The sequence below is a fragment of the Xenopus laevis genome, chromosome 7L, assembly GCF_017654675.1.
Source record: "Xenopus laevis strain J_2021 chromosome 7L, Xenopus_laevis_v10.1, whole genome shotgun sequence".
Classification (NCBI taxonomy): domain Eukaryota; kingdom Metazoa; phylum Chordata; class Amphibia; order Anura; family Pipidae; genus Xenopus; species Xenopus laevis.
Window position 1 is genome coordinate 56,308 of NC_054383.1, and position 144,179 is coordinate 200,486.

Below are 144,179 nucleotides of genomic sequence, written 5' to 3' on the forward strand. Positions count from 1 at the left end.
TAAGATATATACCAGGCATTTGTTTTTCAGGAAGCATCATAATAATGTTGGAGTTGGTCTGTTCTGTCAACGCCACCCATGTTCTTACTGTACTCCTTGCTACAGAGAGGCTTAGATTTTGGGGGCCTAACAGCTCTCTGCTCTTCAAATACTGATGTGTCGTGGATGGTTGTCAGCATAAAAACATTTTTTTTATCAAAAAAATTTGATGGCAAGGAGCTCATCATTTCTTAGGGAATACATTTCTCCATGGTTCAGTTTTTTGTCGAGGAGCTCCCTGGGCAATCCTTTCCAGTTACTATTTATGGTGCCACAGGCTGGGGTGTCTAAACAATGTAGGGTCTTGAATAGGAGGATGCTGGTGTAAAAGTTATCCACCTATAAGTGGTAACCTCGGCCCAATAGTGGAGTGATGAACTCCCACACAAATTTGCCAGTCAGGTCAAGGGGACAACCAGGAGGGTCTAATTGTGAGTCCTTTCCTTTGTAAATCAAAAAGCGGTTGGTGAACCCCGAGCTGCTTTTGCAAAGTTTATAAAATTTGATCCCATAGTGGGCATGCTTGCTTGGGATGTACTGACGGAAGTGTAGGCGCCCTTTGAAGAGGAGAAAGGACTTGTCAATACAAATGTTTTGGGAGGGGGTGTACACTTCTGCGAAGCGCTCAGACAGGCTGTCTATTAGGGGCCTCAATTTATCTAGCCTGTCATGGGAAGGATCATTAGGGGGTACAGCCTTAGAATTTCATTGAAATACAGAACCTGGAGCAGTAGCTGATACCAGTTTCTAGGCATTGTGGCAGAAAACATTGGAATGGATAGCACGATAGTTTATCAGTAGTGATTTCACTGCCAGAAAAATGTTAGCTGGATCAGACTATGCAAAACTACTGCAACATAGGCAAGGCAGAGTTGAGAAAAAAAACCTGAAGATAAGATAAACAACAACTATAGGTCCAACCCCCTAAACTCTCAAACTCCCTGGAACTTTCTAGAACAAAAAGCCTAACCCTCTGGACTCTCAAACTCCCTGAAACAAAAACCCTGTCTCACAATCCAAATACTCAATACCAAGTGAAAACAACTACTAGTAACCATAATATCTGATCAGTAGTGGCGCAAAAAAAGAGCAGGTATTGAACAACTAAATGGACAAGTAAATGAACAACTATTAAACAGCAACAACTGGAAATTCAATAAAAATTAAGTGACAAATGATCACTAATCAAGAAAACACAAAAAACTGATCAGCGCTAAAAATGACAGTATAGTTATGAGACCTGTTTTCCAGAATGCTCGGGACCTGGGGTTTTCCGTAATTTGGGTCTTCATGCATTATGTCTACTAGAAATTCATTTAAACATTAAATAAACCCAAAAGGCTGGTTTTGCTTCCAATAAGGATTAATTATATGTTAGTTGGGATCAAGTACAAACTACTGTTTGATTATTACAGAGAAAAAAAAATTGGATTATTTGGATAAAATGGAGCGTTCTGGATATCAAGTCTCTGGATAAAGGATCCTATACCTGCACAAGCAAAAACAAGGTGGAGCCAGTAAACAGCAAAGTAGAAATGGCAATGCAATAAGAGAACTTAAAATCAAGAAAGAAAAGTAAAGAGAACGCAAAGCACCAACACAAACCAGCTAGAACGATAAATCAACAGTAAAGCAACACTGAAATGGAATAAAAACACGGAAGATCAATAAAAAAACAATAATCTGCAGAAACAAAACTCAAAATACAAAGTACCAGCAAAAACAAGCTAGAACAATAAATCAACAGCAAAGCAACACTGAAATGCAATTAATCACTGAAAACCAATAAAAACAACAGTAATTGGCAGCAACACAAAAGCGGAAAAAACGAAAAAAAAGCAATAAAAAAATCGCTGAAAATCAAGTATAAGCCAATAAAAGAAAAATATAATCACTACGCAAAACAAGCAATAAAATATAATAAACAGCAATACATATGTGTGTGTGTGTGTGTGTGCGCAAAAGTAAATGAAGGTAAATCAAAGTAAGTGGAAAAAAAAGGGAAACTAAAATATGAAAGAGAAATTAGATAAAGGTGTGTAAGTGAGTGTGAAAATGTGTTACCTGGGGCAGATGCAGAAGATCTCCCAGGCAAGGATCACAGGAGGACCGCAGCACACAGCAGGAGGACTCCAAATGGCTTCCAGGACCAGCAGAGAAGAGGAGGAGGAGCTAGGGGGTGTTCTTATATACCCCAACAGCAGGAATGTCCTGATGAAGTTGCTGCTGCATCTGGGGTCATCCAGGGGGTCACATAGAATATTCTAGAACACTGCTCGTTGCCTGGGGGGGGCTGCTGATCTGCGGCTTTCCTACCAGGAAGAAAGCCGCAGTAGAGGGAGAGCAGCTTCGCCGATGACCCCCACATCATCAGAGGTACTTGGTGGGTTTGGCGTGGGGGTCATTGGCCCCATGGGGAAAAAATACCAGCCTACTGAGCTGCAGCTTTGCATACCGTAAGAAAGCCGCAGCTAACTAGTAGCAGCCTCACCAATGACCCCCACATATTTAGCAGTACATTCTGCTTTTGGGGTTGGCCTGGGGGTCATTGGGTCCGTGGGGCACAAATTTGATGCCACTGCGCATTGCCTAGGGGAGGCTGCCTACTGAGCCGTGGCTTTCCATAACAGAAGAAAGCCGCAGCAAACCAGTAGCAGCCTCACCAATGACCCCCACGTGGTAAGCAGTACCTGCTGCTTTGGGGTCGGGTTGGGGGTAGGGGGGCAACATGTGGCACCCATCATGCCCCCCTGCTCATTGCTTAAGGGGGCTGGCAACTGAGCTACGGCTTTCCGATGCTATGGAAAGCCACAGCTGAAGGGAATACCTAACCGCCAGCGAAAATGTACATGATACGTTGCCGGCAGTTAGAGCCTTGACCCGCCAGCACATATGGCATAGAGTTAAAGGAAGGCTTAAAGGAATTGTTCAGTGTAAAAATGGGGTAAATAAATAGGCTGTGCAAAATAATGTTTCTAATATAGTTATTTAGGCAAAAAACGTAATGTATAAAGGCTGGAGTGATTGGCTGTCTAACATATCAGTCAGAACACTACTTCCTGCTTTTCAGCTCTCTTGGTTTACACTGACTGGTTACCAGGCAGTAACCAATCAGAGACTTGAAGGGGGGGTCACATGGTTCATATGTTGCTTTTGAATCTGAGCTGAATGCTGAGGATCAATTACAAACTCATTGAACAGTTGTCCCATGTTGCCCCCCTTCAAGTCGCTGACTAACTCAGAGTTAGAGAGCTGAAAAGCAGGAAGTAGTGTTCTGGCTATTATGTTACACATCCAGGGCCGCCATTAGAAATCACGGGGCCCCATACAACAATTTTTGGGGGCCCCTGGGCCCTGCCCACACTGATTCCCAAGCTCCACCCCATATCGCAGTTAAAAGACCACACAGACATCAGCGCTAAAAAAGTAACCCCCCACAAAAGTTATAAAAAGCTATTGATGGTCAGGGCCCCCTCATAAAAAATTGGGGCCCCAAAATTTTTTTTTTAAAAAAAAGGTTTTTCTTATATAAAAAACATTGGTGGCTGGGGCCTTATAAGTTTAAAAAAAACTTGGGGCCCCAAGAAAAAGAATTTAATTTTTTTTAAAAAAAACAAACAAAAACATTGGTGGCAGGGGCACACTTACAAGTTAAAAAAAAATAGGGCCCCAACAAAAATTTTTTTTAAAAAAATAACATTGGTGGCAAGGGGCCCCCTTACAAGTAAAAAAAATTTGGGGCCCCAAAAAATAATTTAGAAATAATTAAAAAAAAAAAAAACATTGATGGCAGGGGCCCCCTTACAAGTTAAAAAAAATTGGGGCCCCAACAATTTTTTTTTAAAAATAATTAAAAAAAAACAAAAAAACATTGGTGGCAAGGGGCCCCCTTACAAGTAAAAAAAATTTGGGGCCCCAAAAAATAATTTAAAAAAAAAAACATTGGTGGCAGGGGCCCCCTTACAAGTAAAAAAATTTTGGGGCGCCAAAAAATAATTTAAAAATAATAATAATAAAAAAACATTGGTAGCAAAGGGCCCCTTCGGATTTTCTGCACTTGCGCATTCGGCAACGCATTTGGCAAAGACGTACGGCTCGGGCGCTCGTAAGGGGGGCCCAGATCTTCACAAAGTACAGCGATACCGGGCCCCCCTTCATGCCCGGGCCTGGTACGCCTGTCCCCCTGATGGCGGCCCTGTACACATCCACTCACTCCAGCCTTTATACATTACATTTTTGCCTAATTAACTAGAAACATTTTTTATTTTGCACAGACCATTTACCTAGTTTTTGTTTTCACACTGAACTGTTCCTATAAACCGCTGTGATCTGCTTTTTTTAACAAAAAAACCCAAAAAAAACCTGTAGTGCGAAACGTGCCAAAAAGGCTCTGTAAATCTGCATGTGTGTTTGGGGCCTTACAATCTGAGTCTGAGGTGTTCCAATGCCAGGACCAGTTAATCTCTTTACTGATTCCCTTTACAGTGCACACAAGATAAGCAGTCACAGCAGTCAGAGATTCATGTAGGGGCCATGGGTCGGATGCAGCTCACAGACAGTCAGTTGGACAGCACTGCTTTAAAGGGGTGATTCACCTTTAACTTAACTTTTAGTATGTTATAGAATTTTAAAATCTTAGCAACTTTTAAGTTGGCCTTCATTTTTTCTTTGTTATAATGTTTTTATTATTTGCCTTCTTCTTCTGACTCTTTCCAGCTTTCAAATGGGGGTCACTGACCCCATGTAAAAAGCAAATGCTCTATAAGACTATAAATGTATATGTTTCTGTCACAGCGACCCACATGACCCTCTGGTCCAATCACTCCACCAGTGTAGGGATAGTCACTGCAGCAGGTATAAGGGCTTGAACATCAAGAACATCCCAGAACGTTATAAGGTTTTATTGGGGTGCAGCTGTCTGGGAACCTGTAAACCAGTGTAACGCTTTCTTGGCCTATTCTTCCAATTAGGAGTTAAGGGTGAACAGCTAGGTAGTGAGCATGGGTTACATTGCGAATCCTCACCCAGGGCAGAGCCTTCGCCAAATGGAAGCTTCCCCTTTAAACTGTAGTTGAACTACAACTCACAGGCATTTAAGTGTAAAATAGAATAATGGACGTCAGGAGGTTCTTTAAAAAGGTAAAACAGGAGCACAGATTTATTATGCCAGAGGCAAATGACCACAGGTTTACTTACAAATATACGAAGGACACAGCAGGTGGAATCACTTTGGACAGTACAAGGTTCACAGTCAGACAGGTGCGACTCCCAAAGGATATTGCAGATAGGTGTACATCAATTACCAGTTCAACCGACGTTGCACAGTGAGGGGATCGGGATCGATCAGGTGGGGTACAGGTAGTCCTTTGCTAACCTACATCAACTGAGTTCCCTGCTCTAAAGGCAAACAGGCCTTGTGGGAAGCTACTCCCTACTACAATCCTCGTTGGAGCGACAACTGCTCTTTCTGCTACACCTCTCTGTCTCACTCTCCTAGAGAGTCTATAACAAGATCTTACTATCTTAGCTGGTCCTCGTTCACGGGGTTACCTGGTTCCCGACTTAGCACCAAAGGTGTCAGGTCCCTCTGGGGTAAATGCTTACTGGGGCCTATGGTGATCCCAGGCTCAATAGGGATTCACCCAGCAGCAGCACCAGGAGCCAAAGAGGAAGAGGCCACTCCCTACACAACACTATATAGCAGTGAGGCAGGGGAGTGTCATTACACTCTTTGTCCAATAGGTGTGGGTGTTACACTTTACCAGTTTGAAGGGCTTGGCCCAATAACAAGGGAAAAGAGAACTACATACAAAAGGTAGGGGATTAACTCTATAGGGGTAGGATATCCTATAGGTCCCTACACCAGTAAGGAGAACTCAGCCACCAGGCCACCTCTTGTGTGGAGCTAAATCAACAGAACAGTGATGGTACAGTGGCTTTTACATAACAGAGAGCAGTTTATAACAATCAGGTAACATAGTAACATAGTAACATAGTAAGTAAGGTTGAAAAAAAGACACGTCCATCGAGTTCAACCTTTTTTTTTTTTGTTTTGTTTATTAACTACCTATCTGCCAGTTGATCCAGAGGAAGGCAAAAAAACCCATCTGAAGCCTCTCCAATTTGCCTTAGAGGGGGAAAAATTCCTTCCTGACTCCAAAATGGCAATCGGACTAGTCCCTGGATCAACTTGGACTATGAGCTATTTCCCATAACCCTGTATTCCCTTACTTGCTAAAAAGCCATCCAACCCCTTCTTAAAGCTATCTAATGTATCAGCCTGTACAACTGATTCAGGGAGAGAATTCCACATCTTCACAGCTCTCACTGTAAAAAACCCCTTCCGAATATTTAGGCGGAACCTCTTTTCTTCTAATCGGAATGGGTGACCTCGTGTCAGCTGGAAAGACCTACTTGTAAATAAAGCATTAGAGAGATTGTTATATGATCCCCTTATATATTTATACATAGTCATCATATCTCCCCTTAAGCGCCTCTTCTCCAGCATGAACATCTCCAATTTGGCCAGTCTTTCCTCATAGCTAAGATTTTCCCTTTACCAGCTTAGTTGCCCTTCTCTGTCCCCTCTCTAATACAATAATGTCCTGTTTGAGTGATGGAGACCAAAACTGTACGGCATATTCTAGATGGGGCCTTACAAGTGCTCTATACAGTGGAAGAATGACCCCCTCCTCCCGTGACTCTATGCCCCTTTTAATACAGCTCAAGACCTTATTTGCCCTTGATGCTGCTGACTGGCATTGCTTGCTACAGCCAAGTTTATCATCTACAAGGACTCCAAGGTCCTTTTCCATAATGGATTTGCCTAGTGCAGTCCCATTAAGGGTATAAGTGGATATTGTTACATCCCAGGTGCAGGACTTTACATTTATCAACATTGAATCTCATTTGCCACTTAGCTGCCCAGATTGCCAGTTTGTCAAGATCCTGTTGCAAGGATGCCACATCCTGGATGGAATTAATTGGGCTGGATAATTTTGTGTCATCTGCAAACACTGATACATTACTTACAACACCCTCCCCTAAGTCATTAATGAACAAGTTAAATAAAAGTGGACCCAATACTGAGCCCTGGGGGACCCCACTAAGAACCTTACTCCAAGTAGAGAATGTCCCATTAACAACCACCCTCTGTACCCGATCCTGTAGCCAGTTTCCTATCCACGTGCAAACGACTTCATTAAGCCCAACAGACCTTAGTTTAGAAAGCAGTCGTTTGTGGGGCACAGTATCAAACGCTTTGGCAAAATCCAAATAGATCACATCTACTGCCCCCCCACTATCCAGAATCTTACTTACCACATCATAAAATGCAATCAAATTCGTCTGACATGACCTATCCTTCATAAAGCCATGCTGATTGTTGCTCATAATGCCATTCATTAGGACAAAATTTTGAATGTGATCCCTTAACAAGCCTTCAAATAATTTGCCCACCATAGATGTCAAGATTACTGGCCTATAATTGCCAGGCTGAGATCGTAATCCCTTTTTAAATATTGGAATAACATCATCTTTTCTCCAATCCATAGGCACCATACCAGATGACAGTGAATCTGAGAAAATCAGAAATAAGGGCTGGTCTAAAACTGAACTAAGCTCTCTTAGAACCCGGGGGTGTATGCCATCAGGCCCTGGAGCCTTGTTTACATTAATTTGTATTAAAGCTTTTTGAATCATATCCTGAGTCAGCCACTGACTCGATTGAGCTGAACCATTCGTGCAGTTATTAAGTGAGCCTGTGAACCCAGACTCCTCTATTGTATACACTGAAGAAAAGAACTGATTTAACACATTTGCCTTATCTGTATCTGTTACAACCATGCTGGTACCATTATTTAATGGAGCAACACTCTGAACCTGCATCTTTTTACTATTAATATATTTAAAAAACTTTTTAGGGTTAGTTTTCACCTCCACCGCAATTAACTCTTCATTTCCTTTCTTAGCCTTCCGGATTGCTGATTTACAACATTTATTACAGTGTTTATATTCATTAAATGCAGCTTCTGTCCCTACAGATTTGTAGTTTTTAAATGCCTTTCTCTTCTTTCCCATTAACTTCTTTACCTCTGTATTAAGCCACACAGGATGATTCTTAGAGCTTCTACGTTTAGTCCTTAAGGGAATAAATTGAGAACAGTAATGGTTTAATATCATTTTAAAGGACAACCATTTCTGTTCTGTGTTTTTAGCTGAAAACCTAATGCCCCAATCAATGCTCTTTAGGGCAGCCCTCAAGGCTCTAAAATTAGCATTTGCAAAATTCATGGTTTTTGTTGCCCCAGTATATTTTTGTTTTTTGCACCAGACATTAAAAGATATAACATTATGGTCACTATTACCCAGGGGTTCAATGACTTGCACATTTGCTATAAGTTCTGGGTCATTTGAGATCACTAAATCAAGAATAGCATTTTTTCTGGTAGGCTCCTCAACAACCTGTGCTAAAAATTGTCGTGCAATAAGTTTATAAACTTGTTCCCATTAACTGATCTAGCAGTATCGTTGCTCCAGTCAATATCTGGGTAATTAAAATCCCCCATTATCATTACTTTACCTAAACTAGCAGCCTTTTCTATTTGCATTAGGAGCTTTGTCTCTTCCTCTTCACTTACATTAGGGGGTCTATAGCATACTCCTACAATTAATTTGCTGGATTCTTTACAATTGGTGAAGAACTCCACCCATACGACTTCTGGCCCCTCATTTTCTAACATCACCTCCTCCTTTATATTAGATTTAAATCCTGCCTAACATACAGACATACCCCTCCTCCTTTTCTTTTGCCTCTGTCCCTCCGAAACAAAGTATAGCCACTGATATTTACTGCCCAGTCATGTGACTCATTCAGCCATGTTTCAGCCAATCACATCATATTTTCCTTCTAACACCAGCACCTCCAGCTCTCCCATTTTACCAGTCAGACTTCTTGCATTTGTAAACATACATTTAATACTGGCACCATATTGAACATATGACATGTGCTCCTCCCTATCCTTAACAGTATCCACAGCCAAATCTCCTGTCCCATTTTCCCTTTCTTTGCCCAATATCTCATCTAACCTGTCTACCACTGAATCTTTTACTGAACCCCCCCCCACACCTAGTTTAAAATCTCCTCCAACCCTCTAGCCATCTTCTCTCCCAAAACAGCTGCCCCATCATCATTGAGGTGCCCCCATCCCTAGCAAAGAGCCTGTAGCCGACTGAGAAATCAGCCCAGTTCTCCAAAAACCCAAAACCCTCCTCCCTACACCAATCTTTCAGCCCCACATTAATCTCCCTACGCTCCCGCTGTCTCCTTAGTGTTGCTCGTGGCTCAGGGAATATCTCTGAGAAAATGACCTTGGAAGTCCTCGCCCTCAGCTTTGAACCTAGTTTTTTATAATCATTCTTGTGACTTCACCACCTCCTCTAACTTTGTCATTGGTACCTATGTGTACCAAGACCGCTGGGTCTTCCCCAGCCCCTCCCAATAATCTGTCCACTCGTTCCACCACATGCAGAACCCTAGCACCAGGCAAGCAGCAGACTGTTCCACCACATGCAGAACCCCAGCACCAGGCAAGCAGCAGACTGTTGGGCATGTAGGGGCCTTGCGACAGATTCCCCTATCCACCTTTCTAATAATTGAATCCCCTATAACTAGAACCTGCCTTTCCTTCCTTGCACTCCCCCCACCACCCGTATTAGAGCCACTGCCTGACAGTGACAGTGAGAGGATTACAGCAGACAGGTTTTTCCCATGGCAGACATTTTAGATGCCATGTGCTCTGCCTGTCTCCATTACACACTTTTTGGAATATGTTACACACTACTAAACTGTTAAAAGCATGAAGTTGCTATAGCTGGAGGTAAAACAAGTTGCTTCAGCAAAGAAATAACCCTTAAAATCAACTGTAAATCGTTTGAGGTGATTAGAGCAGTAACAGACATCTTACCTCTTCTGTGGAGCTAAAGCACTGAGGAGGGGCCAGACCAAATGATGGGATATACACGGGGGTAAGGGAAAGTCCATTAAGGATTATAGTCTGGTAAAGATTCTGCTCAGTGTGTGGCTATGATTTCTTTCCACAGAAGTTAGCTGCTCTGTTAGAAACTATTTATTTCTTCATTAGAACCTAATAAACAGTAAAACTTTCAAACTTATATTCTGTTGCACTCCTGGTCAGTATTTTGGTGCAGTCCAAGTGATTGCACACTGTCAGGAATTTAACCTCTTGCAGATCTGAGATATTTAGTGAATATTCATTAGTTATTGCTAATTTTTATAACTCATCTCAAGCCATCTCCTATTCACATTCTAGTCTCTTATTCATATCTGTGCATGGTTGCTTTGATAAGTTGGAACCTAGCAACCAGATTTCTGTTACTGCAAAGTGGAGAGCTACTGAATAAAAAGCCCAATAAGTAAAAACACATAAGAAAGAATGAAAACCAATTACAAATTGTCTCAGAATATTACTTTCTACATCATACTAAAATTGAACTTAAAGGTTACATAGACAAAGTCCATCAAGTTCAACCCCTCCAAATGAAAACCCAGTAGTGATGTGCGGGTCGAGAATTTCTTGACCCACACCCAACCCTAACCTGCCCCCTCCTGAACTGCACCCAGCCCGCTCCTGCCTTCATTTTATAGACCCACACCCACCCCGCAGTGACATCACAAAAGGGGCAGAGTGGAGCCAGGCGGAAGTCTATAAATTCCAGCGCCGGAAGCCAGTAGTACTAGGGTGGGAGGAGAGCAGGAAAAGAGTTTAACCCACATCCACCCCGAAGATTTTGTGCAGGAGTCAGCCTGAACCCACCCACGGGTTTCGGGTCAGCCCACACATCACTAAAACCCAGCATCCATATACACACCCCTCCCTACTGTCACATAAATTATATATACCCATATCTAAACTAACTATATATAGAGTTGTCAGTTCATCACAGTGAGGACAGTGAGGTTGGGGAATGCACTGCCGGGTGATGTTGTGATGCTGATTCAGTAAATGACCATAAGAGGGACTTGGATGATTTCTTGGACAGACATAATATCAAAGGCTATTGTGATACTAAACTCTATCTATAGTTAGTATAAATATGGGCATATATAATTTATGTGAAGTTATGGAGGGGTGTGTGTGTGGATGCTGGGTTTTCATTTGGAGGCAGGGCCGGAACTAGGGGTAGGCAGAAGAGGCACGTGCCTAGGGAGCAAAGGTGGAGGGGCGCCAGGTAGGTACCTCTTCTGCCGCATTCCCCTAGCTCAGACCCTTGTGTCTCACATCTCTGGCAGCTCCTCTTGCCTTTTTAGCTGCGCTCTACCGCGCAAACACACACACAGATCAGACTCGTGTCCACCACCGCCGGCAGCAGCTCTGGTATCAACGTCGGGCATGCGGCTGCGCGCAAGCGTACTCACATGTGTGTAAGTGCGCACACACGATTGACTCTGGAATCCCCGTCATGAGTGCATCGGCGCATGCACCACACATGGTTGAGAAGAGGGCTACGTAGTCAGCCGGGTTGTCTAGGGCGCCCGGATGACTTGGCCTGGCACTGTTTGGAGGGGTTGAACTTGATGGACTTTGTCTTTTTTCAACCCAATTTAACTATAACTATGTAACTATGTAATGGCTTGCTTTGGTCATCTCTGGCAACGGCTTGCTTGATTCTTCGCTGGCAGCTCTTTCGTCAGCAGCTTCAAAACCAGTGTTCTGCTCCTGCTAAGTGGGGCCTGGTTAATCCATCAAGTACAGCATGGCCAGGTCCCACTTAAAACCCCACACTCAGGACGACTGTCACCCCTAGCTCCCATGATGGCAGCCCTGGTTCCATCTTAACAAAGATTTTCAGGTGTTAAGATGACTGTGTATGTATAAGACAGAGCCAAGATCCAAGCAATTATTGTTGCCAGTTCTGGCTACTTTATAACTTTGAAGCTACAGTAATGTAAAATAACTAAGTTATAATAAATTAAATACAACCTTGCTGAATAGTGTTATACATATATATGCACACAGTGTCGGACTGGTCCATCGGGATACCAGGAAAACTCCTGTGGGCCCTTTTGCTTCTAATAATTTGGCCTATTTCATGGCCATTACCTATTTCTTTAAAAGGATTAATAATGGAAGAATTGAGTATATTATGTAGAGAATAAAGAGGTTGAGTGAGGAGAGGAGGAATAATAGTTTTGAAAGTGGGCCCCGTGGTCTAATGTTTTTCTGGCGGGCCCCTGGCATCCCAGTCCGACACTGTATGCACATACACATTATATATCACCACAATGGTCTTCTCAGCCTAGCAGTAAGTGAATTTTATATGTGATAAAGGAATCAGATGGTAGCCCTCCTACACACATGCTGTTGCATGAACAAACCCTCTTGAGTAATAGTACCCATTGTTATAGAACCTTTATAAATGAGCACAATTATTATCAGCAACGTCAAATTTGAATTTTGAGATTTATCATACTCTGGCCCTTTAAGAACTCAAATTCGACTATTCCCCACCTTACAACTGCTGAATCAATGGGATAGGTCCTGAGAGCAATTTGGTGATGTTTGCAGCCTTCCTGACATTCGTGTTTTTTTCGGAGAAAAAAACTCAAATCAAGTTTTTTTAATTAAAATTTAGTTTTTCACCCCCCAGGAGCCACCTAACTAACAGGTTATTAGCCTTCTACCCACAGAACCTTATATAGGGACATGTTGTTGTTTGTCACTTGAGCTGAAAGTTTAAATTGTAATTATCATTATAATTAAGATATAAGAATGTTAGATACATAATGTTATTGGAACGGCACAGAAACATACTGTCTAGTCATAAATGTTTAACTATTATGTAAAGAGTTTTTCTAATTCTAATTTTGGGTTGATTTAATTCTTCCGAGCTGAGAAAATTTGATTTTATTAATACATAAAACTGCAACAACAACCATTTTTCTAATTATTTATTTTTGGGGTTAGTATTGGGGGCGGACGGGTAGTAGGAAAACCAAGGTTCCATCTTTTTGCCTGCAGGGGAAAGGTACTCCCAGAAATAATACAGCTTGTTATTCTGGTTTTACACATGTAACATAACTCTCTGGCCAATCACAAATAAGTCAGGAAAACCTGCCTGGCAACTACTTGGCCAGTGACACTGCCCAGGGTGGGAAAACCATAATGCATCTTTATGCAGCAGGCAGCCCTTTCTTTATAACATATACTATCCATACGTTTTAATAATGAAAGTTAGCAGGGTCACTGTATCAATGAGGCGAGAGAGAGGGCGGCAGCACAGACAAGGGCTTCTTTGCTGCCCATGGTACATTTAAAAGCACAATTTCCATTTTTAAACTGGAAATTTGACTTTTCTAAGGCAGTAGAATGCAATTGTGCTCTCTGCACTAGTGATTCACACACCCCCCTGGACCCCCTCTGGCACAGGAAAGGTAAGTGCATTGGGTTGAGGGGGGTGGCATTGCAGGAGCCACCTGAGACAGCTTTTGATGTAGAATCTGTATATATCTTAACCTGTAATTTTAACCTTAACCTAGATATAGATTGGGTTTAGGGTTCATGTCCCGCACTGTACTTTTTACTTTCATAGTTGCTACTGCTCTATTATGCTATAATATCCAGGTGATGCCACACACTTGAATTCCCAAACTGACACTTAGGGACAATGCCAGAGTTTTACTTCATAGGCACCCACGCTATAGTGCATGACAGCACACAAATGCACCCTTAGCAACAAATTCACCACAAAAAAATGTAATAGTACTCATTTACAATGGCCACCGTCTTTAAATCAGCACTATTCATTAAAGATACTTGCATCTAAAGCAGATCACTTGAGCATTTTGGTGCCAATGCTCCCCGCCAGTGTTTTCAGATGAATATTTTGTCTATTTACACAGGGAAATCCTATAGTCACCATCATCTTGAAGAAGGTAGTACCCCCAGGGTTCCACAGTGGCATGTCTCAACAGATGCAGTGCACCGGCACCTAAAGATTCACACAGAGAAATCATTTTCATAGTGAGCACCCTGAACTACGAAATCTCAACACCAAAAATTTTCAGTGTAGTTATGGCCTATTTACACACACTATTGATAATATATACTGTTAGCCAAAGGGTAGGGCCAGATCTAGATCTTGATCTAGGTTTGAATACAGGCTTGGTTTCATGATACACATTTAAATGTAATATTGAATTATATTACATATAAGTTCTATATAATAATAATTAATTAAAAGTAGAGAGGGGTGTGTGTATGGATGCTGGGTTTTCATTTGGAGGGGTTGAACTTGATGGACTTTGTCTTTTTTCAACCCAATCTAACTATGTAACTATGTAACTATGTAATAGTTCTATTTTCGGGGCAAACTTATCAAAATAGGGTCAAGGTAAACATAAACATGCCCCTAAAAATTCCATGCAAGTGAATAGGAAACAGAATATAAAAATTTGCTTGTAAAACCTCAGCATCTAAAAGCCACCAAATTAATTTAAAAGTCAATGGGAGCTGTCAAGGGCAAATATAAAGCATTTTTTTTTTCAATGCAATGTTTTGAAAATCTTGACCCACTGAACATGACAAAATGTACAAATTTGAGTTATTTTTCATGATTTTATTCAATCAATTTTTCAATTTTTTTTAAAAAAAAGAAAAGCAGACATTGGAACTTTTGGAAAATGTAAGTTTATTTGAAGAAAAAACTAATTAGAATTTTGATAAATAGTGCCTTAAATGTTGTGCTATGTTCCATTGGCCAATGCTCTTATACTTGCATTTCCTGTGGATCAGATAGTGAAACCTTGCAATGGAAGCCACACAAACAGCCCAAAGTCAGGTCTCTCCACATTCCTGAGCTCACACACGACACACTGAATAACTCCTCCTTTAGAAACCTCTGGGTTTTCTATACACAGAACTCTTTTTTGTAATCTCAACTCCCAACTGCTAATCATAAGTGAATCCTTGGAGTGTTCAACAGTACAGCACATAGACACCATTTTCCCGAAATGCTGCAGGAGGAATGAAACCCAACTGGACTTTGGCCAGGTGAGACAACATAGCCTGATATATAACATGCTCTGTTGGGGGGTGTAGCAGAGTGACGTGCTACTGACTGACCAGCGGGGTCTGATTAGCCTCAGATGGCTAATCAGTACTCCTTAAAAACCCAGGCTGGTCAGTCTCTCATAATCTCTGACTAGGAGAGACACGTGTAGAGAGTTGTGGATCCCGACACTAAGGCTACTATGTCATCCATGAAAAAGGTCTGTAACTTAACTGCCTTTTTGTTATTATTGATTATTATGTTATTATTGATCTGATTTTTGTTGTTTTTGGAAAGAAAACTGCCTTTATTTATACCTGTTGCTGCCAGCTGAAATAAAAGCCATTTTTCTTTAAGACGCTTACTCTTGTCTGTCATAGGGGGGCACAAGGGTAAATGTTCATGTGGTGCCAGTGTATTCTTAAGTCACAGTGTATTTGCCAGTACAAGACGAAACAGCACCACCTTCTTTTTAAAAATTAAAATGCCTTTATTGGAACCCTTTAGGGCATTACAGCAAAGTTTCGGGTCACACCTGACCCTTTGTCAAGCAGTGTATTTGCCAGACTGATTAGTAAGATATATTACTTGCACATACAAGTAGCTTTAGAAATAAAGGTATACATATTGGGAACTCATAACAGGCGAAGAGTTTGAAGGAAGAAAAATTCCCACTAGGTTCATCTCCTGCTCCTCATTACACTGGTCATGAGTGGGTTAATTGCACTAGGAAGTCTCACCTATAAAATAACTAGCAGTTTAGATGTGCTCAGAGCCCAGAGAGAGAGGGGGTGCCCAGTGTGAGCAGAGAGCTGGGAGTGGCTAGAGCAGTTTGAAAAGAGAACAGCAGGGTGGAGTGCTGCTGTTTCTCAAAATCAGATTGGACTTTGCTTCTAGAAAATGTACCGTGAACCTGTGGACTTTTATTTTCTATACATTATTCCCAGTATGGGACCAGTTCTAGTAAGGGACTAATCCTGTGTTTAATAATAACCCAGACAGGAAAGGGGTTGTTTGCTTTTTGTTTGTGTTTTTTTTTTTATTATTCACATGAAACTATCTGAAATAAAGTGTCAGTTTAAAGAATGGTCTATTTGTCTTATCCTGCTCACAATATGTAATAACATAAAATAATTTAGGGCTTGATCAAGAGTTTGTTTCCAGGACAGAATCAATTGACTGCCCCTGAGCTAGGAGTAATCACACAACATGCATTCCTTCCCACCATCCATGGCACAATGAAGCCATTTTCCCACTATATTCTTCCTAGCATCAATGTTCCACTAGAAACTGTGCAAGAGCAGAATCACTTTTTAGCTTGTGCAACATTCTGTTCATATTTACAATTCACTAAAATACCTTTAGTGAATTATAAACTTTCTATGGGAACAGACAAAAACATTAATGAGGAACCCCTCCCAAATAGTAAAATGAAATAGTTCCCAATAAAGGGAAATGCAATTCTAGAAAACTATTCAATATACAGACAGGTACATACATTATACATTTTTATAGTTTTAAAGTTTTTTGTAAATATTTATATGCATTAAAATGATATGAATGCGTCTTTAAATCTTCAGCTATTACAAAAACAAGAAATAAAATGACACCAGACTGTGAATAGGGTTGTAGAGAGGCCATAGCTAATCAAAATCCGCTCCTTACAGGAAAAAGTTTTTTTTTTTTTTTTTAGAACTTAAACAATTCCTTAACCAGTCTGAGACCATAGCAAATAATACTGTGAAAATGCCATATTTGGTCTTTGTTCCCTGACCCCTATCACCAAGTAAAAGTGTGTATTTAAATGGGAAATAAACTTCTACATTCTAAGATGGCCCCTTGTCAATTGTAAAACCGAACAGGAGGCAGGACACTTACCAATTCAAGGAATGTTGGAACTAACATTATTAGTAGTTTTCTTGGAAAATCCACCACTCAGTAAGTTTTCCATGTGACAAAAATGTCACCCTAACCCTAACCCTAAAATTTAATGAATTTTGCAAATTATTTTTTCTTTGCTTCCTCTGGGTGAAGGCAGAAAGAACTTTACAAATGTATTTATACTTCTATTATAACAGTTTTAACTTTGATGGCTTTTGCACACTCTGACTTGTTTCAAATTCTTTAACAGATCTCATTGGTTTTTAGGGAGATTTAATGCATATGGGTATAGATGATGAAAATGTTTTATCATGGTGATTCTTGGAACGTTGAAGAAGAAAATAGGACTGATCTGTTACAGCAAAAAAGGTATTCCTCTGAAATGTATAAATACCCAAATGTAAAAAGGGCAATTTTGGAGAAGGTGCAGCTGTCTCCATTCTAACTACTTGATGAGTGGTGTGCAGGTACACCTGTTGATGCTGGGGAACCCTGAAGCTGCCATCACTGTGTATCTGGTCGTAACTCCAGGGTTTCCACAGTTGGCTGCATCAACAGGTGCACCAGACTTGCAAACAGTGAATTGGATGCAAATGCTGTTTTGAACATGCCCTCTAGAAGTGACTCAACCTTTACCTTTACAATCCTGTCCAAAGAGATATTAGGAGCACTTGCAGTGAATGCATCATTGTGCTTGGCCCTTAGTGACACTGGTATTGTGAGAAAAACATGGCATATTGCATCCAAAATTGCACTTTGCACACTGCACCTGTGGTCATACCTAACCCCTATTGTCTTTTTAATTATGTGTTCTTTGTACCCTTGTCAGAGTTAGAGCAACTTTAGCAGGGTTAAAATAATTTGACATCACTTTTTATGCAATATACTACTTTAAATATTGTTGGAACTATTAATTGCTTAATTGCTTATACAAAAAAAGAAACAGATACTTAATACAGTACCTATAGTATGCAATGAAGTGGAGTGATCCCAAATTTATTACGTTTTCGAACCTTTCGTCTGGGCCACCTAAGTTCATAATAATAGTACAACTCTAATGATAGTCTCTCACCCAAAGGCAGCACTTGATTGAAGGTGCAGTCAGTACAGTAGGTGTTTGCACTCTAAAACAGAATGAAGAGGCTTGTGGATTTATACATAATGCCCAACACAGTGGACAAAGTGCATTAACATGGCCAATTGCCGGCTGCTATTTCTCCCTCCTGCAGAGTGCCTTCTTCTCTTAATGAAGTCCTTTCTCTCTTGTTACCCCCATTTCTTCCATTGAGCTAGTGTATACTTTTTGAAATAACACATTCACTATGGCAAACCAAAGGAATAAAAGGTTTAGGTACCATGACGTGTGTAGATTAATGTCAGATCATTATATTATCATGCTGCTGAGGTTGAATAATGGTGATATTGTATACCCTTTGCATTTAAGTGTTCAGGAGATGCCATTGCTTCTCGCTGCTAAAGAGAATGATGTTGACCATCTACGACTGCTTCTGGCCTCAGACGAATGTGATCCCAACCAGAGAGGTACATGTTTGATGGCCAAATGGTAATGTGGTAAATATGTCAGGATAGAAATCCATTAATTGACTAGAGTAAGGCAGAGATAAAATTGGGAAAATAAGAGGTGCCAATCCATTGGAGGCATTTTCTAATAACTGTAATACCAGTCCTGTAAAGTATCAGGCAATTTGTCTCTGGCTGTCAGCAATCTGATTATTCCCATGCTGAGCAGTGAAAAAAAACAGTTTGTGGAGCCATTATATTTACAGTGTCACATTCAAGTCAGCTGGAAAAATTTGGGTGGGAGGGGGGCAATAGGGTTTTTTAAAGCATTAGATACATTATCATACAGAAGGTAACTCTCCTGGAGGGGCAATTGGGAATGTTGCTAAAGCCAGGCCCGGATTTTTGCGAGGCCACAAAGCCCCCTGCCTAAGGCGGCAAGTTGTTAGAAGCGGCATGCCCTGTGCTGAGGAGCACTGGCGACGCACAGCCCCCCAGTGCTCCGCCTGTGTTTGCTAGAACGGTGCTAGACTGCGTGGCCTAGGGGCGCCCGCCGATGTAATCCAGCCCTGGCTGGAGCATATGGTACAGACAGGAGCACACAGAAGGTGACTGGCATTGGGGGGAAGTGGGGGATATAAAGCATGGGATACAATACCACACAGAAGGTGACTGATTAAATGAAGAAATACTGGAACATAATATTTTTACTTGGATAGAGAAACTGCCTGATGGATAGATTGCAAAGGGTAATACAATATTTTCTAAATGGAATTGTGTCAGTGGAGTACCACAGGGGTCTGTACTTGGTGCTTTGCTATTAATTTGTTTATTTTTTCCCTGGGGCTGGGCATTCAAAATTTTGTCTCTATTTTTGTTCATGATTTATTAATTAATTTAGAGACTGGGTAGTTAACTGGTGTCGTTCCTATCAGGGGCCTCAGGTGAGACAGCTCTTCATGTGGCAGCTTGTTATGACAATTTGGAAGCTGCAGAAATCTTGCTGACAGCAGATCCAAGCTTGGTAAATATGCCAATGACATCACAACTCTATCAAGGTCAGTGAGTGTTTCATTTTTTTCTCCCAAGTTGTGACACTACTACCACTAATACTTCTATAGACAAATACAAGAGGTCCTCTGCACTCAACCCATTATCAATATATTTAGGACATTGGGACATTTTGTGCCTTAAGCTTGTAAGGGGAACTTCTATTCGTTAACCCCTAACACAGAAAGTCAGACACATGAGTTCTTAAAAAAATGTAACTTTGTTTATTGTCTTACATTTCTTGTCAGGCAGACACATTACTTTAGCTGACTTCCCAATAGTCAATTTTACTTAAGTGCCAAAATTGTTTCCTCATAGTTTACAGCAGTCTGTGAATCACTCCTCAGCAGTTAGGATAGGGTTTTACTCACAGTGTTCTGGTCCTCAATGGCCTGGCTCGGTGATTCGGTGCACTACTACACCCCTTCACCACTCCACCAGCCTCCCGCTTCGACCATCCGGCACTCGACCAGTGCCCCTTGGCCACTCCGGCGGGTACCAGCAACCTTTGACTTGAAGTCTTCCACTTCCACCCTCTTGCCTAGCAAACTCGCCAGTGTAACCCTATCTTGGGAATTATTCCCCGGACACTAATTCAACTACGCTCCTTGCTGGGGCAATAGGCTACCCTTTCTTTCTCCCGATCTCTGACACCTACTGCAGCTGGTACTAAATCTTTCTGACTAATTAACTACCTGATCCCAGGCTGGTGTTCCCCCTCTTCAGTGAGGCTCTTGCATGACCTCACCTCCTCCCATAAAAGCCCTTAACTAGGGGTGTGGCTGCCCTTTTATACCTTTTTAGAAAACTCCCTCTAGTGGTGAAAGAATGAAATTATTACTAACTATGATGCTCTACTAACACCTAATGGTCTTTTCCTTAATAACCATAAACACATTTTCACATACAAATTTTCATAAACACCACAAAATTCACAAACAACATTTTAACTCTTTCATCCACCCACAACACAATTCACTCTCTTACAAGCTACTAAAAATGCCTTACCCTTTAAACAAAATAGGGATTGTTTGTTTATATATTGCAATATATTTAAGCTGAACAACTACAAGCTGATCCAGGGACTAGTCGATTGCCATCTTGGAGTCAGGAAGGATTTTTCCCCCTCTGAAGCAAATTGGAGAGACTTCAAATTGGATCAACTAGCAGTTATGCAGGTTATATATAGACTGAAACTGTTGAACTTGATGGACATGTGTCTTTTTTCAGCCTAACTTACTATGTTACATCAAAATCACCCCGGTCTGGCCAGTCCTACACTCAACTTTCATCTGATTCATTAAGAATTCTATTACTTCATTATACATTTTACACCTGTGACTTACTTGCTGCTTTCAAGGTTAAAACTCCCAAACTTGGTTGCCCTTTTATTTGCCACCACTGTTCGGGGCTTGAAGCTAGAAAAGATGATAGAAATCCAAAAATGCCCTCAGAAAGAAGCAAACACATATTAGAGATCAAGCAGTATTTGTATACCTTACATCCACTAATTTTTGCAGGGGACTTGGGGCAATAAAATCCTATACAGGATAGATATGATTTGTGTTTAGAAATGTAAATCTTTTATGGAATTTTGTTAGAAGAGGGTATGAGCACATCAGGGGCATAACATGTGAGGGGCAATTCAGGAATGTAAATTATCCACGTGGTGATCAGCAAATCGCTAACTGCCATGTCATAACCAGGCCCCCTGACATCATGAACCCACTCCGAAACGTTACCCAATCTGCACAAATGTTATTGCCCCCTCCCCCTGCCTAGACACCGAAAACTTGAAAGTGTCGGTTACCATGATAACGGATGGCATCCCAACTGAAACTTAACTTGTTACTATTATCATGAAAAACGAGGGTTGAAAAAACAAACAAGTAAACAATGCTAGAAGAGAATCTTTTGAACACTGGAAGGGGAGGAATGAGGGGCAGGTAAGGCATTGGGAACAGAAAGGGAGTAAAGATGATTCGAAAGTGGATGGAAATGAATCAAATAACGAAAAGGAAGACAATTAAATTCCAGGTGTAATTAGCCTTTAAGCTAAATATAGATTTATTTTGTCAAACAGGAAATTATGGGGTCATTTAGCGGAGGAAGAATGTGCTGTATAGCACTACAGAATACAGAAATATATAAACAAGTTTCCAAACAATAAGCATAAAGATGATTCATGATATTACTTTTATATATGGAAATGTTTGTATTATTGAGAACAGAAAGAGCCACTTTATGGATTTTGATTTTCTGGAGACAATAGTTGCTTATTTTATTTTTCCACCAACAGACTAGACTGACCTCTTAGGTGGTTAAAGGAACAATAAACAAATGGTGTGTTTGCTTCAGAAGCTCTACTATAGTTTATATAACAAGCTGCTGTGTAGCCATGGGGGCAGCCATTGAAGCACAGGATACACAGTAGATAACAGATAAGTACTACTATAGTTTATATAAACAAGCTGCTGTGTAGCCATGGGGGCAACCATTCAAGCACAGGATACACAGTAGATAACAGATAAGTACTACTATAGTTTATATAACAAGCTGCTGTGTAGCTATGGGGGCAGCCATTCAAGCACAGGATACACAGTAGATAACAGATAAGTACTATTATAGTTTATATAAACAAGCTGCTGTGTAGCCATGGGGGCAGCCATTCAAGCACAGGATACACAGTAGATAGCAGAGAAGTACTACTATAGTTTATATAAACAAGCTGCTGTGTAGCCATGGGGGCAGCCATTCAAGCACAGGATACACAGTAGATAACAGATAAGTACTACTATAGTTTATATAAACAAGCTGCTGTGTAGCCATGGGGGCAGCCATTCAAGCACAGGATACACGGTAGATAACAGATAAGTACTACTATAGTTTATATAAACAAGCTGCTGTGTAGCCATGGGGGCAGCCATTCAAGCAAAGGATACACATTAGATAACATATAAGTACTATCATAGTTTATATTAATCATTAGTACTTCTGGGCCCTAAATAATGATCTCCAATGTCTTGTATTTTATTCTCTTATCTTTGTAAGATCCTCACATACCATCTAGTCCATCCCCAACTAAACCCATAACTCACAGTTCCTTCACTGTTATCCATGTGTCCCCCCTCATTCCCTTAAACTACTGTCTCCTTCCCCCTACAATTGGCCAGGTGGCAGAACACAATGTTGGGGCACTGAAAGTGCTACTGATCCAGGATTTAACTAATTTTCTGTACTGACATGAACACGTGCAACAGTGGGTAACAGAGGTAGCAGTTGTAGTAGTACAGCAAGTTATACACCAAAGAGGTATGCATATTATTAATGATTATACTATTTGTGTTTCTCTGTAAATGTATAATACTTCATGGATTATAAGCCCTTTAGGGCAGCGACTGCTTTAAAAATTGATATATTGAGAGTCCTAGCACTTAAGTATTTATTCTCACTATTTCATCTATAATAAGTGTACACTTGTTCATGTTTGCACATCAAGTAAAGCATTGCATACTTATAGAACAATATTCTAAATTAACCTATGTCTCCAAACTTTCCTCATTCCACATGAACCTAAACCCCTCATCCTGAGCAAACACACAGGGGCAGATCAAATCAAAATGTGACAATGTCTGGAACAAAATCCTATTAGTTCTGTTATCTTGTATCTTTCTTTGTGTTATTCGCTCCTTGCATCATCATGAAACTTTGGCTAGGAATTCAATGTATTCCAATATATTCCAATTAAATTTCCCAAGATCAGAATTTGCTACTCTGTTACATAGTTTATTTTTGTTTTTGTAATATGTTATAATGTTAAATGTCATATTATAAAGCTGATGCTAATGTTAAAGAGTTTGGTTGCTCAGTTTATTTGTGGTAAAACTTTTGTAATAGGAATCTGACTTGGTATTTCTCTTTTGTGATTTACCTCACTCCCTACACAGGACAGACGGCTCTGCACATTGCAGCTGTGAATCAGAACATGAACCTGGTGAAGATTCTCATAGACAGAGGGGCTGATATCTCATCCCCACGTGCTACTGGAAGTTTTTTTTCCCTAAAGGCTAAAAACCTCTTCTACTTTGGTAAGAGACAATTACTGGCTTGGTTCTTTGCTATGAGTGATATATGAGTGAGAAGGATTTAAAAATGTAAAAGTCAAAAGGAAAATTATTGAATAGCTAGACTAAGTTTTATAAAAATAATTTTGCCATACAAGACACTTGGAAGTGATTCAGAATTGTGGGCAGACTGCATAAGCATGTTCATCCTTGAAATCCTTCCATATGTACTATGTATTTCTTTGCAACAATGCTCAATTTGATATTTTGTTATTACAAAAATCCTGAGTAAAACAAAATTTCCTGAGCTAGTAAAAAAAGCAGAAGAATTAATTTCATTCTTGAACTGATGAGAAAGACACATAGCAGGAACTAGGGGTAGGCGGGTATGCTTGGGGTGCAACTTGAGGGGGTGCAATTCCAGGGGAAAAGGGGGGGGTGGGATTGCATAGTTGATATGGCTCACTTTCTGCACATAACAAGCAGTGGCATTACAACATGGTGAGGGGGGGACCAGGTTGGTCAGTTGTCTGGCAGTGAGTGGAGGAAGGCTTCAAACCGGGGTGGGGGGCTTGGAAGAAGTCCAAGGTCAGGGCAGAGGATGACTTTGGGTAGCCTTGGGCATATATCTGTAATTAACTGGGTTTTCTTTATCTTAAAGCAATTTAAAGCTGTTTGCCTCAAATACCTTAATTGCTAGTTTAAAGTGAAATTCAGTTTTGACTTCCCCTGCCTCTCCATTGTGTAAACAAAGTTTCTTTAGGATGGGTGATTCTGGGCATTTTGTGTCATTTCCAATTATAAAAGTAAGCAGGCAACAAAATGCTTTTAATGAGTGGAGAGTGATTCCATGGACTGGATTCTCAGGTGCACTCATGGGTCAGGGGACAGTTAATAATAAATGCTGATCGCCATGTTTACTAATGATTGTGGCCATACCCATGTCAAAACTGCAAGGAAACATATATAAACACAACCAATAGATTACTTGTATGGCAGATGTAGTCAGAATTAACATGTCTTCTTTTATTGATTATCCTCCTGCTTTGCTTCTCATTTATTGCATTTTTTGTCCAAATTCATGATTTGTGATCACGTGATACAACATGAGACAGGTCCCCAAGATATACAGGGTCACTGCAAGTGGATGCCCAATGTTTTTTGCCCCAAAAGTACACATTGATGTTGAAACATTCTTCTTCATATGTATAAAATGCAACAGGGTTGGCTAAAGACCCATTGATCTCATTATGTAGGGTCTATACAAAAGCACACACACATTCACAAAAAATGTGCATAGAGAAATGGATCAGCTACATCAAAGTACAGAGGGGAGAAAACAAAGAATGGGAGAAAGCAATGATATAAACCCTATCACGGCAAGCCAACAATGAGCAGAAACCTAAGTAGGAAATGGCCATGTGTTCAGGATTGAGTATAGTTATTGTTTGTAATATGCTGTATTTATGATTCCACAAGGTTGACTAAAGACCAATTGATGGGGAGAATGGGGGAAATACAACGATATAGACCATAGCACAGCAAGGCAACTGTGATTTGTAGTTATGCCTCATACAACTTTTTAAGTAACTTTATAAAAATCACTGTTCTTTTTATTCTCTAGGGGAACACATTCTGAGTTTTGCTGCTTCTGTTGGAAATTCTGATATTGTGAAATTATTGGTTAAAAAAGGAGTCGATTTGTGTGCCCAAGACACTTGGGGTGAGAGCGAATAAGGGAATGCTTATGTATAGTAGAACTCTCAGAGGCCTCCAACCCTAAGCACAATGTTTCTTTTTTATTCTTAGGCAATACTGTGCTACACATTTTAGTTCTACAACCCAACAAAACCATGGCTTGTCAGATGTTTGATCTTCTTATGTCCTTGGAGAGTGCACAGAAGTGGCCTCCTTTGAATCAGATACCAAATCATGATGGTCTCACACCATTAAAATTGGCTGCATTGGAAGGGAATATCACCGTAAGTTTGATTTTTAAGTAAGGAGAAAGGTACCTATCCATGGAAGTTTTCTCCATGTGTATTGGAGAACAGGTCTTCATTCTTTGACTGTTGGGGTAACTATAGTATTCAAATGTAAATATCTCATTCCTTGAACACCAGCCACAGGATGTTTGAATGTTTCCTTTTATACTGCTGAATGTTAGTGTAGATTTCAGCATACAGTACATATCCCAAATAATAACTAGTTCTACAATGTATTTGTCATTTTAGACTTAAAGTTATATCACAATATGAGGGTAATGCAAATATAATGCAGTGTTGCCCTGCACTTGTCAAACTGATCTGTTTGCTTCAGATACTCTACTATAGTTTATATAAACAAACTGCTGTGGAGCAATGGAGGCAATTGAAATATGACTAAATGGTAAAGGTTAAATAGCTGATAACAGATAATCTTTTATATAATGTATAAAACCATTATATATTATACTGAGCATATCTGCAATATACCCTGAGCCTTTTCTACATTGAATGGCTGCCTCCATGGCTACTCAGCAGTTTATTGATATAAACTAGCATTTCTGAAGCAAACCAGTTTTACCACTGCAGGGAAACACTACACTGCATTTTCTTTACTTTAAAACATTTTCTATTTTGGTGTTACTGTTCCTTTGAACTTGAGTCTTTCTGTGTCTTATCATCAGTTTGATTCTCTTGTTCTAAGCAGAAATCCTTTGAGGTCTTTAAAAGGTCACTATATTACACCTTCCTCCCTCCTTTACAGATGTTCCAGTATCTGATGCAGAAGGGAGTCCATAAGGTGCCATCACTGGGTCCTATTTCTTATACTCTCTATGATATGACAGAGATTGATTCTTGGGGCTCCCCATGCTCTGTCCTTCATCTTCTTGTCTCTTCAAGGAAGTCTGAGGTAATTTGCAGTGTTATATATATAATGAATCGGCCCAGAGAATAATGTTTCAAAACCCACCTTTAACTTTACATAGTTACATAGTTAAATTGGGTTGAAAAAAGACAAAGTCCATCAAGTTCAACCCCTCCAAATGAAAACCCAGCATCCATACACACACCCCTCCCTACTTTTAATTAAAATTCTATATACCCATACCTATACTAACTATAGAGTTTAGTATCACAATAGCCTTTGATATTATGTCTGTCCAAAAAATCATCCAAGCCATTCTTAAAGGCATTAACTGAATCAGCCATCACAACATCACCCGGCAGTGCATTCCACAACCTCACTGTCCTGACTGTGAAGAACCCCCTACGTTGCTTCAAATGAAAGTTCTTTTCTTCTAGTCTAAAGGGGAGGCCTCTGGTATGGTGATCCACTTTATGGGTAAAAAGGTCCCCTGCCATTTGTCTATAATGTCCTCTAATGTACTTGTAAAGTCTAATCATGTCCCCTCGCAAGCGCCTTTTTTCCAGAGAAAACAACCCCAACCTTGACAGTCTACCCTCATAATTTAAGTCTTCCGTCCCTCTAACCAATTTAGTTGCACGTCTCTGCACTCTCTCCAGCTCATTTATATCGCTCTTAAGGACTGGAGTCCAAAACTGAACTGCACACTCCAGATGAGGCCTTACCAGGGACCTATAAAGAGGCATAATTATGTTTTCATCCCTTGAGTTAATGCCCTTTTTTATGCAAGACAGAACTTTATTTGCTTTAGTAGCCACAGAATGACACTGCCCAGAATTAGACAACGTGTTATCTACAAAGACCCCTAGATCCTTTTCATTTAAGGAAACTCCCAACACATTGCCATTTAGTGTATAACTTGCATTTATATTATTTTTGCCTAAGTGCATAACCTGCATTTATCAACATTGAACCTCATTTTCCAGTTTGCTGCCCAGTTTTCCAGTTTAGACAAATCACTTTGCAAAGTGGCAGCATCCTGCATGGAACCTATAGTTCTGCACAATTTAGTATCATCTGCAAAAATAGAAACAGTACTTTCAATGCCCACCTCCAGGTCATTAATAAACAAGTTGAAAAGCAAGGGACCTAGTACAGAGCCCTGCGGTACTCCACTAACAACACTGGTCCAATTAGAAAATGTTCCATTTACCACCACTCTTTGTAGTCTATCTTTTAGCCAGTTCTCTATCCAGGTACAAATACTATGTTCCAGGCCAACATTCCTTAATTTAACCAGTAACCTTTTGTGTGGCACTGTATCAAATGCTTTAGCAAAGTCTAAGTAAATCACATCCACTGCCATCCCAGAATCGAGGTCTCTACTTACATTCTCATAAAAAGAAATTAAGTTAGTCTGGCAAGATCTATTACGCATAAAACCATGCTGGCACAAACTCATAGTATTATGATTTGCTATGAAGTCCAGTATCTTATCCTTTATTAACCCTTCGAAAAGCTTTCCTACCACTGACGTCAGACTAACTGGCCTATAGTTTTGAGGCTGAGAACGGGATCCTTTTTTGAATAGAGGCACCACATTAGCAATTCGCCAGTCTCTCGGCACTATGCCAGATCTCAATGAATCCTGAAAAATTAAGTAAAGAGGTTTGGCAATCACAGAGCTAAGCTCGCTAATTATCCTGGGATGAATACCATCTGGCCCTGGACCTTTGTTAATCTTAACATGTTCAAGTCTCTTTTGAATTTCTTCATGTGTGAACCATGCATCATTAGTTGTATTACTAGAATTGGGACAGTTAAGAAGGAAACCTTCACTAACTGGTTCCTCATTTGTGTAGACAGATGAAAAATATGAGTTCAGAATCTGCGCTTTTATTTTGTTTTCATCAACCAGCTGACCCCCCTCTGATAGTAAGGGTCCCACCCATTCCTTCTTCATTTTTTTACTATTAACATATTTAAAAAATAATTTTGGATTTGTTTTACTGCTTGCTGCAATATCCTTTTCTATAGCAATTTTAGCTTGCCTTATAGCTTCATTGCATGATTTATTGGCCTCCTTGTACCTTATAAATGTTTCGGCTGTACCAGCTAAATTGAAAGCCTTAAAAGCACGTCTTTTCTTACCCACCTCAACACCAACGCTTCTATTGAACCAAAAAGGTTTTGCTTTGCAACGACGTTCCTTGCTTACAAGTGGAATATACTGACAAGTATATTTATCAAGCAGCATTTTAAAGACTTACCATTTTTGTTCTGTGTTTAACCCTGTGAAAAGCATTTCCCACTTAATATGTTGCAGAGATGCCCTTATACTGTCACAGTTTGCACGTCTGAAATTTAGTGTTTTAGTTGGTCCCTTATAGAATTGCTTCTGCAACAGAATCTCAAAGGAGACCATGTTATGATCACTATTCCCTAAATGCTCACCCACACAAATGTTAGAGATGAGTTCAGTATTGTTAGTTATTACAAGGTCCAAAAGAGAGTTATTCCTAGTAGGTTCTTGAACGAGTTGGAATAAAAAGTTGTCATTCAGCATATTTACAAACCTACTCGCTTTTTCTGTCTTAGCAACCCCATTACCCCAGTCAATGTCTGGATAATTGAAGTCACCCATAGCAACAACGTGACCCAGCTGTGAAGCCGCTTGTATCTGCAAGAGTAGCTGGGCTTCATACTCGACACTTATACGAGGTGGTTTATAACATACACCAATGAGAATTCTCTTTGTTACCTTTTGCCCAGTCAAAATCTCTACCCAGAGTGATTCTACACCCTCACCAGTGCCAGCTATTTTTATTTCTTTAGCGCATGGCTTTAATTCAGGCTTTACATACAAACACACTCCTCCACCCTTTAGGATGATGATCTTTTGACATACATATATTTAAACCCCTAAGAATTTATTTTTTGAATTGGTTTATCCCTTGCTCTACTGTAAATAGCTGGATATTAACCCTTTTGGTCTAAAATAGTCCAAAATAGCGTTACATACATTTTTTTATATTTATCTTATGCTCACTTCCTCTTTTAGGCTCGCAAAATCCTGGACATCTCTCCAGTTAAAGAGCTGGTAAATGAGAAATGGCAGAACTTTGGGCGGCCTTATTTCCTGATCCTTGGTGCCATATATGTTCTATATATGATCTGTGTATCTCTGTGCTGCGCCAATCGACGACTAAGGCCATTATGGAAAAACTCAACCAACCCCCGGGACATTACAGTGCTCACAGAAGCTCCTCTCTTGGTAGGACACCTGATGTGCATTGTGTTGTCAAATATTATTCAATTATTGCAGGAATTCGAAATATATGTTCTGTAAACTCGAGGAAAACAGAGACAATGATATGCATAAATAATGCAATTGCTGCTAGATGTGGTTCTCTGGTACTCACATGTCTCTAATTCTTTACTGGCAAAATGACAACACATGGCAGGATCACTTACCCTTTATCTGAAAGTCTCATTCATTGCAGTAACTGCACTGCTATCTGGAGAGGTTTCATTTAAATAAGGCAGTAGGAGAGGCAAATCAATGAACTCTGAACCTATTCTGTGTCACAAATGAGCACAGATTTATTCAAAGTATGTAGAGTATAAAAAGTGGGTGACTAAGTGAAAACTCTATCACTTCAATAATTAGCCAGAGGTCAAAGGCCCTGTACTGACTCTTCAACAAGGGTTTCTTTCCTACAACAACAACTTCTCTAACTACTGTACTAAAGCCACCTGATTTCTGATTTTGCACTGTAACTAGCAATGATAAGTTATTTATAAAGATGAGGCATATTTATCAAAGTGGGAAATTAGAGCTCATCACAAAAAACACATACACTTCCATTTTCTGTTCATTCCTATGGGAGTATTTATCAATGGGTGAGAGTTCACCACTTAATAAATGTGCCTCTAAAATCCCATAGAAATGAGCAGAGAGCAGTAAAATGTTACTGTGGGGAGTTCTAATTTAATACTTTGATAAATCTTCTCCTAGATATGCGCATATTCACCCAGAAAAAAGGCTGTACTTATGATTAAGTACAAATTTAAGTTATTAGCTGAGGAGCCCTGCATTGCCTAGGAAATAATGTAAAAAAATTGCAAATATTTGCACTGCTCAGAATCTCTACAAAAATATGAAATGCTGCAACGTTATTTGTCCAATAGGTAAACAGGCCTGTACGCCTTATAATACACGCGTGATTAATACATGAGAGATATTGAGAGTTCCCTGTATAACTCAGCCTTGTGCCTTTATATGGTCACAGAACAACCTCTCAGTGACTTCTAATATCCTTATCATTTACAGTAGGGGGTACATTATCCCTTATAATACATGTGTGATACTCAGAGTTCCCTGTATAACTCAACCTGCAGCCTTGTGCCTTTATATGGTCACAGAACAACCCCTCAGTGACTTCTAATATCCTTATCATTTACAGTAGGGGGTACATTATCCCTTATAATACATGAGTGATACTCAGAGTTCCCTGTATAACTCAGCCTGCAGCCTTTTGCCTTTATATGTTCATATGACCCTTTTATAACTTCTAATATCCTTATCATTTACTGTAGGAGCAGTGCTATATTTACCATACAGGCCCTCTAGGGCCAGCACCTTAGATGGGATGGGTGGTAGCTCTCAGGTGCCTATATGGTAAATTAATTGTATGCTAAATCAGGTGGCGGAGCTGTGTATGTGAATTTGGGGGGGGGGGGTGCATACCTGATGTTGGAAATTGTTACTGCTTCCTACATGCTTTATTTCTTGCAACATTTTTACAATGGTAACATTTCTGTTAATAACAGATTTTATTTTTGCTGTTTTGCTTCATTATGATATGAACCTTTATTTGCCAGGAGTCCTATAACTACCCAATGGATGAACTACATCTGGTAGGAGAACTAATCACGATTATTGGAGCTCTGGCGATGCTGCTGCTGGAGGTAAATTCTCACCTTGTTACTAATATGCTAATTTTTTGGTGTTATTACACTTATGTAAAAAGATGGGCTTCTAAGTGTCTTGTGTTTCCCACAATACAAACACACATATAGCAGAAACATTATTTCAGCAGATTTGGAAAGCTCTATGTTTCCCGAATGTGCCAATACCAAAGATATATAGTTTTATGGAGATTTATCATTTGTAGGTCAAAAACTCCCAGCAATACACTACCAAATTTCCAAAGCACTGCTCCACAAAACTGCATAATTCTGAGTATGTGGCATATAGGGGCCCAAAAATGAAGTCACCCCATATGAGCTATCAGTTGTGTAATTCCAGATTCTGCAAAATCAACACATTTACAGCATTTTATGAGCGGCAAAGCTCCAAAAAAAAGTATGTTCACCCCAGAAAACCAAATATTTTTGCAAAGTAAACATTCCTCTGAATCCAAAATAGGTATACATGTCTGTTTACTCCAAAGTAGTAAGTTGCAAAGCTTTCCTAAAGTTGGTGACATTTCCGGAAATCACCTCAAACCTTCCACGTTGAAGCATCTTATCTCCCTCAAATTATTAGGCACCAAGATTACATACCCCACATATGAATTAATTTTAAGGCCCCAAATATATCCAGAGGTTGTCCTGTTTTACCAATAAATGTTGAAATTGCTCATTAATTAGTTTCAAGGTCTGCTTCCTCTTCCCTGGTAAAAGCTACAAAAAAGTTTGGTGACGCCCCCCCCCAAACCATATGGTTTAGGAAAGTACACATTTGATGAATTAAAAATGGACAATTATGTCTTTCCACTCCAAATGATCAATGAGGAATGAGTTACCTAGGGGGTTGGGGGCCAATAGAACTCCCCTGCACAGCGGCAAATGCCACCAGTGCAGCAAGCTAGCCCTTTGCTGCGCAACGCGTACATGCTACGTGCTTGGCAGTCAGATCATTTTCTTGCCATCACGTAGTACCTATGGGCTTGGCATTGCTAAACACTTTTTTCTGTTGAGTTGTTTTCAGATTGTTCTCTATAAACAAATACTTTTTTCAATTGCTTTCCATCTTTTATTATTTACCGTTTTCCCAAAATTTAAGTTTAAAGTTTAATGCTCCTGTTGATACAATTAATTGATACATTTCTTAGCAGTATCTGTGAGATATTGGCAAATATTCTATCAATTCTAACAGCTGCCTTTAATAAAACTCAGGGATTCTGCTTAGCAGGGACAAAGAGATGGATCAACTAAATGTGTCAAATCAAAATAGTTCGTCTGCGACCCCCCTCCCTCCACACCCGAGAAAAACAAATCAAAAATAGAATGTAATTGGGAAAAATCTTTATTTCTGGTGAACAATCTAAGACCAACTGCACTAAAAAAATGTGTTTGAAGGAGAACAAACCCTTTAAAAATAAAGAGTATGAAATAAAAACTTCTGTTCATAACCTTAAAGAACCATTACAGAACAGACTTCCTATTATACTAAAGTGGACAATCTATAGAAAGTTTCACTGGTGTGATTCAGGAGGTATAAAAAACTCTATAAATATCGGACCCCACTCTTAAACTTGGGGGTAAGAAAATTCCCCCCACCTTCTTTTTCTCCTTTAACACTGGACTTCCATAAAATTTCTCCACATTGAAATAAGGTAAACGGACTGGTAATCTTACCCCACAAACATTGTGTCACGGTTGGCACCCAACACCAGAACAAATGGCAAGCACCCTGGTCTGGGCTCGTGTGTCGCCTGTAGTGTGACCGCCTTTGGCCTCGGGAGGAGCCATCAGCTACTTGGATGCCGCCAGGACTTAAACGAGAGGTGCAAAGCTAGATGTTCTGGATAGGCAGAGGGGCACGACAGTTAGCGAGAGTCTTTGGGTAGAAGGTCGTAGTACAAGGTGTTCAGCAATAGAGTAGTCAGATCAGGCCGGGTCGGGGCAGACAGAGAATAAACGTAGTCAGGCAGGCAAGGGTCAAACCAGGTAGTCAATCAAAGGGCTAAGCAAGAGCAGTGTCGGATAAACAGGCAAGGAGTCAGGATAAAGAGTGTAGAAGCACTTCATAACTCTGCCCCACCCTACATCTCTGAACTCATCTCTATATACTCACCCAACCGCTTACTACGCTCCTCTACTGACCTGCTCCTCAACTCTTCTCTCATTACCTCCTCACATGCTCACATTCAAGACTTTGCAAGGGCCCCTCCTCTGGAACTCTCTCCCACGGTCTGTCCAACTTTCTCCCAAACTTTCTGCTTTCAAGAAATCTCTTAAAACGCACTTCTTCCTCACTCTGCTTAACTACCAAACGCAACACCACATACAGTACCACATTTCTCACCCACTTAATTCAATCTTGCCCACTCCCACACCTTGTGTAATGTTGTTATATTTGTACCTCTATGACCTCGTACATAAAGCAAAACCACGAAATAGTGCAAGTTCAAATACAATGAGGTAGTTTATTGTGTCCAAAATATAAGACAATAGGTTTTGCCTGGGGAAGCAGTCGTGTGTCACCTGGGTGGTACACGAATGCTTACCAAGGATACTCCCATATAACATAAGTTTATATACCCATTTTGATGTCATAGATGGGGGTGATAACAAATGGGAGTATGCCAATACCATACATAGTCTGACTCCTCCTTGTACAATTAATGTCTAAATGATTTACTTAGTCTTACATGTTATCAAAAGAATGTTGTAACATACTGTGCCTAGCTCCAACGGTCCACAACCTCGCAATCAGCTATTGGCTAACCAAGGCCATTGTGGTATTTCCAGTAATTTGAGCAGCACTTCTGCAAAAAGGTGCCCCACCAGACAGGCTGGCGTTATGCTGACACTCTGGAATTTAAGTAACAGAGTGATGATCTTTTGTTTGTATGGCCTAGTATAAGCTATATGAGTGACCATTGTCCACAGTAGACCATTAGCCCTTATAGTCCATCCTGCCTTGGGCCCTATAGCGTTATGGCGTCATAGAGGGCGGGGGTGACAAATATCAACCCTCTGACACTAGCCATTCGTCCGTCATAGGAATTAGACCGTTCCAGATATATTTTTTAATTACAGTATTACTCTCCTCCCTTTAGAGTGTATGCCTATGCATAGGGCCTTTCCTCACCTTTTGTACCTGTATTGATTGTGATGTATGTAACTCATATGTTCTATGTATATAATTCATGTGATTTAGTTGTATAATCACATTTACTTTTCAGTGCTACGCAATATGTTGGCGCTATATAAATACATGTTAATAATAATAATAATAATAATAATAGAATCGTCAAAAGCCAGGCAGGGGTCAAAACAGGTAATCAGGATCAGATATCAAGCAAAATAGCAGAAGCTAATAGCACCAGGAACAAATCCTATCACGGGCAATGAAGAAATAGCTGAGCTCTCTTAAATACCTATTTGAATTTCTCGCCAATGCGCCCGTCTGCACGCTGGCGTCATCACACCTTCACACACATCACATCAAACGAGACACGGGCGTGCGCGTCTACAGTAGCCACAATGGCGGCCAAGGAGGAGCGGCGCGGCGGGCGTCCCCGCCACACCACTAGACCACCAGGTACGATTTTTATTACACCGCTGCCCTGAGTCCGTCACTAGGGGGAACGCTGACAACAAATCTGTTGTATAGAGGCAGCGCAATGCTAGGTTTCTAAAAAATTGCTCGTCTCCAGACCAAAAGTAAAATCATTCACTTTATTTTAACATCGTTATAATCATACATAGCGTCTGAGGTCTGACGCGTTTTGTGATAGAACACTTCCTCAGAGACCTCTGAGAAAGTGTTCTATCATGAAACGCGTCAGACCTCAGACACCATGTATGATTAATACGATGTTTAAATAAAGTGAATGATTTTACTTTTGCTGCCAGAGTTTCCTTCTCCAGCTTAGACCTGGCGAACTAATCAGATGAAGCTGCATCCTCCTCAATCTTATGTCAGTGACATCATATCCTGTATGCCAAAGAGTCATAAAAATCATTAACAACACTGGCATTTCATATTTTAAAGTGGGTTTGTCTTTAAAAGTTGCAACTATTCAAAATTTTAGTAATTTTTTTAACCATTTGAGGGGCATGCCACATTTGTTTTAGGGTGGGCTCATGTCTAGGGCATTAGAGGATCACTTTTGTCTTTATTTTGCTTCCTTGAACATTTTTATTAATAAATGGGCAGTTCAAGCATTTGCATCAACATCTCTAATAAAGACACATATATGGCGTATATGTACCTGCCCTATTCAAATTAACTATGCAAAAGTGTACTAACTAAGTTTTGCTAGGCAGAAATGCACATTAGCGAAAGTTCACTAGGAAATGCTCGTGCTGACAATTTTATATTAGCGAAACTTCACCAGCATTCGACAGCAGAGCTGCAACTTCGTATTTTAGTGAATTAGATTAATGGTAACAAATTTACCAATTCGCCTTTAGTGAATTTGCCCCAATGGGTTTTCATTTTGTTACTTAAAGTGGAAAGTTTTCATTTATTATAAGGATGCTCAAGCCCCCCACTTTCACATGTACAACAGTCTGAATGGAATTTTCTGCATATTACCTGTGGCAGATGGAGAAGTCTTCCTTGTTCTCAAATATAACTTTATCAGTAGGACACCCAGATGTAATACTTTACCTATTTAAAGTGATATGTAGAAGAAATGTCTGTCCTGCTAAAATTCACAAGTGCTCCACATATCCACTGGTAGGACAGCTGAGGGGGGCTTTCATGCATTTCATGACACACAGAGGTGTTTATGTTCTTCGGGTAGTAATTAAACCACCATATGTAATAAAGGGCACTAAGTTTGCCCAGGGGCAGTAACCCATAGCAACCAATAAGATGTTTACATTCAAATAGGTGACCAGTAAATGCTACCTGATGATTGGTTGCTATGGGTTTTTGCATCTCGGCAAACTTAGTACCTTTTATTACATAAGCCCAAAAGACTTCTAGTTCCCCTGTGTGTATGCATGATAATGTCCTTCAGTTGACAGATGGAGATTTCTAGTCCTATTGAGGGCTAAAGTTCTTTGCCCCTTAACTGTTATGTGAATTGTGGAGAAGTTTCATAATCTTCAGATAACAGACATTTCTAGCTTTCTTGGGTGTTTCAATACATCTCTATTGGTGGGACAGTTAAGAAATTTTACTCCACATGTTTTGTGATGGCCATTGAACATATTGTGCTCCCCATGATGACTCACTTTTATTAACACGAAAGAAGTTCCCATATCAAGTGTTTCTTTAGATTTAATATCCCTATTTCCTTTCAGATTCACAGATATCGATGTAGCAAAATTTTGCTCCTCACAACCCTACTCTCTCCCCCTATGTCTACTGTTTGCTTTATAGATTCCTTATTATTGGTTTCCAAAATTCATTGAAAACACACAACAAGTAGAATTGCTTTGTTGATGCTTTTCAGACACCTCTTGTTCTTAGTAATTTTATGGTTTATTCCATTGTCTCCTGATTATATCTATATCTGATGATGGAATACCGTCTTGCTTAATAATCCCGGTTTTGTATAACATAACATTTACTGGAATGTTCTGGAGTATTTTTTGCTCTTTTATTCCTTTTTTTTTCTTCATGTTTTGCATTCTTTCTTAATATGTAGATCCCAGTGTTAATGAGTGCTCAAAGAATTTCTTTCTTCAAGGATCCAGTTTCAGGGGGGCCATTTCACCTTATTCTGTGAGTTTCTCATAGTTTCTTACCTGAGCAGCATGTTCTGCTATAGGGCAATATACTTTGATATAGCAATTATACTGAGGCTGTTGCATGTATGAGATACTTAGAGAACACGTGTGACTTTTGATGTTGACCTGCATGTGTTGATGCTTGTGAGATGTTCCTGGTTTTATGATATTATGCATTTATATTTCTGTATATTATGCTTACATACAAATTATAGGAAATTTAGTTGTTGGTTAGCATGTACACATTGATTTGCACTTGTTAAAATCGTCTAAATTTACTAGGCACTCACCTCAAAGAGACATACGTTTTTACCCTGCAGATATTTCTGCTACCTCTATTGAAGTTTCTTAAATTTTCCTACCCTGCAGCACTTTTTGACCCTCTCTAAACAGGGTATTCTATTTCAATCACAATCCTATGTCGAAGACCTAGTCTATTATCAGATTTAAGTGTGAAATTAGAGCTCACGACAACAAAAACTCAACTAATCCAGTCTTTATGGCATTTTTAGAAGTGTTTTACACTAAAAACCCATAGGAATGAAGTGGATGAGTTTTTCCTGTGGTGAACCCTAATTTCACACTTTGATAAATCTGGCCAATCAGTTAAACATCTCAATTAGAGCTGAGTTTACAAACATTGATGTGCATTGTCTTTTTTTAATATGTATTTCTGTCCCATATTGGTATAGAGTTCTCTATTCTTGCATGGTCCTGGCCTGTCTGGCTTTGAGACTCACAGACTCTGATGGAGAAATCATCCCTATGTCTCTGGCACTGGTGCTCGGATGGTGTTACACCATGTACTTTGCTCGGGGATTTCAGATGCTTGGACCCTTTACTGTTATGATACACAAGGTATTTTAGAGAATACTTTTAACAATTAAAAATAGGAGTAGAATCTGACTAGTGTTACCTTGAATAATTATTAATGCTCAATTATTAAAAATAGAAGTGATATAAACTATGAATTATTGCATGTAGGATTTTTCTAAATGTCCTTAAAGGACAAAGAAGCATTTTTCACTGGGGTGTGGCAAAAAGTTTAGGCATCCCCCAGTGAAATAGATTGCTAGGCTGAACTTGCTTTTTAGAGAAAATGGCACTTGTCCTTGGAAATGCTGTCTATGTGCTGTGCCGGCATTCTCTTGCCTTTAAGTTTTCAGCCCTCCATTTGAGCATCTTAATGGTTTCGTTTAGTTAATTCTGAGCATCAAAATGTTTTCTTCAAATCCATGACTGTCTAAAAATTCAGAACAGGCTCATTAAGCAACAAGTTCATCATTAATAGTTATTAATCAGCTTATTAATACCACTCTACAGATCATGTTTGGAGACCTCCTGAGATTTTTCTGGCTGATGATGGTGGTCATTATTGGGTTTGGAACAGGTACTGTGCTGCACCTTTATATGCTTGAAATTATCTTTGCTATCCGCTGATGAGGCAAGCCAAGAACCCTCATAGACTGGGACATTTGGAAGAGATTGGGCACCAAGGGACACACCTCAGGGTATCCCACAATGAAATAATACAATTTAACACAGACATTTAGAACAATAATACACTTTTTATATAGTTAGTTGTACCTCTCCTTTGAAAAATGTAGTTGCTCCAACATAGCAGGCACTAACAAGACCTGTCCTTACACTGGGGCCACTGCTGTCTGATAAGGCTGCCTGACTGAGAGAACCGGGCAGGTTGCAGGTCTATAGAAAGCAAGCACACTGGCACACAAGGCTGTTGTGGCAAGTAAAAACTTGCAAAATTTTTAATGCGTAAGTGCAACATTTTGGGACATGCTCCTTTGCTTGACAAAGGGGCATGCCCCGAAAACATTGCATTGTACGGATGTGTGAAAGCTCTTCCTTTCCTAGGGTGCAGGTCTATAAATAACCTCCCATAGTCTGGGAAACTTACTCTTTGTATGCTGTCTTACATCTGTAGGCCATTGCCAGCGAGTAGCTGACAGCACTTGGTTGATCAAGGCTTGAGTATGTTTGTATGTCTTGTTAAAGGGTTGGCCTAAGACCAAAGGTGCATTTTCACAAGGGCTAGATGTCCCAAGAAAAGGTTCAATAATGTGGCCATAAAGGTTGGGTGAGTTGGCAGTCCCAGAATATATGAAGCAGAGTCCCTTGAGCACCACATTGTCTCTAGCAAGTGGGAGGACAGTTAAGAAAATGTTTGTGTAGTTTGTCAGGTTATATGGGTAAAAATTTTAGCATACGGATTCAATGTTGGAAAAATGCAAGTAGTAGGTTTGTAGTTGGGGCTTTTTCCATTCATTTTGAAAATAATAGAATAGTCCAAGACCATAGGTCAATCAAGTTCAAAACAGTGAAGAGATTGTTTGTTTTTATCCATATGTTATAGAAGGAGAATTATGCGCCTGAATTGAAGTCTGGGCTTGAAGTTAAAGTTGTAGAGTTGAGCTGGTTTACTGCGATTTAGGTGCCCAAATATGAAAGTGAGTCTTTTTTAAAATTATAATCAAAATTGATTTTGAGAGTAGCCAAAGTTGTATGCATCTGTTTCACAACAGGTCAATAAACCTTGTTAGTATTTCAAGACAGCATTTCTTATGCCTTTCATAGCCTAGCTACATGTGTCCTGCAAGTCCCATCTCCTTCACAATCCATTATACAGAAAGCTCCAAATTACGGAAATTCCATCTGCCACTTTTGTTTTTATTAAATTTTAATAACCTTTTCAACAATACAAGTTTGTCATCAAAAGGAGATGTACATATTAATTGTTCCAACAATCAACATGAAGGAAGAAAAAGGAAAAAGACAAGTGTAGAAATAAAAAAAATAGGTAAAGGAATAAAAAAAAAATAGGTTGCATTACCAGTAAAGGTGAAACGAAGGGTTCAAACAGCACCATCATAAAAAAGTAACTCAAAGCGCAGATTTCATTTTAACCAAGTTATACTAATTTCAAGAAACAATTTAATTTTTTTCTGTAAAAATTAACCAGTACCTTGTACTTAAAGTGCATGAATCCATATTGGAGGCAGAACCACCACATTGTTTTTTTCCCATGTTTGAACAATTTTTAGCAGACTTAACATATGGTGATCCAAATTACAGAAAGATACCATATCCAGAAAACCCCAGGCCACAAGCATTCCAGAGAATAGGTCCTATATCTGCACTGTATTTCACTTATCCCTTGCAGTCTGTACAGATTTATGGGACAGAGCTATTAGTGAGCTGGGGTATATATGGGGATTTCAAGCATTTCAATATAACAATTGATTTATCAATGTAGCACAATGAGACAAACAACGTTTGTGCTCTCGCGCTGTTCATCGTTAAATCCTAGTTCAAACCACAAGCCATGATTTATACAAGTGTTTTGCAATACTGGTAAAATAATAATGATGCTTGAAAAATCTTCCCTTATATTTAAAATTTCTGCACAGGCTTTTACGGTCTGTAACCCTTTTGTGGGACTAAAATCCAGGGTCACACTGGGGTGCTAACAGTATAGATCCAGAGCCTCCACTAAGTGCTGGTACAAAATACCTGGCTGATATATGTCACTGCAGTACAAGCAGCAGCCCTATTTTTGGTTGTCTCAGAATTAAAGTCATTGAGGTATGCATTTGGGAAAGGGTAAGTAACACTTACAGTATGTTTCATATTACTTAAAAAAAAATCCATTTTTTAGTTATCCTTTCGGTCTATATTTCTAGGTTTCATGTTGGCTTCATATATATATATATATATATATATATATATATATATATATATATATATATATATATATATATATATATATATATATATATATATATATCATATTACATTCAAAACATATGAACATTTATAATTCATTACTATATCCTCTTTAAAATATCTTGCATATCCAGTCTAACAGTATATTTTATTCTTCTTTGCCTCTTAGCTTTGTTTGTGATATTCCAGACAGAAGATCCCAGCCAGATGGGGATATTTTACAGTTACCCTATGTCTCTCTATAGCACATATCAACTGTTCATCAATGTCATTAACTCCCCAGCAAACTATGATGTTGACTTTCCACCCATGTTTAGTGTCATCTACTTCCCCTTCACACTCATCTCAAACCTTCTGATGTTGAACTTGTTAATCGCCATGATGGCTGACACGCACTGGAGGGTGGCACAAGAGCGTGATGAACTGTGGAGGGCTCAGGTAAATGCAATTATATAAGCCTGTGGAGCATGTGTATGGGATCTATTTCCGTGAACCCTATTATCCAGAAAGCTACGAATTAAGGGAAGGCATCTCCCACAGACTCAAACAAATAATTTGATTTTATGTTTAAATACATTTTTAGTAGACTTGTGATATGGGGATCCAAATTACACTGATTTGCAAATCATCCCATTCTCTCATTTACATTTTACACAATGTCCCAATTTTTTTGTAGATAAATAGAGATTGCACTGAGCATTCCATTTTTATCTATCCAGCTTGCAGCAATTACCGTCATGCTGGAAGGTAAATTCCCAAAGTGGTTCTGGCCTCGTCTTGGTATCTGTGGTTCTAAGTATGGGCTTGGGGATCGCTGGTACCTTTGGTAAGTTCATTTCCAAAAGTTATTACATTTGTTCCTAGTTACAGTTATATTACAGTTGTTACAAGTTCCCAAAAGTTATTATGTTTGTTCCTAGTGCATGATGGGCTCAGTGGTCTCACATAATGGGCACTTTTATTAAGCACAGGATAGCTCCTTTTTTTCACAAAAGGATGGGTTAGGGTTAGAAAATAAAAGGCAAAAATGCTTAATGGACATTCCAATTATTTCTGCCAATTGAAAGGCCATCTGCTAATTAATTAATTAATTAATTAATCATTATTCAGAACGTGGATTTCTTTTAGTAAATAAGAATCAGTTTATTCCGTAACATTTTGGAGAGTTGTTTGGGTATTGTGCACTGGCGCAACCACACCATTTCAGTGACATTCCCACTCACAGAAATAAGCAGTGTCTCAGGCTTATTTATATGTTTGCACAAATCACATCTATATCTTCTTGTTCACTATAGTATTTGTATTGTTTCCTTCTTCTTTATAATTAGATGTCTGTCTTTTATAGTGTAAAGGAAACTCAAGATCCCCAAAAGATTATATTCCCGCCTAAGAAAAATCCATCTCCAAATGCCCAGCAGTTATCCGAGAGCGGAAACCCATCAATAACAATTACAGTCATCGGTGACAGTCAAGAATTAGAGGGTTCTAGGGCACCTATGGCCCAAAGGAGATCAAGTAGAGGGTGGCAAATTCTACGTCATGCCACAATAGACCAGTTACTGGGCACATCCTTGCTTAAAAGAGAAAGTCAACAGGAAATCTTCTACATTTAGACTAATGCTTCCTAGGAGCTGTTTCCCTGGCTTTCTCCTATATAAAGAATGGACCAATTGGGTTCAAAGGTTTCATTGTTGAGTAAAGAAAATATTTTCTATCATTTTGTAACTTCATGGCTTTATGAATCTATATCTGGTCCAAAGTAAACAATTGTATTGGTAGCATTACTATATAAAGGGACATATATAAAATACATATTTAAACTTAACCTGTCATGGTGTTTTATTTAAAATATTTTAATATATTTTTTGACTGATTGAAATTGAACAAAATACTATATTAATAATATAAGTATGTGATGTTGTAAGGAAAATGGCTTTTTCTTAGGTTGATAGGAGAGCACAAAGAATGAGGTCTGGCATGATGTTTAGAGATTTAGTCAAATTGGTGGTGCCACTATTCAAAAAACCTTTCTCAGCCTGAAAACTGGATGGAAACGGGCTGTTAGTTTGACATAGGGGGTAGGAAAGCATTTGGAAGGTAATAAAGGATTAGAAACTTGAATACATTAAATATCACAATTCTATTGGGATAATCCACAAAAGTAGAGAAAGCATTTTTTGGATTAAAAGTGGTGTCAAAGCTGGTTTAAAAACAATCTCCATATTCACAAACAGAAATATACCAATTCAACCACCAATAATCATTTTTTGGGGAAAGACAGACAGTTTACAGTCACTTTGGTGAATATGTCTTTAAAACTACAAAAACTGAGAAAACACAATTTTACATTTTCTCCCAACATTTTTAAACTGGAGTAAAGCTCTGCATCTCTTCTCTCTGTCTGCAAGTCTGCATTGTTTCCTCCAATCAACTTTTACCCCTATTTCTATGGCTGTATTGTGGATTCATTAACATATTCATGGTGATAAGCAGCCTTAATATTAGAGTAAAAGCCATGTTTTCTGCCTTGCCCTAGAATAGCAATAGATGTAAAAAGTTTATAAACAGCCTAATTTACTTTTTAATTTTAGTATTTTTATAATCAGCCTAATTGTTTATAAAAATGCTAATTAAACTTTTTTACACATTTATTGCTATTCTAGGGTTAGGCAGAAAACATGGCTTTTACCCCAACATTAGGCTTCTAAAAATGACAGAGAAAAAAAAGACGTAATTTTTAACTACATTTTCAAAATGGAGTAAAGCTCTGTGCAACTCTCCTAGGGGGTAGCAATATGGGCTACCCCTTGTATGAACGTTTTTACATCCTGAAGGAGAGCCAGCCGTTTATGGAATAGGATGGATAGGCAGATATCTGAGACTTTAGGGATCCCAGTGTGAGGCCCATTGAGAGACCCTCCTGCAAGAAGGCCAGGAGATTTGGCATGGAGAATCTTTTGAATCTGGTCTCATGCTCCTGGCACCATTGTTGGTAAACAGACCACACTCTGTAGTAGGACTTGGCGGAGACAGGTTTTCGTGCTTCCCCATCGTACGTATTACTGCATTGCAGAATCCCTTCCGTTTTAGGATCCTGGGTTCAACAGCCACGCCGTCAAGTTTAGTTTGGCGGGGAATGGATGTTGAAATGGAGCTTGAAGGAGTATGTCTGGTGTGAAAGGCAGGGTTCATGGTCCATCCACCGAGAGATTTAGAAGATCTGAGAACCAGGTGTGAAAAGGCCAACTGGGAGCTATGAGAATGAGCGTAGTGTTTTCTCCTTTTAGCTTCTTGATGGTTCTGGGTAGAATTGGAAGTGGAGGGAAAACGTAGGCTAGACAAAAGTTCAACTTGTCAGTGTGTCCGCAGCTAGGGCTTGAGGGTCCCTCTACTGAGCAAGAAACATCGGTACCTTTCAATTGTGCCAAGTGGTCATGAGGTCCACTTCTAGCATTCCCCATCTTCGTGTTATCTCTTGAAAAACTTCTTCTTTTAGTGACCACTTGCCCAGGTCTAAGGACTTCCTGCTGAAGAAGTCTGCTTCCCAGTTTAGCAGGCCTGAAATGTAGATTGCAAACAGTTGTATCTGATGCGCTTCTGCCCAGTGAAGTATGAGGCCAACTTCGTTCAGAGTTCTCCTGCTTCTTGAGCCCCCCTGGTGGTATATGTAAGCCACTGCCGTGGCATTGTCGGACTGGACCTTCCCCAACTGTCGTGAGAGTTCCTGTTGCCAGTGAAGTAGGCCGAGATGGATGGCTCAAATCTCGAGAAGGTTGATTGGTAGGGGACGCTCCTTTGGGGACCAGCGGCCCTGTGCTGAGCGCCCCTCCAATATGGCTCCCCAACCAAAGAGGCTTGCGCCAGTTGTGAGAAGGTGCCACTGGGGGTCCTCTAGAGGTCTGCTTGTGGATAGGTGATTGGTTTGCAACCACCATGGAAGAAAAGTTCGAGTCTTGTGAGATAGATGAATTTCCTGAGAGAGGGATTTTCTTTTCCATGCTGAGAGTATGTTCCACTGTAGCTCTCTGAGGTCCCTCTGTGCCGACGCTGTGAGACGCATTTGGAGGGAAGTGCCTGAAGCCCTCAGACGCAACTTCCTGATTCACACAGGAGCTCTCTGAGCACAAAACCAAAAAGGGGCGCCAATTTTAAATATATCGGCACGGTGCGTGAAACGGAGCGCCTCTCCCAGGCTATAATGTTGAGCTCAATACCCCTCGTGGTGCCGGAAGCCCCTTAACAGTAGTGGTGATTCCTCACCATAGCCCAACAGAAGCTGTATGCTGTGTGACAGGGCACTCTGTGGCTAAGTTAGAGAAGCAGAGCATGTCCAGGGAAGGGCTGCTACTTACCTTCCTGAAGTGCCTCTTTTGTCAGTCAGCCAGTAAACCCTTCAGCTGCTCAACGGGTTGTGATTAGTCTGGATGGTCGGTGTAGATACCTAGGTTGAACCCGGGGACAAATCACTCATAGGAAGATAGCTAGGTGGGGAAAAGAGCAATCTACTCAGTGTAGCCATTCAAGCTATCTTCAGGCATTCAGCTTAGCTGACCTGATGAATGCTGAGGGAAGAATTTTCTTTAAAACACACAGAGTGCTAAGCTACCCTCCTGAGGACACAATAAAAACTGACCTACTCTGCCTACAGGGGAGGGATATAGCTGGCAGGGTAGGAGCTACTTCCCTTCTTCTTTTTTCATATTGTGTCCTGCCTCCTAGTGGTACCAGCTATACCCCACTGTTTCCTGTGTCCCCTAAGCTAACGATGGAGAAATTCACTTTTACCTGAAACTTGTCCAAACTAAAAACCCGAATCAGGCAATTTACCTTAGAGTAAGAATTCTGGTTTTATGCCAAATATGCTGAGCACGGTGCCAGCTTAGTAACGTTATATGTGCCAGTTACAGCTGCAGAACATTGCAAATTGGGGGTTACACCCATGGAGAGAACAGCAGTAGACTGACTGTATGGTTTACTTAAAGGAGAACTAAACCCTAAAAATAAATAGAGCTAAAAAGACAATTTACATAGTGAACTTGTTGCACAAGGCTAAAGTTTCAGCTTGTCAATAGCAGCATTGATCCAGGACTTCAAACTTGTCACAGGGGGTCACCATCTTGGACCAGTGGGCTCTGTGGGCTCTGAGCAGCTGTTGAGAAGCTAAGCTTAGGGGTCGTCACTAATTATCCAGCAGAAAATGAGCTTCCCTGGCTGTAATATAAGCTGATGCTACAGGTTTGCTGATTATTAAATTCTGATGCTAATTGCACTGGTTTCTGTGCTGCCATGTAGTAATTATGTGTATTAATTACTAATCAGCCTTATATTGTGACATTTCTATTCTATGTGTACTGTATATTGTGAGTGGCTCCCTAAGCTCAGTAAGTGACAGCAGCACAGAGCATGTGAATCAGTGAATCAGCAGAAAAGAAGATGGGGAGCTACTGGGGCATCTTTGGAGACACAGATCTTTACTGTTAAAGGACTGTGGTTGCCTTGGGCTGGTACAGAAGCACAAAACATCAAGTACAATTTTTCTAGCCTACTTCTTTAGTTAGGCTTTAGTTTAAAGAGATACTGTCAGTAGCACTTTAAGGTGACATAATCACATCAATGTGTATACAGTAAACTCAATGGAGTAATATAAGTTTGCACCAGTTTTTGTAACTCACAGTAACCAATCTGATGTCAAACAGGTGATCGGTAAATGCTGCTTGCTGATTGGTTGGTACGGGTTGCTAGACCTGGTTTAAACTTTGTGATTTTTATTACATTGCCACGAAAGATATAAAGTTATTGCATTACACTGGAAACAGTATTGTCATTAAATGAGCACCTATCAGTTTACACATTTGAATAATGGGAAAAATCCCATATTTGCTGCTCTCATCTAATGGCTATTTACTCAATATCACAATGTAGCTTTTGGGCACGTCTAATAGTTTTTACCTTTTTTTTTTCAACATGTTTATTATTTTAAAGTTAATTTAAGCCTAGCCAGTTCACAGTTTCAGTAATTTAAAAAAACATGTATTTTTAATATACAATACAGTGACAATGGCAGTGAATATCCAGATAATATCTTCTAGCAATGTTTAGCACCAACCAAATCTAAATTTATTTTCCTTAGTGCTAACAAGCAACAAGGTAGAAGGTCCCTGGAAGTCTCTTGCACCCAGGTTAGTTTAGTCTTTACTAAGGGACAATAACATCTTTTGGCTTTTCAGGAAACCTGTGCTTTGATCATTAAACATTTGTTCAGTTGGGCAGAGTTGAGCATCAATGTACAGTGAAGTTATGGCAACACATATCAAACGTGATGGACCTCCTCTTCTGCTTCTTCTGCACCACTCTGTAATAAGATTCCACGCAGCTGCTCTATGGTAACTGACCTCAGAATCTGCCAACCACGCCCACTCATGGGCCTTTGTGTGTATTGTACTTTTTCTAAAGATGCTAGGTCTGCCCTTTCTGCTGATATACATATCTGAGGAAGCTCAAGGCTTTCCATTTGAGGCTTATTTAGCCCAGAATTTGTATCTTCCTTTGTCAGTCTGCTTTGTGTATGAGAAGGTCCAAAACACTCTGTAATTTCAATTTCTGGAAGCCTCAGACAAGTCCCTTCTGTTTTGTTGCTAGATAGCTTTGTTTCTGATTTATCTTCAAGACTTTGCTCTGCAGAGTTGTCTGTCTGTCGGCATCTTATGTCTATTTCAAATGTACTTTGTTCACTTGACTTTTCTGGCTTCTGTCTCTGCTTCTCCTCATTGTCTCCTTCTGGCCCTTGGAAAGCCTTGATATAACGCTGTATCTTTTGCTGACTGAGATCCTTTCTACAAATAACACTGCAATACAAAATTTAATGAAGAAAAGGTCATGGAAATTGCAAATAGATTCTGTTTCACCTATCGTGCCTAGTAACGTTTTAGCTCCCTTCAGTTTTTATGGCATGGGTTAGACACTGGAATTTGTACTCCATTTTCTGATGATTCAAAAATTAACTGGATTATCTTCCCAAGCAGTCAAGGGTGCAACTGCAGAGGATGAAGATGTTGCACTTCTAGAGGGGGCAGGAGTGTAGAGGGCCCAGCTAGTCCAAAAGGGTGGCTCTGTAAAACTTAATGCTTAATGGTGGGAATATAAATTTGAAGAATCTGCACAGAGTCTGTAGGTTCTCCCTGTGTGTGTGTGTGTAGAGGGAGTCCTTCAGTTCAATTATGACAAGGGCACAATATTTATATATATATAAGTATTTTACATTAGGGAAAATAGAAAAAGAAAAGCTTTAGAACTTGTGATTTTCTTCTGTTCTGTAATGTTTCTTTACTATTCTGTTTACAGTCAATTTAGACTCACCGGAGATACCAGTGATTCCTAAGTCCATACTCTGTTCCACAGACACCAGATCGAGGCCAAAGACACAGGGGAAGTTTTCTCTCAAGCATCACAGTGGTAGCTGCGACCTGCAAAGCCAAAGGAAATTTGTATAATTCATCAGCTAAGGGCCCTGGTAGAGAAAGAGTATGAATTAATCATTTTGGCCCTAGATTCCCAAGCTCCTGGTAGTATATATAAATATAATATGCCTCCCCTACTACCCTTTTGTCATGTCTCCTGATGAACATGTGCAATGAGTAGGTCAGAATGAGTAGGCCAGTGTGGATGGACAAACTTAATCCCACAGACTTTTCCATATACACAAGGATTAGGGCTCACACTTGCAGAGGAAAAGAATGATCTAAGACTTTAGGAGCTTCTATGAACCTTTTCTCTTACTTAACCATATCATGTGTCCTGCTTTGATTGCCCCATTTCAGCTGAACATTCTGAGGCTGAATGTTCATAACTTTTTTGGAAGTGAAGGGGGACTATTAGACTCATGCTTATTCCTCCTTATTTAGTGAATTACAGCAGTCCTGCTGCCATAAAACCTGTGTATTTGACCCATCCGTGCTCAGAGACAGTTACAGTCATTTCTATTTGAATGAAAGTACCCCACCCGTGAAAGTACCCCCACCTGTTTAACAGGTTTCTGCCATGTGAGAGACATTTCAGAAACATATTCATAAATAAACTATGTTCTAATTTGCTTTTTACACTGCAATTCTAAGCATTGTCCTCACTGCACACTAACCTCATATCTTTCATCACACTACCCCCCTGCAAACCTTATATACAGAAATACACAGAAACCTACTGAAAGAAGCCCTGAATTGCATAATGCTCACTCTGTATGACAACCTATTTTTTGTAATGAAATATATTGTGTATATTGGACATTTCTAAAATTAGCATCTACAAGATCACATATATGAACTCATAACTTTGCTGAGCAAACCCCAGAAATTCCAAACCTAATGGGCCTGGAAAAAGAAACAATGAGCTGCTGTACCTGAGCTCTCCACAGATCATCCCTTTCCTGAGCAACTCTCCAGTGAGTGTCCCCCATCATGGCAATCAGCAGGTTCAACATAAGAAGGTTTGCAATGATTGTGAAGATGAAGTAAACAAAAAAGAAGATGAGAGGAAGATCTACATCATAGTTTGTGGGAGAGTTGATAACATTCAGGAACAGTTCGAAGGTACTGAACAGGGACATAAAATAATTGTAAAAATGTCCAAGCTGTGATGGATCCTCTGTCTGGAAAATGATGTAAAAAGCTGTGGAAATGAATTCAGAAAGAGATCATGAGTCAAATTCCCTTATATGTTTTTCATGTCCTCTCCAAACCCAGAGAACAAGTTCACCTTGTGCACCCAACCTCTGCTGGGGGTACTCATAATGGAGGGGGTTAACCCAATAAGAAGCAACCTTTCAGGGGAGCTTGGCTGTCTTTCTTGCCTGACCCAAAAAATCTGCAAAAGTCAATGGGTCAGTAGGGAAGACAAGGACATATATTCCTATTGAACTGCCTAAAGCCTGTAATGTATGTTCTTTAATGTTCAGATCTCTGGGGGCTCTCATCTTATATTATAGTAAAAATTACTGTTCCCCAGTTCATGGGATGTCCACAAATTTTTTTTTATGAGCTGCATAGGAACAATAGCTTTCTATAACATGAGGCTCAAAGGCTCATTTACTAAGTGCGGGGCCTGATGAAAAGTGCAACAAATAGATGCAGACCTCTTTGGTTCTCAGGCCCTGATTTGCGGCAATGCCACAAAGGCCTGACCTTAAATTATGGCAGCATGCTGTCTAACGCTTAGTTCTGCGGTACGGAAAGGATGTGCATTTGTGCGATCCTGTAGGAGGGAGGGGGCACCGGAGGACGCTGGCCTCTGGCTGTCCTCAGGGGAAATCCGTCCCTCTTGGTTCTTGCACTTTTCCCTGCTCCATACTCATCATCACCCTAGATTCACATTGTGCTAAAAACTGGAGCAGTAAGACCTGTGCTTCTCCACATGAACACAACACTGATTATGCTTGGCAGGGTTTTATTTATAAGGGATCAGATATCTTCAAGGTCAATAAAGAATTTTGTGGGCAGCTGATACATCAACTCAATCTTTCTGAAGTTTAGAGGCAAGAAGATTTGACAAAAGGATCTCTACGTGTCAATCTGGGACTTTGTGACAGGCAAACATTTACATTTGTCCTCAGGGCTTTAAACCAGTCTAAACCACATTCTCACTGGTTTGGTTCAATTCTTGAAGTCAACTATTTCAGGTTTTGCATGGGAGACTGCATTTTTAAACAGTTTTCTCCAAATAACAGTCTTTCCTTATAGCTCGAAGTTATAAAGATCCTGTCTAAAGCACTTTCTAAATGGTATTAACAGTTTGCCAAATTTAGCTGACACGTTGTTGGCAATAGCACAGTGACACACCTGAAAAATTCCACAATTACATTAGTACAAGGGTACACTGCATTAGTACACATTGTAATTTCTGTTTCTGTGCTCATGCTATACTTACCTATGTGCATTCTATTTGTAAAGAGGAATCTAATATCACATAAGGACATGCTCTGTGCCTTTCCTTCCCATGCCCTTACGCTGGATTACTGAAACCAAATCATAACTTACCTGTAGCAAATCCAAAGATCACCACAACCATCAACCAGCAGAACCGCAAGAGGTCCCCAAAGATCATCTGGCAAACAGAAGATTTATAGATTGTGTTGATTTGATTATAGTCTGCAGATAACAGTGTCCACATTGGTAACTGCTAGATCTTACAAGGGACCATACGGTACGGGCAATCATTTCTGTTGTTACTTAGAAATTACTGTCACTGGGACCTTTGACAATATTAACTTTAAGGAGAAAAGTCCAATGGAAACCAATTATTTACAAAAACATATTATGCAAATCAAGTGGGCCTGTGGGTATGCACTTGATTTTGTGTGCACAATAATTTATTATGGTGTGGTGCAGAATGAGAGCTCTGTATTTGATGTCTGGTCAATAGCAGATGGACTAACCCTAATTCATATTAATAAGAGAAATGGATACAAGAGAACATATTCTTATTCCTAAATTAGTAAATGGGGTCCATTTTCTCATAGTTACATAGTAAGTTACATAGTTAAATTGGGTTGAAAAAAGACAAAGTCCATCAAGTTCAAAGCCTCCAAATGAAACCACAGCATCCATACACACACCCCTCCCTACTTTTAATTAAAATTCTATATACCCATGCCTATACTAACTATAGAGCTTAGTATCACAATAGCCTTTGATATTATGTCTGTCCAAAAAATCATCCAAGCCATTCTTAAAGGCACCAACTGAATCAGCATCACAACATCACCCGGCAGTGCATTCCACAACCTCACTGTCCTGACTGTGAAGAACCCCTTACGTTGCTTCAAATGAAAGTTCTTTTCTTCTAGTCTAAAGGGGTGGCCTCTGGTACGGTGATCCACTTTATGGGTAAAAAGGTCCCCTGCTATTTGTCTATAATGTCCTCTAATGCACTTGTAAAGTCTAATCATGTCCCCTCGCAAGCGCCTTTTTTCCAGAGAAAACAACCCCAATCTTGTCAGTCTACCCTCATAATTTAAGTCTTCCGTCCCAATAACCAATTTAGTTGCACTTAGTCTCTGCACTCTCTCCAGCTCATTTATATCCCTCTTAAGAACTGGAGTCCAAAACTGCACTGCATACTCCAGATGAGGCCTCACCAGGGACCTATAAAGAGGCATAATTATGTTTTCATCCCTTGAGTTAATGCCCTTTTTTATGCAAGAACTTTATTTGCTTTAGTAGCCACAGAATGACACTGCCCAGAATTAGACAACGTGTTATCTACAAAGACCCCTAGATCCTTCTTATTTAAGGAAACTCCCAACACACTGCCATTTAGTGTATAACTTGCATTTATATTATTTTTGCCAAAGTGCATAACCTGCATTTATCAACATTGAACCTCATTTTCCAGTTTGCTGCCCAGTTTCCCAACTTAGACAAATCACTGTGCAAAGTGGCAGCATCCTGCATGGAACCTATATTTCTGCACAATTTAGTATCATCTGCAAAAATAGAAACAGTACTTTCAATGGCCACCTCCAGGTCATTAATAAACAAGTTGAAAAGCAAGGGACCTAGTACAGAGCCCTGCGGTACTCCACTAACAACACTGGTCCAATTAGAAAATGTTCCATTTACCACCACTCTTTGTAGTCTATCTTTTAGCCAGTTCTCTATCCAGGTACAAATACTATGTTCCAGGCCAACATTCCTTCATTTAACCAGTATCCTTTTGTGTGGCACTGTATCAAATGCTTTAGCAAAGTCTAAGTAACTCACATCCACTGCCATCCCAGAATCGAGGTCTCTACTTACATTCTCATAAAAAGAAATTAAGTTAGTCTGGCAAGATCTATTACGCATAAAACCATGCTGGCACAAACTCATAGTATTATGATTTGCTATGAAGTCCAGTATCTTATCCTTTATTAACCCTTCGAAAAGCTTTCCTACCACTGACGTCAGACTAACTGGCCTATAGTTTTGAGGCTGAGAACGGGATCCTTTTTTGAATAGAGGCACCACATTAGCAATTCGCCAGTCTCTCGGCACTATGCCAGATCTCAATGAATCCTGAAAAATTAAGTAAAGAGGTTTGGCAATCACAGAGCTAAGCTCGCTAATTACCCTGGGATGAATACCATCTGGCCCTGGACCTTTGTTAATCTTAACATGTTCTTGTTTCTTTTGAATTTCTTCATGTGTGAACCATGCATCATTAGTTGTATTACTAGAATTGGGACTGTTAAGAAGAAAACCTTCACTTACTGGTTCCTCATTTGTGTAGACAGATGAAAAATACGAGTTCAGAATCTGCGCTTTTATTTTGTTTTCATCAACCAGCTGACCCCCCTCTGATAGTAAGGGTCCCACCCCTTCCTGCTTCATTTTTTTACTATTAACATATTTAAAAAATAATTTTGGATTTTTTTTACTGCTTGCTGCAATATCCTTTTCTATAGCAATTTTAGCTTGCCTTATAGCTTCTTTGCATGATTTATTGGCCTCCCTGTACCTTATAAATGTTTCGGCTGTACCAGCTAACTTGAAAGCCTTAAAAGCACGTCTTTTCTTACCCACCTCAACACCAACGCTTCTATTGAACCAAAAAGGTTTTGCTTTGCAACGACGTTCCTTGCTTACAAGTGGAATATACTGACAAGTAGATTTATTATAAAGACTTCCCATTTTTGTTCTGTGTTTAACCCTGTGAAAAGCATTTCCCACTTAATGTGTTGCAGAGATGCCCTTATACTGTCAAATTTGCACATCTGAAATTTAGTGTTTTAGTTGGTCCCTTATAGAATTGCTTCTGCAACAGAATCTCAAAGGAGACCATGTTATGATCACTATTCCCTAAATGCCCCTCACCCACACAAATGTAAGAGATGAGTTCAGTATTATTAGTTATTACAAGGTCCAAAAGAGAGTTATTCCTAGTAGGTTCTTGAATGAGCTGGAATAAAAAGTTGTCATTCAGCATATTTACAAACCTACTAGCTTTTTCTGTCTTAGCAACCCCATTACCCCAGTCAATGTCTGGATAATTGAAGTCACCCATAGCAACAACTTGACCCAGCTGTGAAGCCGCTTGTATCTGCAAGAGTAGCTGGGCTTCATACTCGACACTTATACCAGGTGGTTTATAACATACACCAATGATAATTCTTTTTGTTACCTTTTGCCCAGTCAAAATCTCTACCCAGAGTGATTCTACACCCTCACCAGTGCCATGGTAATTATTTAATTATAAGACACAATAAATGGTGAAACTGGGTAAGAGAGCCATGCTTAGAAGTATAATGTCTGAGAAGGTTACAAGTAAAGCCAGAAATCTGTGTGTGAGTAGCTTGGGCACTTGGTGTATCTTGTCCTCCGTGTTATTTGTTATGGTACAATGGTGAAAAGAATTTCTGTAGTGCAAATACATTGCACACCATCAAACAAAGACTTGGCATAGACCCAATTGTGCCCTTTAATAAATGACCCTCCCCCACACACACATACACTGTGAGAAACAGAATGCAGTGTTATGTAACTGTTGCAGTCAGCCCATCTCTCCAAAAAACGTACTTTATGGATCATGATGGTGAAAGGTCCGAGCATCTGGAATCCTCGTGTAAAGTACATGACATAGCACCAGCCAAGGACAAGCGCCATCGACATGGGAATCACTTCTCCATCCGTGTTAGTGAGACGCAGAATGAAGGTCACCAGCACCAGGCAAGGGAACAAAACACTGCCCAGATGGAAGGAATTTTTAGTTAATAATAGGAAAAAGATTGAGGTATAGATAAATAGCTTTACTTGCTTGGGGGCCTGGATTGTACATAGTCAGTGCTGGAAAATTTGCACATGTGCATCATTGGTCTTTCTACATGACACACTAACTCATTCCATCAATAGGTATATGCAATGATGGATATTTGGCCTTTAGCCAAATACAGGCTCCATCTGAACCCTTCCTTAGAAGGTTTTGAAGTGGCTCTCACTTATAGGCAGATTTATCAAAGGTCGAATTCATGTAAATTTTTTTTTACTCTAATAAATTCGAATACACTCACAACTTGAAAGGGAGGTTTTATAAGAAAAAAATTCAAATCTAAGTCGAATCAAATTAGAATCGAGTTTTCCCTCCACAAAAAACTCGAATATCAGGAAGGCAATTAACATATTCAAATGGTTCAACTGATCTCTGCCATTGACTTGTAAATGAACTCAGCAAGTTTCAGGTGGTGAATATTCAAATTATAACTGTTTCCATGGTCAAGGTGTAATAAATCTCACATTCAAATTTTTATTCAAATTGGGGATTAAAATTCAAATGTGTGAATTTTGACACCAAAAAACTATTGAAATGAAAATTTGAATTTACTATTCGACCCTTAATAAATCTACCTCTTAAGGTAGAAAAGCTGTGGACAGACAAAGTCTGCAGCTTATTGGCCAGTATACGGGGTCTTCCGATGGGATTCTGAAATTGATATTTGGCTAAAAATCAGCCAGATGTCGACTGGGCAGCCTTAAAATTCCATTTGGATCAAGGACCTCATTGATGCAGTCCTCCATCCCACTTCTCTGTATTCCTGGCCTTGTGATCGTTGGGCCCTAGGGGGCCACAATCAAATCAGCCCAATATCTCAAGGTGGCCATATTGGTGCAAGATCCACTCGTTTGGCAACCACTCCAAGCGAGTGGATCTACCCATGTATGGCCACCTTTACCCATATGCTGTTCACCACTCAGGAGCCAATTTCACCTCTGGTTTCTCTTTGTGATCTATAATGATGTTCTATAGGTGACAACAAGCCAGTGGCAGAAAGTCTGCCATCTCATGCACTCATAACTGTTTTCCTGTCTCCTCTAATGTCACATGACTGGGAGCGCTCATTAAAACACTTTTCGTACCCCACAAATGCTTTGACTTTCTATACACGGATCTGTTCTTTGGTGCATCTACAAGAAGATACAGGAACACACAACACTGGCACATGGGGCATCGGTGTATTTGGGTTAGGGAACAAGGCTGTGGGAAAATGTAATGAATCTGAAGGGGCACAATATCTCTAATAACCCTAAACACATTTCAAATGTGCAAATAACATGGTTATAACTCTAACACAAGTTAAAGGCATTGTTCAGTATAAAAATAAAACTGGGTAAATAGACAGGCTGTGCAAAATGTATCTAATATAGTTAGTTAGTCAAAAATGTAATGTATAAAGGCTGGAGTGACTGGATGTGTAACATAATAGCCAGAACACTACTTCCTGCTTTCAGCTTTCTTGCTTTTCACTGATTGGTTACCAGGCAGTAACCAATCAGTGACTTGAGGGGAGGCCACATAACTGTTGCTTTTGAATCTGAGCTGAATGCTGAGGATCAATTACAAACTCACTGAACAGTTATGTCCCATGTGGCCCCCCTTATAGTCACTGACTAACTCAGAGTTAGAGAGCTGAAAAGCAGGAAGTAGTGTTCTGGCTATTATGTTACACATCCACTCACTCCAGCCTTTATACGTCTGATTTCTGGCTAACTAACTATATTAGAAACAATTTTTATTTTGCACAGCTTATCTATTTACCCGGTTTTAATTTTTATACAGAACAATTCCTTTAACTTGTGTTAGAGTTATAACCATGTTATTTGCATATTTGAAATGTGTTTAGGGTTATTAGAGATCTTGTGCCCCTTTTTATTTTTACATTAAACTGTTCCTTTAATAGTGGCCATAATGTTGTCTTATTTAATATATGTAACACAAACAAACATGCACTGGACAATAAAATTGAATTTCACCCAAAGAATAAATCATTTATTTTTGCATAATGAAATAAAACCTAATTTTAAAAACTTCCCAATATCCATTCATTCCTTATTCTCACTGGGTTTATAGTCATTGTGTCTGTCCTTTTCTCTTCTCTGCACTGCTGCCTCTGACTCCTGATACAACTTCCCAATATCCATTCATTCCTCATTCTCACTGGGTTTATAGTTCTGTGTAACTGTCATTGTGTCTGTCCCTTTCTCTTCTCTGCACTGCTGCTTCTGACTCCTGATACAACTTCCCAATATCCATTCATTCCTCATTCTCACTGGGTTTATAGTTCTGTGTAACTGTCATTGTGTCTGTCCTTTTCTCTTCTCTGCACTGCTGCCTCTGACTCCTGATACAACTTCGCGAAATCCATTCATTCCTCATTCTCATTGGGTTTATAGTTCTGTGTAACTGTCATTGTGTCTGTCCTTTTCTCTTCTCTGCACTGCTGCCTCTGACTCCTGATACAACTTCGCGAAATCCATTCATTCCTCATTCTCATTGGGTTTATAGTTCTGTGGAACTGTCATTGTGTCTGTCCCTTTCTCTGCACTGCTGCCTCTGACTCCTGATACAACTTCCCAATATCCATTCATTCCTCATTCTCACTGGGTTTATAGTTCTGTGTAACTGTCATTGTGTCTGTCCCTTTCTCTGCACTGCTGCCTCTGACTCCTGATACAACTTCCCAATATCCATTCATTCCTCATTCTCACTGGGTTTATAGTTCTGTGTAACTGTCATTGTGTCTGTCCCTTTCTCTGCACTGCTGCCTCTGACTCCTGATACAACTTCCCAATATCCATTCATTCCTCATTCTCACTGGGTTTATAGTTCTGTGGAACTGTCATTGTGTCTGTCCCTTTCTCTGCACTGCTGCCTCTGACTCCTGATACAACTTCCCAATATCCATTCATTCCTCATTCTCACTGGGTTTATAGTTCTGTGGAACTGTCATTGTGTCTGTCCCTTTCTCTCCTCTGCACTGCTGGTCCTGACTCCTGATACAACTTCCCAATATCCATTCATTCCTCATTCTCACTGGGTTTATAGTTCTGTGTAACTGTCATTGTGTCTGTCCCTTTCTCTTCTCTGCACTGCTGGTCCTGACTCCTGATACAACTTCCCAATATCCATTCATTCCTCATTCTCACTGGGTTTATAGTTCTGTGGAACTGTCATTGTGTCTGTCCCTTTCTCTGCACTGCTGCCTCTGACTCCTGATACAACTTCCCAATATCCATTCATTCCTCATTCTCACTGGGTTTATAGTTCTGTGTAACTGTCATTGTGTCTGTCCCTTTCTCTGCACTGCTGCCTCTGACTCCTGATACAACTTCCCAATATCCATTCATTCCTCATTCTCACTGGGTTTATAGTTCTGTGTAACTGTCATTGTGTCTGTCCCTTTCTCTGCACTGCTGCCTCTGACTCCTGATACAACTTCCCAATATCCATTCATTCCTCATTCTCACTGGGTTTATAGTTCTGTGTAACTGTCATTGTGTCTGTCCCTTTCTCTGCACTGCTGCCTCTGACTCCTGATACAACTTCCCAATATACATTCATTCCTCATTCTCACTGGGTTTATAGTTCTGTGTAACTGTCATTGTGTCTGTCCCTTTCTCTGCACTGCTGCCTCTGACTCCTGATACAACTTCCCAATATCCATTCATTCCTCATTCTCACTGGGTTTATAGTTCTGTGTAACTGTCATTGTGTCTGTCCCTTTCTCTTCTCTGCACTGCTGCCTCTGACTCCTGATACAACTTCCCAATATCCATTCATTCCTCATTCTCACTGGGTTTATAGTTCTGTGGAACTGTCATTGTGTCTGTCCCTTTCTCTGCACTGCTGCCTCTGACTCCTGATACAACTTCCCAATATCCATTCATTCCTCATTCTCACTGGGTTTATAGTTCTGTGGAACTGTCATTGTGTCTGTCCCTTTCTCTTCTCTGCACTGCTGGTCCTGACTCCTGATACAACTTCCCAATATCCATTCATTCCTCATTCTCACTGGGTTTATAGTTCTGTGTAACTGTCATTGTGTCTGTCCCTTTCTCTGCACTGCTGCCTCTGACTCCTGATACAACTTCCCAATATCCATTCATTCCTCATTCTCACTGGGTTTATAGTTCTGTGTAACTGTCATTGTGTCTGTCCCTTTCTCTGCACTGCTGCCTCTGACTTCTGATACAACTTCCCAATATCCATTCATTCCTCATTCTCACTGGGTTTATAGTTCTGTGTAACTGTCATTGTGTCTGTCCCTTTCTCTTCTCTGCACTGCTGGTCCTGACTCCTGATACAACTTCCCAATATCCATTCATTCCTCATTCTCACTGGGTTTATAGTTCTGTGTAACTGTCATTGTGTCTGTCCCTTTCTCTTCTCTGCACTGCTGCCTCTGACTCCTGATACAACTTCCCAATATCCATTCATTCCTCATTCTCACTGGGTTTATAGTTCTGTGTAACTGTCATTGTGTCTGTCCCTTTCTCTTCTCTGCACTGCTGCCTCTGACTCCTGATACAACTTCCCAATATCCATTCATTCCTCATTCTCACTGGGTTTATAGTTCTGTGTAACTGTCATTGCGTCTGTCCCTTTCTCTGCACTGCTGCCTCTGACTCCTCATACAACTTGCCAATATCCATTCATTCCTCATTCTCACTGGGTTTATAGTTCTGTGTAACTGTCATTGTGTCTGTCCCTTTCTCTTCTCTGCACTGCTGTCTCTGACTCCTGATACAACTTCCCAATATCCATTCATTCCTCATTCTCACTGGGTTTATAGTTCTGTGTAACTGTCATTGTGTCTGTCCCTTTCTCTCCTCTGCACTGCTGGTTCTGACTCCTGATACAACTTCCCAATATCCATTCATTCCTCATTCTCACTGGGTTTATAGTTCTGTGTAACTGTCATTGTGTCTGTCCCTTTCTCTTCTCTGCACTGCTGCTTCTGACTCCTGATACAACTTCCCAATATCCATTCATTCCTCATTCTCACTGGGTTTATAGTTCTGTGTAACTGTCATTGTGTCTGTCCCTTTCTCTGCACTGCTGCCTCTGACTCCTGATACAACTTCCCAATATCCATTCATTCCTCATTCTCACTGGGTTTATAGTTCTGTGTAACTGTCATTGTGTCTGTCCCTTTCTCTGCACTGCTGCTTCTGACTCCTGATACAACTTCCCAATATCCATTCATTCCTCAATCTCACTGGGTTTATAGTTCTGTGTAACTGTCATTAAGTCTGTCCCTTTCTCTGCACTGCTGCCTCTGACTCCTGATACAACTTCCCAATATCCATTCATTCCTCATTCTCACTGGGTTTATAGTTCTGTGGAACTGTCATTGTGTCTGTCCCTTTCTCTTCTCTGCACTGCTGCCTCTGACTCCTGATACAACTTTCCAATATCCATTCATTCCTCATTCTCACTGGGTTTATAGTTCTGTGTAACTGTCATTGTGTCTGTCCCTTTCTCTTCTCTGCACTGCTGCCTCTGACTCCTGATACAACTTCCCAATATCCATTCATTTCTCACTGGGTTTATAGTTCTGTGTAACTGTCATTGTGTCTGTCCCTTTCTCTGCACTGCTGCCTCTGACTCCTGATACAACTTCCCAATATCCATTCATTCCTCATTCTCACTGGGTTTATAGTTCTGTGTAACTGTCATTGCATCTGTCCCTTTCTCTGCACTGCTGCCTCTGACTCCTCATACAACTTCCCAATATCCATTCATTCCTCATTCTCACTGGGTTTATAGTTCTGTGTAACTGTCATTGTGTCTGTCCCTTTCTCTTCTCTGCACTGCTGGTCCTGACTCCTGATACAACTTCCCAATATCCATTCATTCCTCATTCTCACTGGGTTTATAGTTCTGTGTAACTGTCATTGTGTCTGTCCCTTTCTCTTCTCTGCACTGCTGCCTCTGACTCCTGATACAACTTCCCAATATCCATTCATTCCTCATTCTCACTGGGTTTTATAGTTCTGTGTAACTGTCATTGTGTCTGTCCCTTTCTCTTCTCTGCACTGTTGCCTCTGACTCCTGATACAACTTCCCAATATCCATTCATTCCTCATTCTCACTGGGTTTATAGTTCTGTGTAACTGTCATTGCGTCTGTCCCTTTCTCTGCACTGCTGCCTCTGACTCCTCATACAACTTCCCAATATCCATTCATTCCTCATTCTCACTGGGTTTATAGTTCTGTGTAACTGTCATTGTGTCTGTCCCTTTCTCTTCTCTGCACTGCTGTCTCTGACTCCTGATACAACTTCCCAATATCCATTCATTCCTCATTCTCACTGGGTTTATAGTTCTGTGTAACTGTCATTGTGTCTGTCCCTTTCTCTCCTCTGCACTGCTGGTTCTGACTCCTGATACAACTTCCCAATATCCATTCATTCCTCATTCTCACTGGGTTTATAGTTCTGTGTAACTGTCATTGTGTCTGTCCCTTTCTCTTCTCTGCACTGCTGCTTCTGACTCCTGATACAACTTCCCAATATCCATTCATTCCTCATTCTCACTGGGTTTATAGTTCTGTGTAACTGTCATTGTGTCTGTCCCTTTCTCTGCACTGCTGCCTCTGACTCCTGATACAACTTCCCAATATCCATTCATTCCTCATTCTCACTGGGTTTATAGTTCTGTGTAACTGTCATTGTGTCTGTCCCTTTCTCTGCACTGCTGCTTCTGACTCCTGATACAACTTCCCAATATCCATTCATTCCTCAATCTCACTGGGTTTATAGTTCTGTGTAACTGTCATTGTGTCTGTCCCTTTCTCTGCACTGCTGCCTCTGACTCCTGATACAACTTCCCAATATCCATTCATTCCTCATTCTCACTGGGTTTATAGTTCTGTGTAACTGTCATTGCATCTGTCCCTTTCTCTGCACTGCTGCCTCTGACTCCTCATACAACTTCCCAATATCCATTCATTCCTCATTCTCACTGGGTTTATAGTTCTGTGTAACTGTCATTGTGTCTGTCCCTTTCTCTTCTCTGCACTGCTGGTCCTGACTCCTGATACAACTTCCCAATATCCATTCATTCCTCATTCTCACTGGGTTTATAGTTCTGTGTAACTGTCATTGTGTCTGTCCCTTTCTCTTCTCTGCACTGCTGCCTCTGACTCCTGATACAACTTTCCAATATCCATTCATTCCTCATTCTCACTGGGTTTATAGTTCTGTGTAACTGTCATTGTGTCTGTCCCTTTCTCTTCTCTGCACTGCTGCCTCTGACTCCTGATACAACTTCCCAATATCCATTCATTTCTCACTGGGTTTATAGTTCTGTGTAACTGTCATTGTGTCTGTCCCTTTCTCTGCACTGCTGCCTCTGACTCCTGATACAACTTCCCAATATCTATTCATTCCTCATTCTCACTGGGTTTATAGTTCTGTGTAACTGTCATTGTGTCTGTCCCTTTCTCTGCACTGCTGCTTCTGACTCCTGATACAACTTCCCAATATCCATTCATTCCTCATTCTCACTGGGTTTATAGTTCTATGTAACTGTCATTGCATCTGTCCCTTTCTCTGCACTGCTGCCTCTGACTCCTCATACAACTTCCCAATATCCATTCATTCCTCATTCTCACTGGGTTTATAGTTCTGTGTAACTGTCATTGTGTCTGTCCCTTTCTCTTCTCTGCACTGCTGGTCCTGACTCCTGATACAACTTCCCAATATCCATTCATTCCTCATTCTCACTGGGTTTATAGTTCTGTGTAACTGTCATTGTGTCTGTCCCTTTCTCTTCTCTGCACTGCTGCCTCTGACTCCTGATACAACTTCCCAATATCCATTCATTCCTCATTCTCACTGGGTTTATAGTTCTGTGTAACTGTCATTGTGTCTGTCCCTTTCTCTTCTCTGCACTGCTGCCTCTGACTCCTGATACAACTTCCCAATATCCATTCATTCCTCATTCTCACTGGGTTTATAGTTCTGTGTAACTGTCATTGCGTCTGTCCCTTTCTCTGCACTGCTGCCTCTGACTCCTCATACAACTTCCCAATATCCATTCATTCCTCATTCTCACTGGGTTTATAGTTCTGTGTAACTGTCATTGTGTCTGTCCCTTTCTCTTCTCTGCACTGCTGTCTCTGACTCCTGATACAACTTCCCAATATCCATTCATTCCTCATTCTCACTGGGTTTATAGTTCTGTGTAACTGTCATTGTGTCTGTCCCTTTCTCTCCTCTGCACTGCTGGTTCTGACTCCTGATACAACTTCCCAATATCCATTCATTCCTCATTCTCACTGGGTTTATAGTTCTGTGTAACTGTCATTGTGTCTGTCCCTTTCTCTTCTCTGCACTGCTGCTTCTGACTCCTGATACAACTTCCCAATATCCATTCATTCCTCATTCTCACTGGGTTTATAGTTCTGTGTAACTGTCATTGTGTCTGTCCCTTTCTCTGCACTGCTGCCTCTGACTCCTGATACAACTTCCCAATATCCATTCATTCCTCATTCTCACTGGGTTTATAGTTCTGTGTAACTGTCATTGTGTCTGTCCCTTTCTCTGCACTGCTGCTTCTGACTCCTGATACAACTTCCCAATATCCATTCATTCCTCAATCTCACTGGGTTTATAGTTCTGTGTAACTGTCATTGTGTCTGTCCCTTTCTCTGCACTGCTGCCTCTGACTCCTGATACAACTTCCCAATATCCATTCATTCCTTATTCTCACTGGGTTTATAGTTCTATGTAACTGTCATTGCATCTGTCCCTTTCTCTGCACTGCTGCCTCTGACTCCTCATACAACTTCCCAATATCCATTCATTCCTCATTCTCACTGGGTTTATAGTTCTGTGTAACTGTCATTGTGTCTGTCCCTTTCTCTTCTCTGCACTGCTGCTTCTGACTCCTGATACAACTTCCCAATATCCATTCATTCCTCATTCTCACTGGGTTTATAGTTCTGTGTAACTGTCATTGTGTCTGTCCCTTTCTCTTCTCTGCACTGCTGCTTCTGACTCCTGATACAACTTCCCAATATCCATTCATTCCTCATTCTCACTGGGTTTATAGTTCTGTGTAACTGTCATTGTGTCTGTCCCTTTCTCTGCACTGCTGCCTCTGACTCCTGATACAACTTCCCAATATCCATTCATTCCTCATTCTCACTGGGTTTATAGTTCTGTGTAACTGTCATTGTGTCTGTCCCTTTCTCTTCTCTGCACTGCTGCTTCTGACTCCTGATACAACTTCCCAATATCCATTCATTCCTCATTCTCACTGGGTTTATAGTTCTGTGTAACTGTCATTGTGTCTGTCCCTTTCTCTGCACTGCTGCTTCTGACTCCTGATACAACTTCCCAATATCCATTCATTCCTCATTCTCACTGGGTTTATAGTTCTGTGTAACTGTCATTGTGTCTGTCCATTTCTCTCCTCTGCACTGCTGGTTCTGACTCCTGATACAACTTCCCAATATCCATTCATTCCTCATTCTCACTGGGTTTATAGTTCTGTGTAACTGTCATTGTGTCTGTCCCTTTCTCTGCACTGCTGCTTCTGACTCCTGATACAACTTCCCAATATCCATTCATTCCTCATTCTCACTGGGTTTATAGTTCTGTGTAACTGTCATTGTGTCTGTCCCTTTCTCTTCTCTGCACTGCTGCTTCTGACTCCTGATACAACTTCCCAATATCCATTCATTCCTCATTCTCACTGGGTTTATAGTTCTGTGTAACTGTCATCGTGTCTGTCCCTTTCTCTGCACTGCTGCCTCTGACTCCTAAACAATGTAACTCTAAGCAATTTCCCAATATACATTTATTCCTCATTCTCACTTAAAGGAGAACTATACCCCTTATTAAGAAAATCCCTACCCCCTACCCTAGATAGACCCCCTCCCTCCTCCCCCAGCCTAGCTGCTCCCTGGGCAAATACACCTAACTTTCTACTTGCAGGCCTCAGAGTTCACAGACGGCATGTACTGGCTCTTTGGTAATTCCTTATTTCCTAGTTACTAGGCGATCAGTCATTGGCCAAAGGGTGTATGACCACTTCCTGCCATACTTCCATATATGCTGGTGTCCTATCCAACTGGTTGTGCTCATTGAGCCTGGGTACATCAAGGCCCAGTAAAGCCACTGCCCTAAAGGGACGTGAACATTTAGCAACTTAGGGGTCCGTTTACTAAAGTGCGTTAAAAATATTCGCACAATATATAGACAGAATTTTCGACAAATATGTTATCGCCAGTTTACTAACCTGCGGTAAATATAAATTTGCAAATTTTCTTGCGCAAGAATAATTGTTCGCCAGTTATCGCATTTGCTGAAAATAACGCTACGTACACATTAACGCATGGTTTACTAAACAGCGAAATGTGCTAAAGACAAAATTAACGCCAGAATATTCGCAAACTTTTACCGCCACCTATAAGTATTATTTTCGCCAGAAAATTCTCAAGGGGCAGGAAATATCCCATAATACTGTTATTTTTTACCCATCATTCTTTGCTGACAGGATAGAGAGATCTGTAGCTATTGCTGACAGGATGTTTTGGCTTCTGCTTCTATCTGTTGCAACAGCAGCAGTTTCAGCGGCATCACAGTCCAAGGATTCGTCAGCCTCTACACTTTTTTGGTTTCATTGTGATTGGCTACATTAAACTGTGCATTTCTATGAAGCAAAGAGATTGACTGGTATCATTTCTTGTTCCTATGATTCTATTGGCAGAAGGGTTTATATGATGCAGACATGTTTGATTGGTGTTACTCTGGTGATGTTGTTGGATGGTATAATCATCAGTCAATAAAGTTTATGAGTTTTGAAGGTGCATTTCTGGCCATAAATGTCACAGTAAAAATTGCCATAATAACCGCCATAAAACAAGACTATTTTATAGCATAAATATTCGCAAAAACGTAATTTTTCGCCAGAAAATTCGCAACTCGCTAAAATTACCGCTAACGTAAGCTGGTTCCTTAACGTAGTTACCACAAGTGATCGCAATGACTTCTGAGCGTATCGCTGTTTAGTAAACTTAGTCGCTGCGAATATTCTGGCGTAAAAATATTCTCAGCGATAACATGCGGAAACTTAAAGTCAGATTTACCGCACTTTAGTAAACGGACCCCTAAGTCGGGAACCAGGAAATCCCATGAACGAGGTTAGGAAGCACAGGTTATACTCTTTAATAGACTCTCTAGGAGAGTGAGATAGACAGATTATACAGAAAGAGCAGTTGTGTGGTCCATCAAGGATAATAGCAGGGAGTAGCTTCCAACAAGGCTTCCTTGTATGCCTTTAGTGAAGGGACCACAGTGGACAGGGTGTAAGGTGTTCTTCTCCCTAACCACTCCACTGGATGGGATCCGGACCACTTAAAGGTGTATTGCCTGAGGGAATTGATGTACGCTTGACAATTTGACTCATGGCAGTGACATCTGTGATTGCTGTATAATCCTCCTCTATCCACCCTCCTCTGTGACTTCTTACACCTGCATTGCCTCATACGTGAGTAAACCTGTGGTCAATATTGTTGCTCTTGTAAATAAATCCATCTGTTATTTCATCAAAGAACCTCGGGGTGTCCAATTTATCTATCTTTTGCATATAATAGCCTGTGTGGTGTAGTTCTACTACCTCTTAAAGGAAGCTTCCACTTGGCGAAGGCCCTGACACTGTTGTGTAAGTCGCAGTGTAACCCACGCTCATACCAATAGATGGACACTTTAACCATGTGTGTTCTGGATAGCCCAGAATAGCGTTACACATCTATGGCACTGACATGTAAGTATCCATGTGCCAGCTAGATATGTCCTATGTCACATTTATGCCATGCTCTTTGTTTTATGACACATATTTTCGGGATCTCACAGTGTTAGGAATTCAATACAGAGAGTATTACAGAGCAAGAAGGAAATGCAGTTTAGGTTTGAGTTAAACTGTTTGCATTTAGGTAATTTTTCTTACATAATTATGGTGAATGGTCCCCCATGGACAGCCTGGGTCAGGGCCCTCACACTCCTTATTTGCAGCAGATCCCGCACCTAAGGGAATAATACTCAGCATTAACCCAATGAAACTGAACTGAAATGAATGGAGAAGTTTTTTCCCAGTTACAACTCCTGAAATTATTTCATTAAAGTCATTTAAATCATATGGCAATTGAGAAAGGTCAGGTACTGGCGTTTGCTTTGATTGAGGTCATTCCCCCTGATATTTTACCATTAACCCAGTGCTTCCCTTTCTTTTTAGGAGACGGCCAGAGACATTGGGAGAGGTGGGATGTGAAGCTATTATATAAAGAAGATAAATAAACAAAATGAAATGAAAGACAATAATAATTGAAAAGGTGTCACTTTCAGTAATTTGTGCGTAATTGCTCCTCAACTAGGAGAATGGGAGACATTTATGGGGGTTATTTAATAAAATCTGAAATTATTAATATAATATTAATTAAAAAAAAGCTCCACCAAACTCCCATGTCCCATTTTAGATAGGACAGGTCTGAAATGGATTCAGGCTTTTTGCAGCATTGGGGTATAATAAATCTTGAAAAATTGAAATTTTTTTTTTTACACGAAAAATTCAAGTTTTAGCATAAAAAGCTAAACTACTTGGTGCTATTAGCCGCCATGTTCAGGACCTTGAACAAAATTTGCAAAACTGAGTGAAAGTTTGCAAAACGCGTTGAAGTCTATTGACTTTGTTTAGCAGCAACTTTTTTTCATGGTGAAAGTCTGTGTGTTTTTTTACAACTTTCTCAGATCTAAATACATTGAGGTCTATATGCGTTTTTTTGACAGTTTTGTGAAAATATCCATTGAAATTTTGTTCATCTGTAACATAGTTAGGTTGAAAAAAGACACACATCTATCAAGTTCAAGCTTAAGTCTATATATAACCTGCCTAACTGTCAGTTGATCCAGAGGAAGGTAAAAAACCCACCTGAAGCCTCTCCAATTTGCCTCAGAGGGGGAAAAAATTCTTCCTGACTCCGAGGTTCAATGGGACCAGTCCCTGGATCAACTTGTACTATGAGCTATCTCCCATATCCCTGTATTCCCTCACTTGCTAAACACCATCCAACCCCTTCTTATACCTATCTAATGTATCAGCCTGTACCCCTGATTCACTTCCCAGCTCTCCCTGTAACACCCCTTTCCCTCCTCTAATCTCATTGGCTCCCTCCTGTCTGCTGGGAGGAGCTACTGGTGAATAAAGCATCCGACCCTTCCTTGTACCTATCTAATGTATCAGCCTGTACCCCTGATTCACTTCCCAGCTCTCCCTGTAACATCCCTTTCCCTCCTCTAATCTCATTGGCTCCCTCCTGTCTGCTGGGAGGAGCTACTGGTGAATAAAGCATCCGACCCTTCCTTGTACCTATCTAATGTATCTGCCTGTACCCCTGATTCACTTCCCAGCTCTCCCTGTAACACCCCTTTCCCTCCTCTAATCTCATTGGCTCCCTCCTGTCTGCTGGGAGGAGCTACTGGTGAATAAAGCATCTGACCCTTCCTTGTACCTATCTAATATATCAGGCTGTACCACTGATTCAATATTAAAAACCATTCCTGACTGTCTGTCTGCACTGACAGTCAGCTCTATTTTTAGGTCCGGTGCAGGTCTAGGCTCTGCATCTGAGCACCGCCCCCTTCCCCATTGCAGAACGCACAGCATTTATGATGTCACTTCTGCCGACCAACGTGAAAACATCTCTCTGAACCCATCAAACCCCCCCCAGTTTAGCCTTTGAATATACCCACAAGTCTCTGGTGGCGGCTGGAAGGATTTTTATTTCTATTAACAAAATTATAGGCACTTGAGGGCCCCCCATTGCCTGCCGCCCTAAGCACAGGCCCTCAGGTGCCTATTTAATATATATATATGCTGACAGTCACACCTGTACTGTCCCTGCCATATAGCAAACCCTCAGCACAAGATCCCACTAAATAGTAGACCTTTCATCAGTCTTTTGCAAGGATAGTGCCTGTTTGTAACCTGACATAGAGATGAAGAGTTGCGCAGCCGAGTTCCCAGGAACCAGATCCTGTACCTTTGGATCCTTTCTGTCACTTTGCTGATGGACACAGTTAATTCCATCTCCAACTGCCCGTGTACCAGAAAGCTCCGTGTCTTTGATGTGATGGTGCCTGTGAACTCTATATGTATGTACTCTTTCTGTCTGTATGTCAGATTACCAACCTACATATGTATATATATGTGTGCATAATGTTATAATGTGGTTCTGATCCAGTATTACCTTTATCAGCAAAATGATTATTGCCCCTGAAACACTGATCATCTCTCCGGCCAAGCGGACATGGTCATCATAGGTATTGTAGGCTTCCTGGGGAGAGATTCTGTTAGATAATGGTCTCCTAGTGCAGAAGTCACTTAATATCTCTGATATAAATACTTTATATACATTAGGGCACAAAGGTACTAACTTGCATAAGTGCAGTTCACAAGCAACTATTCAGATATTTCTTTTAATTACACTATTCAGAGCTAATTGCTGATAGATAGGCACAAATTAAATTTTATGTTGGTAATCAGCCCCAAGTTAGTTTAGTAAAATTTTATGTGGAAAAATGTCTACGTTAATGAAGTTTATACCAATCAAAGCTACTTTATTTATGGAGGGCAATCAAACGTCAAAGCAGTGCAGCATTCAGTCCAATCTCATTACCCTTTATAGAGAATCCCATAATCTGACTGCCATTACAGTAAATGACCCCTTCCTATGCTGAGGGTTAATCTCATTTCATCCCCACCAATGAATCACTCATTCCCCCTCTCTTGGTAGGGAATCCTATAACCTGACTGCCCTTACAGTAAAGAACCCCCTCCTATGCTGATGGTGAGATCTCCTTTCCCTCAGAGTCAGTGGATGCACACTTGTAACCTGCTCTGTCCTGTAGAAGCTCGCCTTAAACTTGTACATCACAGATCCTCTATTGAGCTGTTTTCTAGGCAGATGCAATAAGCATATATCTGCATTCTGTTTTCCAAAAGTGACTTTGTGACCAGTCCATAGGCAGCAGCAGTGAGTAGAAACCATTGTACTGGTCACATCTCAAAGTAATGGTTTATGTTCAGGGGGTCGCTCACCTGCAGGGATTTCTGTACAAGTAAAGTGATGTCTCGGGGGTTGGTTGCATTATCAGGTCTTGGCTTCAAAGGTCGGTTGACACAACACAGTGAGACACACGTCATGTACAGGACATAGACCACAGCCAGAAGCCAGAAATATGGTCGACCAAATCGCTGCCACTTTCTGTTAACCAGTTCTTTAACCGGTGAAATATCAAGGATCCGTCGTGCCTGTGATGATATACAAGTGAGCAATAGCAGTGAGACACAGCTTCTAGTCAAATTTATATAACAGTTTTTCTATGGGAACAAAAAGCAGGTTTGGCTGAGAGATCCCCAGAGCTAAATCTGCACAAGACTCTCATTCAGCTCCTACCATTGAACATTTGTAATGATTGGAAACATTCTTAAAACTATATTTTCTTTTATTATGCAAAAACAGATTTTGAGCAGGGACCCCCTTTAATGAAACCAGTCCTCTAAGAGCATTCTTCAACTCGGCCATGTTTTCATATAATGACATTCCGGTGGGCAAACAGTGTGTCTGGTTTTGATTGCAGATGAATATTGTTTAAAAGTTAAGGTGACAGAAAAAAGTCATTCTCCTACTGAGGCAAGTTCATATATGGCTGCCATAAATTAAGGTTAGAGATTTTAAAAAAAAAGTGAAATCTGGGGATACTTCATGGGAAAAAAATTAAGCCACGCCCACTTTCTCTACCACCCCTACAAGACACTCCCCATTTTTCTGGATACACCACTGAACCTGCTTTAATGCTTCAATCATTTTATGCATTTTTTGAAAATCAAGATAAAATATTGGTGTAAAATCTAGAAGATCTCTAGATAAAGCCCCCACTTAAGTACCCGCTGAAATGTATTAGAATTGGTAAAACTGCATAAACGGGGATAAAATGTGTGGTAGTTGAAAAGAAAGGCAAGTAACTCCAGGGCTGGAACATGTAGGAACATGTATAGTACGAGGCAGAAAACAGGCCATAAATCTATAAATATGTAAATAAAATGCTCAGCTCACTTACTCTTTGGCTCTTCCATGTTTTCTGCTTTTTCCTTCTGTTTTTGTCTTTCTCTCCTACTTTGTTTCACTCCAACTTTGGGTCAGATTCAATTCAGTGAGAAAAAGGTTTATCACATGAAAAGTCATGGACGAGATTCAATCTGAGATGCAATTCAGTTCAGAAAAACATATCTTATGCTGTATCATGTGAAAATTCTATTGAAGTCTATGGGAATAAACGGGAATTGAATTTGGAAAAAAGTTTTTCTGAATTGATTCTCGTCCATGAGTTTTCACGCGATAACCCATGAGATAACTTTTTCTCACTGAATTGAATCTGTCCCTTTTTCATTTTTCTTCTTGTTACAGCCTGATCTCATCTACTTTCTTCACTTCCCACGTATTCTGTTTCTTTCCCTTTTTATACTTCCACTCTCCTCTCCTAGATCTTTCTGCTGTCTTCTCTACTTTCACCTATTTTTTCTCTAACTCTTATTTATGTAATCTTTTCAGTCTCCCTTTCCTGAGCATGGATGGATGTTGACCCTAATGTAAATCACAAAAAGTATTTTGGATTTTAATGTTGCAAGTGGTAGGAAAGGAATTGTTTCATGTAACCTGATTTGTAATTTATTTTATTCATTCATATTCAGTTGTTGCATCTAAAACCAAAACTGTGTCTGGCAATATCAAACCTGACTATTAATCTGATTTCCCTAAATATTTTTCAAAGGCCTATAATAAAATAATACAATGAATTTGTAATTGCATTGCTGGCTGTGAAACTTTTCTTGACCAATAATAGTAATATTATATAATACATTGTAGAATTGTATGTTGGGAGGTACACTGTCTGCAGGGGGTACAAGTGTCCCAGCCTGAAGTGGGCTCCCCCTTGACAGCGCTGAAGCCGTGCAGCCATTTCCCAAGTCCCGAACAGCCGAAGCGTCGAAAAGACCCGAAGCGGCGAAAAGAGCCAAAGCCGAAGTCCCGAATCGGTGGAAAAACCGAAGTCCAGAAAAAAGCAGAAATTGTCCTGCAGCCGGTGAAAAGACTCAAAGTCACGAAAACAGCTGAAATTGAAGTCTTGAAGTGGCGAAAAGACCCAAAGTCATGAAAGCAGGCGAAGTTGAGGTCCTGAAGCCATGAGTTCAATTCTACTGAACAGCAATTTGTGTTTTTTTTGTTATACCCTGACCACCAATGTATTATTTTAATATTCTATAGGCCCCTGCCACCAAAGTTTTTTTTAACTTGTAAGGGGGGCCCTGGCGCCAATGTTTTTTTTTAACTTATAATGGGGCCCTGGTCACTAATTATTTTTTTTAACTTGTAGGGGGCCCTGACCACCAATTTTTGAAAAAACTTTTAAGGGGGGCCCTGGCACCACAGTTTTTTTTAACTTATAAGGGGGTCCTGACCATCAACAGCTTTTTATAACTTGTGTGTGTGAGGGGGTTACCTATTTTAGCGCTGATATCTTTGTGGTCTTTTAACTGTTGTGTGGAGTGGGCGGGATTTGGGGTGGGGCTTGGGGCCTCGGGGTGGGCGGGGCCCCGCGGGGCCCCCGAAAATTTTGTTGTATGAGCCCCCATGATTTCTAATGACAGTGCTGCTGACATTATTACAGAGAAAAGGGAAATCATTTTTTTAAAATTAGAGTTATTTGGTTACAATGGACTCTATGGGAGATGTCTTCCTGTTGAGCTGGGGACATGTTGAGAAAGAGATAAAAGACAAGGTTTTTAGGACTGACCTGGTTTTCCTTGCAGGGACCTTGTCTTAAACCTTAATGTGACTGGTGGGAAGTGTCCATAGGGGTGTAATCAAGAAGGAATCAGGAAATCTATTTCTGTCATGAGGATTGTGTGCTCATGCACCTCCAGGCTTTGGGGGTTACTAGGTACTGGTATATAATGTTATACTGATACTGAATACCCTAAATATATGTATAAATATCAGTAGCAGGGCAGATAATGGTATAGAGAATGGTACTGAGAAAATCATATTCTGCATCCTTGGAGAATTAGATCTGAAGTTTTTTCAGTTAAAAAGGTGTCCTAATATCACATTCTTGTCATGGGCATTGCATTGAAATTCGAAAATTCCCATTTGGTTTAATGGTTCCTTGTTTGTTGAACATTGTTTGTTTTTTTTTTAAGGTTTTTATTTAACATTTTCACAACACAACAATATGGTGAGTGGAAGTTTTTCCCAATGACTTGTTCTGGTCTTTAAAGTTTGCAACACTGGTTCAACATTCTCATACACATATTCACCTGACTTGCGAGTTAAGACTATTCCTAGATACTTAAACCTTGTAACCCATTTTAGGCCTTGTATGTTACCTTCTGGCCGAGGTGTCTCAAGAGAAAAAAGAATGGACTTTTCTTTGTTTATTTTTTAGTCCACTGAATCTTCCCAAATGACCTGCTTGGTGTAATGCACTATGGAGGGAGGCATTGGATTCTGCTAGAAATAGAAGTACATCATCAGCATATAATGCAATTTTTTACTACAGTTTCCCCATTTTAAGACCTATAACCCTGAGGGATTGCCGGATCATCATAGCCAAAGGCTCTATTGCTAGGGCGAACAGCAGCGGGGACAGGGGGCTCCCTGCCTGGTCCCACAGGAAAGGGGGAATTCCTTGGAAAGGGTTTAGTTAACCTGTATGCGGGTGACTGGGGACTGGTATATCAATTGAACCCATGCTATAAAGTTGGTGCCTATACCAAATCTTTCCAGCACCTTCCACAAGTACAGCCACTCGACTAAGTCAAATGCTTTAGTAGCATCTAGTGAAGCAATAGTGAACATTGTGTTTAACTGATAATAACACAAACCTGCTCTTTATGCTTATATTTTCAGCTATGATGGTCATTCATTTCTTTCAAATTTGTATTCATAGTTCTTTTTGGAATTTAATGTTTTTGGGTGGGGGAATGGCTTTTTCCCAGTCCTCTCCATGTCAATACGTTCTGGGATAGGCCCCTCCGTCTCCTAATTGTAGAACCCACCCATTAATTAATTAATAAATGCTTACCCCCCGCACATCTCGGCGTCTTTTTTTGGGTTCTTGTTCTCTCTCCAGAGCTCCTTGTAGGAGCTCGTTGTTTGTTTTTCCCACGGGTGTAGCACGGGGCTGTTGTGGAACGTCCCAGAGACTGAGTTTTTTGGCCTCTGTATCGGCCTTTTCTCCGACAGCATGGCCTCTTGTTTACGGGCAGAGGTTCAGGTAAGCTGTGGTCTCCCTGTTTTCCCCCAGGCTTATCCGGCCCACGATGGTGTCCGGCGGCGCGTAGGTTCCCGCAGCAGGCGGAACTTACTTGGGGAACAGGGGGGATGGCGGCAGGTAGGGCACTTTGCTAAGCGCATCATTTCCCTCCGGGAAGGAGGGGAGATGGAGACGGACTCGGAACGTCCGCTTCCTTAGACGCCGCCGGATCTATGCGGGTCACATTGGTTCTTCCGGCCACGTGGGATCAGACGCAGAGCCGTCCCTTCCCTCCGGTTGGGCGTTTTCTCTATGTGATGCTTGGATTGGATCCCCGCTCTGGGGGCAGGGTCGACCAGACCTTTTTAAGGGAAACAGGAAGTAGGGACTGCTGTAACCTACAGTCTGGCGAACTAGGACGCTGCTCCTGCTTAAAGAATTGCTGTCTCCTGGTAGGTAGGGGAACAATCGTCAGGGGACTGGGCTAGGAGCCTGTTTATGCATTCAGGGTGCATTTTGCCTTTTTTCTTTTGGCAGGTTGCCCAGTTCCTGGCTTGTTCCAGCCGCCATCCCCAGAAAGTCTACACCCCTGGTTGAGGTAAAAAAAAAAATAAAAAAATACGGATCTACATTCCTAGAGAATGACAAACGTCTAAGGGGGGATGCTCGTAAGCAGTTCCCAAGACTTTTTAATACCCTTTTCTTTTCTCTCTGTTTTTTATTATGGCAGTGCTATGAGGCCTTCCAGATCCAGAGAAAGATCCAAAGAACAATCTATCCCCAGAGAGGAGAATGTTCAGGCTACACAAGCTCAATGCTTGGGGTGCTCGGAGACACCTCTTCCGGATAAGAAATTATGCCAAGCATGCCTGAATGCTGCGGCAGGGCAGTCGGCCAGTGCCAACACAGATATCCTCGTCTGGATTAAGGAGACTGTGGCTAAGGAAGTACAGGCGGCATCCAAGGATTTAAGAGGGACCCGTGGGGTCTCTATGGTGCCGGAAGAGGAAGGGGAGTTAGGCACTAGCTCTGTACTGGAGTCAGATACCGAGCAAGAGGAGGAGGCTCAGCTTTCTACCTTTGATTTTGCTCTTGTACAGCCTTTGATAAGAGCAGTAAGATCTTCCCTAGCTCTGCAGCAAGAGGAGCAGGCAACCACTTCCTCCTTTCTTCCGAAGGCTAAAAGCCCCGCACTATTCTTTCCTCTACATCAGGAGGTGTTGGATTTGGTCAAAACCGAATGGGAATCGGTGTCCAAAAGGAGTTCTACTCAATCGCGGTTCAATAAGCTTTATCCATTTAGAGAGGAAGAGATTAAGGACATTTCTACTCTCCCCAAGGTGGATGCTCCAGTTCTTAATCTGTCTAAAAATACAGTGTTGCCCATAGAGGACCAAGCAACATTGAAGGATTCTATGGACAGACGACTTGAAACAGATTTAAAGAGAGCTTTCTTAGTGGCAGGGGAGTCCCTTAAACCAGCCATGGCAAGTTTATCAGTAGTCAAGGCATTGGAAGTCTGGCTGACAAACATAGAATCGGCTCTGAGAGAGGGTCGTGAGAGGACCGAAATCATAGATGGCTGAAGGAACTTAAGCTGGGTTCATCATTTCTTATGAATGCCCTTGTCGATCAGATTCATCTTGCTTCAAGATCTTTAGCTTTGTCCGTCTCGGCTAGACGAGCTCTGTGGCTCAGATCCTGGGAAGCTGATGCAGCCTCCAAATTTGCCCTGTGTTCCTTACCCTTCCAGGGTCATACTTTGTTCGGGAAAAAATTGGAGGACCTGATTTCAAAAGCCTCAGGTGGTAAGAGTCAGCTGATGCCTCAGAAAAGAAAGAGAAGATATCCCAGTAAACAGTCGGCCAGAGGTAGAGGCTCGTTTAGATCTAGATCTCCTCCATATGATCAGAGGAATTTTCGTTCCAGAAACGATAATTCAAGATCAGGCAACTGGAGAGGGGGACAATCAGGATTTTTTAGGGGTGCAAGAGGCAAGCCCTCTAGCAATCCCAGAAAGCAGTTCTGAAGGTGGTGCTCCCCAGGGGCAAACAGTAGGGGCAAGATTGACACTGTTTCGAGCCGCCTGGGAAAAGTCGATAGAAGACAAGTGGATCCTGAGCATCATTCGAGAGGGCTACCGGTTGGAGTTCAAATATTTACCTCTACCATCTTTTCGACCATCACCCCTGCCTTTGTGTCCAATAAAAAGAAGGGCGCTTCAGGCATGTCTATCAAACTTGAGGACGCAAGGGGTTATCGCTCAGGTTCCAAGAGAAGAATGGGGTCAAGGGAATTATTCGACCTTTTTCATAGTACGGAAACAGTCAGCGCCTGGTGTCCAATACTGGATCTAAGCAGCGTCAATCAAGCCTTAAGAGTCCAGAGGTTCCAAATGGAATCCATAGATTCAGTCAGAGGAGCAATTGCACCAGGAGATTGGATGTGCTCCCTGGACATCAGAGACGCTTATCATCATGTTCCCATCTGCAAGAGAGATCAAAGATTCCTCAGATTCAAGGTAAACAAGTGTCATTTTCAATTCAGGTGCCTACCCTTCGGCCTCTCCACAGCCCCGAGGGTATTCTCGAAGGTCATGGTCACTCTCATAGCTCAACTGCGTTGGCAGGGCCTCAGGGTGTTCCATTACTTGGACGATCTCATAATTCTAGCCTCCACCCAATCTCAAGCTGCCAGGCACAGAGACAGGGTGATGGATTTTCTCAAGTCTCATGGATGGACCCTGAATTTACAAAAAAGTCAATTGCAGCCAGCCCAGATTATAAAATACCTGGGAGCCTGCCTAAGAATTTTGGGGATGATGTCTTCCACCATCGGCTTGGTTCCCTGGTCCCACTGGAGAATGAGGCAACTTCAGCACCTGTTCATCCAACAATGGGACGGCTGGAACAAGGAACAACCTATAGAGATATTTCCCTGGGTAGTCCCAGAATTACACTGGTGGCTGGTTCCCCAGCATCTGTCACGAGGCTCCGAGTTGTTCCCAAGTGCCTGGATTACAGTAACCACAGATGCCTCTGGCAAAGGATGGGGGGCTCAGTTAGAAGCCCAGGTAGCTCAAGGTTCATGGCCAAAACATTGGTCAGGAGAGCCATCAAATGTCTTAGAGCTAAGGGCCATTCATCAAGCCTGCTTACATTTCCAGGAGCAGCTCAGAGGCTCAAGACTAAAGATAAGAAGCGACAATATGACAGCCGTGTCTTACATCAGAAGACAAGGGGGAACAAGGAGTTCTCTTCTCCTAGCAGAGGTGGAACCAATTTTTCAATGGGCAGAGTCAACACTGATAGATTTCACGGCTGTATATCTCCCAGGAAAACTGAACAAGGCCGCAGATTTCCTCAGCAGGTATGCAGTTGGGAGACACAATTGGAGTCTGAATCAGGGGATTTTCCAGACTCTAGTTCGGATTTGGGGGCAACCGGTCATAGACCTCATGGCCTCTTCCAGCAACTCCAAATGTCCCCTCTTCTTCTCAAGGGAACAGGATCCAAGGGCACTAGCAGCGGATGCTCTGTCCCAGAAATGGAATCACCATTTATGCTACATCTTTCCTCCTCTTCCTCTGATTCCGACAGTAATTCAGAAGATCAAGCAGGACCAAGCGGAGGTAGTATGCATTGCCCCATCTTGGCCAAGGAGACCTTGGTTCACGGACCTGGTACAGCTCTCAACAGATCGACCATGGAAACTCCCGATCTCGGGAGATCTGCTAGTCCAGGGACCTTTTGTACATCCAGATCCGGGTTCGCTGGCACTCATGGCTTGGCGGTTGAGCGGCAGACCTTAGAGTCTCAGGGACTCTCCCAGAATGTCATCCAAACTCTATTAAGATCTAGAAAGACTTCAACAAATTCTCTATATTCAAGAATTTGGGACACTTTTTCGAAAAGTCGAAGGACATCTCAAGCTTTGCCGATTTCAATCTCCGAAGTCTTAGAATTTCTACAGACAGGGATAGATAAGAATCTATCTGTCAGTACTCTGAGAACTGAGGTATCAGCAATTTCAGCAGTTTCAGGAGTGAAATGGTCACAACATCCTCTGGTTTCTTGATTTTTTAAGGCAGCCATCAGAATCTTGCCTGCTAGAAGACCAACATGCCCTTCTTGGGATCTCCCTAGAGTTCTCAAAATGTTGAGCTCCTCATCCTTTTGATGCAATGGATTCTCTCTCACTATGGCTATTGACGGTTAAGTCAGTCTTTCTGGTGGCCATTACGTCAGCAAAGAGAGTGGGAGAATTACAGGCCCTCAATTTCTCCCAAGATAGCCCTACATTCTTACCAGATTGGGTAGTTTTAAGGTTCATTCCAGACTTCAAACCCAAGGTGGTCTCACCTTTCCATCTCAGGGATGAGCTGGTCTTACCAGCCTTCCCGGAGGAAGCAAATTCACCAGATCTGCAAGCTCTAGATGTGGCAGAGAATATTAGAATATACTGCGAAAGAACCATTCCCATCAGAAAGTCGGACAGACTTTTTATTATCCCGGCTGGTTCTAGGAAAGGAAATTCAGCCTCATCAAGATCAATTTCCCAGTGGATAAGGTGGATAATTAGAAGAGCATATTCCTCCGCTGACCTTCCAGAACCATCGGAACTAAGGGCCCACTCAACCAGGGGACAAGCAGCTTCATGGGCGGCAGAAGCAGGGGTTCCCTTGGAGGTGATCTGCCGAGCAGCATCTTGGTCTACTCCATGCACCTTCATCTCTCACTATAAACTGGATGTGAGAGCCTCAGAATATTCTCTTTTTGGATCTAAAGTGCTTAAAACCGCTTCCAATAGGAATTAAATATTTTTGCAGCAAATTGTCTGAGTATCTTATTTTCTCTCCCACCCTGGGACACTGAACTTGCTACGTCCCAGAACGTATTGACATGGAGAGGACTGGGAAAAAGGGAAAATTCTATCATACTTACCGTAATTTTCCTTTTCCGGTCCTCTCCATGTCAAGGTTTTCCCTACCCGGTATGTCTTGGAGGTGTTCTGAACTTATAACTAGACTCCGAGATGTGCGGGGGGTAAGCATTTATTAATTAATTAATGGGTGGGTTCTACAATTAGGAGAGGGAGGGGCCTATCCCAGAACGTATTGACATGGAGAGGACCGGAAAAGGAAAATTACGGTAAGTATGATAGAATTTTCCCTTTTTATGACATCGGGGGGCTTCTTATGGCGAAGAAAAAAGCACTTGATGATATTTTTAAGTGCTGGGTTTTGTCATGGAAGCAACTGTGTTGAAGAATGAGAGCCAGAGAGAAAGGCAATGACTTCTGTTATATGGTGTTGGTGGTGGAGACTCATGCAGTAGGACCATTGCTGTTAAAGCAGTATTTGTTTATCCCTCTATGTTATCACTCTCTGAAATAATTGGCTGGGTTCTGCTACATTGTTTCAGGAGTCAGATTCAGAAGTGCAAAGAATATAATCAATTGTTAAAAGAAGAAAATATTAGATCCTTGCTAATTTCCAAGAACTCGCTACCTGGAGAGAGAAGGTATAATTTACTCAATTGAGATTATCTTTAAAGAAGGAAAAATAGTAAACCCCCACTCTCCAAACACCAACCAATTCCTAATCTCTAGCCACTGACAAAGTGCTCTGTGCCACAAAAGGTAAGGTGCTGGGTTGATACTACATCAACAATGGTATAAATTCATTAATGTAATTAGTTTGTAACGTTTGTTCAATAAAAATCAATTACATTAAAATGCATGTGCTGATTTAATTTGTGTTGTGTCAAAACTCCAAGTTCTGTATAGCAATTAAATAGTGTCAATTTATTAGCTCATTAATTAATTAATTAATAAATTAGAGTGTATTTTAAAAACTTTTGATCATACACCGATACATTTGATTTAAATTAAAGTGCTTGTGCTAATCCTGATTGCAACCTCAGGTTGCCAGTGATTTAAATAAGTTAATTAGAAAGGGTATAAAACTTAGCTAGTGCTGAAAGGTGGTAAGAAATGAGTTCATCAATTTAAAAAAAACCTAAACCAAACCGGAATTTAAGAAATATAAGTAAGAAATTGAAAATAGTAGAGAGGTGGAGATGTCCCGAAGAAGCTTCTAACAAGTTGAATTTTTCTAGGCCCTGGGACCCCACACGGGGAGAAAGTAGGATGTTGGGGACTGTGGTAACATTTGTTTCCTTTCTATCTGGTATGAAGAACTATTTAACCCTATTAAATAAATGTGCATATTTTTAGCATTTTGTCGCATGTGTTACAGTTTCCACAGGGGAAAAAACCTCTAATATTTATGGGTTTGCGTGGCTTTTGATGTGACTTCTAGACAACATATATTTTAAGTTGGGATTGGGTCTATAGCAGACTGACCTAGCACTTTAATTTAAATCAATTTTATCGGTGTATGATCAAAGGTTTTTTTGAAATATACTCTCATTTATTAATGAGCTAATAAATTGACACTAGTTAATTGCTATACAGAACTTGGAGTTTTGACACAACATGAATTAAATCAGCACATGCATTTTAATTTAATTGATTTTTATTGAACAAACGTTACCAACTAATTACAACATTAATGAATTTATACAATTGTTGATGTAGTATCAACTCAGCACCTTACCTTTTATGGCACAGAGCACTTTGTCAGTGGCTAGAGATTAAGAATTGATTAGAGGTTGGAGAGGGGAGTGTCAGGAGCGGTCCTTGCCTCTCCTGGTGCCGGCCACAGCAAATCCAAGAAGCCACGTGGGTTCAGGTGCCAATGCATTGACATCATCGAACAAACACGTGACGTCACAACGCGGCGTTCTGGCACCAAATTCGAAATATAAGGACGCAGAGGACGCAGGTTCAATGCCCGAGTATAGGATTCCTGTGTACATTCCTGGGTGCTTTATAATTTGAGTATTACTGATTCCTGGACTTCTGACCCTGCCTGAACCTCGACCTTGCTACTTTTCTGCGTGCCTATTGAACTCCTGCCTGGATATTTACTATGATAATTCCTGATTCCTATTTGTACCGCAAACTTGGACTTTAACCTCTAACCTTCCTCCTTGGTCCAGAGCCGATAGGCCCCCTTACAGGGGGTTTGCTACATCCTGCTTTCTACAGCAGTTATATTCACATGTACCTTTAAAACAAGTGAAGATATTTATACATATAAATATTCTGAGTGGGGAAACAATATGGAAGAGTTGAGATAAGGAGCACAATAAGTGACACTGCACAAAACAAGAAGAAGGAATCCACTGACAATGTTGCTTTATCTCTTGCTGTCTTTGGGGTAAGGGGTACTGATGCTTTACCTCTTTTTTTTTCCCTGACACCACCAGATCCAGCACAGACTGGGGGTCCTCCCACGTGTCAATCTCTTTCAGGTCATAAAGGTAACAGGTGACGGGGCCAAAGGTCCAATGTACATGTCTTCTCTTCTGCACCAAGTGCTGGAACAGCTGAAAAATTAAGGAGAACTGGGCTTTAAAACTCCAAAATGTTGTCTTTGTACTATTTGCCATTAAATATCAGGTTTTACGGATTAGAATATCATCCCATTCTTATTTACTATTTACACATTGTCCTGAATTTTGTGAATTATGATGTGGTACTATGTATTAGTCACTGTTGGAATTCTATGCTTAATGGTTCTGATAGTTACACACCACAGTATTGCCCTCCATGGCAGCCATTTTGAGAGGGGTGAAGCCATCATTGTTACATGTCTCCTCTAGCCCTGGACCCTCCTTCTCCTGGTGATTGGACAGGATAAGGTCGTACATCTGACAGGCAGACATCTTGTTTGGCTGAAGGGCCAGGATATGTAGGATTGTATTACCTGTGTATGAAACAGAAATTGCACTTAGTCACTCCTGGTCCATTTGGTGCAATCAAACAATAAAGACCTGCAGAGTCCTTCCTCTCGAAATAAAGAACCCTATTACCTTTCCTCCATAGTAAAGAATATCATTGTGCCATGGAATGGCCTTTTGGTTCCCTCTTATTAAAGTCAATCCAATAGTGTTGCTCCCTCTTTATGGAAGGTATTGTTTTTGCCAAATCATTTGGGGGGGGGGGCAGCTCATTATTGATTCCCAGTCAATAGTCCATTATAAAAGTTCAGGGAAAACTGTAGAGAGAATTAGGCTTTTGGTGCTGTATATCTTTACCTTTTGAGAGGACTGGAGTCAGTTCCACATATATACAAGAGGATTATTGAGCCTCATTTATTATTTGTGGGTGCAGAAACAGGCATTAAAACATGTACTGGACCAGTGTATTAGGGATGGGGTAACCCTAAACCTAATACACTATGCACCAAAATGTCACACGTAAATGTATTTATTATAAGATTTATTTGTACCTGAATCCAAAGCACCCATTGCACCTGTCACCTGCACCAGCTCACAGCTGAAAGGCATGAAAGTACTACCCCCTATTGTTGGTGCCAGATTCTGTGTGGGATTTTTTGTATCTATATATAATATAAATAAGGGAATTACTAATAATATTGATGTGGATGTAGAAGTCTTGTCCCACTTCCTCTAACCTGTCAGCCCACCCTATAAATATATTTATATATATGACTGTATTACAATTAACAATAATAAAAACTCTTTCCAGACAAGAACATCAAACAAAACATTCAGTACCACGGGAATCTCTGGCCTCCAGATCTGCTCCATGTTGTAATAATAGGCGGACAAGATCTGCATTCCCGACACTGGCTGCAAAAGAGAGAATGTGTTCCCCTGGGGGGCACAGAGAGAACACACATGATAAGTAGAGAAATCACAAGACTACATTAGAATATAATACAACAGAACTGAACCCAATGGCCACTTATCCTATGAGGCTTCAGTGCGGGCAGTGCCTCACCCTGTGTTTGAATTGTAATGGCTGATCTGTATTAAGCAGATTTCACCCACAGAATTGAGCCCCCCTTTAGTTGTTAGTGCTGTCTCCAGACTTGCATGGTTCTGTTTAATCATGTGCTTGAGTTCAGAACTACAATGTAACATTCTGGGGGTAGTTTCTTATAAGCCGGTTTTTGTGCATTTGGGGTTTTTCTGACTCTATAGCATCTAAGTAACATAATAGTTGAGGATGGAAAAATATGCATGTCCTTAAAGGCATACTGTCATGGGAAAACAGTTTTTTCCCCCAAAATGCATCCGTTAATTGTGCGGCTCCACCAGACTTCTGCACTGAATCTGTTTTTCAAGGGCAAACTGATTTTTTTATATTTTATTTTGAAATCTGACATGGGGCTAGACATATTGTCAGTTTCCCAGGTGCCCCCAGTCATGTGAATTGTGCTCTGATGAACTACAGTCACTCTTTACTGCTGCACTGCAAGTTGGAGTGATATCACCCCCCCCCCCCAGCAGGCCATCAGCAGCACAATGGGAATGGTCCATAGGAAGGTGGCAACTGTATCAATGGGCTAGCACCCATTGGCCTCAGAAGGGAAAACAGACCATTGTTTGCTTCTTTTTTTGCTGTTATTCTGGGTGTCCATTGAGTGTACATGAGTGGGCCTAGAGGATGCACTTGATACACAACTACATGTACTTGAAGGGGGCTACCACTTGGTAACAATGTGGTTTAGTCAAACAGACTTGCAGCCTCTTATGTTCCATGTGGCACATTTATTTGTGAATGCTGTGTGTACATGGGTGGAGGGTGGGCATCCTAGGATTCATGCAATGTAGCAACACCCACTAGTGGAAATCCCTTTTGTTTTCTGGTTACTGTGGCACAATTCTATATTTTTCTTGTTTGCTACTGATCATGTGATACAACCACACCACCAGTGAAAAGCATTGTTATCATGAATTTATTACAAGAAATTTTCCTGCATTATGTGTAACTATAATTCTCTGTATAGTGTCAGGATAATTAATGCCAGTGGCACACATGGAATTAAACTGCCCCACTACCCTCAGGGAGATTGGTTCCTTTACAATTAAATAAATGTTGCTTGGGTGGATGGGTAATTTACAATTACAGATGCAGTGAGCAAAATGCAATTTTGAGTGCAATCGCTATGTTTTCTACCTACAATGCAGCATGTTTTTCCAGAATTCCAATATTGTTGCAGTCAATAGAACACACTTTGATGTGAATGGAAAGTTGAAACTGAAAGTTTTTTAAAGTCTTGTTGGCATCATTTGTGACCTTCAGGGTGTGACATGTGCACCTTGTGTTACTGCCTGGTACCCCTATATCATTAGGCACAGAGGTGCTAGATTTGGAACAGGAGGAAGGCAGAGGTGCTGAGCACAACTCTAATTCTGGGGAAATTTGCCTGAAACTACGATTGTGGTTGACTCCTTGAGTCACATTATAAGTTAATTAATGCACCCCCATACTCTATTGGCTTTTTTTGGGTTCTCATTCCTATAGCATCTGTCCCAATGGACTGAATCCATTACAGGTGCAATAAGAGTGCAATTAAACCAATAAGCAGAAGGACAGAAGACTGAAAGACCATAAAAGGTGTTTCTCACCATAGTAGAATGTGTTGGAGGGGTTCAGCTGGAAGAAAGACCCAACAGCCTGTGGTGTAGACACATCAGCTCCTTTGGCAATGAGATCTTGAACAATCACCATATTCTGGCGCATCACAGCAATGTGCAAAGCTGTCTGACCTAAAGGGACACCAAAGGCACACGCAAAGGTTAGTGGTAGTGCAAGCACCATCTTATTTACCAAAAGTTTATTTGGATGCAATTAGTGTACAGTTATGTTGTGTGCTCATTGTGTACATGTGTTTTCATTTGTATCAGTGTGTCAGAGTGTGTGGTTGTGATTGTGTACAGTCATGTCGGTGTGTTTACACGAAAGCATAAACATGGATATTTGAAAAGGTATATGAATTAATATGTGACTGTGTATACATGCGTATTAGTGACACTCAAAATATAAAATTTTTGGATTGAGCCAAACCATGAGCCCCATGCATTCATTCAGGTGATTATGGGTGGAGAATGCATTGGGTCTAGAGTAACATTGGCCTGAGTGTACTCACAGTTGCAGAAGATTCCCATAGAAATAAATGGGGGATTATTCTGGAAAGCAGAGAGTTGGCAGGGTTACAACTAAGGAATACTGAAATGCTGAATTTGGTGTATCCTTATTGGGTATGAGTGTGTAAATCCATGAATGTGACACTGGCACAAATTAGAGCAGATGTGGGAGATAACACACACTGAAAGGGCTTACCCTCAAGCTTCACCCCACTACACATGCATGCCACATGATAATCATGTATGTAATCAGGGCCGCTGTCATGGGGGACAGGGAGCAGTTGTCGAGGGCTAGTGGGTTTTGGGTCTTAAGGGGGCCTGGCCGGGCTGTACTCACTTGAATTAGCTGGTACCATTCTGCTCTCAGTGATCTGCTTGCTGGTGGAAGGAGACTGGTGGTAGTTGCAGTTCCTACATGTTATTTCCTCTGCACAGCTCTGTGTCCAGCTCATTTATTCATAGTAATCCCGATAGAACTGAATGGGGACCGGATAGGCTGGAGGATTGAAGTTTAAACTTCCCCCTATCCAATCCAAGTCTATCCAATCCCGACATGGCTTTAGCAGGACTTAAAAGAGAAACAAGCCCGACAGATTGCTGTACATTTGAAAGATGGCATGGGGCCTTTTGTCAATGTAAATGCAAGTAAGGAGGGGGAAATGAGGCACACAAATTAGAGAAGAGCAAACTGGAGAGAATGGCATATGGGGTTTAAGTGAGAATAACAGATTTACTGGTTAGATGGAGAGTGACTTGTGTGAGTAAGGACAGGGTTGGGCAGTATGGGGGGTAGGGACAGAATGGCACATGTGTGGCTAGGGGGAGATAAATGGGTTAGTGTCCCATCAGTAGAAACATCTTCTGCTGCCACATTGGTGACCAGGAGCTACCTACAATATACTCACATTAACCAGGGAGCCCATTTTGGGGGGTTGGTTGCTGGTTGGCTGGGTGGCAATTAGTGTCTACCTCTCTCCCACTTGTATTGCCGTTAGGGTTCTTATGACTAGTGTTTGCTCATGGGTTCCCCTATGGTGGCTTTTTCATGTGTTCTACTGCAAGGCAATGCAAAAGGAGGGGGCAGATCATTTTCTTGTACAGAGTCCCATGATTTCTGATGGCAGCCCTGTGTGTAATACATATACATATAAACACATATACCCACATATATGGCTGCAGTTAGAAGTAGTATGTAGAGACCTCTGTTCCATACTAAATAAAGGTTTTCAAGTGCTCCCTACATTTGTACCCCCTGTACCCCATGAGAGCTGCCCTGCATCCAAACACATATATACACAAACATATTTACACACACCTACACACATACTCATACATACACCCAGATACACATACTCTCACATACCCTCACATATATGCACATATAGGTTTAGACGGGCCTGCCGGGATATAAGAACTTTTCATGATGGGCGATGGGAGCAGTGAGAAAAAGATAAAGGGGTGAGTTTGGAGTCTGTGATGGGCAGGGAAATGTTTGAGGCCAAATGTATTGCCCCAGATTAGGAGGAGAATCAAGGGAGGCAGGTCATATATAGAGCTGGAGGGGGGGGGGTCTCAAGGAGTAGTTGCACAGTGTAGACAAAGCAAATAAATTCCTCAAACAACCATATAGTCTGAGTTGTTATCACCATGGGGATAGAGATGTGCCATCTGCACACTGTCTGTCTGTATCCGCTGCATTGCTCTGTGCTCTAAAACAGCTGGTACAATAAAACAACAAACAGAACATGCAGGAGACACAGCTGTCCCCATAAAATTAGCCCTGAATGTGTCTTTCTAGAAGTGGCCACATTGGCTGCTGGGATATCTCTCAGTGAACTGAGGTCTAGGGGTAAAAAACTGTGCATTCTGGGCTGTATTAATCACTTACATTTGAACAATGAACCTCTCAAGCATGGGGGTACCAGGGCTTTTCTCAATTAGAAGAAAAGGTTTTAGGGCTCCGGCTGGTGGTCCCTTAATATCAGGTGATTTGGGGCTTTCAGGAGAGACTGGGATGAAAGGGGGGGGTCAAGAGGAGGAACTTACCTTTGTAGAGATCAGATGTCATTGGCTCGTTCACCAGTTCAGGAGCCTTTTCCAATAGGACCCGTACAGCCTCCACATTATCATATAGCACAGCCACATGCAGAGCAGTCTCACCAGCAGCTCCTGGTATCAAATGGATCATTGAAAACAGGTAAAATGCAACAGAGCCGGTTTTCTCAGGCTGTGAGACTAAATACAGTGACCTTGATAGTCCACACAGGGACCCACAAGCCATGTTTATGTCAACAAAAGTCTCAGTGGGCGGAACCATTGTCTCAGAAGGAAAAGGATGGAAAAAAACACCTCCTGAAATGTATCTGAGATCCCATAGGGATGTGCTCTGAGGAATTGTTACAGTTGATTCAACTACCACAAACCCCACAAACTAGAACCTCTGGGTTGCGGTGACAGAACTCTCCCTATTTGCGTTTACAGAGGAAATGCGGGCATGTGATTGAATTGAATATTGGTAGAGGGGGCCCCAAGAGATTAAAACTTTAAAGAATGAGCCACAGAGGGGACAGGGCCTGTAAGGATGTAGGTGGGAATTAATTGAATACTGAGTGGGGTTACAACATTATGGGACATGTTTGCAGTGGATCAGGGATGTTATCGTGTGTCCAGAATCCATTTTTCTCCTATAGGAGAGTCTACTAGTTGGCAAAGGCTTTTGCCAAAGGGCCGAGGTGACCAAATCATTAATAACTGGTCCCCCTGGATGGAAGGGATAAGATTGTAGTATGTGGAACAAAAAAGAGCAAACGGCATTCTGGTAAAAAATGTATTACAGCAAACTGCAGGTAGGACACCGATTAGACACAGATGACTTTTATACAGAGTATTACTGTGGCCCCTACTGGGCTCTCCACAGAATTGCATCTTAAAATGTATATAATTTATTGACTATGATTAAAATCCTGATGAGAAAATAAAACAATATTACACATAAAACATTATCGGTACCAAAGGACTGAACAAACCCCAATTATTCATAAATAACCTGGAATATGAATAGTTAACCTGAAGGTGAATCACTCCTGTAAGGTCCTGAACTTATCCCCATTGGGCACAAGGGCAGGTAGTGCTAATGCATTCATAGATATGGATGGAGCACATAACTCGCAAACTCTGCCGCAAACAAAAATTTATTGAATCACAACACAACACAAAGGATCCTTTTTTTCCACTTGAATAAGGATTCTTGTGATCAGAAACATGTTGTGATTCAATAAATATTTATTTTCGGCAGAGTCTGCGAGTTATGTGCTCCATCCAGACCTGTGTTTGCTGAAATTGTCTGTGGGGCTTCTGGTGTAGCCTGACTGGAGAGTGAGCACGATACGCAGGTGAAGGTGACTGAACGAATTTGCTGAAAGCTACAATGCATTCATAGTTATAAATTGGACCCAGAAAGGGCAGATCCAATGAAAAATTATGTATTTTAATGATGCTCTCCTGTTATGGATTTTCTCTTCTATCCACCACAAACCTATAAACTTGCTTGGGGTTTGGCACCCCATCATAGGGGTAGTTCACTTTCAGTTTAACTATTAGTATGGTGTAGAACGACCTATTACTAGCAACTTTTCAATTGTTCTTTGTTTTTTTGTTATAGTTTTTGAATTATTTGCTTTACCCTTCAGTCTCTTTTCAGTTTCCAAATTGGGGTCATTGACCCCAGCAGTCTCAATTTTATGATTATTGTTACTTATTGCTACTTCTTTTTTTTTTTTGACTTATCTTTCAATTTGGGCCCTCCTCTATTCATATTCCTGGACTATAGCAACCAGATAGCTACCTACTATTGGCTGGGCACTCAAAGTTCTACTTCAGCCTGTCCCAGAACCCTCTGTGAAATGCCTGTACACCTGTCCCTGTGTTTGTTTGAGTGGCAGCTGGTGAGAAAATTAGAGAGCAGAAAGGGCTAGGGCAAGGAACCACCTTACAGCAGACTCTGTGGCCCAGGCCCCTTGTCCCTCCCTCCAATGCGGGGTCTGCTGTATTGTAGTTACACCACTGGCGAGTGGGAAGTTTATGTGCACCAACTTAGATATGGAGCAAGCCTTGTGGAATGCAGATAAAATGTTATGGTACATGTCCAGCTTCAGTTAGATACCAAATTTCAATCAGATTCCCTTTATGTACATTTATTACATTAATCCTGGTTGGTTAGACACCATAATTCCCCCACAAGCTGTAAACCACTCTGTCAAGGGTGAAAACTCATGAAAAGAATACTCCAGCAGCACTCTAAATTAGTGGGAATATGTGGTGTAACCATTTGGGAACTAAAGGGGCCCAGAGCCCTGACCATATGCTGAAACTGAGCTTGCACCCAAAAAGTCTGAAAACCACTGTGTTGCTGCAATTGGGTTGTCCACAGGCAGTGTGCTGGAAATGTGGGATTTGTGGAGAGCAAGATTGAGCCCTGACTGGCTGTGTCTCAGATTACAATAAACTGTTTTAGTAAGTCAGTGCGAAGCCAATCAGATGGCACATAAGGGCACTGTATTAGGGTTAGGGATAGCCCAATGTTCTACAGTTCTGGTTCCCATGAGCTCTGCAAGCTCTGGAAATTCATCCAGGGATTAACGGGGTCACTGTAATTTACCTCTTGTTAACGCGTCAGTGGATTTCAATTTAAGAAGCTTTCCCAAGGTCTTCACTCTGTTCAGCTGTGCGGCATATAGAATGGGCAACTCCCGGATCCTGCAAGGTAAGAGGAGCTGAAGCGAGCCCAAGGTGAGGGGATTCCACAAATACAGAATAAAGAGGACTATGTATGTATATTTTAATTTGTTAGCTGTTATTTAAGAGCAAAGCACTGTACAGCAGAACAATAAATTAGTAGAACAAACAGGGGAACATTGCAATAATAAATACAAATAAGTAGAAAAATACAATGCACATAAAGTATAGTTACAATACATATTAAGTGCTTAGTGTCAGGAGGCCCTTGCCCCATACAGCTTAGAACCTAAATGGGAAGGCAACTTACAGACACAAATCTGAGGGATATTAAGTGCTGTAGGTTAGGGTGGGTGACACTGTTATATAAGTGCCAGTTCCCAGTTCAGGTATTATGCCAGTTCTCCAAGAGGGAGTCTTTGAGTTTAGTTCTGAATACATTGAGGGAGGATTCTCAAGGCCACAAAGGCCCGGGCCTAGGGTGGCAACATTCATCCACATCCTGAGCAGCACTGGGGACTCAAAGCACCCAAGTGCTCCGCTGCTGGAGAGCGTACTCGCGTGCGCACAGGGAGCTTCACTTCCCGAAGGGTCCGGCCCTAGGACCATGTGGGCACGGGGGTGGTGAGCACGATCGTACACTATGTCCGGTGCTGTAACGTGTGGCCTCGGGATGCCGTTTCTTAAAATCCGGTCCTGAGTATTATCTCTGGATAAATTCAACAATGGCTTTCCAAATATAAAGCAGCAAGATATACAGCATCAGTTCCATTTCCTTATTTCAATAAACAAACTCACTGCTATCTCTCCTCTTATACCTTCCTCTCTCACTGGTACTTCCCTCTGGGATCCCATCACTGAATCTCCCACTCGCCCTCTTCAAAACCAAATGTACATCCTACTTCTTGGAGCACTAGAGTAAAATTGTCCACTAAAGACATGCCTCTAATCAACCACTTCCCATTTTGTAGATACATCCTCAGTGAATATATAAAGAATTAAACATCTCTTTTAGCTTTTGGTAAAATCCCATCATTCTTAGACAAAGAACCTCAAGGCATGACTGACACCACACACCACACGCACATTATACACAGGATAGCACATTGTATACAGCGAGAGGCAATGAGAAGTGACCACCCAGGCACATCAAACATAGTGAAAGACAATGGAACATAACGGCTGCAATTGAGGGGGTGCTGCCATGAGGTGAGTATAGAAAAACATGCCTAGACGGCAGGGCCAAACAAGTTACCAATCCTGCAAATAGCCACTCATTGTAACTTTAAGGTTCAAACTTCTGTTTTTTAATGTGGCCCCTCTGACCCTCTCTGGCACAGGAAAGGTAAGCACTTGGGGGCGAGGGAGAAGTACCATAAGGGGCTCCTGATTTAGAATCCCCATTGGCTGCAATGCCTGTAGGGTTGCAAATTTATAATACCCATACAACACTTAGCAGGATGAAACAGAGGCAGTTCCATGTATAATACCCCCAGAACTCATAGAAGAATGAAACAGTGGTAGCTTCATTGTACATAATGTAAGCAAAACACAGTCATTTTTCTGTACAATAACCTCAGCACTATTAGTAGAATAAATAAATATACATTTTCAGAGTTTAAAAATCAACAATAATGGAATAATGAATATAAACTCTATAATAAGTGTTTAACAACCGCAACCAGAAAGGTAAAGATAGAAAATGAGGAGCTGATTTCAGCACAGGTTACGACTAACGCCAAAATGTTTTTAAAGTATATTAATAGAAAAAAGATGCAGGTTGAGAGTGTGGCTCCTTTAAATAATAAATATAATGCACTGGTTATGAAGGGATAGGCAAATGTGAAAAGTGAAGAAAGGGCAAATGTGCTAAATTAATTCTTTTCTTCAATGTATACAACTGAGGAGTCAGAGTTCCAAGACCCAAGTGATAGGGGCACAGCCCCAGGGCCAGATGGAATACACCATCAGGAATTGGGAGACCTTAATTCAGTTTTAACCAGGCAACTATTTCTGATTTTCTCATACCCCATTTCTCTGGTATGGTACCTATTTATTGGAGGAAAGCTGATTCACATATTTAAAAAGGGATTATGATTTCAGGTTGGAAATTATAGGCCAGTTAGTCTGATATCTAGGGGGGCAAATTATTTGAAGGCTGTGGTGTCCCACAGGGTTCTGTATTGGTCTACTTTTATTTAACTTTTTCATAAAACAATGAGGGAGGAGATTGTAAATGGCACAAAACTGTTCAGCCCAATTAATCCCTTCCAGAATGTGACACACTGCAGCACGATCTGGGCCAATTGGTAATCTGGCAATCTGAAGTGGCAGATGCGATTCAACGTTGATAAGGTAAGGTTATGCATTTGGGATGCACACATATGCACCCACTGATATCATTAATGGAACTATACTAGGCAAATCCATAATGGAGAAGAACCTGTGGACACTTGAAGACAATAAACTTGCTGTAGCAAGCAATGCCCTCCAGTCAGAATTAAAGTAGTTATTTCTTGTATTAAAGGGGGTATAGATTAATGGGTAATGAGCCATCTAGATTATGCTGTGCAGTTTTGGGTTCCGTTGATCAAATGGGAAATTATTGAATTGTTAAAAGTCCAAAGAAGGGCAACTAAACTGATTAAGGGAATCGAAAGTCTCAGTAATGATCCAGCGGAGGTCAAAATTAGCTCCTTTTAGGACATGGGATAGTGGCGTGATACAGTCACCTACTTTGAAAATTATTAAATTGCTCCTAGGTTTTTTAGGGGTATACATGTGACTAGTCCTACAATGGTAGTATTGTAGTAATGGACGTGGTTCCTACATTCAATACCATAGGGGTTGTTCATCAACGTTTTTTTCAATTCAGTTGTTTTCAGTTGTTTTCATATAGTTCACCAGAAACAGACTTTTTTTCCAATTACTTATTTGTGACCATTTTTCTAAAATTACAAAAGTACAGAGAAGAGCAACTAAGCTGATATAGGGAATGGAAGGGATCAATTATGGGGAAAGGCAAGTTGGGGATATATATATAAGGGGATATGATCACTATATATAAATATATAAGGGGGATATGATCACTATATATAAATATATAAGGGGATATGATCACTATATATAAATATATAAGGGGGATATGATCACTATATATAAAAATATAAGGGACAGTAATGAAATAGAGAAATTACAGAGAAAAGCGACTAAGCTGATAAAAGGAATGGAAAGGATCAGTTATAGGGAAAGTCAAGTTGGGAATGGTTACAATGGAGAAGAGACAGTAAAGGGGGATATGATCACTATATATAAATATAGAATGAAATAGAGAAAGTACAGAGAAGAGCGACTAAGCTGATAAAAGGGAATGGAAGGGATCAGTTATGGGAAAAGACAAGTTGGGATTGGTTACACTAGAGAAGAAGCAGTTAAGGGGGATATTATCCTACATAATAAAGTTGAAGTGTCTCTGCGTCCAGTCCCTGTGTCCGTGGGATTGCGCTACTGCGCATGTGCCCCACGGACCATCTCTGGCGAATTTTCTACATATGTTCTAGCTCCCGTTAATTTAACGGGCTTAATGTCTAGTCACTATATATAAATATATAAGGGGACCATATAATAAACTCTCTAATGCTTTATTCACCAGTAGATCCAGCCAGCAGACAGAAAGGAGCCAATCAAATTAGAGGAAATGTGGTTCCATGTTACAAAAAGGAATATATAGGAGAATCAGTTGGGAAAGGTAAATAAATGTGAAATGCAAAGAGTTTTTCCTTTGCCTATACAGTTGAACCGCAACTTAATGGCTTTCTGGCACCAAAAAATGTACAATGTAGAAAAACTAAAAATGGGGTGACATAAAATTGAGGCTTGGCTGTAGATTTGTTGTAGACCACAAATAAAATAAGTTACAATGTAAAATGTTTCATGAAAAGTAACATAGAAAGGGGACAAACAGATGTTTTAAGGAAAATTGGCCTACATTTATGCAGTAAAATGTGGGAAAATGTAAAATGGGGAGGCCCATTTTTTTTATATGTTCATTTTAGTAGTCTTTTTAGAGGTTTTTGAAACCAATAATCTCATTTTCTCTAAAAGAATAAGAATGCCATAAGATTAATCAAAAGATTAGAATACAAAAAGCATGAACAAAAAAATCGTTAATGATCCGAATAAAAATATGAAACACTAAAGATTTTTAGACAAGTAGTGGAAAAAAATCTGGAAAAAATGGGTTTCATGTAACCAGAACATTTCACTCACTGATATGAGAACCTCACCCACCAGTAGAAAGCCTCACTCATCAGTAGGAGCATCTCACCCACCAGTAGAAACATCTCAAAAGAAGCAATGCCTCACACACCTTCACACCACTCTTCAGCAGACTGGCAGCAGACCTCAACCACCAATACAAGCATCTACCCTGAGGCAAGTCAGTGACACAAGAGAGTTGGAGACCAGCTGTGATGGGATTTCCTGGGAATTTCCATTGAGGAGAGTCCGTAATTTGCAAGCAAAGACTGATGGCTGCAGGTCAGAGAAATTGCTTTTTGTTCTTTACACAATGGAGTTGCATGGACAGAACTGAGCTGTGTGCTTCAGGGCCCTTCCTTACATTGGAGAAGGAGAAGCTCATGATTAAGGTTGCAACACATGACATATTTCTGTCTCAGTGCTCTGGCCTAGTTTTAAAGGATTATAGCAAAAGAACCTGTTCATAACATAATCCTTACTTGGAAAAATTTGAGTAACATTTTGAAATTTATTGTGGGGTTTTCACCAATATTCCCAGCTGACATGCCACCGGTGTGAGACCAGGCTTTATAAGTCTGACCAAAGGCATCCAGTGCCTACTCTCACAACAGTTGCATGTACTGTAGTTATATGTGTTACAATATATCGGCCCAAGAGGAGATCCTCTGGTTTCTGGGAAGGTCCCTTCAACCTAATCATCATCAGAAGCTGACAAGCAAAACTGCATCCGCCCAACTGTATCATGGCTAACCCTACACCATGGGTCAATAACCACAAGTTTGCAGCAATTGTCCAGGGCAAAATTATATATTTGGGATAATTCTGAAAAACTTGCACTGCAGCCCCACAATGCAGATAAGGGAGTTGCGATGAATGGAGCAGGAACCAAGCACCAATAAATTGAATCAAACTAGTGCAAAATGTCTATTTCTATTGACAGAAAGTATGTGACTGAGCGGCTATGACACTGGCGTGGAACATTTAGATACTGTGTGATATGGCAGTACATAAGGACAGATGGAGAAATACAAGCAATTTGTTTTGGAGCTTAGCTCCTCTCGGCCATTTCTTGGTAGGTGCAACATGAGTAGATAAGACTTTCAATTAGGGAATCAGACCCCCAATCCAAATCTATTCTGATGCGGATACCTCAAAGGAGAAGGAAATGTAGAATCAATGGAGGCACCAAGTTCTTTGTCATCCCATATGATTCTAGCTTACTAACTTCCCCAGGCTGGCTTTCCTCTTCTACAAAAAATGCAACAGCCCAGGGTACTTTTGATCTGAATGCCATACTTGAGATCTACTTATTGACAGATAAAGATCTACTTGTAGGACATTGAAAGCAACAGGATCTTGACAAACTGGTTACTGGGCAGGTAGGAGAAGGCAGGAGAGAGCTCTTTGAATCTCACATTCTGTCCTCCCCTGTGTATTGTATTGGGGTTATTATATGGGGATAGAGAAAAGATCAGTATGGAGTAGAAGGAGATACATTTATATAGTGAAGAAGAGGGGCCTCTCTCCTTGATGTCTGCCTGCTGTAGGAGAGAGATCTTTATGCATGGAGCTATACATGGTATGGAAGGGATGGGAGTCTGTATGGCATGAGGCAATCTCTCTGTTTGGGGTAAGGAAGGATCTATCTGAAGGGTGTATGGAAGAGATCTGTTTGTATGGGGTACAGGAGGGATCTACCTGCATTGGTGGGGTCGCTCTTTGCAGTAAACAAGGGATCTGTATAGAGTAGGGTGAGCACAGGGGTGCTGCTGCAATGAGGCAGGTTGAGGAAATGAAAGAGCCTCTCCTGGTAACTTTAGTGGACAAAATGTCAATTCTAAATCATAATTTTGGCTCTTCTAGTGCAGAGATTGCTAAGTGGTGAAACAGCCATGCCTGTATGGGGTAGGGGAAGGATCTAAGTATTTGGCATAATGACTTTGATGTAGTTGGCCAGCTTAAATATATTGCAATATATGGACAAACAATCCTTGTTTTGTTTAAAGGGTAAGGCATTTTTAGTAACTTAAGGCACAAAATGTTTCAATGTCCTCAATATATTGATAATGGGTTGAGTGCAGAGGATCTTGTATTTGTGTATGGCATAATTGTCGGATATGTTCAGAGAATAGGAGTGATTTATTTGTGGAATGATAAGATCAATCTGCATGGGACCTATCAATCTATATGGGGTAGGGATGAGTTCTATTTTAATAGAGGTGGGATCTATCTGTGTGGATAGGGGAGACATTTAGTGTATAGGGTTCGAGTAAGGGAGGGTTAGGGTTGAGGTTAGGGTTTGGGAGGGGAGCTAATCTCCATTGTGCTAAAGTAGAAAATCTGACCTTTTCTGTTGAAGTAAACTTGTCTGACAGGCACAGTTCTCTTGTTTCTGCCTCTGCCAGGGCACCATGCTTCTGTCTTCTGCTGTCAGGCTTTTACTGGCTGTTACTGGTTCTTGGGTAATTTCAGTGCAGTTGGTGGCTGGGCAGCCACATTGTCCCCAGTTGGTAGAAATGAATTAATGATGGGGGGGGGGGAGATCTCTGGAACAATAAAAGGAAATATCAGTTCAGAGAGGTGAAGATCAAGAGATAATGGGGTTCCTGCTCCGGAGAACTTACATTAGAACCACTGGGTCATTGTGCTGCTTACTTACCCAACTAACTAGCGTCATTCCAGCTTGTCCGACTGCAGAACTATAGGGAAATTCTAGTAGCCTCCCTATTATGTTACAATTTCTTTTTTTACCAAAGTTTAATTAGGAGTTATCCTGTTATCCTATATTTTACTGTTTACTCTGCTTGGGCTTTCTGGCCTCTCTCACTCTTTTTGTTACAGTAGTCACAGGCATCTTCAGCCATCAATAATGTAATTCTTGCAATACATACTGTAATGTGCCTGCTAGGACACTGCCTCTGACCAACACTGTACATATTGAGAATCCCGGCAGTAAAGCATGACAGTGCTGCTGTGATTTAGCAAGCAGTAGTATTACCAAGCAATACTTTTCCACAGGAAATGACTGACAATATTTAATATCAAAAGTCTATTTGAAATGAAGTCTTCCTGGGTTGGGGGGCAGCTATAATAGTTGAACTGGGTATAGGGGTTGGGGGCAGTTTTAATAGAGGGGAAACAGAGAGTTCATAGCCTGGGGAAGTCCGAAATTGGGAAATAAATGTGTTGGGACATCATATCCAGTTATGGAAATGGAATGTATATGTGCTAGAGGCATATGTGGGTATGGAATCGGGAGCTAAATGTACTGGGGGTGTATCTAGTTATGGCATTGGGGAGTGTAGATACTGAGGGGCAGCTCTCAGTTAATGAGAGAACTAAGAGTGGGAGCTGCTAGTACACTGGCAATGAATTGGGCAGAAAGGCTATCAGTTCGGAGTTATTACAAGAAGCTGAATGCAAGAGAAGAACATGTGAATGTTGTATAATGTCTGCATAGCACAGTGGAATATACTGGCACTAGATACAGTATATACAGTAAATATAAAGGATAATAATAATCCCCTGCCCATGTATATCTCTGTGTATCTAGTTTTAATGTCGTTTAAGTGTTTCCATGGCACTCTCTGACTTTGGTGTCCAATTTATGGTAACTTTCCTATTGCTGACAGCTATTAATGTGACAAGAAGTTAGGGGACCCTTTGGCTGTGCTGAGGAGCACAAATATCCCCACCGAGGGCCACATTTAATCCATGAGACTCTGAGCAGATAATCAGTGTCTCTACACACAGAAGAAAGACGTTTGATCCCTACTCTCCCCGGCTCCTACCTACAGTATACAAGGTACAGGTGAATTCGGGCAGAAGGGTTCAATTCCAGTCGGTACAAACCTTTTTTCCGTCTCCTCATGAGCAGCACTAGCTGATGCCTCCCCGTAGCTTATGCCATTGTGAGATCTGCCCCTTTTTTTCTCAATCTCCCCATTTCTTGCTCTGTTGGACTTTCCCTGCGTTGGTTTCCCTTTATGTCTCCTTTTCCAGCCTCTCTGTCTCTCTCTCACCTTCTCTTATTTTGTGCTGAGAGAGGAGCCAGAACCTGCTGAACAGGTTAAACGCAGATAGCAGCACCTCTAGGACATGCAGCCACAATAACGGGGGTTTGACTTAAACAATGGGCTTCTCCTAAGCCCTCATCATCTCTAACGAACGTATCAATTAAGTTTTTGTTTCCTGGTTGTGGAGGACTCTGTTAACTATCTATCGCATGGCATAAGGAAATACTAGCTGATTGCTTGTGCTATTAGGAAATAGGTGCTGGGGGGGGGATATTACAACAGGCAAAGAAGAGGACATGTATGGAGTCTATACCCACATTTAGGTTCTGACCCAGGTACTGTACTTTCAGGTTGGACAAAGTAGAGTCCATTATTATCTCCAAGATTCATGTTCTGATATTTTCCCACAGGAATCATGGGTAACCCACCTGCAGCTGTCATTCCCAATGTGAGTTGTTTGTTTGTATGAACCTTCAGAAATAGACTGCACAATCAACAATTTATTAATTAGGGTCACTTAGTCCAAAATATCCAAAAATATCCAGTCTGCACATTTTCACAAATTTTCTTGCACATTCATTAACACTGGCACATTGTGCCCCCAGCCAGTAGGTAACACTAAGACTTTTTTTTAAAATTCATTATTTATTGCTGGGCCTGGGGTACTGGCTTGGCACATGCACATTTGTCACATTGCCAACTTCTGAACATTTCAATTTGCTTTGGGATTTATCCCAACTGTGGCTCTGGAACAGTGCAATCATGAAGTACAACATGGTTCCTGCATGGGTTCCATATCTCTGTATTCCCTCACTTGCTAAACACCATTCAATCCCTTTATAAAGCTATCTAATATGTCAGCCTGTATGAGGCTTTTTGGGAAGATTTCAGGGGCAAACACCTCTAACTCCAATTCTCTGCACCTATAGGGGCAAATTCACTATGCGCCGAGGCGCCTAACGCTAGCGACAATTCGCTAGTGTTACTTCGCACCCTTACGCCTGGCGAATTTGCGCAACGGACGTAGCTACGCAAATTCACTAACGCACACATTGTACTGAACGCTACCTTTTACGCTAGACTTCCTTCGCCACCTCAGACCAGGTGAAGCGCAATAGAGTAGATAGGGATTGCTTCAAAAAAAGTTCAAATCTTTTCTAAGTCCCAAAAATGCTGGGGTTTTTTCTATATTATGGGTGATAGGCTGAAAAAGATCGAAAATTTTTTTGGGGCTCCCTTCCTTCCCCCCTACATTTCCTAACTCATGGCACCTTAACTATACAGTGGGCACATGTGTAGGGCAAAAAAAAAAAAAATTATTTGATGTTTTGAAGGTTTCCCAGGCATTTGTAGTGATTGTATGTATTCCTCCATTGAAATTTGAATTTGGCGCCGTATGCTTCACTTAGCGAATCAACGCTAGCGCAACTTCGCAACCTTACGCTACCCCTGAGCGCAACTTCGGATTTTAGTGAATTTGCGGAGCGCTGGCGAAACTACGCCTGGTGAAGTGTGGCGAAGTGCAGCGAAGTTACGCCTGGCGCAACTACGTATCTTAGTGAATTTGCCCCATAGTCTTGTACTGGTACTGACCCAACTACACAACACTAGTGGCAGCTCAGCACCCCAGCTCTATGTGTTTATATTCCTGCAACAACTTGGATCCAACCCTGTGCTCTCCTACTGCACCTACCTGAAATAAACAAACCGTAATTAAAACAGGTTCCCTTCGCTCCTTTTGTGGCCACTAAATAGAAACCCCTCTGCTAGGGACCCTCAGTTCATGCATCTATCCTGCAGTGACAGACAAACATGGAGTAAAATCACTTCATATCCAATAATATGTAACAATATACACCACTCCACAGGTTCAATTTCACTGCCATGGCAAATTTAGGAGCAGAATTTCCATTTGAACTGGAAATGTGTCTGTTTGTGAAGATTGTGATTGTGAAGATTGTGTTAGCAAAGAGCTGATCTGAACTGCAGCTTCTCTGTAAGTGAGGACACAGTGACATTGGTTGCTTTATAGAAATCAGCACTTTAGTGTAACGTGTGTAACAGGAACTTTTCATAGAGAGAATTCACAGGAAGAGGAAGAAGAAAATCACACAAGGTTACAGGTCAAACATCACATTGCTAAGCAACAATAGACCCTTCCGGCATAAAGTAACTGGAACAATCTGTGTCTGTTGTTTTCCAACAAGTTGCACCTCTATACCAGCAAATAACCCCCCCCCCAGTACGTGGAGCCAATTAGTGAATGTTGGTACAAAGAAACAATTCCCATTCATAATGCCCTATTTCAGTTGTTTTCATTGTTTTATTATTATAATTTACAAAATGTCCATATAATCTACAGTGTTGTAATTGTCAGAGACCAACTGCAACAAATACACACTGTCCAACATGTCTCTATTCATAATGCTCAGGGTGCTCTAGTCAGGTCTGTTCTGATGCTCTGATTGGCTACGGGTTGGTCTAATTCTGTGAATGTTCTAATGGCTACTGGTGGATTTAACCTCTCACATTTTAAACCGGATGTCAACATAAACATACACTTTTGCCTAAACAAAGAAAATATAATTTGGGTTTCCCTTTCTGTCTCCTTTTCCAGCCTCTCTTTTTCTTTACATTCATTCTTCATCCTTACTCGCTTCATAGTTCTGTGTAACTGTCTGTCCCTTTCTCTTCTCTGCACTGCTGCTTCTGACTCCTGATACAACTTCCCAATATCCATTCATTCCTCATTCTCACTGGGTTTATAGTTCTGTGTAACTGTCATTGTGTCTGTCCCTTTCTCTTCTCTGCACTGCTGCTTCTGACTCCTGATACAACTTCCCAATATCCATTCATTCCTCATTCTCACTGGGTTTATAGTTCTGTGTAACTGTCATTGTGTCTGTCCCTTTCTCTTCTCTGCACTGCTGCTTCTGACTCCTGATACAACTTCCCAATATCCATTCATTCCTCATTCTCACTGGGTTTATAGTTCTGTGTAACTGTCATTGTGTCTGTCCCTTTCTCTTCTCTGCACTGCTGCTTCTGACTCCTGATACAACTTCCCAATATCCATTCATTCCTCATTCTCACTGGGTTTATAGTTCTGTGTAACTGTCATTGTGTCTGTCCCTTTCTCTGCACTGCTGCTTCTGACTCCTGATACAACTTCCCAATATCCATTCATTCCTCATTCTCACTGGGTTTATAGTTCTGTGGAACTGTCATTGTGTCTGTCCCTTTCTCTGCACTGCTGCTTCTGACTCCTGATACAACTTCCCAATATCCATTCATTCCTCATTCTCACTGGGTTTATAGTTCTGTGTAACTTTCATTGTGTCTGTCCCTTTCTCTTCTCTGCACTGCTGCTTCTGACTCCTGATACAACTTCCCAATATCCATTCATTCCTCATTCTCACTGGGTTTATAGTGTATTATAGTGCAATGTATATTGTGTAACTATCATTCATATTGTATTTCCCTTTCTGTCCTTGCACTGCTGGTTCTCACTTCTGATTCACTGCAACAGAAGGCAGCAGTGTGATAATGCTGGAAGCTGCAGGCCTGAAGGGGTGGGGCTGGGAGGTCACATGGACAGGAAGCTGTTTGCTCAGAGAGGTCAGGAGGAAGTGGAAGTGCATGCTGGGAAATATGTAACAGGAAAGACTTGCTGCAGTGCGGGCTGGTGGCTGCACAACAGAGTGGGATAAGCTGCTGCGTCCCCTCCATTTGGACTGTGGTTCCTCAGAGCTGCACCCCATGTTCTGTTACTGGACTGTTAATCTATAACCCTGTTATACACAAGTGCAGCTTAAATACTCACACTCACTTTCCCTCTTGCTGGACTGCCTGAAAGAGACTGGAGGTGAATCTTATATGAGAATCTTATGTGAGACTGAAGGGACTAGGCCACAAATATACACTGACTTGTGCTCCTGTTCAGCAGTTGTTCTCTACCAGATACATAATGGGATTGTTTATTATTAAACTTTCCTTGTACTGTTCTCTGCCTGTGTGTTTCTTATGTGCCCACAAACCAGTCCCGTACACTGGGACATCACATGAAGGAGTAGAGAAAGTGATAAGCAAACATTGCTTTAATAGCAATTATATTTACACGTAACATTAAAACCATTGAACACTTAGGGGCCAATTCATTAACTTCGAGTGAAGGATTCGAAGTAAAAAAACATCGAATTTTTTGGGCTACTTCGACCATCGAATGGGCTACATCGACCTTCGACTACGACTTCGAATCTAATGATTCGAACTAAAAATCGTTCGACTATTCGACCATTCGATAGTCGAAGTACTGTCTCTTTAAGAAAAAACTTCAACCCCCTAGTTCGCCACCTAAAAGCTACCGAACCCAATGTTAGCCTATGGGGAAGGTCCCCATAGGCTTGGCTAAGTTTTTTTGGTCGAAGGATAATCCTTCGATCGTTGGATTAAAATCCTTTGAATCGTTCGATTCGAAGGATTTAATCGTTTGATCGAAGGATTATTCGTTCGACCACAGTTTTTGCGCAAAATCCTTCGACTTCGATATTCGAAGTCGAAGGATTTTCATTCCCAGTCGAATATCGAGGGTTAATTAACCCTCGATATTCGACCCTTGATGCTTCAGCCCCTTAAAATAAACGGAGACTGGGAAGTTGCTTAGAATTATATTTTCTTTTAATAGGCACAATTTTATGATCTGGTTTATATTTCTTTTAATGAATAAGAAAATGGTAATCATCCTTTTTTAAAATGTAATACTGTTCAGAAAATCCACACTCCTAAATACAAGGACCACCTCAATGAACTACTTATTCTTTGTGCCAACTATGCACGAAAACAAAAATATTGATTTAAACTTATTTCCTTATCCTTTTAATGTCATTCTGAATTTTTTTCCTTTCTGTGTTTTTAGGCAGTACATACATATTGTAAAAGACCTGAAGAAAAGAGTATGTGTTTGTGCAGAGGACACAAATGCAATGGAATCCGCAAGGCTGAGTGTACCGAGTGCAGGTCATGTCGGATCCCAGTAGACATGCAGAGAATCCAGTCTGGCAGCTTTATATCCTCCTTTGCCCTGACAATTTCCCCCAGGGTAAAACATGTTACTTTCTAACTCAACTTGGTCTTATCTGGCTGCTTTTGTTTTATTTCTAACAGTTAGAAAAAAGCATCAAGTTGAGATAAGTCTAAAACACTTTCATATTCTCTACTATATACTGTATATCATGATCTGGATGAAGACACAAAAAGCACAACTAAGGGTAAGGTCACATCTGGAGATTAGGGGAGATTTAGTCACCCAGTGACTAATCGCCTCTTCTTTGGGGCGACTAATCTCGACTAATCTCCTCGAACTGCTTCCCCCTGTCTTCTGCCTGCTAGAATGAAAAAAATGCCTGCGGCATGGCACTTGCAGCACTTCGTTTTCCGAAGTCACTCGAAGTTTCCTCGTGAGGCAACTTTGGGCGGATCCAGAAAAATGAAGCGCCGCGAGTGCCATGCCGCAGGTTTTTTTTCATTCTAGCAGGCGACTAAAGCTCCCTGAATCTCACAGTGTGACATTACCCTAAAGCATGGTGGGGACAGAAAGGTAGAACCCAATAAGAAACAAACAGTATTTATGTAATTTTAGAGTCATGTTGAGTAGCAGTACAAATTATTTTGTTTTCCCCATGCTAAGGGGCCTTAGTCTAGCACCCTTGATGCTGTAGAATGGGGTGGATGGGAAACCTAGAACCCCCCATACCACTCCAGCTTGGAAGATTGTTGTAAAATCTGGTGGCCAAACTGGGGGAGGGGGGTCTCTAGGCAATTAGCCCATGCGCAGTACAGAGAATCTAGTTTCAGGCACTGAGAGGAGATACGTTATAAGGAAACACATAATCATGCATGGCTTATGTACCTACAGATGGATGCCATAACATTTCCTAAATTATATTTGTTTTCATAACTTCCAGCAGGAAAAGTTCAGCATATACCTACTGTACCTGTATTATCAACCTGGCTACATTAGAAGATTGCCAGAGTCTATCATCCAGTGCAGGGGTAGGGAACCTGCGGCTCCAGAGCCTCATGTGGCTTTTCATCCTGCTTACTGTGGCTCAGTCTTGCGGCTTTGCCTGTCAGGTCATATTTACAGTCCTCGCACCTGCTGGTGGCTTCTTGAGTGTGCGATCGCGGTAAGCACACTCAAGAAGCCGCCAGCAGGTGCGAGGGCTGTATAGACGTCCCAGGAGTGGCAAGACTGAGCCACAGCAAGATGATTCCTCATGGTCCTTACCGCGGTCACACAATCAAGACAAAAGAGAGACGGTCAGCATGGAGCTTCAGAAACAGAAGTCACATTAAACAGATGAGAACACTAGCATTTAATAGGGCTATTCAGTGTTTAATGTATTTCAAAGTAGCCCTGCATATACACACTGCACTTCTGTTTGTTGTATTCTGTTGTTGTAACAGTTAAAATTAAAAAAAGGTTAAAAAAAGTTTATAAGCTGTGTTATGTTTTGCGGCTCCAAACTATTTTTCTTTAGTGGGAGAGGGGCAAAATGGCTCTTTTGATAGTAAAGGTTGCTGACCCCTGATCCAGTGGAACGAGCCTCAGACACTCACAATTTAGTCCATTTAACAGTAGGAGTTGGGTCACTGTATCTATAATCGTCTCAGACATTTGTCCCTTAATAGTTATTGTCATTGTTTTATTGTAACCGCTATTTACTGCTGCAAGCCTCAAAATATCCCTTGGCAGCCTGTTACTGATGGCAATGAGTTTTATTATTAGCCTTGCTCCAGCAAACGCAAGGTTTTGTTTCAAACTTTTCATTTAATGAAGTTCTCTCTCACATAGACCACTGTGCTATAATGTCTTTGGAACCTAATGTTTCTCATAGTTTTGTTATGAGTATTTTGATGTCTTTGAACATCAGTCTTTTCTGCGCAGACTGTAGAACTTGTTGTATTTATATATATGTCTGTGTATTTGCAACAGTCAGATTGTTTATATATAGTGACTGACATTATGTGAAGTAATGTAATCTAATGCATTGTGTTATTCTCATCTATTGCAAGTTATATTGTTCCATCTGCAATTGTTGTCATTAGGTATCAGGTACATGCTGGGTCTTCCAACCCCATTGCACTAAAGTATCATTATGGCGAACTATAATACATTTCTTGTAAATAAAAACCCTGCTCTACCTGTTCCCTCTAGTGCAGTTTTAGCTGCCCTTCAGACTGTACCTGGAGAGAAGGAACAATGGCTCTGAATCACACGTACCAACATTCAAGGCTTGTCAGATTGTTCCATCACCTACCAAACAACTCCCTAAGGCAATGTATCCATGTCAGATATTGAGGTAGACTATATTCAGATCCGAAAATGTTGCACTTATGAACATGTACTTGGGCTGAAGCTTGCCCATTGATTAAGGCTTCATATTAAAAAATCTTATTGCAGAGACTGGGTGAAGGTACAGACTGCTTCAATTATTGTTCTCAGATTAAGGTGTACACATTTCACAGGATAGGTAATGCAATTAATATGCAAAGATACTGGGATACATCAAAAGTCTTCATACGCCATACCATTCCTAAGCTAGTGGGAAAGTTGAAAGGTTAAATGGTGTCATTAAAGACAGACTCAATAAAGTGTGTGCAGAGACATAACTGATGCCCTTGGCCTAGTGCTCATGTCTATTAGACACACTCCACAATGGCAAACAAAGCTAACATTATGTGAGCTACTCATTGGAAGGTTCTCATGCTTAGCCCAGTACTTCCCCCTCTGATCTGCTGAATATGAAAAAATATATCTCAATATAAATCATTACACAAAGAACTGACTAAACTGCATTCTTAAATTTACTCTTCATTATGAGATTCAACAGATGCTACAGGAACTCATACCCTTGCCACAAACGATTTAGACATGGTTGCAACACTCCACTGCAAGAAGACTCATCTAACACCTTTATCATAAGTGTGGGGTAAGTGTGGACATAATACCACCCTTTTCCAGGGACTGCAGGTGTAGCTGGCCAGCTAAGACCTGTCCTAGGTTACTATTATGGTTATATATGTATGCACCAAAACCTGCCAATAACCTCAGTACAGTTCTTATGTTCACATGTTTAAGTAAAAAGCAGAGTTTGCCTGTAATTAATGTTTCTGAATGTGAATGTTATAACATTTATATGCATTGTGTTAGCAGAAGCAGAAAAAGAAAATGTACCTTTAAGACTCATTATATAGGTAAGCCAATCATAGCCAGCCTCACACTGCACAAGAGCTTCAACCAATCCCAGTCAGCTACACAATTGATCTGTGTGGGAGTTCCCCATGCCAGATCTTTCTGAGGCCATTACTCATCAGACAAAGGGAGGAAACAGAGAGTTCCAGTCAGAGATAAGTTTTATGGAAGCAGAGAAGGCCAAATAGTTCCATCAATTTCAGACCTATCCAAGTACCAATTTCAGACCTATCCAAGTGCCAATTTCAGAACAGAGTACCAGTTACAGACCAAATCCAAATGCAAATACAAAGGTGAATTGCTTACTGCTGATATAAAGCAAATGCACAGTCCCATACCAAAGTGCTATACCTGAGAGTGAAATACATCCACCATCTTAAGTTATCTGTTAACTGTTGAACTGCCTTTTATGGTTTTATTCACCACGTGTTGTACATGGAATATCCGCTGCACAAGCAGAAGTGTTATATGAAGAAAGTTGAAGTTATTAAAGAAGTTATTTAAAGGTATTGGTGTGTTCTTTAAACCTACTGCCTCCATAGAACGGCTCTAGAGGAATTACAGAGTAAAAGAAAGTCTGATTAGACTAAAGGGACAGAGATTTTATAATTCTTCTAATGCCACAGCGCACAAGGCACTGTGTAGTGCTGCGCCTGCCACAGCAGGTTCCAGTGCAGTAGGTGCCCACTGGGTGAAAACTACCAGGATCATCATGTCTACTTGGGCTGTGCTATTAAGCCCCAAATCAGATGAAAGACTATGGACTTGTCCAACACAAGCAGCCACAATTAGTGGCATCGTGTATCCAGCTAATGTTGTGAAGAGAGATTTGCATGATATACTAGTCAATTCAAATGATAATGATCTAGTTACTATACAAATCATGGCAGCCACCACTCTTAATGTTTCTTATTTTTGGACACGCATACACTTTCCTTTTGCCTGCAGCATGCCTTGTTAGGGGAACCTCTAACCAATAAAAGAAATAGTAGAGATGCCATAGGGCATTTCACATTAGGTCAGTATAATAACACTGTCATTTCTCATGGTAAAGCAGGCACCAGTAAAATAAAACTGCTCCCCCCAAATAAATTAGATATAGAGTAGGATTTGTGTTCATATACTGTATCATTCTTTTCTAAAAACAAAAAACAAGTATGGGAAACAAAACTGTTCCGTTGCCACTCCTGTTTTCATGGACTCCAAAACTTACACAGATAAAGTGACCTTTTCCTGTTGCCTATGGGTTCTCAAGTTATGTGTATGATCTTCAGATCACTCCCTGCCAACTGCAATATGGAAGCAACAGACATGTCCCTACAAGTTAGATAGGATGCCAGCAAAGATGGTGCTAAAACTCTGTTTGACACCTCATGGGTTAATAAGTGTTTTATTAAGAAGGCCTTTAGATCTTGTTGCTTGACAACATCACCAATGAATGAAGATAGTCATGAGCTTCAGCAGTTAAAGAAAGAAGCTCTGCAGCACAGCTTAGTGTAAGACTCTCTCAATGCTGGCCTAGGAGGCTTATGTATTAGAGACAGCATTTAGAATGTTTGGAACTACATTGATGACATGTACAAAGTTGCCAAGGCAACAGACAAAAACTTAATGAAAGTTACGCATAGAAAAGAGAGCTTTTTCACTAGCCACACTGAGCAGTCTATCTTTTCTTGGTCAGTTCCATCATCCTGGTTTGAAGGCATCAGTGGGAGGTTTAGTGGTATATTCCTGTCTCTTGTGTACATCATTGGCCTTTAGCATTCCTTTGTAAATATTCTGCCTCCCTACTATCATTAGTTGTTTCTGTTCTTGCTGTGCCTCCTTTCTGCTCTACTCTTCTTCATTCTCTATTATCCATGAGATATTATTTCTTTCTTATAATGTCTTCTATGTCTTTGTTCAGGGTTCTGACTCTTGAGCTTACAGAATCCACACAACTTGTGTCCAATAACCTTTGTCTATCTTTTACCTCAACATATCCCACTAACTGAATTTCCCTGACAGGGGCTTCCATTTAATTTGAAATAGGGCAATAGGGCACAGGTTACACACCGGACAGCAGATAAGCCCCGTAGCACAAGGAATGTTCTAACAGATGAATCTTCCTACAGATCTGTTATCTGCTGTATAACTTGTGTCCTACTGCCATGTTTCCAAGTGAATGGCTGCCCCCATGGCAACACAGCAGGGTAATTATATAAACTATACTAGTACTTATCTGTTACCTACTGTGTATCTTGTGCATAAATGGCTGCCCCCATGGCTACGCAGTAGGGTATTTATATAAGCTATAGTAGAGTTTTTGAAGCAAAAACCCCATTTATACCAGTGCAGGGCAACACTTCATTATATTGTAATTACTTTAAACACTTTCATTTTGTGGTTTTACAGTTCCAATAGGTTTCCAGATGTATTTGTGGTGTGTAAATGGCAGGGTACTGGGTGACTCTGAACCCTGAAGTGAGGAAGATGATGAGAACTGGAAGCAAAGCTACTGTGCATGATTAAATGGTTTAATAAGGAAACTGAAATAAAGGGAAACAGAGTGCAGCAGTAAAAAGGGTAGGATGAGAAGCAAATCCACACAAATAGTTTATAGTCAAGGCAAGCAGCAGGCAAATAGCAAGTCCATTAAAACAGGGAGACGGCAGGCGTTATGGAGAGCAGACAAGTGATAAGCCCACTAAAACAGGTTAGAGGTCAGGGCAGGCAGCAGACAAACAGTTCATTGGTCAGAACTGGTAAATAAAAAGATGCGGGATGAGGACTGTAATATCCACATAGCATAGGGACATAGGACACAAAACTACTGGAACATAGAATACATGGACTACTAGACTACAGAAAGAACTGCGATAATCTAGCAATGAGTAGCAGGAAGAGGGTGGTTTATATAGGCCTTTGAGTAGGAAATAGCTTACTGTTGGAGTTTATTAATTTACAGGTGAGAATAGACAGAGCAGAGAAATGAAAAGCTGCTTACAGTAATCATACATCCTACAATAACTCTGCCGGGAAGAGAACCTGTTAGTAAATACCAGATCCTCAGCTCCAGAACCTGACAACCTGGTAGAATTAACGTTCCACCCTACACATTATAGAAATAAGCTACATTCTTGTCATAAAGACATTGCAAATAAAGGGGTTGAGTTGACCAAATGAAGAATTTATTGGCAGCCACTTTATACAGGTATTACTAGAATAGTAGGCACAATACTCCTTATTGATATAAAACCATACCCAGAAATCTGTATATACAGATAAACAATGTGCTGACCCAATTTAGTTCCAATAGGGTTCTCATGATAATAGCAGAAAACCTGCCTCTCCCCTCCTGCCAAGATGTCTCTTCCTGTAGGTCCTGCCCTGTTCCAAAGGATACACTGTGTCAGTTTTTATGTGGTATTTCAGCCTTCTCCTTGCTTATTCCAAAGCCTTAAAGTTGGGGAATATTGATTTAGAGAATATTTCTGCCTATATTTAGACATTTATGGAATTTAGATACTTATATATAGATATCTATCTGGAGGATGTGGGCACCTCTGCCCAATGTGTTACTTTGGATTTTAGATATGACTACCGTTTCCCAAGTTTTAAAGAGATGCCATCATACTTCAACCCTCCTGCTCTGAAACGAGTTGAAGAAACAGAGTTCCTAAAAAGCCAAGCAGCGACAAGAAAATGAAGAAAACAAGAACGTAAACAGGTTTCACTCAAAGTAAGAAGAGTGAGCTAACCCCAGGCCTTCTGTCATCTTTTCTGTTCTTCTAACCTTTATCTTTTAGGGTAAAGACACACAGAGCTACTAGTAGCAGTTTCTTGTCAAAATAGACAATATTGATAATTGGCTTTGCCAATATATGTGTTTTAGCACATGCAATTCTCAGTATTGTCTTTGGCAGGGTATTTTATTTGCCATTTGGTAGCCACAACAAGGAGTTGCTACTAGTAACTCCGGAGCTACTAGTAGCAGCTACTTGTTGTGGCTTGAAATACCCTGCCAATACTGAGAATTGCCTCTGCTAAAACACACGTAGGGGCCCATTTATTAAACCTCAATTTTTTCAGGAGGAAAATTTTAATTTTCGTGGAACTACAATTTTTAGAGATTTGTAATACCCCAAAGCTGCTAAAAATCTGAATTCAAAATACTACATCTCAAACCTGTTGAGGTCATATAGAAGTCAATGGCAGGTGTCCCAGAAGTTGTTTCTTGACATTGTGATCTGTGCTGGATAATCCGAAAAGGTCAGGGTTTTCATCCGATAATCCGGAAGAGTCACGTTTTTGCATCGAAAACTCAATTAAATCAAGTTTTTGGAGCGTCAATTGTACGATAGGAATTGAATTGATTTTGACGTGACGTTTTGTTGCTCCGATTTTTTTGAGAGAACGTATTAATACATTAGTTTAATTCATGGAAAGAGGTTAAGGCAAATCAGATAAGAGTTTTTGTCAATCAGCAACCGAGTGTTTTAGCAAACAAAATTATCAATATTGTCTATTTTGTAGCCATGACAAGAAGCTGCTAATAGTAGCTCTGTGTGTCTTCACCCTAAATGTTCCCTTTAATCATGATTCCTTTGTACTGTCTCTTGTTCCTGCAACACTAAATAAAACAAAATTTTTTTTTTAGTATTTTTAATAAGGAGAAATATTATTCCCAAAGTTTGGGGTTGCATGGCTATGAAGGGGCCAGTGGGGTTCCTGACTGATGTAGAACATCAATATATGTGTGAGATACAGATCATTATCCCAAGGTTTGGGGGTGCAGGAGTATAGAGGGACAGTGGGGTTCCTGACTGATGTACAATATCAATATATGTGTGAGATACAGATCCTTATCCCAAGGTTTGGGGGTGCAGGAGTATAGAGGGGGCAGTGGGGTTCCTGACTGATGTACAATATCAATATATGTGTGAGATACAGATCCTTATCCCAAGGTTTGGGGGTGCAGGAGTATAGAGGGGACAGTGGGGTTCCTGACTGATGTACAATATCAATATATGTGTGAGATACAGATCATTATCCCAAGGTTTGGGGGTGCAGGAGTATAGAGGGGGCAGTGGGGTTCCTGACTGATGTACAATATCAATATATGTGTGAGATACAGATCCTTATCCCAAGGTTTGGGGTGCAGGAGTATAGAGGGACAGTGGGGTTCCTGACTGATGTACAATATCAATATATGTGTGAGATACAGATCATTATCCCAAGGTTTGGGGGTGCAGGAGTATAGAGGGACAGTGGGGTTCCTGACTGATGTACAATATCAATATATGTGTGAGATACAGATCATTATCCCAAGGTTTGGGGGTGCAGGAGTATAGAGGGGACAGTGGGGGTTCCTGACTGATGTACAATATCAATATATGTGTGAGATACAGATCATTATCCCCAAGGTTGGGGGTGCAGGAGTATAGAGGGGACAGTGGGGTTTCTGACTGATGTACAATATCAATATATGTGTGAGATACAGATCATTATCCCAAGGTTTGGGGGTGCAGGAGTATAGAGGGGAACAGTGGGGTTCCTGACTGATGTACAATATCAATATATGTGTGAGATACAGATCATTATCCCCAAGGTTGGGGGTGCAGGAGTATAGAGGGGACAGTGGGGTTTCTGACTGATGTACAATATCAATATATGTGTGAGATACAGATCATTATCCCAAGGTTTGGGGGTACAGGAGTATAGAGGGCCAGTGGGGTTCCTGACTGATGTACAATATCAATATATGTGTGGAGATACAGATCATTATCCCCAAGGTTTGGGGGTGCAGGAGTATAGAGGGGCCAGTGGGTTCCTGACTGATGTACAATATCAATATATGTGTGAGATACAGATCATTATCCAAGGTTTGGGGGTGCAGGAGTATAGAGGGGCCAGTGGGGTTCCTGACTGATGTACAATATCAATATATGTGTGAGATACAGATCATTATCCTAAGGTTTGGGGGTGGCAGGAGTATAGAGGGCAGTGGGGGTTCCTGACTGATGTACAATATCATTATATGTGTGAGATACAGATCATTATCCCAAGGTTTGGGGGTACAGGAGTATAGAGAGACAGTGGGGTTCCTGACTGATGTACAATATCAATATATGTGTGAGATACAGATCATTATTCCCAAGGTTTGGGGGTTCAGGAGTATAGAGGGGACAGTGGGGTTCCTGACTGATGTACAATATCAATATATGTGTGAGATACAGATCATTATACCCAAGGTTTGGGGGTGCAGGAGTATAGAGGGGACAGTGGGGTTCCTGACTGATGTACAATATCAATATATGTGTGAGATACAGATCATTATTCCCAAGGTTTGGGGGTGCAGGAGTATAGAGGGACAGTGGGTTCATGACTGATGTACAATATCAATATATGTGTGAGATACAGATCATTATCCCAAGGTTTGGGGGTGCAGGAGTATAGAGGGACAGTGGGGTTCCTGACTGATGTACAATATCAATATATGTGTGAGATACAGATCCTTATCCCAAGGTTTGGGGGTGCAGGAGTATAGAGGGGGCAGTGGGGTTCCTGACTGAATGTACAATATCAATATATTGTGTGAGATACAGATCCTTATCCAAGGTTTGGGGGTGCAGGAGTATAGAGGGGACAGTGGGGTTTCCTGACTGAATGTACAATATCAATATATGTGTGAGATACAGATCATTATCCCAAGGTTTGGGGGTGCAGGAGTATAGGAGGGGGCAGTGGGGTTCCTGACTGATGTACAATATCAATATATGTGTGAGATACAGATCCTTATCCCAAGGTTTGGGGTGCAGGAGTATAGAGGGGACAGTGGGGTTCCTGACTGATGTACAATATCAATATATGTGTGAGATACAGATCATTATCCCAAGGTTTGGGGGTGCAGGAGTATAGAGGGACAGTGGGGTTCCTGACTGATGTACAATATCAATATATGTGTGAGATACAGATCATTATCCCAAGGTTTGGGGTGCAGGAGTATAGAGGGGACAGTGGGGTTCCTGACTGATGTACAATATCAATATATGTGTGAGATACAGATCATTATCCCCAAGGTTTGGGGGTGCAGGAGTATAGAGGGGACAGTGGGGTTTCTGACTGATGTACAATATCAATATATGTGTGAGATACAGATCATTATCCCAAGGTTTGGGGGTGCAGGAGTATAGAGGGGACAGTGGGGTTCCTGACTGATGTACAATATCAATATATGTGTGAGATACAGATCATTATCCCCAAGGTTTGGGGGTGCAGGAGTATAGAGGGGACAGTGGGGTTTCTGACTGATGTACAATATCAATATATGTGTGAGATACAGATCATTATCCCAAGGTTTGGGGGTACAGGAGTATAGAGGGCCAGTGGGGTTCCTGACTGATGTACAATATCAATATATGTGTGAGATACAGATCATTATCCCCAAGGTTTGGGGGTGCAGGAGTATAGAGGGGCCAGTGGGGTTCCTGACTGATGTACAATATCAATATATGTGTGAGATACAGATCATTATCCCAAGGTTTGGGGGTGCAGGAGTATAGAGGGGCCAGTGGGGTTCCTGACTGATGTACAATATCAATATATGTGTGAGATACAGATCATTATCCTAAGGTTTGGGGGTGCAGGAGTATAGAGGGCCAGTGGGGTTCCTGACTGATGTACAATATCATTATATGTGTGAGATACAGATCATTATCCCAAGGTTTGGGGGTACAGGAGTATAGAGAGACAGTGGGGTTCCTGACTGATGTACAATATCAATATATGTGTGAGATACAGATCATTATTCCCAAGGTTTGGGGGTTCAGGAGTATAGAGGGGACAGTGGGGTTCCTGACTGATGTACAATATCAATATATGTGTGAGATACAGATCATTATACCCAAGGTTTGGGGGTGCAGGAGTATAGAGGGGACAGTGGGGTTCCTGACTGATGTACAATATCAATATATGTGTGAGATACAGATCATTATTCCCAAGGTTTGGGGGTGCAGGAGTATAGAGGGACAGTGGGTTCATGACTGATGTACAATATCAATATATGTGTGAGATACAGATCATTATCCCAAGGTTTGAGGGTGCAGGAGTATAGAGGGACAGTGGGGTTCCTGACTGATGTACAATATCAATATATGTGTGAGATACAGATCATTATTCCCAAAATTTGGGGGTGCAGGGTATAGAGTCCCAAAGAGGTATTAAAGTACTTTATAAGTCTATTGTGACATTGAATATTATGGAAAATAACAAAACCCAAGGTATGTCTATGCTTTATATACTTTTTACCTCATTTCCCAGATTTGCTGAGTAATTGAGAAACTAAAGTTAAAGTCTGTACTCAGCACATTCAATGTTTTGTTGACACAAACTCGATGACATTGGCCAGGATTCTCTCTGTACCCATTACTTGTATCACACAATCATCACATTTTTGCTATGACAAACATCACAAGCAGAATGATATTTTCTTAGCACATTCCTTCCTTCCAAGTGTCACATCTCTGCACTCAATAACTCTGGGTGCCTCCTGGTGAGTATCGATGTTGCTTGATGCCAATGTTATTCATAGGGGAAAAAAAGCAAAAATATAGGAGGGACATTATTTTTTTCAGAAAAGGATAAATACTGTTGATTCTGTTTTAAAGGAGAACTAAAACTAGTATAGAAATGCTCCTTATAATATTTTGGCTCATTCAGCTCTTTCCTCAAATAGATTCTCACCTTCTATCTACTGATTAGTAGATCAACACCTTTCAAATGTGCCCCACCAATACCAATACCAATAGGAATAGTTTATAGTTTCCATGGTGACTCATGGAAGCAGCCACATCTCAGAGGACAATTATGTAGCGAGGCCAGAAAAGATTTTGGTGGAAGTGCCAAGCATGGAAGCTCTTGGTGGAAGTGACATTGCTGTGGGTAAGATGGCGACCAGTATCTATTGCAAGAGATAAAGGATATCGCGATAAGCTGACAATCTGAGCAAAAGTAGCAGTTGGAGTCGGACAAAGGGGCTGAACAACAAGCAGCTTTGTTTGTGCCTTTCCCTCTCCTTTAAAGGATATTTTATTTGAATCAGGTTTTTCTGACAAAAGTTATTTGAACTCTAAGGGGCGTGTTACTGGGCCTTAGTATGTGAGAATGAGAGTGACATTTAGTGATTTCCCTCTATCCCATCTCTTCTTTCTGTATCTTCATTGGCTGAAAAGTAGACAGAACCTGAGTGAATTGCTGGTCTGATACTGTTCCTCTGTCAAGTCTAACTCACTCCAGTCAACACTTGGCATTGTCGTGATATTTTGTAGCAGTCTATATGGTTGTAGTGCAACACAGAGGACACAGGGGATGTAGATTTTGAATCCCACAACTGTGGCTCTTCCACGTGACTTTATTTAGCTCTCAATTGCTGACAAATGACACATGTATTGTATTCTATAGAGGTGACACAGAAGTTGTGCAATGATTCCCTGAGTACAAAGTTTCAAACAAGTAAAACAGGCAGGACTGGGAGATTCCATTTGTCCTGACAAAACACACGGAGCAAATCATATTTGGGGTAAAGAGGCCACAAGCTGGCAGGTGGAGTGGTACTTAGCACAGGAAAGGTACATGGGGAAGTGGGCAGCCAATAGGGGAGCAGCCCCTCCCATACTCATGCTGATTGGCTCATGGGTGACAGGAGCGGGCATAAAAAGGCAAATGCCAAAGCATTACCTGTCAGATTCCCTGCGGTATTCAATTTAGGGGTGGTCTGATTTGGAGGAGCTGTACCCTCCCACCCTTTAAGTCAGTGGGACTCATTTATCAACACTGGGCAAATTTGCCCATGGGCAGTTACCTATAGCAACCAATCAGTTATTAGCTTTCTAAAGCCAGCTGCTAGTAGAACAATGAAAACAGCAATTTGATTGGTTGCCATGGGAAAATTTGCCCAGTGTTGATAAATGACCCCCAGTGACTTAATGTTAATAGTGGGAATAAAGTCTCTACAGGCTCTTATCCTCCAAGAGTGGCCTCGTGGTTTTTATGTTCCATAAACAAATATACAGAAGTGCAGTTCACACCTCCACCCTCGCTCTTTTTGAACTTCTGAGCACTGATTATTTGTACTGACTTGTTTACTGGAAACACTAGAGATAGTGATGAGCCAAACTTTTCCCCACACATGGATTCAGATATTGTTCATTTCATCAGCAGCAAATATCACAGTGAAACCACAGGAACATTTTGCTGTGAAAAAATGCCAGTGACAAAACACCTGTAAATCCTGATGTGTTTTCAGTGTAAAAAAACCACAAAAAACACCCACTGGCTGCATTTATTTTGTGGGGATGTTACGCCCCTTGACCAATTCATTATGTCTACTAAGTTCCTGTTGCTGATTTCTAGGTGCATGCCCAAAGCTTGACATGTGACCTTTGTCCCTAACTGGAACACATACACTATGTGATGTCATCATGAGAAAGTGATGTCATGCACAGTGGTGGATTCTGGTGTTCTGGTTATAGCTGTACTAGATGCTGCAAGATGCCCTTAGGTATTAATAACTGAAATATTGGGGCATCTCACTGGACCATTTGTTCTTGTGGGTGTTCTACACACTGATGTCACTATACCTCAAGGGAAGCGATTCCTCTGATCCTCTGTAAAGATGTATCACATAAATCCATATTAGGGTTATTTTATATATACAAAACTCTTTTATAAAGACCTCATGAAATAAATATGTTTCTAGTAGTTGGAGTCATTGGCTAATCCCTAATTGAAACGCCACCATTTTAAGTATTAATCCATCTCCTCTGGCTCATAATACATATTACTGGCAACTACAGGCACACAGACATGCTAGGTTTCTTTAGCCAATGAACAATTGAGGGCGTGTCTGTTGGCCCAAACTATATCCTGGTACAGTTAGAACCTGGATTATTTCCCTACATACAAACTGTATAGAGAGGCTGAGGGACAGTCCAATATCACAAAATATTGGTTTCAGGTGACCTTTGTAAAATGAAATATTTATTGATATCAGAAAGTCTTGTTGTTCTTTAATGCTATACATAAGTCCAGCCCATTTGGTCCTGCCAGGACTCAGATCCATTAGATATGATAGACCTCTTCACTAGCCAACCAGTGCTCTCCTTGGGGGAGGATTCTGATACTGTCATTGGCCCCTGGGATTAGATGAGACCCCCCAGTCTCAACCCATGAATTGATATTTCTGTCTTCATCATCTGTGTCTGTCTCGTCAGAATCTTCTTGGTCCCTATTTAATTCCGCTGGCAGGAGAGGGAGCCATCTTCTCTCTTCCACACTGTTGGGAAGCCAGACATCGTTATGCTTTATGAATATTATGTTTTGTTCCAAACCTAATGCAATAAATTCTCATTTCCTAATTGTCATTTCACTAATGATGAAATATTACATTTTCCTGCCCAATCAAAATGACTGCAAATGCAGAACTGTGGCTCGTTTCTCTCTCATGAGAGTCACAATTTCTGTTACCTACAATGCCACAGCCTGTGCTTGTAGAGGATTTTTTTGGGGGGGGGGGGTAACAACATGTTTAGGAAACCAACATCTCCCAAAAATCTTACAAATATCTCATTACACATGTGCACAGAGTACAGCTCAGTTACCGTACAAGTAAAATAAACAAATATCGGGACAAATGGGCATGTTTTTTTACCCACAATGCATTTAACAATCAGGTGACTGACATAGAGCAGGTAGTTAGGGCTAAAAGTGGAGGAACCTCTTGAATCAAGCATTTAGTTTAGCCCACAATTTGTAGAAGCACACTTTCATAAAAGAGTCAGTGATGAGTGAATTTTGATTCACTGGAAATATACAAATCTACAAAATTGCAAAATTCACCAATGTTTTGCAGTCAATGGAAAGGTGAAATTACATTGAGGTTAAGGAATTTTTATGTCACACACACACTTGCAATGGCCAAAAGATGGAAATTATGTTGTGACGCAATAACATCATTATGTCACACAAACACTAGCAAAGACCAAAAGATGGAAATGATGTTGTGACGCAATGACATCCTTATGTTACACACATACTAGCAAAGACCAAAAGATGGAAATTATGTTGAGATGCAATGACATCATTATGTCACACAAACCCTAGCAAAGACCATTGTTCTACCGTGAGAGTCCAACACACCAACAGCAGCACAGGTATGACTGGATTGAACTCTCTGATGAGTGGCCCAGATTCTTCATAAAGTAAAGAAGGTGTACCGCAGTCTTCCTTCTGGCAAAGAAGGGTGCAGGAGAAGAATGAAAAATAATGTACCTCCTTATCAGGATAAAGGGGAGAAAACTTAACACTGAAGTGGAGGTGAGTCCAGAGACTGTGGCAGTGTCGGACTGGGATGCCAGGGGCCCACCAGAAAACCTTTGACTGTGGGCCCACTTCCCAAACTATTATTCCTCCTCTCCTCACTCAACCTATTTATTCCCGTACTTACTATATTCTTCCATTTTTGTCCCATAAAAAATAGGCAATGACCATGAAATAGGCCAAATGGTTAGAAGCAAGAGGCCCACTGACACCTGGGCCCACCGGGAGTTTTCCTGGTATCCCAGTGGGCCAGTCCGACACTGGACTGTGGTCTGACCTAAAACAGAGACAATTGACATTTCCATGGGTGACAAATCATAATTAGTAGAACTTTGCTTATTTTTATGAAAGTCTCTGCACCACAGAGCCTTCCATGACTAGTACCAGTAGAACATGGGACACTGGACTCTCTGACCCAGAATGGGCTTTCACTAGGTGGGGGAGGAAGGTGAGGGTGTGGTGCAACTCCACCTCTCTTGCTGCAATTCAGAAAGATAAAAAATTAATCAAGCATCACAGGGTTACGCCCCAGGCTCCAAGCAACACCCAACCTGTTCCATAGGTGGAGACCAAAGAGGAAGCACCACCCCTTTCCCAGTACTTTAGTAAAGTGTGACAGGAAGCAGTGACCAACCTATGGGCCAATAACATCCATAGGTAAATGAACTAATGAATGTGATCATGTAGGGATTTAAAGGCAGTGTAGCCTGGAGCTATTAACCCTATGGGTCCTATACTGTGTTTGAATTGGGATTCTTAAGCAGTGTGTGTATAAATTTATTTTAGAAAAATTACATCTGTTTTTATTCTGGCAAATGCAAGAGCCTGCTGCTGAGTGATGCCATAGACACTGAATAATTATTGGGCTTTTGTGTATAAACAGATTGATAGATAAATAGAAGAGAATGTCAGTGATGTCACGGGCCCCACCTATGAGCAACATGACAGGACTGATGTCTGTGTACAACGGCAAAATCCCATTAAATTCACAAGACTTGCTGGACATGCAAGACATGAAGGAATAGAAACGTGTAATAAACAAATAATGAGATATTTATGGCTGAGGGACAGTGTTGTTGTTCAAAATCCTCATCAGATTTCACATTCAAAGCTGACACTGAATACTAATGGTGTTTACATCTTTGCTTTAGATGCTGATAGTTGCTCTGGATAAATGAATCATTGGCATATTAACCCCAGACATGCCAGTGAAATCAATGCAATTATGAATGATCACTCCATTAACGGCATCATGGCAGTATGATCAATACATAAAGTAGCTGAAATGCCAGTGCATCAACATTTAAGATGACTGTTTGTTCCACAGTGGAATGCACTGCCATATCTCATTTTTTTCATCTGCTTCTAAAGTATAGAAAGAGTTTGGTGAACGGGCACGCAGTGGGGACATCTAAAGAAACCCTTCTTTAGATGTCCCCATTGCGTGCCCATTCACCTCTGAACCTCTGCTGCTGCTCCTGGACATCTCCTGAGCCAACACACAGGGTCTGTCCTTGTCCTCATCAAAATCCCCCCCCCCCAGATCTGAGTCTGGACCAAATTCCATCTCTGCATTAAAAACTAGTGGGGACTGCAGGGAGTCCCCCCCCCCACAAACACTGAGTTTACTGGTGTCTGCTGCCTGGGTGAGCGAGTCTAACACTGCCTCATGGTGGTGAAAAAGTCACACAGTCCAGCTTGTTCCAGATGCCCCACTGTGACCCAATGCTGCTGGCTCTTGCTGAACATTGTCTTGCACAGAGCAGGTATGGGGGGGGGGGTCATTCCTAGTGTAACAGTACTCTCTGCACTAGAAGAGCTGAATTTCCAGTTTAACAAATGGAATTTTGGCTCTTAAAGTTATCTGGAGCAGCTTTTTTGCTGCCCCTGGTAATATGTGAGGTCAGTCCCATGAGGTAACATTCTCACCTTTCCTCATGGCTTCTCCCACCCTTTCTCCCTGTTCCGCGACCCCTCATATTCATATCCTCTTCAGAAAAGGCGACAGGGCGACCATCCATCCTGCGGCGCTCGATTTCTCCTCCTTGGCTATTCCACTGACAACATGCGAAGGAGCGTGGGCTGGGAAGAGGAACAAGGGGCAGTAAGCAGCAGCAGTAGTGCCCATCTCCTGCACCATTTCTCCCACCTCAGCAAAGCGGCCCATGTTGAGCTGATTCTGCACATCATGAGTGAGGATAGACAGGCCTTGGTGCGCGCGATCACGGTGTCCCGACAAGCCAACTAACAGAGCTACTTGTGGTCACTAACTCACCCAGACCTTGCCGTCTCTCTCTGCGCCTATGTGCATTGCCTGTGATAGGGGGGAAGCTGTTGGAAGCAATAAATGGAACCCTAAATAGCTTTTTTCACAAATGTATGTCTTTTGATTCCAAGGCACCAGAATTAGCTGGAATATAACTCTTTGTTTCAGGCCTTGGTGCGCACGATCACGGTGTCCCGACAAGTCTCCAAAGCCTCTCTGAACTGAAGCAAACTCTCCGAGCTGACAGGCCACAGCTCTCTGAACAGAAGAATAAGGTCGGCAGTCAGCTGCATCTTGCTCTTACACTGCTCGCATATGGTCAGCAGCTTCTTGCGCGGCTGGGATGCTGCTCCTGAAGGTACAGAGGACTGGGCTGAGCTGGAGCCACTGCTAGCCAGTGGTGCAACCTGCGTTTCCCTGCAAATTTTCCTAACACTTGTTTCCTCACTTTGCCTTTAGGTGACATGCAATTTAAAGTCAGTGGAATAGCCAGGGAGGAGAAATTGAGTGCCGCAGGATGGATGGTCACCTTTTCTGAGGAGGAGAGGAAGCAGAGTTTCTGTAAGTTATTTCTTTTTAAAGTTTAATTGTTTTTTTTCATTGAATACTAACGATTTTTTTTTGATTTTTTTGATGTTACTGGTCCTTTAAAACTAATCCTAAAAAAAGGATAATGGGGTGGGGGAAGAGAAGGGATGTAGGCAGAGTAAATAAAGCTAATTATCCTAATCAACTAAACTAAGTTATAATAAATAAAAAAACAAACAGAAACAAATCAAGTAGTCGTAGAAGTAGTCGCACCCACAAACAATAAACACAGACAGACAGCCACAGCCACAAGGGATATACAGACAAACGTAGCCCTAACAAGTGCATCCCAGGGCCACACCCCCTTGGAGCCCCCTGGAGCTGTGATAAATCATATTTTGGGCAGCAGGGCAGGGAAAAGCTTTTGGTCGTGTGTGTCAGAAGGGTGCGGGTGTGGGACATGCCTCACACACAATGTGCACATCTTGCACCCAGGATTAGCCCTGGCTAGTTGCGCCACTGGTCTCATAGTAATCAGGGATAGGGATGGGCGAATTTTTTCGTCTTGTTTCGCCACGGAAATGATGCCCATAGACTTGTATGGAGTTGTGCGACAAAAAAAAAGACAACATTTTTTTGACGCCCATAGACTTTAATGGGCATCTGCGAAATTTCACCGGAGGCAAATTTTTGGCAAAACTGGTCAAATTCGCCCATCCCTAATCAGGAAGTAGAAGAGGGAAAACAGGAAAGTAAAGTAAAACAGTAAAGTAAAGTAAACAGCTCCACAAACACTGACTTTAACTCACAATCAATCACACACAATGACAATCAATCACACACAATGACAATCAATCACACACAATGACAACCGCTCCTGCTCTAACCACTAACAACAACGTACTGAGCAACAGCTCCTCCCTATATAGACAGCGGGGAGGCTCAATCCCATTGGTTGATGTAGAAGACAAGTATAACACGTGCATTTTTGTGTATCCAAGTTTTTGCCCCCAGCCAAATGAACCGGATGGTGAAATTTTTAACTCAGTTTTGCAAAAATGTTGATGCTGTTAAAATGCAGAATTTCAAAAATCTGCCTGCCTGCACATTTCACTCATCACTATTCATATATAGGGTTTTAAATAGTAAAGCAGGGGGTGGGTGTTTTCCCTTTTCTCTTTGTTCTTGTGTTTTTAGTAGAACTGAAAGAACATTGAGTGCATTAGGGTTAGAGCCGGGACCAGGGTGTTGGTGTTTGTCTGGGACCAGGGTGAATGGGTTGTGCTGGTTCTGCTCATACCTGAGATATCTCCTTCCATCCAAGTCCTGATCTGTGGGGGTGCAGCTAGACCAGAGGCATTTTGGAATCCTGTGCTCCATCATTACTGTGGTGCCCGCGATCTGTAAGCAGGAGGAACAGGAGGATTAGCCCCATATCTCTCGGGGGCAATTCTCAGGCTACTGGCATTTCAGGAATGGCCATCAAAGCTTCCTTAATAGTCTGATTTTATTTCTTAAACAAATGCAAAGACTAATATATAAGGGTTTTTTACATTTGCAAGTGCAGTGGCACCATTTTTATCCAAAAAAATCCTCCAAGGAGAATCATAGCTGATCTGTGCCAATCCGCATCCAGTGTCATTTCATGAATCATCAATTATTTCCATATGTAGAATAGCAGCAAGATGGCTGACACAGTTCTGGGAAACAGCACTTTTATTGGTGAATTATTTTGCATCTATAATTAAGTTATTGGTATGCAGTATTCTTAGTGCTGGAATTGGGACGGGATGCGGCAGGTGCAATCCCGCTACTTCTTTTTCTTCAGTAATTTCCATTCCCCAAGGCAGGATGCCACATTTTAGTGGCTATTTTGTGACATCATCAGCTATCAGGATAAATCACTCTCCTGTCGCCTGTCTCCCCTGGCAACAGAATGGCTTAGGAGGGAGGGTCTTGGCTCCTGCTCCCGCCTGGGGGGAGGTAACCATTGGGGCTGCCAGAGAATCCTTGCTGCTGGGCCGGGGTATGGCCGTTTTTCAGCATATTTTGCCACAGAGCCCTGTTAGTAACCCTGGCGGAATATGCTGAAGCAGCAACAGGTCCCTCCCAGCCGCAAAGTGGCCATGACCCTGGAGTCAAAGAAGGCAGTGGTCAGGGAGGGGACCCAGAGGGCTTTGCAGGGAGTCCAAGACCCTGGAGTCAGAGAAGGCAGTGGTCAGGGAGGGTGACCCAGAGAGCTTTGTGGCGAGTAGGCGAAGAAAGGGCTTTGTGGGCACTGGTAGAGGCCACTTAGCCGGATCTAGAGGGTAGGGTTGGTTTTCATGGCTGGGCACAGAGACACAAGCTAGGAGAGGAAAGAAAACGTGTCACTGTGCCACCCTTTATGAGTTCTGGGGGTATTTATACATGAAATCCTGATTTAGTCCTGATTTACCTGAATTAATTACTGAGCTGCTGAATAAAAAGCTAAATAACTAAAAAAACACAAATAATAAAAAATGAAAACCAATTGCAAATTGTCTCGGAATATCACTCTCTACATCCTAATAAAAGTTAACTCAAAGGTGAACTTGTGCATACCAGAAGTAATATATACACAAAACCAGAAATATACTGTATATAAATAGCCTAGCTTCTAGCTCAAAGCTTCATATCCCCAGCTGTTCCTGTGCCTCACCTGTGCCCTCCATAATTCATCCTTCTGCTTTGCCATAGCGGCTTGTGTATCCCCCATCATAGCAATCAACAGGTTGAACATGAGGAGAAATGCAATGACACAGAAGGAGGAGTAGAGTACGATGTACATGAATGGCAGGTCTACATCATAGTTGGCCGGTCCATTGAGGATATTGAGGAAGAGTTGGTAGGTGCTTACCAGAGACACAGGGAAAGGAGTGAAGGCACCAAGTGCCACAGGATCTACTGTCTGAAATACAATATAAAAAGCTGGAACAAAGGAAAAGCAAAAAGGATGGAAGACAGAGAAAGATCTGGTTATTTACTTGTATAAAGGAATATAAATTGCATTTTCTTTCTTATAGTTTGTACCCAAGTGACCAAAGGGCTCATTTGTGACCCCAAATGCAGCAGACAAAGTGCAAAAAGGTTCCCTGTGCTAGTCAGCTCTGTAATAGCGAGGGGCGGGGGTACACAAGGTATGGGGCACAAGGTACAGAGGGGAGAAGGCAGGTTGTAAGAACAGGGCTGAGCTACACCTCCTAATGCTGCTCTCTTTATTAAGTATTCAGAGCAAAGAGCAGCAACTCCAGGGGTACAAGTGCTCTGTAAGCACACGGGGGGCACACTCTTGTGTGCTTTTTCACTTGCACCCCAAGGCTTTGTAAATGGCCCTTCACTTGTTACAAATGGATTGACAAGTAGAGAGGACTGTAACACATACGGGAAAATTTACAGGGTGAAGTGACTAATGTTGCCGATAATTCTCCAGTGTGACGTAATTTCAGTACTTTTCCGATTTACTAATGGTTGTAACTTCGCTAGCTAGGGAGAAAGACTCTAGCGGTACTTTATTCCCTAACGCCTGGCAAATTTGCACTCTGGCGAATGCACAGAACTACGCAAATTTACTAAGATGCGGATTTTACGGAACGTTACCTCTTGTGCCAGACTTGCCTTCAACAGGCCAGGCCAGGTGAAGTGCAATAGAGTAGATAGGAGTTCCAAAAAAATTAGCTGAAAAAACGCTAGTGTCTTTTCCTTTTTCAGGGTAATAGGCTGAAAAAGAGAGTACATTTTTTTGGGGGTAACCAGCTTCCCCCCTACATTTCCTAACATATGGCACATAAACTATACACTGGGCTCATGTGCAATATAACAACTTTATTTTATTTTATAAAGGTTTCCTGGGCTTGTGTAGTGTAATGTATTTGCTGCAACATATACGTCCATTCAACTTTAACTTCCCGCCGTATGCAAATTATCCAACGCTAATTATCCATTTGACGCAGTAACGCTAGCGCAACCTCGCCAGCGTTCGGTGCCCCTTCAGATTTTAGTGAATTATCGTTGTCCTGGCAAATCTACGCCTGGCGAAGTGTTGCGCTGTGAGCGAAGCCGTCACTGGCAAATTTTCAGAGGTTAGTGAATTTGCCCCATAGCTTATATGGAATGTTCCTGTATGTTTTCCCTATTACTGTTTACTCCCATGTTCCAAAACACAAGCAGCAGGTTTGCCTCACAGAATACCAGGGCAGCAAATATAATCGAGTAGTAAACATAAGAATGAAGTGGCAGCAAACAGAGGGAGAGTGTAAATAAACACAGAGAATCTAACTGCACAAAAGAACCAAAAGTTCTCTTCTCTTACCCATGCTGTACCCACAGATCACCACAGCCATCAGCCAGCAGAACTTTAGGAGATCACTTGCTGCCATCTGTAACACAAAGACCAAGATGGTGAAGATTACAAACAAATTTGTATTCAGTGAACGATAACAAATGCCGGCATTTATCACCACAAGTGGTTACATTACCTTTTGTATGATAATTGTGAAGGGTCCAAGCATTTGGAATCCTTGAGCAAAATACATGATGTAGCACCAGCCAGACACCAGGGCCATGGACATGGGAATCACTTCTCCGTCTGTGTTAGTGAGTCGCAGGACAAGGGTCACCAGAACCAGAAAGGAGAAGGAAATTCTAATGGTATGTACAGAGGGGGGCAATGAGATGGATACACAATAGATATTTGAGGTTACATTGAATTGTATTAGGACTCAACTGTTAATAACATTCTGCATTTTCTCCCAAAATACTCATTTAGTCCCATCTGGTTGCAGAACTTTTACTATATACTGCATTTAACTGCAAGCCTGGACTGGGAGTCAAAATAGGCCCTGCCATTCCAAGTACACAGAGGCCCAAACAGCCCCCCACCAGCCCAAACAGCCTCCTACCAGCCCAATATATGGTACCTTTCTATTGAACCATACAGCAGCCCCTCTGGCATTTGCCAGAACCCACAGATTGCCAGTCCGGGCCTGTTTAACTGTATATTCTCTATTCTGGATCCAATTTGCTCATTGCAGTTTAAGATTCCTTTACATAGAAAACACAAGTTGGTATATTTCTCAAGTCAGGAATAATTCAGCTCATTTAATAGCCCAGTCACTTCTATTCCCATAAAACAAGCAGCCAATAATCTTGCCATTCATTAGATTTTAAGTGCCTGCATGGCCTTCCTGCTCTTCACATTTTGCCTTTTTGTGTCCTGAAGTCTCCACTTAAATGACAACCTGACATGGGAACAGAGTTGCCATCTTGTGCCCAAGGCACAGCCCAGTATTAGCTTTGTAGACAGTGCTGAGCGGTGTTACAACATTCACTAAGGTGGTGTAAGGTTCCATTATGAAAAAGACCAGACCAGTGAATTGGCAATGCAGCTATGGGGCAGACATACAAGGAAGGCCTGATCATGTTTTTCAAACCACAGGTTTTTTTATATTGGTTATATTTGGTATGGAATAAACACAACCTTGCACCTTCATGGAAAATGAGGTGTGTTGCTCTAATGCTGCAGTGGCCCCATGTAAAACTGGACAGATTGCCCTAGGGCCCCACCTACAGACATAGAGAAATTGTTAGCATGGGTTAGACTAGCTAGACTAGCTGACTCTCTCTCTGGTCTTTGATGGTTTCAACTATGTTCAGTTAATGGACCTAGTCTCCCACCTCATAACATGCAAAGGGTTTTCCCACATCTGGTGACAGGCAAAAAACTTTAAGCCGACCCTCAACACCTGTGAGATCTGAAAGAGAGAAGCAGTTACAATACATCCCATAATACCAATGACACAAAGCATTACAGGACATGAGCCATTTCTTTCATTGTTTTCTCATCACTCCTTCTCAATCCCCTGGAAACCATAATAACTAGATGCTCTACTACAATATCAATAGTAAAGCAAAGAACAAGTACTGACTGATTCCTTTAAGTCCAAAAGAATGATTTTGCATTTCTAACCAGGATTCAATAGAAAATATAAAGGGGGAAAATACAGTCATTAATTCTTGCAGTTGCAGTTATGGAGAACGTTAACCTTGTACTCGGTAGCAGTCAGGGTTTATGGAACTGTGAGTAACATGAGACTATTGGTACTAGTAGTGGTGTTAGTGAAACATGGAGAGAGGATTCACTTGATGAAGTTGTTAGTGGAATTAGAAGCAAAATGAGTGAGTAATTAATCTTAGAGGTGCCTTTATACATACATTGTCAATACACGGTCATGTTATTTTGGAACAAGAGACAGAAAGTGGCTGCATGACTGGCACAGGACTGTTGTTCTGAATGAATGTCTCTATTTTTGTTATTTACAAAAAATTAAAGTTAATATAGAATGGATCAACATTGTATTTCAGAAGATCAAAGTATTTTACTACACATATGATTTATCTTGCTCATTGTTAATCTGCATTGATTTATGTTTAACTTTTTTTTTCTCTTTTTTCTCTTTAAACAAAAAAATTCTAAGAAATCAATTTATATCCACTAACATGTGTGACATGTGTATTAAGATCTTGTTTGTTAACATTGTTTTATGTTAATCTGGTGGTTTATTCTTATAAACGCCAATAAAAACTATTGAAAAATGAAAAATGAAATTTAAAAAAATCATTGAATTTCAGAGAAACCCTCTCACTGACAATATATTTGCATTTACTGATGTTCCAGAATAAACAAAACCCCATCCTAAAGCCTACTCTGCTGTTCTAAAATTGACACATCTAACGCCAGCTCAATATAAAAACTAGAAATGTCTTCAGTTGCTTTTAAGCACATTACATGGGTATAAGGATATTACACAAAAAATATATTGGCCCCATCAATGTAAATGTGTATGGACTCAACAGTAGAACCATTGGGTTTGGGTGCCCTGCCCCACATCTACTACCATGGATAACACCACATTTATAAGATTAGTCATGCATCAAAAATCCCAAATTGACAGATTAAAGCAAAAGAAAAGGTTTAACTTTATTAAAGGGGACCTGTCACCCTAAGAAATAATTTCAAATTCTTTTCTATCATGTTAGTTGAGCAAAATAAACTTTACTTACACTGTATTTTTTATTTACATTTTGTTTCCTTCTGTCTTGGAATTATACAATCACAGCAAGCAGGCAGCAGCCATTTTGTGGACACGGTTATTAAGGGAAATTGTGTATCACCCCAAAATCTTGTGTATGCACCAGAATGGGGGACCTAATGTCCATGTGCAGTGCCCTACACAATTATAGAGCCTGAGGTGGGAAGCGGGAACGTAAGGAGATCAGTGATATGTAGGAAGTGCTGAATGGAAAGTCAAAGTAATTGACTGCCCCTCCTCTATGCCACGGGCATAGAGGTGGGGCAGGTAATATTTGATTGACAGTTCAGATATTTAAACACCTTTATAACAGGTATGGATGTTTTAATGAAAATTTTTTTTGGGGTTTCATATTTAATTTGCAAAGGACTTTCATTATGCAGCTTTTTATGTGTAGGTGTCAGGTCCACTTTAAGGTGCACATGCCTACAAAAAAAGCATTTTTGAGTGGGATAATACCCTCTGTACATGCTCTTCATGTTCTCCAGGCTATTCTTTGACCACTACCTTAAACCAAGGGACCTGGTAGCAGATATGTGCCTGAACTGTATGAGCAACAAGAGGGACATTATTGGGTATCTAAGCATCTATATACAGTATGTCGGAAAGGAATGGCAATCCAGCAATGTCCCATCTTGCCTCACCTCCAGCAGTAATAAGACAATGGCCCCAATCACAGTTATGATCTCTCCCACCAGGCGCAGATGATCCTCCTCGGTGATATAGGATTCCTACAAGTGTAAGAATGTGTAACATTTGTCATTAACGGTGATTATTGGATGCTACTAAGTTGAAGGTTCACCTGATCGACTTTGTTTATCCACCTACCACTCTTAGCCGTTTATCTTAATTCCTTGTTAGGTCTGTAACCCTCCACTCTCAGTCAGGCATCAACCACCTCTCTGTCCTACTTACTCACCTATTCCCCACCCATCACTCAAGGCCCATCTCTCTAGGTCTGTGTGACAACATAACTTGCTGTGATATAATAAGGCTTTATTTATAGATGCTTCAGCTCAAATGGAGAAACATTTGAAGTTTCCAACATAAAAAATACCTTTAGTAAATAAAAGTAGTTGGCATATATGCCCAGAGACCATCTCAAGTATTCTATGCAGTCTATCTATAATGTCATGCCCAGACAATATCATGCACTCTGTGCTAACTGACTACCAGCAAAGCTCAGAAATCATTCTATCTACTGTATGCTGCCTGGCAGCCTCTAATGTGTTGCTTTGAGATCATTCTATATACTGTCTGTGAAAAAAGTATCAATACACATGTCCCACTGTATATACTGTCATATCTAAGGGTAATATTACCTACCTTAATTGCTTTATAATGGCTTTGCCCAACATTAAGCACAGTATGCTGGCATGTTTGTGGCAAATATTCTGTCCAGAATAATGTCTCATATATCATTTACAAGGGCCCAGCATTGTATATAACTCACCTCCAGTGTTTTCTGAATGTAAAGTGTGATGTCCCTGGGGTCAGTGGCATTATCCAGTCGAGGTTTAAGGGGTCGGTTTGCACAGCACAGAGACACGCATATCATGTAAAGTATATACAGAGCAGCCAGAGACCACAAGTATGGGCGACCACACCTTTTCCACTTTTTCTTTAGCAGTTCTTTACTTGGCTGACAGTTGAGTATGTTGAATGGCTGGTGGACAAAGGAAGATAAATTCAGCTTGGAATCATTTCAGAAATGTAACATGGAACTGATGATGAAATCCCTCAACATCTAAAGAAGGTTAGATTAGAACAGAAATCATTTTAACCATGGTGGTTGATGTCAGGGAATCAAGCAAAGAGAAGAATTTCAGCCTGGGAATTGTAATGACAGAGAATTTATGAGGGAGGTAGAAGTAATTTCAAGCAATAATATATTCAATTATAAATAATAGAACTCAAACATGTGCCTCAAAACAGTGCATTATATTGACTATTGAGGGATCTGATCAATAGAGTCTTTATTGGAGCTGAAAACAAGAAGAATAACTTATGAATAACCTTTTGGATAGTCCCCTAATCTCACCTGGCTTTTTCTGGCTGTGGCAATAACCTCCAGCACAGACTGGTCTGTCTTCCAAGAGTCAATCTCTGACACGTCATATAACATGGTGGTAACAGGACCAAACGCCCACTGGGCTTTCCTCTGCTTCTGCACCAAGTGCTGGAACATCTGTCAGGCAGATTTGTGGGGAAAAGAAAATGGCTCAGACAATGAATTTAACCTATCCTCATTTCCTAACAGGTCTCCTGTAGTGAGAATGACTGGTTATTATAGAGTCACATGTATATATTGGGATCTATTTACTGAATGATATGAGTCTCTCCTACATGAACTTTCCAGCAGTGGGAATGACTGGTTATTATAGAGTCACATGTTTCTATTGGGATCTATTTACTGAATGATATGAGTCTCTCCTACATGAACTTTCCAGCAGTGAGAATGACTGGTTATTATAGAGTCACATGTTTCTATTGGGATCTATTTACTGAATGATATGAGTCTCTCCTTCATGAACTTTCCAGAAGTGGGAATGACTGGTTATTATAGAGTCACATGTTTCTATTGGGATCTATTTACTGAATGATATGAGTCTCTCCTACATGAACTTTCCAGAAGTGGGAATGACTGGTTATTATAGGTTTCTTTTGGAATCCTTGAATATTTTATATAAACACATATTGCAGCTGCTTTTTAGTCACCATCCCATTGCCCTCTATAGTTAATGGGCCATCCAGCAGTTGCACTGTCTTTAACAATGTACTTACATAGTAACATAGTACTCATAGAAGCACACTGTTTGCAACACAATGAAATCCGTGTAGCAAGAAGCAACTAGGGTTTATGTAGGTTTTAATTGAGGGTAATTCTGCAATGAAAACGAACTTGCTTTAAGAACGAATAATAATTAAGAACGAGAAATTGGTTGCAGTACTATTGTATACAAATAGTTTACAGGTAGTTAGCTGGTGTTCAGCTGAAAGGGTTAAGCTTACAGTAGCAGTGACTCCAGGCAGTGTAGGAACAGTAACAGCAAAAAATGAAAGTGTTTAAAAGGAATGACAATATAATGTACTGTTGCTATGCATTGGTAAAAAAGGTGCGTTTGCTTCTAAAACTTTATTATTGTTTATGTAAATAGGCTGTTGTGTAGCCATGGGGGGCATTGGGGCACTGGGACCAAGTTTAGATACAAGATCTCTGATTTGTGACCCACACTTACAGTTATATTTCCTTCAGCAGCAGCGAGTTTTAGTGGGGTGAGTCCCTGCTTGTTGGGAATCTGGTAAAGTGGTTGTTCTGTGTCTCTGCGCTCCTGGGAAAGAATGAAGTCAAACATTTGACAAGACAGGTTCTTACTGGGCTGTAGAACCAGGATGTGCAGAACTGTATTTCCTGGGAAAATAAAGAGAAAAACTTGGCTGTGACTGGTGAAACCCAGACGACCCAATCCATTGTCCCTAATGACGAATGAAACATGTAGATCATTATCACTAAGTCTGGGTCCCTGACCTTTTCCCTTATTTTACCAAATAAAACATCAAGATTTTACTTCATTTTACTTTATCAAGATTTTAAGTTATTACTGTTCTTTGTGATTGTATTGCTTATTATTATTTTCATGCTGGATATCTGACACAGATTCTAAGTTACATAGTTATAGTTAAATTGGGTTAGAAATAAACAAAGTCCATCAAGTTCAACCCCTCCAAATGAAAACCCAGCCCCATACACACACCCCTCCCCACATAAATGATATATACCCATATCTATACTAACTATAGAGTTTAGTATCACAATAGCCTTTGTATTATGTCTGTCCAAGAAATCATCCAAGTCCCTCTTATAGTCATTAACTGAATCAGCATCACAATATTTAGTTCTGTTATTAATCTTGGGACCACTCAGTCCCATTAAAGACTCTATGTGGGCCCAGGCAAGAGCATTACTTTATAAAACCAAACCTAAACCTTTCTCACCCCAGCAGTCTTGGGCATGAAGATCAGCTCCGCGGTCAATAAGTAATTTGACAATATCGGCGTTTCCCACACATGCAGCAAAGACCAAGATGTGCTCACCTGCATACGAGAAAGAGAAATACTTCCCATAAAGGGTCCCTTCCCATTCCCACCACATCCATCTGATAAATACAGTTCATTTACCGTTAAACATTAAATCCCTATTCAGCATCATAAAGGCAGAAAAACATATTTATTCTCTTAGTTTATTTTTCTATAAATTACAAAATATCGATGTCATAGAAAGAAAAGTAGTCCTCTCCCCCCTTTGCACTTTAAGTCAAACTCTTATAGCCGATAATCCCCAGCTATGGCAATCCTCAAAAACCAACACACGTGTACACTAAAATCGACTAAATATCAATGAATTATAATCAATTAATAAACACTAATTACTCATTAAAAACATCAAATACTGGCCAGCCAATAGGAAAAGTTATATACAATACAGTAAATATATAATTAAAAAAACCCTAAAAGCAATGAAAACACAAGAAAGTGATTCCTTCTATGTATAAAAGGTTGTCTATAAATAATTATGCTAAATACCCCTCCCCCCAAAACAACATGTTTTGCCCTTGGAACACACTATTTCAATAGCACAACAGGTTCCAATATAATATGCGCATTTTACTCTTTTTGTTGCAGTTGTCGGGGGGGAGTGTTGCACACAGCTGCAACAACACTGGAATTCTGAGGGGGAATTGTGCAGATTGCAGATTTGCAATCAAAAAAGATTTTTTTCACACACTGTGTTGGTGAATGAGCCTTGTGGTTTCTACACTGTCACATTTGGAAGTGTTTATCAGCTGATCACCCCTTCAGACTAATGCGATTGGCTCATAGAAGAAGTTGCAGGAAAGGTGCATGTGGGATAAATCTGTGAGATTCAGTCGGACTCGCGTGAATGTGGGCATTCTGGCATCAGAGCTTGTTGATGGGGTTTATGGGGGTTGAAGGGCATGACTAGCATAATCATACCTGTTCCATTTGTTCGTTTATAATCAGTAGAATAGAGTTCTCTGTCACATAACTGCTCCATATTCACTCACCAAAGTAAAAAAGATTCTTGGGACTTAATGAAAAAAATGTCCCTGTGGCCCGAGGGGAAGACACGTCGGCTCCACTTTCTATGAGAAGTTGGACTAGACTGAAGCTCTGGTTGACAGTTGCAATATGAAGGGCCGTCTGTCCTGTTAGGAAGGAACAGAAAGACAGATACTTATTTCCTATGGACTCTAACAATGACAGGCAGGAGCAAATATTTAGATGAAATGTGGATCTGTGGAAGAACCAATGAGGCAGAGGTGGTGACCAGAAGTTCCTACAGAAAGGTAGAGAGAGATGGCCTAAAAAAGAAACAACCAATGAGAATGCAGAACTATGACCAAACTAGGATGGCTAAATACTGAAGATAAATGGTCCCCACCCCCAGAAATGCATTAACAATGATTAGTTAAGAGACATGAAAGGTTGCCCCAACACTTCAAAGATCCAAAGACGAGAGGGCAGAATAACTGCGTCCAGAACATTATTCTCATAACCCATGTTCCCTTTGCTTTGCATGATTTTGGTTGGTTATTGTCAGTGTCGGACTGGGATGCCAGGGGCCCACCAGAAAACCTTAGACCGTGGGCCCACTTCCCAAACTATTATTCCTCCTCTCCTCACTCAACCTATTTATTGCCGTCGTCTTTTATATCTACTTACTATATTCTTCCATTTTTGTCCCATAAAAAAAATAGGGAATGACCATGAAATAGGCCAAATGGTTAGAAGCAAGAGGCCCACTGACACCTGGGCCCACCGGGAGTTTTCCTGGTATCCCAGTGAGCCAGTCCGACACTGGTTATTGTACTAATCACTTACTGACTCTGTACCAACAGCTGTTGGACCAGCTAAATGTGCTACAAGGTTGCAGTATCTTTATGGACCCTTATAAACACCAGAATATTCTAGCAACTCTATGTGTGCCTATAGCCTCCCTAATGTTCTGGTTCTTGAATAAGAAAGCCAAACCATAGACTGTACAATGGTCCAGCACCTGCAAGGCTGTTTATAGGCATAATAATGTTCTAGCATCTCTATTGCCACCTATAGATACCATCTGCACTCCTATAGATCCTAGAATGTACAACAAAAAAAGCAGAACCTGGTCAGGCTTATAATGTAGGGAGGTCAGGACTGCGGATCCTAACAAATATAAGGATTGGAGAGGACAAACATGAGATTGGAAGAACAGGATTTTATAAAAGGTAAGTGAAAAAGACATAATACGTTTAGTTGACTCTCACCCTGATAGAAGTCGGATGTCATGGGCTGGTTAATGAGTCCTGGAGCCTCTCTGATCAGTATCTGGGCTGCCTCCATGTTGTTATGCTGTACAGCCACGTGTAGAGCTGTCTCTCCCAGAGCCCCTATGAATATAATATATTTGCCATTATCCTGGCTGTTTCAGCCTGAACAGACAGAGGGAGTGAATGCTGTAAAAGCTAGGGGAGTTCTGAGTAGGAGAGTAGGAGAGAAGAACTACAGTTGAGGGGGTCAGGCACTGGCCATTTCGTTGGACATCCAGAAAATGACAAGCCACACTTTATTCTAGGGGGAATTCTCGTGGATCTCACCTCTCTGGAGTGGGTCACATCTGTCATTTACTAAGAGTTCCTTCAGCCGCTCACTATCATTTTCCTTGGCCGCCAGGAGAAGCGGCAACTCATGGAGCCTAAAATAAAGAAAACTACGTCTGGATTTACATGATTTGGGATACAGGCAGGGTAATACACAAACACCTGCACACTTACCTATAGACCAACATATACACAGGCACATATACATACATCATACATGCATATATACACATACCTCCCAACTGTCCCGTTTTGAATGGGACAGTCCCTCTTTTGACAGCTCAACCCGCTGTTTCCCTTTGATCTGCTGCACTGAACAGCCAGAAACAGATACAAAGGGACATCCTTGCTGATTATGTCTGTACTGACTCTGATAAGGAAGTGAGTATTGACCTACTGACACTGGGGGACCCTGGACATACCAACACCCTGCACATGGGCTAATTCCAGTTTCCCCCAGCTGGTTGGGTAAATAAACTACACAGATTTGTACAATGGACACTAACTCCATTAATGTCACATGCACCAAATGTGATTCCCCATAGTTAATACACTAGGCACAGCTTGCCCCGAAAACACCCAGGCACAATATAAAAAAAAAAATATGTGTGGCCCCAATGATGCTGGAATTCTGTGAAAAACACTGTATTGAGGGAATGAAACTTTTTTTTGTGTCCCAAAACTTAAATTATACTTTGCTACTCATAAAGCACCCTTCTTTCTCTGTGACTAATATTCATAATTTTGGGGTGGTTAGCCTTTCCCAGCCCTAAGGACAGGCAATCTGGGGTGGAAATGACATTCAAAACATGGAAAATGTATTAGTTTCCAACTGTAATGTTCATACACTCAGCTCTGTACCTTCTGTGCTGCACAATCTCCATGGTTTCCTCCAGTGTCTGAAAGCCTGCGATCCATGAGCTTATGAACTGCATGATATTTGGTCAGTCTCTGTGGATTGGGGCAATTAAATATTGATAAGTGCCCCTGGCTTATTCTGAATAATCCCTTGCTGTAACCCTTGTCCTGCTGCCAATTATGCCTGGCAAGCGCAATTAATGCCATGCTGTAACCCCTGTCCTGCTGCCAATTATGCCTGGCAAGCGCAATTAATGCCATGCTGTAATCCCTGTCCTGCTCCCAATTGTGCATGGCAAGCACAATTAATGCCATGCTGTAACCCCTGTCCTGCTGCCCATTATGGCGGCAAGTGCAATTAATGCCATGCTGTAATCCCTGTCCTGCTTCCAATTATGCATGGCAAGTGTGATTAATGCCATTCTGTAACCCCTGTCCTGCTGCCAATTATGCCTGGCAAGCCCAATTAATGCCATGCTCTAACCTCTGTCCTGCTGCCGATTGTGCCCCTGCTGTAACACAGATGCAGCAGTTAAGTGAACCTGTAGTATTGCCAGTGCAGCAGGTATTTGCGCCTTGCAAGTCTGATAATAAATAATGTAATGTTATTGTGGCTCACATGTTCGCTCCCACTTTGCGCTTCTGTAGGTTCTGTGTATCTGGGTTTGCTGCTGGGTTTCTGGGGGAGGGTCTACAGTTGCTCCGTCTCATGAACTTTTCTTTTGTTGGTTCCAATATCTCTTCACTCTCAGGCCATTTGCTTTTCTTTTTCATCACAGAAAGTAACGTTTGCTTGATTCCCAGGTCAGTGTCCTTGTCTCCCCCACCCTGAATTTTGTTCCCTCCCATCTTTCTCTCGTTCTACCTGTTCCGCTTGTCTGCATTGACTCATTCCCTGCCAGAATAACCTGAAAATAGGTAAAGGTTAAAAGACTGTTTGTTGCATAAACACAAAGACACTTGTCTTAAGTAGGCAGCAAATCCCCACAATCTTTTATCAAAATCAAATACCTGACACTGGGAAGGAAACCTACCCTGGTAATGAGGTGCCTTGATGATTGTGCCATTTCTGGTGTATCACTGCATCCAGGTTGGCAGTAGCTCTAGGGTTCAGGGCTGTATTTCCTTCATGGGTGCCCCTAGGCCACGCAGTCCTAGCTCCTGTCTGCCCACATTCCTCCTTGTGAGCGAACACGCTCATGCACCGGAGCACTGGGGAGCTGCGTTTTCCCCATAAAGTGGCTGGGCAGCATGGCGCCCCTAATATTTTGCCGCCTTAAGACCGGGCCTTCAGGTCTGCTAAGGTTCCCCGGCATTGGCACTTACACACCATTGTGCTCAGGGTAAGGTGCCACCTGTCAGGTTTTTAATCAGTTTTTGATGCAAATTGTGCAGTGTGTGATGTCATAGCCCTAACTCCTATACATCACTGGCCCATTCCTAAGTGTCACCAGCCTGTCTCCTGACGTCATGATTCTGGTTCTTTCCATAACCATCGCATCCCTCATGTCACAGACTCTCCCTTTTCATCCAGCAGTTGCTGCTGACCCCCAGCTCATGGTAACTAAGCAGAGATGCTTGATAAAGGGGCGTGGCCCCGAAAAGTTGCAACACCGCACTGAAATAAAGCAAGGTTTTCCTGCATATTAAGACCGTGAGTGCTGGTAATTTTCTTCGTGAACTAAGCACAGATGCAAGGAATAATGAATGCATGTGATAAATGGACCTTAATATTAGAGATGCTGTATGCAGCAAACCACAAAAAAACAGATAATTGGAATGCACTCTAATTAAGTCAAAATATTTAAATTGAAATAAGGTGCACTGAGCCCCAAAGCATCTCCATAAGGTAATTATGGGAATACTATTTTACTATTAAGGGCTTGCACAATGAGAATTACCCTGACATTTTACTGTAAGGGTAAGGACACACCTGGAGATTCGGGGAGATTTAGTCATCCGGCAACTAATCGCCTCTTCTTTGGGGGGACTAATCTCCATGAACTGCTTCCCCGTGTCTTCCGCCTGCTTCAATGAAAAAACATCTGCAACAATGCACTCGTGGCACTTCGATTTCCAAAGTCGCCCGAAGTTTACACGTGAGGAAACGGCGACTAAATCTCCCTGAATCTCCAGGTATGCCCTTACCTTAAAGCCTAAAGAATTCCCCTTGAGAAAGGCTTTACGCCGAGGTAATTATTATTGTCTGGGTGGGGTATCCACTTCCTTGTATTGCTTGTATATTGTGCTTACATTCTGGTGGTATGTATTTGAATCTCATTATTGATTTGATTTGTCATTGATTTAATTGTATGAAGCAAGTATTTTTGAATAGTTAATGAACTTTCTATAAAGGGACTTCTTTTGCAGTACCACCTTTGTCTATATAGAAATTTTGTGCAAGCCCTTAAGAGTAAAACAGTAAAGCAAACCACAAAGTCAGTCTACAAATACATGTGCCCACAGCACAATCTTGTGCCCATTAGCCTGGCAGCACATATACCCAGTAACATGAAACAAAGTTTTTGTGAGGGGAATGGGAAATTAACACAGACATTTCTTATATCAACAGGAGGCACCAGTGACAGTAAAATATATTTAGGAGAACATTTCTGTTTTCTATAGATTACTGGGCAGAACTCTTAATTAATAACATTTCATTACAGTTTCTTAACTGTTTGTGTTCCCATGGCAATCAGCACTAACCAGATTTCCCCGCCTCACCTGTCACTCAGAAAGTAACCTATCAAAGCTCTCGATAAAGCCGCCTCCCTTCCTGACTGCAGTGTCTTTTTTCCTTCCTCCGCTCCTGGAGCAATGGACAAATACCAGTCGAGGTTCTCTCTGCTGCTCCCCCAGTACTGATGCTCCAGTGATGCTCCGGCTGCCGTCACAGGTGATGATGCCGCTGACCTTCCTTTAATGTCCACTTGCCCAGGGCCCACCTAGTTTTAGGGCCCGGTCCTCCATGCTGGAAAGTGTAAAGTTTACTGGCAATTAGTCTTAATGTGGCTTTGCATATGATACATAACTATGCCCATTTAATATCTAGATCTTAGAGCAGTCTGTTTCCCTGGCATGAGGATTTAGAAAATAAGGTTAATGAGGAATGGCAACAACCAGATAAACATTTTCTCATTCCAAACTCCCTGTACCTTTATGTAGAGGAAAAAAATTAGAATTGCTCTAATGCACCAAAATGGATGCTCCTATCACCAAATTAGCCAAAAAGCTACATTACCTAATACTCTAATACTTTCTTTCCTGTTTGCGTCCTTTTGGGATGTCAGAAGCCATTTAAGTCATATTTGGTTGCAGGGGCTTTATCCAGAGTATCAGTTGCTATGTATTGGGTTGTGAAATCCTCTAAAAAATGAATGAGAAATATCCAAGAAGTATCACTGGAAGATGTCCCTAAAAAAATAGTGGAAGCACTGGCAGAAATGAAATTTGTGAATAAATGTCTTTCTGAAACAAACCTGGAGTCTGGACAGTTTGAATTTATCTTCTGAATTGATGTATTTTTCTGGTAGAGCAAGACGGGCCCTTTGGCTGTAACATTACTTGGTATCTTTACCATGTGAAGATGAACTTCTGAATCGTGACACATATTTTTGTATGGATTATGTATGGGCTCAAGAAATTTCACACCGGTGTAATTCAGTTTCTTTTACAAAAAGGCCATCAAAAGAATCTTAGAAAAAGGAAAGGGATTTATTCTCTTCTGCTTTTAATTAGATAGAAACCTTCAGGGGAATATCGGGTTATCCTGAATTTAAACAAGTGTCTTGATGTGCCAGGTTTCAAGATGGAATCCCTAAAAAGTGTTTTATGAGAAATAAATGATGGGGAAGTTAGAATGACTAGTTAAACTGGGTGTGAGGAGCCGGCATGCTAACATATCAGAGATTTATTGTGAAAACAATGTATGTAAACTAAAAGAAATGGTAGCAGTGCACAGAGCCAGCATCAGAGCTGTACTGGATCCAGATATCCCTGATAAGCAGAATATTGCACAACAGCCCGTGGCTAAACATTGGTTGGAATTACGGCATGACCCTACCACATTTAAATGCCTGCCTATAAATCATGTGCCCAAGTTCGAATTGAAACAAGAAGTGTTCTAGATATATTGAGTTGGATTGTGTTGCATTTAAAGGATTAAATGGACATTTAAGAAACCTGCAAAACCTAAATGTGGCCATAGACGTATCAATTATGATTTTTCTTGGAAAAGATCTTTCCCAGAAAGATTGTTTGTTTCAAAACACACGTGTAGAGCGGAATCGTCCGATATACAGGTAGAAATAATAGAATTCTACCTGTATCTGATGGTTCAGCACTAACAATGGGCGATGTTTGGGTGCTTTCAAAGACACCCAATCAAAATTTTACTTCCAGCCCGATCGACAAGCCGGCCGATATCCAAGTTGTCTGCCGATATCGGTCGGCTCTTTTCCCACCATACACGCAACGAATATCATATGAAGATTTGTTTTGTACGATCTTATCTGTGCGTCTATGGCCACCTTTAGTTACAGTAGATCTTTTTTTTTATTTTTTATTTCTGAAAAAGCTAATTTTTTAACTCATAGGGAAGGGATACAAAAAACAAAGGGGGTGGAGGGGAGGGGAGAGATGTAAAGAAACATAAACCAAACATTGGCTCCATAATATTCACAACATCCATTATTATTCCGTTTATCAGTTATCTGTGTTACTTACTCGGTCTTAACCTCTAATCTGCTCCTTTTCCTAGACGTATTATCGCCTCATTGTAGCCCTTAATTTTTACCCCTTGATCCAGTGACTCTAGAAGTCTATGCCATGGGGACCAAATCTTCCCTTGTCCTATATGTAGTTGTAATAAGATAATAACATCGGAGTTAGATTAGCCTTGAATGTTTTATAAAAAACAGCTATATACCCATCTGGCCCCAGAATTTTCCCCGGAGAAAGGGCATCAATTCCCTCTTCAATTTCTTCAATTGAAAATGGTGCCTCTAGTTCCTGGGTCTGATCGCTATTTGTTGGGTTTAAGTTTGCCTCCTTAATGCATTTCTCAATTATTATTAGTTTTTAGGGGTGCAGTTGTCCTTCTGTAATTTGTATAGAGATTGATAGTATTCATAAAACGTTTCTGCAATTCCTTTAGTATCATATTGAATATTTTTATTTGAGTTTTTTATAGCCGTAATACGGTTCTGCGGCTGTAGATTTTTTAAAGTCCTGCCAAAATGTTTGTTACATTTGTCTCCTAGTTCATAATAACTATACTTTGATCTTAAATATGCCTTCTGAACTTTATGATTAAGGAGTGTCTTTAATTGAACTATTTTATTTTCTAAAGATATTAATGTTTTTTGAGCTAATGTTTCTTTATGTACGTGTTCTAGTTGAGCTATCTCCTTTATAATCCCATTAATTTCCTTTTCTTTCTTCTTTTTCAGATTAGACCCTAAGGCTATCAACGGACCTCTCAAAACACATTTAAGCATCTCCCACATTGTGGCAGGTGAAACAGCTGAAAGTCTATTATTTTCTACTATTTCAGTGATCCATTTCTGTATCATTTCTCTAGTGTTAATAGGGATGGGCGAATTTGACCCATTTTGTTTCGCCAAAAATTCGGCTCAGGAGAAATGTTGCTGACGCCAATTAAAGTCTATGGGGTCAAAAAATGTTTTACGCACGTCTTTTTTTTGACGCACAACGCCATACAAGTCTATGGGTGTCATTTCCGCCGCGAAACAAGTTGAAAAAATTCTCCAATCCCTTCCTTATGCATTCATTTTTTTTTAATTTGCCAATCGAATTCTGGTTTTATTGTGTTTGGTATATTATAGTTTACTATCACCGGGGAGTGGTCTGAAATTGTTGATACCCCAATATAGGCTTGTTGGAATTGATGTACCCATTGTAACTTTCTTATCCAGATTATTACTCATATATATTTGTGGATATGCCTTCCAATTCAGCACTGGTAGCTGATTTTGTCTAAAATGAGTTTCTTGTAACATAACAATTTTTGCTTTATGTTTTTTACATTCGTGCAGTGTCGGACTGACCCACAGGGAGACCAGGAAAAGTCCCGGTGGGCCAAGGTGTCAGTGGTCCCTCAGGCTGCTAGACATTTGGCCTATTTCATGGTCATTCCCTATTTCTATGAGAACAAAGTGGCTAAATAGATGGAATAATAGATTATCGTATGTAAAGAAAAGGAAAATAGAGGAGTGAGGAAAGGAAGAATAATAGTACTAAGAGTGGGCCCCTGGTCTAAGATTAATTGGTGGGCCCCTAGTCAAAGGTTTTTGGGTGGGCCCCTGGTGTCCCAGTCTGACACTGCATTCGTGCATTACCCTTGATCTCTTAACTGGTTCATTAATACCGTTTACGTTAAGGGAGAGAACCTTACATTCTATATTGAATACCTTTTTCATACTATTATGTGTTTATCTATATGGAGCATTGACCCAATGGAACAATCATAGCAAACACTAAGCAAATCCCATAAGTAATACACCTCAACAAAAAAGGAAAAAAGCGGGAGAAGAAAATAAATAAATAAATAAAATACAAAAAAAAGGAAAAATCTCAAAACAAAATACCGCTCGAGCTTTAGTTCAGAGCTCTTGCCCTGAAGCTGCCAGTTGTTGCCAGCAGCTGAAGTGGATTAACCACTTTTTTGAGGGGTTTTCGGTTGCCTAGACCGCAGAGAGATATTAGACTCCATACTCTCCAGAGCTTTAACCCCACATATCTGATCCTGCTTCTATTCTTGTACCTTTACATTAATTCTTTATTATATATATATATATATATATATATATATATATATATATATATATATATATATATATATATATATTATTATATTCCCTTGATATATCTTAGTTTACCTTTTTTTTTTATTTCCAATCTAATTAGGCTGATAACAGAAATATCGAAACCCTTTTCAGGAACCAGTTACCATCTTATCAATCTATTTTATACATTACCCACCCCACGCCTGGTTCCCTTTGCCGATATTACTGTGCCTTGCCCTTAATCCCACATTAAAGGGTCCAATCAAAGAAGAAGAAAAAAAAACCAGCTTCCAAAACGTTTTCTTTTTTTATGTCCAAATGTGCTCTTCATGCTCTCACGTCCTGATAATTCTAAGGCATGGGTTTCTCCTCAGTCGTACTCAGTGTAGAAGTAGTTTTCCTCGAGGTCGGATAACGCTCTACTCTTCTTGTAGGTCCAGCTTCAAATCTGTGGTCCGCATAAAGTCCAGTGGCCAATCAGGTAAGTCTATCTCCGGAAGCTTTCGTTTTTTGAAAAGTTGGCTGTGTCTTTCGGGTTACGAATTATCGCTGTTGTCCCATTACAGTCAGTGAAAAGGGGAATCCCCATCTATAGAGGATTTTCTCCTCTCTCAATAAATCTGTAAGGGGGTTTCAATGCTTTCCTTTTACGAAGTGTTAACCTTGATCCTGAAATAGTTTAATTGTATTCTCTTCATATGTAATATGATCCACTTCTTTTGCTTTTTGTAGTATTTCTTCCTTTAAAGTGAAGCTTTGCAAACAGCACAATATGTCCCTTGGGGCATTTGGGGTTTTGTTTTAGGTTTATGAACACGGTGTTCTCTCTATTTGTACGTCCAAGGGCTTTTCTTTGTTTAATATATTATTGAAAATCTGCTGCGTCATATCCCTTTTACCTGTTTAAATTCTGTTCACGGCTGTTTCCAATCATGCCTATGAGTAAGTATCCCCGGTTCCATTGTTTTAGCTGTTTTTTGATTAAAGAGTTTTAATCACATCGACTGGCCCATGGAGTGCGTGCTTCTTCGCTATCTACATTGAGTTACTCCCCCAGTTACGGGTTCGGGGCACTGCACCCAGGCCATCCAACATCTTCGGTGAGTTTCCACGTATACAAGATTATTGTGGATATTCATGATTTGAATGCTATATACTGGTCTATGCTACACCCCGCTACGATAGACCCAAGGTTTGTACACCTGGGTCCTACTCTGCGCTGGGTGAGCCGTTAACCTTATTTTAGATTTTGGGGACTG

General features: G+C 41.0%; 3 protein-coding genes across 12 annotated transcripts; 1 reads left to right on the forward strand and 2 right to left on the reverse strand.

Moving 5' to 3' along the window:
* Positions 1–15,011: 15,011 nt before the first annotated feature.
* cat1.L (calcium transporter 1 L homeolog) lies at positions 15,012–42,742 on the forward strand (the record flags this gene model as incomplete). Its single annotated transcript, NM_001088867.1, is given in 16 exon segments — positions 15,012–15,110; positions 17,257–17,354; positions 18,431–18,531; positions 19,446–19,568; positions 23,508–23,648; positions 25,249–25,347; positions 25,434–25,606; positions 26,373–26,519; positions 29,536–29,748; positions 31,359–31,445; positions 37,094–37,170; positions 37,868–38,033; positions 38,499–38,565; positions 41,089–41,357; positions 41,639–41,745; positions 42,265–42,742. Coding segments are annotated over 14 exon segments (2,025 nt in total). The 3' UTR covers positions 42,533–42,742.
* A 3,920-nt stretch (positions 42,743–46,662) lies between these two features.
* trpv5.L (transient receptor potential cation channel, subfamily V, member 5 L homeolog) lies at positions 46,663–98,132 on the reverse strand. 2 transcript variants are annotated; one of them, XM_018224919.2, is made up of 16 exons: positions 97,917–98,132; positions 96,410–96,610; positions 89,728–89,825; positions 87,117–87,239; positions 84,552–84,692; positions 82,692–82,790; positions 81,705–81,877; positions 81,351–81,497; positions 69,827–70,039; positions 68,976–69,062; positions 66,680–66,756; positions 54,464–54,629; positions 50,945–51,011; positions 49,312–49,580; positions 48,276–48,382; positions 46,663–47,764 (listed from the first exon to the last, which is right to left on the reverse strand). In XM_018224919.2, exons 2-16 carry the CDS (start codon positions 96,475–96,477, stop codon positions 47,230–47,232), a joined length of 2,370 nt encoding a protein of 789 aa, XP_018080408.1. In that variant the 5' UTR covers positions 96,478–96,610; positions 97,917–98,132; the 3' UTR covers positions 46,663–47,229. The 2 variants fall into 2 exon arrangements, with proteins under 2 accessions (XP_018080408.1, XP_018080410.1); XM_018224921.2 differs by lacking the exons at positions 87,117–87,239; positions 89,728–89,825; positions 96,410–96,610; positions 97,917–98,132 and adding an exon at positions 85,408–87,058.
* A 19,199-nt stretch (positions 98,133–117,331) lies between these two features.
* trpv6.L (transient receptor potential cation channel, subfamily V, member 6 L homeolog) lies at positions 117,332–136,978 on the reverse strand. Of its 9 annotated transcripts, none has more exons than XM_018224924.2 (16): positions 136,734–136,873; positions 136,118–136,207; positions 135,254–135,351; positions 134,924–135,046; positions 133,682–133,822; positions 132,591–132,689; positions 131,834–132,006; positions 130,636–130,782; positions 130,048–130,260; positions 129,239–129,325; positions 127,180–127,256; positions 125,982–126,147; positions 125,816–125,882; positions 124,166–124,434; positions 122,786–122,886; positions 117,332–117,648 (listed from the first exon to the last, which is right to left on the reverse strand). In XM_018224924.2, the coding sequence occupies exons 2-16, from the start codon at positions 136,189–136,191 to the stop codon at positions 117,435–117,437; spliced, it is 2,049 nt and encodes a 682-aa protein (XP_018080413.1). In that variant the 5' UTR covers positions 136,192–136,207; positions 136,734–136,873; the 3' UTR covers positions 117,332–117,434. The 9 variants fall into 9 exon arrangements, 6 of the variants coding, with proteins under 6 accessions (XP_018080413.1, XP_018080415.1, XP_018080416.1 ...); XM_018224926.2 differs by lacking the exon at positions 136,734–136,873 and adding an exon at positions 136,599–136,733; XR_005962682.1 differs by lacking the exon at positions 136,118–136,207 and adding an exon at positions 120,621–121,491 and having other exon boundaries at positions 117,514–117,648; positions 124,364–124,414; positions 136,734–136,978.
* Between the last annotated feature and the right edge of the window lie 7,201 nt (positions 136,979–144,179).

Excerpts from the sequence above, each read along its gene's own strand:
- trpv5.L (XM_018224919.2), bottom strand. The coding sequence starts at position 96,477 with ATGGTGCCCTGGCAGAGGCAGAAACAAGAGAACTGTGCCTGTCAGACA. Across the intron at positions 48,383-49,311 it reads ATGATCTGTGGAGAGCTCAG|GTCGCAGCTACCACTGTGAT; the intron begins GTACAGCAGCTC and ends TTGGCTTTGCAG. Across the intron at positions 47,765-48,275 it reads AGGAATCACTGGTATCTCCG|TGTTATTTGTAGAAAGGATC; the intron begins GTGAGTCTAAAT and ends TTTGTATTGCAG.
- trpv6.L (XM_018224923.1), bottom strand. The coding sequence starts at position 136,963 with ATGGGAGGGAACAAAATTCAGGGTGGGGGAGACAAGGACACTGACCTG. Across the intron at positions 126,148-127,179 it reads AACCCTTTGCATGTTATGAG|AATTTCCTTCTCCTTTCTGG; the intron begins GTGGGAGACTAG and ends ACATACCATTAG. Across the intron at positions 122,887-124,165 it reads ATGAATTATGGAGGGCACAG|ATCGCGGGCACCACAGTAAT; the intron begins GTGAGGCACAGG and ends TCCTGCTTACAG.